Source organism: Budorcas taxicolor, chromosome 9, assembly GCF_023091745.1.
Source record: "Budorcas taxicolor isolate Tak-1 chromosome 9, Takin1.1, whole genome shotgun sequence".
Classification (NCBI taxonomy): domain Eukaryota; kingdom Metazoa; phylum Chordata; class Mammalia; order Artiodactyla; family Bovidae; genus Budorcas; species Budorcas taxicolor.
In genome coordinates, this window is record NC_068918.1 from 77,674,891 (window position 1) to 77,819,069 (window position 144,179).

The following is a 144,179-nucleotide window of genomic DNA, read 5'->3' on the forward strand; positions in this document are numbered from 1 at the left end:
TCGTTTTTGATCTGCAGCGGCCGCCGGCGGGGCGACCCAGCCCGACCCCCACCCCTCCCCCTCAGCCACGAGCGGCGGCGGCGGCGGCGGCGGCCGGAGGGAGTTGGCGGCGGCGGCGGCCGATCGGAGGGGCTGAGTGGGGAGGGAGGGAGGGCTGAGGTGTCCCCCCTGCCGGGTGGAATCGGAGGCGGCGGCGGCGCTGGCGGCGGCTGTGGTGGAGGCGGCGGCGGCGACGGTGGAGACGGCTGCCCTAGTGGGAGAGGCGGCGGCGGCCGAGGAGGAGGAGGGGGAAGCGGCGGCGGCGGCGAAGGGTAAGCGGACAGCGCTGCCGGGCCTCGGCGGGACCCCCAGTCCCGGCTCTCCCCTCATTTCCCCGCACCAGCCCCCCCTCTTCATCTGGAAGGGACGCTGCCGACTCGCGAGGCCCTTGCGGGGCGTCCGCTTCTTCCTCTCACTCTTCCTCTCCTCCGCCTCCTTCCTTCCCCAGTGGCGAGGTAGAGAGGGAGGCCCCCCCAAGTCCTCCTGAGCGGCCGGGGGTGGGGAGCATCGGGCCGGGCCTGGGCTCGGGGGAGTAAGTGTGTAGGGGGAGGGGGAGATTCATTGGAGTCGGGCGCCGGGAGAGCCCCGGGTGGGGGAGGGTGCCAGGGGGGTGGGGAGGGCCCCTGCCTGCACGGGTGCCCCCCGGTCCGCCCCTGTGGCATGTGTGAGATGGGGGGTGGGGGAAGGAGAACGCTTTCGGGGGAGAGTCGTGGCCCGAATCAAGATGACTTCGGGGCGAGGGGAAAGACCGAGGGAATCTGGTGGTGCTAGTGGAGGGGAGACCATCGTTTCCCTTTCCAGTATTGGTTTTCTGCAGCCTTTTTTCAAGTGGGGAGCCAGCCCCTCTGGGAACTTGTGGCCCCTAGATTTCAGTGGATAGATAATTCTAGCTTTCTGTCCGATCAGTCTCAAACCCTAAGACTGTGGTTGTGGCAGGAGGCTGGAAGGGTCTGGGTATCGCCCAACAGGTGACAGGTGTATCTTTCTGTGGCTGATGCTGTGGGATGGCCCGGGCAGGGTAGTGTACCACAGTGTCAGAGACCGTGTGCGTTCGTATTTATGTGTTTGGCCATGTTTCATTCCATATATAGTATATTTGAGATGTTAGGTTTCCATTCTTCAAGTCGGCTTAATTGTTGTGGAGAAATTCTTCAAATGTTTCTGATAAGAGGGGTTTCCAGGAGGGTGGAGGGAATTTGCAGCTTCCCGGGGGTTTCTCAGGAGTCCGTGAATTTCGGGTCGCCAGTACGAGCCTGTTTTCAGTGATCCATTTCATTGGAAAGTTCTTGAACACTAAGGTCGTATTTGAGGCAACAGTGAGGCAGTATAATTTTGCATCCATTTTGTCTGTTTTAGGTAGGTTTGTAAAAGTGTCAGACTTTAAGGTCAGGTTGATTCACATTTTTATGAAAGGAATCACTTTGTGCTTTTGCTCACTCTAAAGAGTGTGTTGCTCATTATGCAATTTCGGATTTGGCCGGGAATTTTGGTGGGCATGGAACAGAATTTTGCTTTCAGTTTTTATACTACTACTGCTTACCACACTCCTCATACAGTGGCAGAGTATTGACACCTTTTAAAAAATATCTTTGAATTCCTTGTAACAGTGAAATCGTGCTTGCTTTTAACCCCGGTTTGAAACTTTAGATTTTGAAACCATTACATTTTCTAATAAAGACAGACATGCTTTTCCTCTTGTGTGCTTTGGCTGAGCACTTAAATTAGAAACAATGGGAGGAATTGTTAGATAAATGAGTTACAAATTTTAAAAGGGTCAAGTTTAAAAAGGATCTATAGCTTTTTTTAAAAAAGTGTATGGAACGAATATATTGAATGATGGCACTATCAGCGTGTTAACAGGAAATAGAATAAAAATTCCAGTGATTCAGAACTTCTGTTGGTTTTTCCCCCCTTAAATCTTATCAGTTTCTAATAGAGGGTGCTTAATATTGAAATCTTTAAAGGATCAGCTGAAAGTTGAATGTGTTAATTGGATGACTTAGTCATCTACTGCATATACTGTTCCTTCATTTTTCTTTTGGGCAAGTGGAATACCTTTTCTTGAGTTCAAAACTATTCTCAGGGAACCCTGATGAATGCATGCCTTTCCCTTCTCTTTAGTAAACTGTCACATGGTGCAGCCTGTGCTTTTGTAACTTAAGTGTATAAACAGTCTCATCTGATAGAAATTTTCTGAAAAATGTTTTAACTTAATCTGATCTGATTGAAATAACACCTATATTTGGTCCTCTCTTTACTGGAAAGAAGCACTTGCCTTCAGCTAATGATATTATTTAAAACTTGCATATAATTATTGCATCTAATGAAATCAGGAGGTTTTTAAACTACAAAGTAAGCATTACTCATATCCCCAATTACATTATTACTGAGTATTGCTTATTTAGTATTAGTAACACATTACACTTGGGTAACTGTCTTAAAATGATTAGTCTTATGTCCTGACAGAAATAAAAATTTATTATACTTCTGTACATTTCTCTGTAAGGAAAATTCTTTTTCAAAATACTATTTAGGATAAAATCGACATATGTATCTATGAACGTATGGCACTGTGCAAAATAGGTGTAATGTACACCATTTACATGAAACTTTGTGGGTTTCTGTGCCCAAAAAGTCCCATGAGGAATGTGTGAATTTTCTGAAACAGCATTTCTTTTTTAATTGTATAAACTCAAGACTAAAATTTTATTTTTTAACAATTATAAACATACGTTAAAAGGCAATGTTTTACATTGTTGTAGATGTTTTGGGAAAAAAGTTCCGGATAATCTTTACAACATATAAAATTTGTGAATTAAACTATAATTCAAGAAAGCTTCAGTTCCTTTGTATCTCTACCTAGCCAGGCTCCTGTGGCCCAAAGGAGAACAATAGTAGCACTTTTCCATTATGTCACTAACGTCATCTTCATTTGATCCATCTAAGATTGGGACTCTGTAAAATAGAAGGATTATGAGGTAATAACAGAGGCAAATGTGAAAATGGGGCAAAATAGTAATGAGGGAGAAGACAGGGGCTAAGATGCTAGTAGAGGATTAGATGGACAGTTTTAGGCAACTAGGAAAATGGAGATGTGAAGAGTGGTGGGTGCCAGCACAGGAAAGTGACCATGCTGGACTGCTCTAAGGAGATTTGGTCTGAATCTTTTGATAGACTCGCAGTCTGTATGTCATATTTTAAAAAATGAGTCAATAAAAATCGATGAAAGTCTAAATGAAATGCTTAACTTTAATGCTGGAATGCTAGTAGTAAGTAATTTTTAATCCTCTGTATTAAGATGATAAGGATTTGGGACTGAAATCATATGAAATCTAAACATATGTATTCATATGTTCTTACTTCTTTGCCTCTGGCTCATATTTCCAGAATACTTATATACTGTTTTAAGATTTCATTTTTTTATGGTGAACGACAGAATGTTGTTTACTCCCTAAGTCGTGTCCAATTCTTTTGTGACCCCATAGACTGTAGTCTGCCAGACCCCACTGTCCATGGAATTCTCCAGGCAAGAATACTGGAGTAGGTTCCCATTTCCTTCTCCAGGGGATCTTCCTGACGCAGGGATTGAACCTGCATCTCCTGTATTGGCAGGCAGATTCTTTACCACTGAACCAAGGCCACTGACTTAATCAGAAAGCTAAAATCCCTGAGTAAGTACTCAGGGTAGCCAGTACTGTGCTTTATGTTCCCTTTGTGATATGCTTAGTCACTCGGTCATGTCTGACTGCGACCCCATGGACTGTATAGCCCACCAGGCTCCTCTGTCCATGGGATTCTCCAAGCAAGAATAAGGGAATAGGTTGCCATGCCCTCCTGCAGGTGATTTTCCCAACCCAGGGGTCAAACCCAGGTCTCCTGCATTGTAGGCGGATTCTTTACCGTCTGAGCCACCAGGGAAGCACATGTTCCCTTTAGTTAACTACTAAACTTGCCTGTGATCTTGATAGAGTCAGAGATTAAGAATGGCTCTCTTTTTCTTAGTTTTTCTAAGTATTCCATTCCTTAAAACACATCGTTTGGTATTAAGGAGTACTTAATACTAGCCTTCCAGCATTAAAGTTACTCATTTCATTTAGACTGATTTTTATTGACTCATTTTACAAAATATGCTTCATTTTTAATTTGTGAATCCCAAAGGAATGGGCTTCTATTAAAAAGCACAGTAAAATGTGTCAGCTGAGAAGTTAATGTTTTGGAAGGAGATAGACATCAGAATTGCCACAAATCAAAACTGTGAATATTAATTTCAACAAAGGATTTCTGTGAAAATTGATTAAAGTTTTGGCACTTTAAAAAGTGCTTTGTTTGAAATATAACTTATGTAGACCCCAATAGAGGATGTTTGCTAAATGAAACTTTGCTGAATGTGTCTTTTTTTGATTGTCCTTAACATTTTACTTTAACAAGAAATTCTATTGGACTTATAATCTGTTTCAGCTCAAAATTTGGTATCAAGGAAGTGGTAAATTTCTTTTGGCCTTTAATATCTTAACATTAACCTTTTTAGTATTTCCTACATAGTAAAAGAAAAGAGAAATTAATATTTGTTGAATACCTACTGGGTGTCAGGTTTTCTATTGTTTCACAAATATTTATTGAGCACTTAATATGTGCCAGGACTCTTCGAGATGTTGGAAATGACAACAGTGGATAACATAGACAGGATTTCTGTCCTCGTGTAGTTTACATTTTAGTAGTGGAAGACATAATAAATGAGGAAAATCAAGTGTGTCTGGGAAAGACAAGTACTGTGGAGAAATGTAAGACAGAAAAGGGGGTTGGGGAACAGACATTGCCTATCTGCTCTTTTAAAAACTGCATAATGGATATTATATTTGATTTCAGAAACAAAAGCTCCCATACATAAGTTTTTTTTTTAAGACTGTATTTCATAACTTGGGAACGACATTATGTTTATACTTCAGAGTTTTAATTAATAGCAGTTTGGTGTTGGTAGTGCTTCAGAAAGCTGCTTTTTGGCTCAATAGAAAACTTGGAGTGTGCTATACTGGTTTCAATCCTGATTTTGCTGCTTAATAGCTTTGTGATTTGAGATCAACTACAATTTCTCAGCCTCTTTGAGCTTATTTTCATCTCTGTAAAATGAGTGTATCTATAAGGTTGTTATGATAAATTATACAGTTTGTGTAAATTATCTAATTTATAGAAGGGGCTTGATAAATTGGAACTTTTTTGTCTGTTGCTTATCTGGAGTTCTGTTATAAAACAAACATAGTTGAAGTTGGTAACCCTTCCAAGAAGCTTTCACAGTGCTGTGGGGGAGATTGTTTAATACACATTGTATTTGAACAGGTACCACTCTTCTCTGGTAGAATGAGGTTAATTAAAACTCAACTGTAGTTTGTAGTCAAACTTCCTGGGGAGTTTGTGCATATTGTCGAATCAGTATGCTGTAGGAGTAAACCTGGTCTTTATGCTGAAGACACATGGTGACTGATCTTATTAACAAGCTGGATATCAGCATTTTAAGAAGTAGATAAAAACATTGTATAGGCTCGGTGGAAACACTGTGAAACCTTTAGCACAGTCGAAGTATTCAGTAAATGTTCACTTTTTCTTTAATTATTATGCCTTTATTGTGTGATGGGGGTAATCCAAAGTATTCACAAAGTATTAAGGAAAACTTTACAAAGAGAAAATAATGCTAATTGTGGATAAGTTTTTTGAAGAAAGAGAGGAATGGTTGGTCAGATTGCAGTTATTTGTTTCTCATTTTTAGCCTGGGAAATCATGTCTCACTTTCCTTTCAGGCTTGACTTCATCATATCTTCAGTGCCTGGCCTGTGCTTTGGAGCTCAAGAAATACTTTGTGTTCAGTGCTGAAAGACTCTTAGTGATAGTGTTCCTTTGGTATCGCAACTCTTTTTGGTAGTAAACACCTTTTGATTTCGAAAAGTGCTTGCGCTGGACGTAAGCCTTTAAATCTCTTGTTTTAAGCACAGACTGAGGTATCACACAGAGTGTTCTGAATGCCATTTTTTTTTTTTTCAATTTAGCCAAAAGTTTGAAAAAGATCCTAGAGATTAGAAGGAAGAAATCATTTATTTTACAACTAGATTAGTAGTTGTGAACCTATTCATATGAAGTTATTGACATTAAAGTAAAAAAGTGAATAGCAATTTTTAAAGCAGAGGAGAAAAAATTCACGCATAATTTTTCAGTCTTATCTCTTGTCTGTCTCTTGAAGGCAATTTCAATGAAACTGTAGATTTATACTGTCATTATAAATTAAATGGCTCAGTCAATTTCTTACATTTCTATGATGTGGAGAATATTGGTGTTTTCATGGAAAAGGGAAAACATCCCACCCCACCCTACCCCACCCTTACCAGTAGCCATTTTTCAGATGTTTAAATCTTAGCATCAGTCAGCTTTTTCCTGTTCTGTGGCAAGTTATTCTCTGCCTAATGAATACAGTAATAATTTTAGCTTTCCTAAAACTGAAGACCTCCCTAAGGTTTAAGATCTTTAGTCATTTATGTAAATTATTTCTTCGCTTAAATAAAAAGCCAAGATTTTTTTTGAAGATTTATAGAAACAAATTGCTTGATATTCAGATTTGTTTCAGAAATGAGCTAGAAATACCTGCAATTGAATATTTTTATACTGTTGTGGGATTTTGCTTGTTTGCTTGTTTTGAACTGTAACAAAACCTACCACTGGAAAGGGATACTACTACAGGCTGTCAGCTTGAGTGGCTTCAGAAAGAAAGTCTTGATTTATCCACAAACAGGTACAATGTAGATAAGGGCATTTTGAGAATTTGTAACATTTTAATTGCCTTATTAAAGAAAATGGTATTCTTGTTTCACTTAAGGAAAAAAAAAAAACAAAGCAAAACACAGTCCTTGTACAAAGCCAGAAGCCAAATGGAATAAAGTAGAGGTTGGAACGGTCCCACAGAGAGAAGAAGCAAGAGTAACAAAGTGTAGGATTTAAAAGATTTTGGTGGAAACATATGAATGCTGATTGTTTTTAATAAAATGATTCAAAAGAATCCATCTGTTAAAGAAAATCTGTGACCCCTGCAACCAGCCCCTGCCCGTGCTTGCCTCAATGTAAGTCAAAAGTAATATACCACATACTGAGGTATATTCTAGAGATTGGTGCTATTATCAAAAACTTCAGAGTTTCTGGGGGGTTGATTCTGATCATTTAACTTGTCTCTTTGGCTAGTGCAGAAGACAGATTCTGGGAGAATAACAGATGACAGTGTATTATTGAGGTGAAAAAAGGGCAAAAAAGTAAATTTTCACTTAAGTTAACTATGCTTAAATAATGGAAAGTAATTTTACACTTGTAATTTAGTTTTGTTAGGTTTTTCTTTCAGGATACCTGTTCAATTCATTTTTCTCAACAAGTAAAATAAAAGGGAAGTAACTTCTATATTATTTAATTTACAGTAACTCTTTAGACCAAGGGTGAAATAAAACATCACCAGTATTTTTTAAATTCAATAATATTATTTTCTATGCCCATATTTCACATTCAGAAAAGATTTAGTGCTAAATTTCCTGATGTTTATTACTGGACTGACTGATTTTTTTGCTTTGATTTTTTTCTAAAAGTTTTTTATGTTAATTCCTCGAACTGGTGGTGGTTGTAGAATATTTTGCTCTACTAATGAGTATTAATTGCTATTTGTATAAATAATATTTAACAGATTAGTAATATACTTGTATTACACAGTTATGCTTATACTAACATTTTCTTTTCATCAGCCTTTATTGGTGGTGAGTTATCACTAGAAAATAATTACAGAGAAGGTAGTAATATAGGCAAGAAAATCTACTTTTTAAAAGGAATTTAGAACAGAGTATGTGTTGCATTTTAATTCATTGAGTACATTGTGGTAAAATTGCTTGGGTTACTTTTTAAAAGAGTATTGATGACCAGATAAACATGAGCATCTACTTTTTGGGACACAAGCTGATGTATGTAGGGGTCACAGTTAAGTAGTTACTAGAATTAAAGAGAAAAAGTTCTCAAGATACCTTAAGGGATCACTGTCATCAAAAGTTGAACATCAGGCACTGTGTATTTGCATTGAGAGTAATTTGATGTTTGCCTTGTGACAAGTGTAAACCTGAACTGTACTTAGCTAAGTGCTGTTTGCTGCTTTATGATGATTTTCAAAGGAAATGGAAAAATAAACATGTGGAAATGAAGTTTAAAAAAAACTTCCCATTTCCACAAAGCCAGTTCTTTTTTACATATGAAAATGTATTGACACCTGTTGGTTGAGCTTGATTTTTCTTTTTCTTGAGATTTCTCTAGCTGAGGTGAGGTTGCCCTGAGTGAGACATCCTCCTTCTCTTCGTGGACACCAGCGTGAATTTATAGGATGACGGTTCGGAGCCCTTGCCGTAGCTTTGTGAATGAAATAAATCCATTGTATTCTTTTGAGGAAGGAAACTGGTTCACAGGAAAATGGAACTGGTGATCTTAGCCTAACCAAGCTGAAGAATCAGTACTTCAACTTCTGTAGGGTAATACATGACCAAAAGAACAGAAACTCCCTAGAGTTTGTTTCATATGCCTTCTCTGATACACCTGTGCACAATAGCTGACTAACCCAAGAAGTCTTGCCTGATTCATCCTCTCACCATGAGTCAAGTCTGCTTTATTAGTCAACCTAATTCACCTATCCAGTAGTTTTGAATTAGTTTTGAGTCCTGCTTGTGTGCCAGGTACTTTGCTAGGTGATGAGACTGGAAAGATGAGTAAGATGTGTCCTTGCCCTCAAGGGACAGGTATACAAACTAACAAATGCAGTGACCAGGTTAGATGTGAGACATTTTAGGGATCTACAGGAGGGAGTGTCCGACCCTGTGAGGGAAGGAAAGATATGAGAGGGAATTCTTCCTAGGAAAAGTGACACAATCTGTGTGCCAGATAGGCAAGGAAGAGGAGCATTTGGGAGAAGCAAGGCCATTTCAGTCAGAACAACATGCGTAAAGGATGGAGGTAGGAGAGGACACGCCTACTCAGTACAGTGTATTAAGTACCAGTGGTGGGTTAATCGGAAGTGAGGTAGAAAATGAGCAGAGCATGAAAATACTTGTATACTCTATAAAGCAGATTTGACTTCATCCCATAAATGATGGAATGTTTTAAATTAACATTCTAGAAAGATTTCTCTGGCTCTAGAGTAGAGAATAGGAGCTGGGGGTGGGGTGGAAGAGGTAGCTTTATAACCATTTATTTGAGAATTGATGAAGAGATGAGTTAAGGCTGTAATTAAGGAGAAGAGTGGGTGATGAATTTGAGAGTACTGAGTGTGAAGTAAGGTAAGAATCATACACGCTCTGGCTTGAGTACCTGGGTGCAAAGTGTAATGCCTGCCAGTCATCAATACAAGAACATGCCAGGGGCACAGGTGAGGAAGATACTTGAGTTCTGTTTATGGTTTTATGGTTCCTATAGAGAGAGAAAGAAGAAGAAGACATCACTTTATGTGTGGTGGGGAGCAGTAACAACTGGGAAGTCTTCTCTGATTAGATGACATTTGAGCAGGTATCCGCGTGAAGTAATAAAGAGAAAACTTTCTAAATAGAGCGGTGGGAGCATGCTTGCTATGTTCTAAGAGCAAGAAGACCAGTGTGGTTGGAATTGAGAGTGGGAGAATTGTAGATGAGATCCTAGTGAGTATGTGCTTTTCATGTAGTGCCTTTAGATTGCAGTGGGGATTTTAGTATTTAGGATGAGCTTAGAAGCCACTGAAGGGTTTTAAAACATGAGCTATTTGCCTTTTCCCCTCCTCTCACTTGTTAGAATATGATTTGAGAGTGGCTATGTGTGTGTAATTCTGTATTATTTTCTTCTATGTAAATTCATATAACCCTCACAGTCAGGATACAGAGCTAGATCTGTTCCGCCAGCACTAAGAAACTCCTCTGTACTACCCAGCCTTAACCACTGATCCATTCTCCATCACTGTAATTTTGTCACTTGGAGAGTGTTAGAAGAGTGGAACCATACATTGTGTGATCTTTTGAGATTGGCTTTTTTCCCTCAGCATTAGACCCTTGAGATGCATTCTGTTGTTTCTTGTATCAGTGGTTCGTTCCATTTTAATTCTAAGAAGTGTACCTTTGTGGGTGTGTGTTTTAGTCGCTCAGTCATGTCCGACCCTTTGAGACCCCATGGACTGTAGCCCGCCAGGCTCCTCTGTCCATGGTATTCTTCAGGCAAGAATACTGGAGTGGGTTGTCATTCCCTTCTCCAGGGAGGAAGTTGGAAGTGTACCCTTGTATGGTGTACCACAATTAGTTCAGTCATTGACTGAAGGACTTTTGTGTTTCTAGTTTGGGGCTATAAACACAAAGCTGCTGTGAACAGTTTTGCAGGTAAAATATGTTTTCGTCTCTCTAGGATAAGTCCCCTGGAGTACAGTTGCTGGGTTGTGTGATAAATATATATTTATAAGAAACTGCCACTTTTCCAGAATGGCTGAATTTACACTCCCACCATCAGTGTGTAAGAGATAAAATTTTTCTGCATCCTTGTCAGCATTTGATACTGTCAGGATATTTTTTATTTCAGCCATTCTAATAGATATGTAGTGATACCTCATTGTAACATTAGTTTGTGTTTCCCTAATGGCTAATGGTGTTGAATGTGTTTGCATGTGCTTGTTTGATGTCTGTATATCCTCTGTGAAGTGTCTGTTCAGGTCTTCTGTGTATGTTCTAATGTGATTGTTTTCTTGTTGAGCTTAATGAGTTATTTATATATTCTGGAGAGAAACACTCTGTCACATATGTGATTTGCAAATATTTTCTCCTGGTCTGTAGCTTACCTTTTCATCTTCATAATAGAGGCTTTTGCAAAGAAAAAGAAATTATGAAGTCTAATTTATCTTTTTTCTTTTATGAATTGTTTTTTTGTTATCAAGTCTAATATCTCCTTAACTTTAGGTTCCAAAGATTTTCTCCTGTTTTCTTCTAAAAGTTTTCTGAAAAGCTTTACATCTTACATATGTAGATCTGTGATCCATTTTTACTTAATTTTCACATAAAGGTATAAAGTTTAGATTGAATTTCATTTTTTGCCTGTGAAAGGATCAGCTGTTACAATACCACTTGTTGAAAAAAAATTACCCTTCCTCCATTGAATTAGTTTTGCACCTTTGTCAAAAATCAGATGGCTGTGCTATGATGGTCTACTTCTAGATTCTCTGTTCTGATCTATTGATGTTTGTGTTTATCCCTGTACTAGTATCTCATTTTCTTGGTAACCGTAGCTGTATGCTAAGTCCTAAAACCAGGTAGTGAAATTTCCCTAATTCTTCTTTTTCAGAATTGTTTTTAACTATTCTATTTCCTTTCCATGTAAAATCTAGGATCTATTTAAAAAAAATGCTGGAATTTTGGTAGGAATTTCATTAAACCCTTAGATCTATTTAGGGGAAATTGATATCTTTATTTTGTTAAAAATAAAATAAAATCTTTCAATCCATAAATGCAGTTTATATCTCTCCTTATATTTAGATTGTCTGATTTCTTTGATCAGCATTTTATAGTTTCTAACAGACACACATTTTATATATGTTTTGCTAGATTTGTACCTAAGCACTTTTTTTTTTTTTTGGAGCAGTCATAAATGATATTGTGTTTTAAATTTTGGTTTCTAGTTTATTATAGTTTATAACAATGTGGTTGATTTCTGTGAGTAGATTCTGTATCCTGAGACTTTGCTAACCTAATAAATTCTAGTAATTTTTTTGTGTGAGTTTTCTAATGTATCTGTGAATACAGACAGTTACGTTTCTTCTTTTCCAGTGAATTTTATTCTCTTTTCTGACCTTACTGCTCTGATAAGTACTTTGAGTACTGTGTTTGGTAGGCATGGGGAGATTAGACAAGCTAGTCTTATTCCTGATCTCAGGGGAAGGCATTAAGTCTACCACCATTAAGTACACGTTAGCTGTAGGTGTTTTGTAGGTACCTGTCTTTTCCTCATTTGAGTTTTTATCATGACTGGGTATTGAAATTTTTCAAGTGGTTTTTCAATGTCAATTGATACGGTCATATGGTTTTTCTTGTTTAAACTGTTAACTGATGGTAACTTCCCTTTTTAAAGATTTACTGTGGCAGCTCTTTGTGGAGTAAACTAAGGGCAGGGCAAAGATGTCAACGGGGAAGCCATATTGGAAATTACTGCAGTTATCTAAATGAGAGCTGATAGTGGCTTGGACCACAGTAACAACAGGAAACGGCATGAAGAGGGCAGATTTTGGATATGTTACAAACCCTGAGTGGCAGGCAGGATATGTTGATGAATTGGGTCTGAGGCATAAAAAAGCAGTCAAGGCGTACTCAGAGATTTTTGGCCCAAGCATTTGAAAGTGTGGAGTTGCTGTTGACTGAGTTGGGGAAGACAGTGAAGTAACAAGTTGGGCTGGACAATCAAGAGGGTTTTTGTTTGGACATGTTAACTTTGAAAGGCCTACTAGACATTTAACTGGACCTATCAAGTAGGTAATTTGGAATAGAAAATGGAATTCAAGAAGGAAATTCAGGCTGGAAATAGAAATTAGAATCATCAGTTGAGCTGATGTATGAGAAATTACAGTGACATTTATTAAAAATTTTAACCTATAACCTTTTTACTATACTGTTATTTAAGGTTTATTAGCAAAATAATGTGATTATCCCAGCACATGAAAAACTTTGTGAAAATTTGAATTGTTTTGTTTATTAACACTGTTGCCTTCAGTTCAGTTCAGTTCAGTCGCTCAGTTGTGTCCGACTCTTTGCGACCCCATGAATCACAGCATGCCAGGCCTCCCTGTCCATCACCAACTCCCGGAGTTCACTGAGATGCCATCCAGCCATCTCATCCTCTGTCGTCCCCTTCTCCTCCTGCCCCCAATCCCTCCCAGCATCAGAGTCTTTTCCAATGAGTCAAGTCTTCACATGAGGTGGCCAAAGTACTGGAGTTTCAGCTTCAGCATCATTCCTTCCAAAGAAATCCCAGGGCCGATCTCCTTCAGAATGGACTGGTTGGATCTCCTTGCAGTCCAAGGGACCCTCAAGAGTCTTCTCCAACACCACAGTTCAAAAGCATCAATTCTTCGGCGCTCAGCTTTCTTCACAGTCCAACTCTCACATCCATACATGACCACTGGAAAAACCATAGCCTTGAGTAGACGAACCTATGTTGGCAAAGTAACGTCTCTGCTTTTGAATATGCTGTCTAAGTTGGTCATAACTTTTCTTCCAAGGAGTAAGTGTCTTTTAATTTCATGTTTGCAGTCACCATCTGCAGTGATTTTGGAGCCCAAAAAAATAAAGTCTGACACTGTTTCCACTGTTTCCCCATCTATTTCCCGTGAAGTGATGGGACCAGATGCCATGCTCTTTGTTTTCTATTGCCTTATCTCACATTAAATGCACCAGAAATTGTGTGATTGGGAGACAATTTGGGAGATGTATGTTTATTGTAATGTGTATTTAATCATGCTTATTTGATAAGTAGATGGCTATAATAGTAGTATAGACACATGTGCCTTATTAATTTTGAGAGCTTTGTCCTAAATCTTTGTAAACAAAGTAAAAAGTTTATGCATATTGTAGACAAGTTTTGATACTATCATTAAGTGGCTGAGAGGCTTTCTGAGGCAACATTTCTTTTGTAGAGAAAACAGCCAGAGAGAAAGATTAAAAACAAAAATTAAAAACAAAAATGCAAAATAGATAGCAAGGAGAGACTTTTTTTTTTTAAGACTTTTGACTTAGAGCCAGAATTAAATTGGTAAAGGGAAAGGGTGAGCCTCAGTTTACAAACTTGATAAAAAGATATCCTCTGAGTTCCATTCAGATATGTTTTCTTCCTATTAAGGTATTCTGGAAAATGCTTTTTAAGTGGCATGATATTTTCTGTTGTAGCTAATTAATGATCTTTTCTTATTTATAATATAAATATCTCTAGCACATTATTTCCCCTGTTACAGGGTTTGCCATATTACATTATAATATTCTGTTTATTTTTCAGTTTCTCCCACTGAATAAGGTTTTACAGCATTAGTACAATGCCTTAGTACAGTAAGCTCTATGTAAATATTTATGAATGAATGAGTGAACACACACATTACTAAAGTTTAAAGCTGTTAGATTTACTTGCTTTTGAAAGTGTGTTTTTGAGATTCCACAGTGTAAATTATGGTCAAAAGTCTTTTCTGAGTAGTGCCCTGATGCTTTCAAGCAAACATTATACCCCCGAAAAGTACACCCAAACATAGTGACATTACTAACCAAACGTCAGTGACGCACACATTTTGCCTCTTGTTATTTGTTCTTTTTTCATAGTAATAGTGGTTTTAAAGAATCCCCCTGCCAATGCAGGAAACACAAGAGATGCAGTTTCTATCCCTGGATCATGAAGATCCCCTGGAGGAGGAAATGAAAGTGAAGTGAAATCGCTCAGTCATGTCCAACTCTTTGCGACCCCGTGGACTGTAGCCTACCAGGCTGCTCTGTTCATGGGATTCTCCAGGCAAGAATACTGGAGTGGGTTGCCATTTCCTTCTCCAGGGGATCTTCCAAACCCAGGGATAGAAGCAGGCAGGTCTCCCACATTGCAGGCAGATGCTTTACCCTCTGAGCCACCAGGAAACCAACTCCAATATTCTTGCCTGGAGAATTCCATGGACATACGGAGCCTGGTGGGCTGCAGTCCATGGGGTTGCAGAGTTGGTCACAACTGAGTGCACAGGCACACACAGTGGATTTTTGCAAAATCTAAACCTGGCCTAGGTTCCTGTATGCAGAGCACACGTTGTAAATAGTAGGTTGAGCTTAGAGTTTGGTCCATAGTAGTATCTCATTGGAAATTTCCTATACACATTTTAAAAGAAAGTAACTTTGATCTTCCGTTTACCTAGTCCCCCCTCATTTCCAGGTTGATGGTAGAGGTATAAGCCATGTTTCTTTTCAGTAATGATTATACATACTTTTTAAAAAACATTTTCCTATACCTTTTCTCCCTTGAGCTTTATAAGACAAAAATACCTGAGCCTTTACTGTTCCAATTCATATTTAAGCCCCAGGAGAACAGTTATTTTTGAAAGCCATAGTGTTTTATTTCCAAATCTCTAGTGTGTGTTTTTTGTGTATGTATGTTTATGTACGTGTATGTATATATCTGTGCATGCATGCTCAGTTGCTCAGTCATGTCTGACTCTTTGTGACCCATGGACTACAACATGCAGGCTCCCCTGTCCGTGAGATTGCCCAGGCACGAGTACTGGCGTGGGTAGCCATTTCCTCCTCCAAGGGATCTTCCCAACTCAGTGATCAAACTCACATCTCCTGCATTGGCAGGCTGAGTCTTTACCTCTGAGCCACCTGGGAAAAGAAGAAAGAAAGTGAAGTCGCTCAGTCATGTCCGATTCTGCAACCCTTCAGACTGCAGGCCGCCAGGCTCCTCTATCCATGGGATTCTCCAGGCAAGAATACTGGAGTGGGTTGCCATTTCCTTCTCTAGGGAATCTTCCCAACCTGGGGATCAAACCCAGGTCTCCCACATTGCAGCCAGACTCTACCATCTGAGCCATGAGGGCCTGTCCAGCCACCTGGAAAACCATGTATATATCTGTATATACATGTATATATTGTGCTAGTCCATGAAACATTAATGAAGTTTATAGGAAAAACCGCTTTCCTCTGATATTGTTGACACCAACGTAGTCAGCATATAAATTCTTTAGTGATCTGTTTTAGGCATTGTTGTGAAAAGACAGGGGGCTATGTAAAATAATCCTTGTTTTCTCTGAGAGAGACCAGTGTGTAGTCAGCTGAGGATTCTTGAGAACATTAAATGAGCAGATGCATTATAAATCATTTGACCTAGTGCTTAGCACATAAATAAATGTTTGATCTTACTCATTGTTACAAAATTGTAAACTATTTGTTATAAAAATAATAAACTAAAACTTTATTGTTATACCTCTTTTCATTTGACTTTCTTGGTCCCGTTCCTCCTTGCATTTTATCTAACTTTTCTAACTCCTTTGTTGTAAGTTCTTGGTCTTTGTGTCTCCTCTCTTCCTGTCCAGTCTCTTTTCTGTTATTCCCTAGGTCAATGTCATCACCTTCTACTGAAATTCATTGCAGTCTAGTTCTGCAAAATCTCTTAACCTCTCTTAGGAAGGAAAATGACATGATCCAGCAGTGTTTCAGGAACTAGAAATCTTGTTGCCACTCTGAAATATAGCTTAGAAGACCGAAGAGTGGAGTAAGCTATCAGATAAGAGATTACTGCGTTACTTCAGTTGTCCAGATAGCAGGGACCGGAACGAGGATGTTGTGGGAATAGAAGGGGGGTTAATGCGAGAAACACTTGCAGGAGTAATCAGTAGAACTTTGCCACTGATTGCATATAGTGAGGAAAAGAATTGAAGGCCTTGAGATTTCTAGCTTCAGAATCAGTCCTGTACTATTGGTAATTAACATATAGATATATTATTGTGTGGGAGGCAGAGGGTTGAGTTTTGGGCAAGGTGCTTTAGCAGCATGGCACTGTCAGACTATTCCTTTATTTGTTGCAGTCCCACCCACTTATCCTCCCCCTCACTCACTCCCTGAATTCCATGCTATTAGTCTGGGAGCTTCCCTTTAAGAAGGGCAGTTTCTATCCGGTCAGAATCAGCACTGGAGGCTGAAGCGCTGCGGAGCAGCCTCTTGTTTCCCACCCACGTTCCCATTGGCCTCCTCTCTGGAACCTTCCAAAAAGATTACTTAGAGTAATGTTCACCACTGTTACTATCGCCCACCCACTTCTGGGATAGTCACAGATAAATTTTTTATTTTTATATAAAGTAAATGAAGCAACTTGGCTGGGCTCTTTGAAGAAAAATAAAACTTTATGAAGTGTTTGTGATTAAAACATTAATCAATGAGTAGAGTAATACCTCATTCATCTAATATTACTGGGCAATAAATATTCTAAATAAGACAATTGAAACTTATCTCGAAATCTGTTTCCATGTAGACTTTATGTATATAGAACTTTTAATGCTATTTTTATATATACTATGTAGATTATATATACATAAACAGTTCCAAATCTGTTTCTTTATAATGTTTTATATGACTACTGCCTTCTGAGAACATGTCTCCACCCTAACTTAACCTCCTGCTCTGCTTTTTGTCCCAGAGTTTCAGAATGAGAATCAGGAGTCCCTGATCCTAGTCCACGGTCTAAGAGTAAATTCTTGTTTGAGGATCTTTTTTTTTTTTTTTACCATTGAATCTGTGAAATCTGGGTTTGTGCCTAGCGTAGAGTAGATGCTTAGTATTTTTTGAATGAATCATTGTTTTATGTCCACTTCAGCACTCTTTCCCTGATTTATTACTTGGAATTCATCACTTCCTAGTAAATAAGTTTCTGAGTTTTTAATATAATATGACTATCTAGGTTCTAATTGAGTTGAATTATTAATAGTAAACTTCCCTTATGAGTGTTTTTGCTGCTTAGTAGAATTTTCAGTCCTCTTGATGCATTTTCTGATCCTTAAACTTTTGAAAGAAATGATCTTCTACTACTTGGTTTATTAAGAATGAGTAAGTTAGTCACTCAGTCGTGTCCGACTCTTTGGGACTATAGCCCATGGACTATAGTCTACCAGGCTCCTTTATCCATGGGATTCTCCAGGCAAGAGTATGGGAGTGGGTTGCCATTCCCTTCTCCAGGGGATCTTCCCAACCCAGGGATTGCTCCTAGGTTTCCCACACTACAGGCAGATTCTTTACCATCTGAGCCACCAGGGAAGCCCTTACTGAGAATAGTTTCTTCACTGAATACATTCCATGGGCCTGTATCACATATAGGCAGTGCCGCTATATACAAGTATGTCACCCATGTCCCCAGGGATCTTACACTTTAGATGAAGAGACACAGAAGTGGAGCTCTAAGAGAATAATTACATTTTGGGTCATGAAGCATTGATCCACACGCGCATTAGGAGTTCTAGGAAAAGGAGGGATCCATGTGGGCTGAAGCAGTAGAAAAAGAATGCAGAAAGGAGATGGAATTTGAATTGCTTTTGAAAAGGTAGTTAAGATTTTGACAAGCATCTGGTGGAGAATTGACATCCTAAGATAGAGCAGTAGTGTAGTCAAGAATGAAAACAGGGTTGAACATGTTTAGACAAAGCCCAGATTTCAGATTTCTCTGAGTGTGGGGACTAGTGGGAAGTTAAAGTAACTAGATTTAATAGGGTTTTACTCCAGACTCTAAAACCCTGAAGAGGGTCTGAGGACAGAATTTAGAGGAGTCCCTGCATTTAGATGATAAAAAAAAGCTCTTTATATTGTTACTAGCAATAACCTGTAACTGAAATTTAACCTTTCCTTCTATTATGATTTTAACCAGTAAAGCACAGTAGTATTACCAGTCCTGTGATTTTATTAGTCATAGAAAAAGCACAAATAGTATGTTTACTATTTTGGCTATCTCTGAATATAGTTTATGCAAATTACTACTTTAAAACTAGTTGCTATTAGACCCCACTGGAGTTTACATGTTGGGTGTTAGTAAAGAAGCTGATACATAAATATATCAAAAATATGGGTTCTGAAAAACACTGGTGATTTTCAGTATAATTGATTTTCTTTGTGATCACTGATTTTATTTTACTCATTTAAAATAAATCTGGCCTTCTTTGTAATCCTACGTACTGTGTTTTATGTATTTCAAGTCTTTCTGAGAGGCGATATGTAGCTTTCTCCCTGCCAAGTGGGGGTCCAAGGTACCAGTTCCAGTGGAACCAAACTGGAGAAGGAAGGCCTTGAAAACCACACTGAGAAGTTTTAGTTGAAGTGATAAACGGGAGGAACCTAGTATATTTTTCATTTGTTTTTGTTGTTTTAACAAAATAGTGTATTTACTCTGTACATTTACTCTTTTAAATTTCATCAAGTTGGAGAAAAGAGAGCCTCTTCTTAGCTTACAGTTATAGATAAACTAAACTTTAAAAGTGCACAGAAGTTCAAATATAATACCACAGTCACTGTCTTTACCCTCTTATTATGTATCTGTTCCAGTTTCTTAAGTTCTTGTACAAAGCAGTGAAATATTTAGGGTGGTTATATAGAAACCTCTCTTAATCTGCTCTTCTATACATGATTGGTCAAATGTGAAGGACTTCATGGCTGGGATATAAGCTGTGGGTCTGGTCATTTCTAAGTCGGATGATTGGGATAATGTGGTAGCAGTTGGGGTGGAGCAGAATTGGCAGTTGTGGTATTTGGAAAGAAGAACAATAGGACTTGGGGGCAGATAATGAAGGCTGAGATGCATGGAGTGGTGTTAGGGAAAGTATCAAAAGGAAAGTTAAGAACAGGACGCCTGAATTGGGGTGTATATATTGTATATTATGTAATACCCCCAGCAAAGTTTGAGGCATCACCCAGTATTTAAACACTCGTATTTCTGCAGTGGAAAATGGAAATGTTTCAGTAAGTAGGCTAAATAAAGCCTGTAAGTAGCTTCACATCAGTTCAAAGCAGATTTTTGCCACTATCAGATGAGCTTTGACATGAAACTTAATAAGAAATCTTTTCAGAACTTTGTAGATTTTGGAACTACGGAAGTAATTGTGAACTGTGTTGACTGTAATATCCAGTGAGGAGAGTCTTAGGAGTGGTGTTTTGAGGAATGTTAGTTATTGGATGGATGAAATTTGAAGCAGTTGAGAAAAGTAAAAGAAAGCAAGAGAAAAGGTAATTTCATTTTTCAGGTTAACAAGAAAATTGCTATTTCTAATGAAAACAGGAAGTTGAAGAGGGGAAGCCAATTTGGGGAAGTTTAAACTTCAGCACAATTAAGAGGGAAAAAAAATCTTGTTTCACATGAGATACCTTTTATTTTTCATGTATTTTGTATCATGGGTAAACAAGCTTAGTAGTTTAGAAGTGTTGCAGTGGAAATTTTCCTTTTAAAATAAGCTCTTAATTTTCAGAGCCTGTAGACTCTGATGTTGAGATATGAAAGTACTTCTAGCTTGGGAGTGGTTGGAAAGGTATTCCTATATAAGTAGGATTGTGGCTCTGCCCGCTAAAAAAAGAACCTGGCCGATAGACTGAAAGGAATGGAGTAAGGTAGGGGGTCCTCTAACAGGATGCTTGTGTGTGTGGCTGAATCATTAGTATGGCTGTTTTTATAATCATATGAATATATTCAGAAGTAGTAATTGCTGGAGAAGCAGTGGTAACTGACATGTTTTCAATGCTTACCACATACCAGGCCCTATTTTAGGCCATGTTCAACAGACAGTCTAGTGGCATCTGTTCCTGCCTTGTAGACAAGGTTGTGGTTATCAACCTAGATGGGAAGCATTAGGCTAGAGAGTGGTATAATTTTGATTCCCAGGTCCCCTTTAAAAATCTGGAAGATTTTTGCATGAGTTTGTGAAATTGAATGGGTTTTAACTTTATTGCCATTCTGTGACTTAAAAAAAAAACCTTTGGTGAATGGACTCATACATTAGTATTGTCATATTAGAAATATGGACAAGTATCTTTAACAAAAATGAAACAGGGTCCAATCATTACTCTTGAAATTTGTTTGGTTGCTTTCTGTTTACTATATATAAATATGCTGTATAAGTGTACACTTTATGATTCATAAGTTTAAAAAGGCAAATATTGTCTTAAACTTTTATTCAAATCCTGCTAGTGACTTGTGTGAGTTGAACTTTATGTTTTTCTTCTATTAAATAAGGATGTTGGACTAAATCTCAAAGGCCCTTTCAACATTGAATTCTGTGATTCTGATTTTTAATTTTCATCAGAACAGAAAGCAGCTTCTTAAAGAAGCCTCTCCCTAGATTAGTACTACAAGTGTAGATAAGATACCAGAGGAAGAAGTGAAAGAAGAAATGTCATAGTTTGTACTTAAATCCTTCTGACAAACATTAAGAAGCACTGAAACAAGGAACCTTGGAAACTAGAAGAATGTGCAGTGTTGACCAGAAAAGTTTTCAAGAAGAGCATGATCAGAAAGCATTCAAGTTAGTACTTAATTAATGAGTCAAGTTAATAAACTATAGAGGAAGGAGCCCTGGGCCTGAAGTTAGAAAGCCACAACTACGTTTCTGGCTCTAACTCTGGGCTGCTTATTGGAGTTTTGATGATCAGAAAATTACTTAATTTTTCTGAACCTTGCAAAGGAGAGTAATAAGTAGCTGGCCTTACTTGGTTTCTCATAAGGATCAAATGATATGGTAAATTAGGTGGCACTAGTGGTAAAGAACCCACCTGACAACGCAGAAGATGCAAGAGATGCAGGTTTGATCCCTGGGTCGGGAAGATCCCTTGGAAGAGGGCATGGCAGCGCTCTCCAGTATTGCCTGGAGAATCCCTTGGACAGAGGAAGCTGGCCGGCTACAGATCACAGAGTCGGACACAACTGAAGCGACTTAGCACACACACACGCGATAAAACTTAAAATATTCTGTGACCTTTCTTTTAAAAAGCAAAATTTAACTGAGTACATTTGAAGATGTGATTGTATGTATTTTAAAAAATATATGAATCAAGCAGCAAAGTTGTTACAAAATGATAGGTAAGGATCCTGAAGAGGTTATTGAATTTGGTGATTTGAATGAAACCGTTAGCAAGGGAAGAAACTTGAGGGCAGATTAAAGTAGAGTTGAGGCCAGAGCATTACTACTCAGTGGAGAAGCTTGGAAAGGCGCAGATGTCAGAGAGAGAGGGCCTGGCATGGCTTGTTTACTCCTTGCATTGCTGTTGCAGACTTTTGTTTGCCTGTTTGTGTTCCTCACTGGATCAGGGATAGGTCGAAAGCAGGAACTCCAGTTCATTCTCAGTGCCTTGAATAGAGTAGCAATTTTAATAAATAGCTTTGTAAATAAATACTTGCTGAACAAGACTTAACTAGTAAAGAAAATTTTTGTGGTATGAATTTGTGCATGGTGTATGTTTAAAATGGTTAAGACTTAAACATAGTCATAGGTTGAAGTGAGAGACTGAAAAGAAAAGGTATTGGTTTTCTCAAAGAAACAGGAAAAAAAGGGATAGGATCTGGAGCCACAAATGAAAATGCTGGTCTTAACTGGTAGAGAGACTGTTCCTGACGAAAAGCACCAGATAATTATGTATTTCAGAACATAGAGGGAAAAAAGTAAGCTTTCATATTCGTTTTACAAAACTAAGATAACATAAAATATGAGCATAAAAGAAGATTACATACCAGTCTCACATAATGCAAAAAATGCATAATAAAATCAAATGGAATTTAGCATTACATTAACAGAGTACTACAAATGAGTGGTATTCCCGTTAGGAATAAATCAAATTAAGTTATATTAGGTGATGGGAAATGTGAATATCCTGCGGGATATCAAAAGAAGGGAAATCAACATTTATTTCTAATAAGAATCCTTAGTGAAACAAAAATAAATGAACATAGATATATAAGATTTTATATATCTCAGACCAGAAGCCAGCATTTTGTTACTAGAAATGGTGAGGCACTAGAATTTCTGTTTTTTTATTTAGGGAAATACTAAATTCCTTTTAAAAGCTCATGAATCAAAAAAGGTCTGGCTGGCATTACTGTTACATAACATTGTCTTGAGAAAGCTGGGCAATATAATTAGACCAAAAACAAAATAAGAGGTGTAATTATTGAAAGGGAGGAGGCACATTTATTTGTAAATGACAGTTTATATCTGGAAAATCCAAAAGAATCAACTGAAACATTATGTGAGTAATGAGATTTCAATGTGATAATCTGGTTATAAAAAATAAAAACACCCCCAAATTAATGGTTTATCTAGAAAATTGTTTCTTTCCATGGTCTGTAAACCGAAAGCCTATCCATATGGATTAATGAATGGGAATCCTCATTCTTAAATACTCTTTATTATGCCTGCTGGCAAAACTTACTTATCTTATCATCTCTAAGTAAATTCATCTCTAAGTCTATTTTGAGTAAGATTCTTTCCATGTTAACTTTTAAAACCTCTGAAATAAAGTTGTAGTAGTGAACACATTTCAAGTAAACTTTAAGAAAAGAAGTTTTTTGTGTTTTTTTTTTTTGAATTCCTTGTGGCTTGTGATACTTGCTCTATTACTTGGTAATGCCAGGGAAGGTGTAATCTGAGCTCTGAACCATATTTGGTAAATAATAATTTTATGTGGAACCCACTGTTCTATCAGTAAGAGGAAAATTATTGCTCAAATGTAAGGCTTTTCTACGCCCTTAGAGCATTTCCTGTCTTAAAGACCAAGTTAGATCATATATTGATTCCTTTTGTTTTTTAAAAGACACTGTATCCCAGTTCTATACTATTTTGACTAGAGGTGTGTTGACAAAAGTATTTTCTGCTTTACTTGAAAGAGGAAGAATTACATGTCTACTTACTTGTTTACCATTAATTCTCTTTATCCTAAATGTAAATTGTTATGTTTTTATTTATCATCAGTTCTCAGAATTGAGCTCTCTCACATTTGCCTTGTTCTGGGATCAGTGTTGATAAATCAGGTTATCTCTCTTAGGATGTGATGCAGTTGAATTATTTAAAGCTAAAGCTTGCCACACAGCTGTTGTTTCAGCATTTTATGAAAATGAAAGCTTAAGTATACTCAGATGTTTAGAGCAAAGCTTCCCAGGTGGCACAGTGGTAAAGAACCCACCTGCCATTGCAGGAGATGATAGAGTGTGGGTTTGATCCCTGGGTCAGGGCAATCCCCTGAAGTAGGAAATGACAGCTCACTCCAGTATTCTTGCCTGGAGAATCCCATGGACCGAGGACCCTAGCAGGCCCTAGCCCGTGGGGTCACAAAGAGTTGGACATAACTGAGCATATAGAAAACTGAATTGAATACCTACTGTCTGCCAGGTTGTTAGCTGCTAATTCTCATGACAATCCAGTGAGGTAGGGGATGCTATCCCATTTAATACAACAGAAACTTCTGCAGAGTTTTAGTTTGTACAGGAACCAGATTTGGAACCTAGATCTTTCTCTACCAGAATATTTTCATCTACAGCATGCCATTACAATAGGTGGAAAATTGACGTTGTCCTTAAAAACTACTTTCATTCTCTTTTGCTTTGTTGTGTCCTGGTTACTAGAAATGCAGGGAGTTAAGTTCTTTACATTCTTGTCTTAGCACTACTCTTTTGTCCTGTTACAGTCCTCACCATCTGCCATCATTGGACAGCAGCAGCAGATTCAGTTTATTTTGACTACTGTGGGATTGCGTCTCTTCTTTCGTAGACACTCCTAAAATTATCAGCTTACCAAGCATAAGAACATCATTTCTAGGCCCTAGTAATCTAATTAGTACAACATTCTAACATTTTTAATAGCCTACCATTTCTGTAACCTTTGTATTTGCAAGTTTTCTTGTGTGTGTTTTAATAATGTGGACCTAACCAAAAAAAAAAATCATTGACTCTGTTTTGGTAATGGAAAAAAGAATTTCTAGTGTGGTTAAGAACCACATTTATGAGCTGTTCTTTGCATCCTTCTTTAAGAATTACCAAGTGTTTTTAAAAATTGGAACTTTATTTCACTGCTTAGATGTATCTAAAGCATTTCTTAAGAAAAGTCTGAGAACTGATTGTAGAAATTTAGGGAAACAGAAGGTAATTGGAAATAAGATAGCAAAAGAGAAGAGTAAAGTGACTTAAACATGAGAGCTTTACAATTCCAGTCTTACTAATGAAAATGAACTTACTGTTGGTTTTCTCATTCTATATACTCTGGTTCCATATTGGACAGTCTGTTGCTGAAAGCCAGTAGAGATTTCATAAAGGCTACTGGTTTAGTTTCTAGAATTGGAAGTTTAGAGTGGAGTTGGGTAGATTAAGACAATGAATTAAGTAATGCAAATAGCATCTTTTGGTAACTTGTATTTAAGAGAGCCTTCCATTTAAAAATATTTCCTATGCGAGACACTGGGGACTACCTCACTGCTATTAGCTCACAATGTTATCTGGTCACGTTTCTTGTTCTGCCTACCTCTAGTTTACTCTAGTTTCTCTTCTGCTTTCAAGGCTCCAGACCCAGTTCCTGGACCTGCCCTGGAAAAGAAGTATCCAGTAGAGATGAGCTCACTGCAGTTACTTAATTAAAAATTTGTAAGCTGCAAAAATGGCAATGGGCCAATCAAGAACAGCTACCATTTGAATTTTTCTATTTCCAGGTATGCTAAAGTCCATGGCACCAGTCAAGCTTAGCCGTGTAACTGCCTTACTATGAAATCTATAATAACCAAAACTTTACTTTTAAAACTTTGGTCATCTTGCTCAGAGTTTAGTAACATCCCTAACCACTGGGTGACATGCAACTAGTATTGACTTTAACGTACCTTTTGCCTGACTATTTCTAATTTAACTTGTTTGTAACAGCAAACTAATGGAAAAAGAATTAAAGAAAAATTAATTGGAAATGCTATTGAGTTAAGCCCTGTAAAAATGTACAAAAAGTACTCTGGTCTTCATTGAGAAGTACAGAAACAACCAAACTGTCTTCCTTTAAGAGGTTCACATATGGTACAAGTAATTTAGAGAATTAAATAAATGAAACAGTTCTCTGTCTTGAGGTCCTCAACTAACCTACACTGTGAGTGCCTTCACATAAAGAGTTAATATGGTCTTCAAAAATGGGGGTGGGGGTGGGAGTGGGGAAATTGAAAGAAAATTCCTGGATAGAATCAAGTAATATATTATGTAATAGTTTTACCTGAAGAATTTGATTCTGTTTTAAATGTAAGTATATAACTAGTATTTGCTATATTTTTACTTGATTGCCCAAAAGAAACCAGACGAGAAAGTCATCAGTGGTTGGAGTTGTTGTAGAAGGTAACCGCAAAACTGAAAATTAAGGTTTCTTACTACCTTAGATTTTAACTGAGAAAAAACTACTTGTGAATGTTTAGAGGGCTAGGTTAGCTTTTAAGGACGTTTACCACTTTTACTAATTCGTATAGATTTAGGAACAGTTAATCCATAAAAGGTGACTTTATATGCTTAAGGGTAGATGACCATACATATCTTTTGATTTTAAGTTCAGTTCAGATAAGTTAGAGATTACCCAAAGTTGAACAAAGGAATTTTATATCCCAGTTGTGATTTTAAAAGGTGATTCTGATATCCTAGCTTATGCTTTGTATGCCTTCCTCCAGTGTTAATGCATAATGAATTTAAAGTCAGCCAGTCTTGTCAACATCAGGTCACTGATTCTGTGCCACTTCATTTGTTTAGCATTGAAATAATTATATCTCACTGAGTGTTGAATTAGGGCAGGAAAGAGAGCTACTACCAGAGTTACTAGGGTCGTTACCACTGGTAGATGAATTGAAGGGGAGATAAGAGAGAATTGCTTCTGAATTTGAAGTCTGACTAGTTATCACTGGGGCTGTGAGTAATGGTGAAAGTTTTCTACATCATTGAATGTAAATTGTATATAAAATAGTTTATTTGGTGTGCTAAGGATGTAGAAATAAATTAACCTTGTTTTCAGTGGGCTTATGGACAAGTAATACCATAAAAAAGTATCATAATAGAGGTGGAAAAAACTGTAGAGAAAGTAATATTTCTACTGAGCTTTGAAGAGTAGATAGAAATCTTTAGCAAGAAAGACAATAATATTCCTAAGTTGTAGAAATCAAAGTATATAATATGTTCTAAAAATTGTAAACACTCCAGTATGCCTGCAGAATAGTAGGGTATAGAAGGGTATGGTGGATGGTGGAGCTATGCCACACATGCTTTCAAATGTATGGTAAAGGAGTTTGGATTTAGTTAGTAGGTCACGATAATCCATTGCAGATTTATTTCTTAGCATTCTCGCACTTAAGTCAGTGAGTCTTTTGAAAAGCTGACTGCAATGGAGTGAGAGTTGAAACTTGAAGAAGTCAGAGACTAGGTAGTAGCAATACCTATGAAGGCCAGCACTTACTCTTACTTGATTAGGCATCATGCGTGAAGAATGTTACCTGTAATATCTCACTTACTCCTTACAGGAATGTTGTAAGAACTGAAATAATACAGGTTAACATTGTTCAGCACAGAACCTGATCCATGGTGAGTCAGTGATCACGCTGTAAGCTCAGAGGAAAGTGCCCTTGTCCGCCTTTATGTGTGAACATTTAAATCCTGTCTGTCAAGACTCCTGATGGTTGACCATTGTTGCAGTGATTAAGTATATCAGTAACAATTTCAGCATTGATAGCATAGGCATAGGGTTATTTGAAAGTACATTGAATTGGCTCAGTTCTGGTACTTTCAAATAATTCTTTCTATGCTGCTCCTACTCTCTGACCCCCCATATCAGAATACAAGTAGTGTTATGGGGAAATACATAGGAAATACTTTCATAGGGAAAATATTCTGCTCTAGTCTCCATTGTTTATGCTTACTTACACAAGAATACATGAATATATATTCTTATAAAAAATTGGAACATAACAGAGATGACTGTATCTCCTTGGACCACCTTCTCCCTATGTGTTCCTTTACTCAGCCAGGTCTCCAGAATAATTAGTGTGTATCCTTTCAGAGCATTACCTGTGCATTCCTATAAAAATATCTGTTTCAAACTTTTTTTGGTGTCTTTTTTTTTTAACACAAAGGGCATCATTATACATGAGTTTTGCATCTTTTTTCATCCAGTAATGTCTTAATAGGCCTTTGCATATAATTATTTGGCTCTCTTACTTGACGTAAAGAAAAAAAATTGCTGTACCTTGATTTACACATTCATTCCTAAACGGTTATTCAGATTGTTCTTTTAGTGATATACACTGAAGTGACATTCTTACATCCATGGAGTCGCCAAGAGTCGGACACGATGGAGTGACTGAACTAAACTGACATTCTTATATGCTCCTCTTTAAACACATATGCTTGTCCGTAGGTTGGACACTTTATATTGTTATAGATGGAGCTCTGGTACTTCATGATCAGCAACAAATTTTCATTCCCAGCTGATGGTGCTAGCACCGGATAGTTGACACCACAGTAGGGAACTGGCCTAGAAAGCAGCTCTGCTACTGACTTAGCTGGAAGCGTAAATACACTTCTTAATACATCTTTCCATTATTCTCTTCAGTTAAAAAGAAAAATAAACTGGAGTAACATTTCTCTTCTCTGCTTCACGTGTGGGGATGATAAAGTGAGATAAATGCTATAAGAAGTCTCATATAAATCTGAATTCTACTAGTTTATGATTTTTCTCAAAAGCAGGAACTATATTTTGTTCATCTTTGCATATTTAGACCACATTACCTGGCTTACAATGGGCAGTGTTTGTGGAATGATTCACAGACATTAAGGTGAGCCAAAAAGCAGATTGTATTTATGAAAATTCCAGGCCAGTAGAATTTTCTTAGATCTTATACATAATCTGGAATCTGTGCATTTTTCATTGAAAACTTTCTACCTTTTTAGCCTTATCTCACTTCCCTTCTGCAGTACAGCTATAATTCTTCAAATTTATCCTATTCTTTCATGGTCTTTTCCCTAACACAAACAGTTGTCAGTGATATCCTGCAAGACTCTATGATTTATCTGTAATGGCCAAGTCCAAGTACTGCAGTCTTTGTGAAATTTCTCCTGCCTCTCCTCAGTTCCTGCATGTTAGGCACTACTGCCTCCTGATCGCCACTGCTGCTTATACACCTCTCAGTGCCGCACAGTGAATGTTACTGAACGACTGCATGCCTGCCTCTGGGACTGTGTGGAATGTCACAGAACCAGGCAGGGCTTGGAACTTCAGAGATAAATTAGGTGGATCTGGAAAGTGAGAGGCGTGTTGTTCTTGCTGACTTGTGGGATTCAGCACATATGGGGCAGGGGAAAGCAATTAAAATCATCTGTGATTGCCCATGCCTACCCTACTTCTCCAGCTTCATCCTGCATCACACTTTCTCCCTGTTCCTCTCACTCCCTGCCCTTCAACGTGAGCCAGCTACTGGTGGTTACCCAAACTTGCCATGCTGTCTGATTCAAGTCTTTTCCCGGGCAGCTACTTACGTTTGAAATTTTCTTCCCCTCTTGCCTGTCCACCTGGTAAACGTATTTTTGTCTTCCAAGACCCAGCTTAGGTGTTGCCCTCTTTACTTAATCCTACCCTAAACTCTCCGCTTCCCTCAGAATTGATTGCCGCCCCCCCATGTTTCCACTGTGCACTGCAACACAGCTCAGTTACAGTTCAGTCATTATGTTTACTTGTTGATGTATGTGTCTTCCTCTACTAAAATGTAAATTTCTTGAATGTTGAAAAGTGTGCTTTTATTAATTTTAATATTTTCAGCACCCACGATAGTGGAGAGTGAGCAGTAGACACACAGTGACTGTTTGCATAAGCAATGTGTATACTGTATATGAAAATACATAACAGGAAGGCATTAGAAAACGTGCCATTAATCGAAATGTTGGTAGATGATCACTTTCATATTTGTTCATAGTTTATATTGTTATGAAAGTCATTCTAGATTTATGGATAAGTATTACATAATGAGATTTCTGGTTCTTTATTCAATTATATGATATTAAATATTCTCCAAGGGCATCCATAATTGGAGAATTGTGAAATATCTTTATATATAATAAATACGTTGAGATAGAAGTTTCTGTACAATTTTGAAATTATTCTTGATCATCTAATATAAAATCCATCCCCCATAACTATAACAAGATTAACAACCGACTTTTTAACAGTTCCATAGTTTTAGATTTGAAAGACTGGCACATACTTAACACGATTATGTTAAGTTCAATGAGATGAACAGAAGAAACAGGTCAAATAAGGGGCTGAAACTGCATGGGAATCAGTTGGTGAAATTTCTTCTAACTTTCTCTAAATCTTCATCTTAAAATGTCAATTTAGATTAATATTTTATCCAAGTTATTGTAATTTTCACATGTCATTGAGTCTTACTTAGTTCATTCCAAATGTTTATGGTGGATGTAAGATGAAAACTGGTTCTCCCAAGTGCTTTCATTTTCTTTTCTGCTCTTTTTTTCCCTTTACCTATAAATGGGAGCTCATTATCATATCATTTATTTATATTGTGCTTTCTTTTAAAGATATTTATACAGGAGATGGATTATCAAAAAATTATATTAAAAGGGGCACACTCAGAGGTAACTTTGTTTCCATCTTAAAACCCTAATGTATTGGAAAATAATAATGAAGTATGAATTGGAAAATACACACAAGGTAGTTAGTTATATAATATGTTTTGATGAATTATAACCATTCTGCCTTAGATTTATTGCACTTTTCTTGATCCTTAGAAAATGGTAGCACTCACCACAAAACCACAGTACATAAATTGCCAAGTGTGGCTGACTTGCACATTCCTTTTAGAGGAACTTACAACTGCTAAACCTTTTAACCATAAGAAATGGTCAGTATTCATGGACTTGAGGCAGTGTATTAATGAGTAAATTGGGAATTTTTTTTTAAGAGGAGATAGAGTGGGCCATTATGTTACTTCTTAGCCATTTGACATGTATTAAAATTACACTATTAATGTTTATTGTTTTTCTATAGAAAATAAATTACTATAGGCTTGTAAAGTTGAGAAATACATTTTCTGGTAACAATCCTTTGTTCCCTTTAAGCTTTTAAGTAACACTAAATCTGAACATGATAAGTAATTCAAGTAAGTAGCATTTAGGTGACTTAATTTGGTGTGTTTCTATTATTTTATTTTTGCAAATATCTATGTAAAGTGATTCAAGACTACAGCAGTTCTATGCTAAAGTTTATGCTAAAGATGGATTATACTTATTCTCTTTTTTATCGTAAATGATGATAGTATTTGAATTTTAGATTTTTAAATGCCATAGCTATAATTCTTACATTTTAACTCTTAGGAAAATAATTTGATATTATAGACTTTGGAGAGCAGCAAGTTTGCTTTGCTTTAATAAAGATGTAACATCATGTTCCAAGAAACACAATTCTAATAATTTGCTGTTAAAAGTAATTTTGAAATTTTCATTCAATTACATTTGTAGATTATTTTAAAATTAATCAAATGTGAAGCATCAACTATTATATACCTGCTTGACATTTGATGAGATAGTTACGTCATCAGTAATGAAAGAGGTACTTAAAATAGTGTATATAATTAGAAAGATAATACTTTTTTTTTTTTTCAGATTACTTCTGAAATCCTTATTAAGGCCAAAAAGTTTCAAAATTTGCTTTAACTTCAAAAAAAATTAGCAGCTAACTCACTGCACAGTCATCAGCCAGTCCACAGAAGAGACACAAGTTAAAATTAGTAATAAAAAACTATTGACATCATATTGACAACCAAGTACATAAGTTGAAACACTCTCCCTTCCCATTAGACGCCCTGGGAAATTTAGTAATGGTTGTTGAGGTTGCTGCTAAGTTGCTTCAGTTGTGTCCAACTCTGTGTGACCCCATAGATGGCAGCCCACCAGGCTCCCCCATCCCTGGGATCCTCCAGGCAAGAATACTGGAATGGGTTGCCATTTCCTTCTCCAGTGCATGAAAGTGAAAGGTGAAAGTGAAGTCGCTCAGTCATGTCCAACTCCTAGCAACCCCATGGACTGCAGCCCACCAGGCTCCTCTGACCATGGGATTTTCCAGGCAAGGGTACTGGAATGGGCTGCCATTGCCTTCTCCGGTTGTTGAGGTTATGTGTCCCTAAAAAGCACCACTATAGTCAAAACTAAAAAATAAAACCCCACAGGACTTAACAAGAAAAATGGAATTGAGGTACAACACTCAGAATGTCATCAGTGAACATTTTAAAAAGTAGAAACCGTAATTTTACACATGTCAAATGGCTAAGAAATATGTATAAGTACTTATATAATATTTATACAAATAAATACTGTACTTTGCTTTTAAACAGTCCTAAAGTTTGCCTTATAGAAAGAACTTTCACATAGTTGTGGAAGCTTGTTATTGTGAAGAATGATTTTTTGAAATTGGAAAGAAAGTTGAACACAAGTTGTGGATGGGTGTGACTGATTCCTCGAAGCTTCAGTAAGCTGAGGTTGCTGGCAGATGTTTGAGGTGTGTTCGTATTTACATTTTGAGTGTTCATAGGCAGCTTGTTTCAGCTGAGTGTGGTTTTTTGCATTTACCTAGTGTTTCTGACAGATGAATTCACAGCAGAATTCATTTAGTGCTCAAATTGTTGCCTAATATATCAATTGCATTGATGCAGTTTCAAAACAACTATTATAGTAGCACTCACATATAGCCAAGGGTAAGACAAACACTGTAGTTTGGAGGGATAGCTACCACTTTTTATGGTAGTCTTTAATCTAGATGTATTCTGATCTTTATTTAGAGATTTATTACAACAGATACTTACTAAGCATCCACTACTTGCCTTCCACTTTCTAAATATGTAAGATACAGCAGTGAACAAGATAGTCTCCACTTTGAAACTAATATTACTTGTGTAAAAATTTCTGTTTGTTGTCACAGGTTGGTTTTAAGAGGTAAAATTGGATAGATGAATGGACCTCAGGTTTAAAAAAAAGAGTCTGCTGGGCATCAAGACTTTTCTCTAACTCCCTAAATTACATACGTTTACAAGATAATTTTCTAGGGGTCTGTCCAGGTCTGGAGGTCACTATGGAAATCAGAGTTAAATTTTAGGATAGTAATACATGTTAAAAGGGAACAACCTCTTACTTTAGTGTCTATAAGCTAAAGGAGAGTCCCAGTGCAGTTGAGAAGTGAATTTTGGTTTTATATATTTTGTCCTGTTCTTCCATGATATTCAACATAAGCTATATTTTTCTTTGTTACAGTAGTAAATTTGTTCCGGTAAAACTCAACCATGTACAAACAGGGCAAAGATGAAATACGTATATCAGTTTACATAATGATAGGCTAAACCATTCGTGTATCTCAAGACCTTCTATAATAAAAGCCACTGTACACTTGCAGCCTTCATCAACCTTTCTCATCTTCTCTTGTAGATACTCCCCACCCGAAACACTTTCTCCTTAATCCTCTTTCCTCCTGTCCCTCCTCCTCCTAGCCAAACAGGTGACTGACTCATTGTCTCCAGAACCTGCCTAGTATTTATTGGATTGCCTCGCTTCATACTTCAACCTTGTGATGATTCAAGGCCCTTCCACCTCTTCCCTCAGGCCTGAGAGCACTCTGAATACCTATAACACAGTTTATACCACTTACCTGGCACTTATTTTCAACCTAATATTTGGTTTTCAGGTAGCTTTGTCTGAGTTATCCAATTAAGACAAATGATTTGTCCCATATACGTGGGAAAGGAAGGCCTCAAAGGCTTTGTTAGCAAAGTAATGTCTTTGCTTTTTAATATGTCCTATTAAATAATTAATATGTCATAAATTTTCTTCCAAGGAGCAAGCGTCGTTTAATTTCATGGCTGCAGTCACTATCTACAGTTATTTTGGAGCCAAAAAAAAAGTCTGTCACTGTTTTCATGTTTCCCCATATATTTCCCATGAAGTTATGGAACCAGAGTTTATACTTAACCAACCATTTAATTGTCTCATCTTACTAAATGAGACAGCCCCTGCTGATATAGAATTGTGGGTGAAATATTTAGCAGTGTTATTTATGTTTTTAGCAATTAGCATGTTCTGTCACCAGAAAATTTTAGAAACAAATAGTTAAAACAGAATGTTGTTTCTTGAAATTCTACTGCTTAGGAAAGTTTTAAGCTTACCTGAGAGTAACCCTCTTCCAACAACACAAGAGAAGACCCTACACATGGACATCACCAGATGGTTGACACCAAAATCAGATTGATTATATTCTTTGCGGCCAAAGATGGAGAAGCTCTGAACAGTCAGCAAAAACAAGACCGGGAGCTGACTGTGCCTCGGATTATGAACTCCTTATTGCCAAATACAGACTGAAATTGAGGACAGTGGAGAAAACCACTAGACCATTCAGGTACAACCTAAATCAAATCCCTTAATCCTATACAGTGGAAGTGAGAAATAGATTTAAGGGACTAGATCTGATAGAGTGCCTGATGAACTCCACCTATAGATGGAGGTTCGTGACATTGTACAGGAGACAGGGATCAAGACCATCCCCAAGAAAAAAAAAATGCAAAAAAGCAAAATGGCTGGCAGGGAAGGGCTTACAAATAGCTGTGAAAAGAAGGGAAGCGAAAAGCAAAGGAGAAAAGGAAAGATATACCCATTTGAATGCAGGGTTCCAAAAAATAGCAAGGAGAGATAAGAAAGCCTTCCTCAGCGATCAATGCAAAGAAATAGAGGAAAACAATAGAGTGGGAAAGACTAGAGATCTCTTCAAGAAAATTAGAGATACCAAGGGAACATTTCATGCAAAGATGGGCTCGATAAAGGACAGAAATGGTATGGACCTAACAGAAGCAGAAAATATTAAGAAGAGGTGGCAAAAATACATGGAAGAACTATGCAAAAAAGATCTTCATGACCCAGATAATCACTATGGTGTGATCTTCAACCTAGAGCCAAACATCCTGGAATGTGAAGTCAAGTGGGCCTTAGAAAGCATCACTACGAACAAACCTAGTGGAGGGGATGGAATTCCAGTTGAGCTGTTTCAAATCCTGAAAGATGATGCTGTGAAAGTGCTGCACTCAATATGCCAACAAATTTGGAAAACTCAGCAGTGGCCACAGGACTGGAAAAGATCAGTTTTCATTCCAATCCCAAAGAAAGGCAATGCCAAAGAATGCTCAGACTACCGCACAATTGCACTCATCTCACACACTAGTAAAGTAATGCTTAAAATTCTCCAAGCCAGGCTGCAGCAGCACGTGAACTGTGAACTTCCAGATGTTCAAGCTGGTTTTAGAAAAGGCAGAGGAACCAGAGATCAAATTGCCAACATCTGCTGGATCATCGAAAAAGCAAGAGAGTTCCAGAAAAACATCTGTTGACTGCTTTATTGACTATAAAGCCTTTGACTGTGTGGACAGTAAACTGTGGAAAATTCTGAAGGAGATGAGAATACCAGACCACCTGACCTGCCTCTTGAGAAACCTATATGCAGGTCAGGAAGCAACAGTTAAAACTGGACATGGAACAACAGACTGGTTCCAAATAGGAAAAGGAGTATGTCAGGCTGTGTATTGTCACCCTGCTTACTTATATGCAGAGTATATCATGAGAAACGCTGGGCTGGAGGAAGCACAAGCTGGAATCAAGATTGCCGGGAGAAATATTAATAACCTCAGATATGCAGATGACACCACCCTTATGGCAGAAAGTGAAGAAGAACTAAAGAGCCTCTTGATGAAAATGAAAGAGGAGAGTGAAAAAGTTGGCTTAAAGCTCAACATTCAGAAAACGAAGATCATGGCATCTGGTCCCATCACTTCATGGGAAATAGATGGGGAAACAGTGGCTGACTTTATTTTTCTGGGCTCCAAAATCACTGCAGATGGTGATTGCAGCCATGAAATTAAAAGACGCTTACTCCTTGGAAGGAAAGTTATGACCAACTTAGTCAGCATATTCAAAAGCAGAGTAATGTTGTCCATCTAGTCAAGGCTATGGTTTTTCCAGTAGTCATGTATGGATGTGAGAGTTGGACTATAAAGAAAGCTGAGTACCAAAGAATTGATGCTTTTGAACTGTGGTATTGGAGAAGACTCTTGAGAGTCCCTTGGACTGCAAGGAGATCCAGCCAGTCCATCCTAAAGGAAATCAGTCCTGGGTGTTCATTGGAAGGGCTGATGCTGAAGCTGAAACTCCAATACTTTGGCCACCTGATACGAAGAGCTGACTCATTTGAAAAGACCCTGATGCTGGGAAAGATTGAGGGCAGGAGGAAAAGGGGATGACAGAGGATGAGATGGTTGGATGGCATCACCGACTCGATGGACATGGGTTTGGGTGAACTCCAGGAGTTAGTGATGGACAGGGAGGCCTGGCCTGCTGCGGTTCATGGGATCTCAAAGAGTCAGACACGACTGAGCGACTGAACTGAACTGAGAGTAACATTATTTTATTCATTAATAAGACTTTGATACTAAAGGGCAACACTTTTTTTGCCAGGTTTGAATTCTGTAAATCTAAGTAGTTTATATAAGGTATATTACCAGTTACTCCTTTTTTAAAAGTTGGATCTCTGGGAATTTAGCTTTGCTGCGTCATTTACTCTGTATGGTACCTCCTCGTCAGGAGCAGGTGACTAGAATCTTTTACATATCTGTATAGTCATCATTTGGGAGTTTTGTTTGTTTTTTAATCTTTTATCAAAGTTTGCTAAAAAGTAACACATCTCATCTAAATCTGTAACTTCAGTGGTAGAATAGTAATGTTTACTCCATCCCCTCCACTCACATCTCCCCATTTCCCCTAGGGTTAGAATTGCAAGAGCTTTGCTGTGTTATTGGACTTGATGGAAAGCCAGCTTTTAGTCATACGTGATTAATATTCTATAGCTCTTTCGTTAGCAACATACACACTTTTCTTCCCAAAAGACCAGTTTGGAAAGAACCTTGGTGATATAGTCCACCTCTCATAATCTATTAACTGGGTAGGCTGATAGTATTTACAGGGAAAAGTAATATAAATATTGAATATGGATTTAAGCAAAAACTATGAAATAAGTAATTAGGCAGATGGACATAGGAGTAGAGAAGGATGGTTATATTATGGCATGCAAACTAAGTTACAAAGCTAACTCTTCATTTTCCATAGTAGGAAATCCATAGAAAATGTGTAAAATTGAAAAAAATCAAGAAATAGTCCTATAAAGCATCTTGTATAGGAATGTGAAGAAACAGCTTAGTGTTGACACTGGAATATGAAATAGGATCAAAGTGGAGAGGCATGAGGCAGGGAAACTTGGTTTCCCCAATAAACTTTGTAATACTGTTTGGCTTTTAAAAACTATGTACATATGTTCCTCTTTAAATTTTTATTTAAATGTTTCATTATAGGGTAGGTCAAAAAATTAAGATATCTTAAAATCAATTTTTGTATATAATGTTTAGTATTTGGGCTGGAAGGAACGTTGGCCTTTTAGGGAAAAATTAATAATGACTATGTAATTTTCATATAAAATATAACCAACAATATTTTTCTTTGTGTATTCTTAAATTATATGGTAGGATTGTCTCATCTACGCTGGTTAATTAATGCCAGCACCAAGGATGCCTTTCAGATGTTTATCTGCAGCCCAGAACTCTGAGCTCCAGGTCCATCTATCCCAGCTCCCTCTGTGATATCACTGTTTTGAGGTTGTAAAGGTACCCTAGACTCAGTATGTTCAAAACTAAACTTTGTTTTGTTTTCTTGGACCTTTTCTAGTTTTTTCCTTAGTTTCTAGATGGGACCAACCATCTGAACAAATAAAAAAGCAACCTTTACAACCTCCTTCTTTACCCCAATATCTAATCCATCTCCAAGTTCTATTAAATTTTACTTCCTAATTATCCCTTCAGTTTTTCCTTCTACTCAGTGTCCGTTGCTGTCTCTACACTTACAAAGTATTAACTATTTCTTAGCTAGTTCAGTTCAGTTCAGTCTCTCAGTCGTGTCCAACTTTGCAACCCCATAGACTGCAGCATGCCAGGACTCCCTGTCCATCACCAACTCCCGGAGCTTACTCAGACTCATGTCCGTTGAGTTAGTGATGCCATCCAATCATTTCATCCTCTGTTGTCCCCTTTTCCTCCTGCCTTCTTAGCTAGACTAAAGCATTTTTCTAACTGGTCTTCTCATCTTTTGCCATTTTCTCCATACTGTAGCCATTCTTCACACATACATGATTTCTTGATCATGTCACCTTTCCTGCCTCTGAGCTTAAATCTTTCAGTTTCTTCTCATTACCCTGGGAATAAAACCTCCAAATTTTAATGGCCTATAAAGGCACTGCATGATTCGGCTCCTACCTTTTTCTTGCTGCTGCTCTCTATAGTTTTTCCTAATATACTCCCTTGTAGTCTGTTTTTGAATGATGTGAAGGAGATGAAAAACATTACTGTGTCAGCAATGAGATAAGACTGAGATAGCAGTCAGCAGATCTGGTAGCAGAAGGCAGACAGAAGATAAAATAGTGGGCAAGTTAAAATAGTTATGTAAATTATTAGCTTGTTTTGATGTGTCTTTAATCCAGGAATTTCTGTGACCTGGAGAGCAAGGGTATGGACTCTAATACTTGTATCTCCAGCATGGTTATCTGCTGTGTACTAGGCACTCCTTAAATTCATGGATTGTGAATGGATGATGATAGTCCAGTTTTAAATATCCAGGTACCTCATAAATGCTCAAATTCTGTTCAGACCTGTAAGTCCTGTTGCTTTTCTTTGTTGTTGTTGTTTTTTGATCTGGAGGCTATGGTCTCTTCTTGGGAGTACGGTTAACAGTTACATGTATCATACCACTGTTACAGTCCTGGAAAAATTCACCATAGTGAACGGTAGTGAAATGAAGACTTGATGATTATCATAACATGAAGTCTGAGCCATTAACTGATGCTTAGTACTCTGCACTGTCATAATATTGAGAGGTTAGAAATAAGTTGTTTACATACGCTAGGAAAGGAAATAACATGGCACATTTTTTAAATCTTTCCAGTATACTTATGGTTGGGTTTGTAGTGCTGTATATACTCTGCTGGGCTTCCCAGCAGCCTCAGTGGTAAAGAATCCCCCTGCCAGTGCAGGAGACGCAGGTTCAGTCCCTGGGTCAGGAAGATCCTCTGGCGGAGGAAATGGTGATCCTCTCCAGTATTCTTGCCTGGAAAATTCCATGGGCAAGGGAGCCTGGCAGGCTGCAGTCCATGTGGTTGCAGAGTCAGACACAACTCAGTGCCTGAGCACAGCACCCAGCAGCACGTACACTCTGCTACTATTTAAAATCATTAAGAGCTTACTCCCAGATTATTTGAGCTGGCAGTAGGTTAGGTGCTAGAATTTTACCCCTATTGTTAGGAGCGTTCCTGTAAAGCATGATTTCTTTATTCTTTTCTCAGAAGAGCAGTCATTTTCCATCTTAACCATAGAAAATACATTTCTGTTTATTATTAGAAATAATTTTCCAGATTAAATTGTAAGGTATTTCTAGGTTTTCCTTTCAAAATTAAATAAATACCTGTTTGTTTCAACAGTGTGTTTAGTTGTAAAGCTTATTCACTCACTCACAGGCTACATTTAAAAATAGTTACCTTGCTTTGTTCTTAAAGTCTGCTTTTGGTGGATGCAGAATATGGGTTAATTGTTTCTTTTCCCTTTCAGCACTTGAATTTTGTCTTTTCAGTATCTTCTGGCCTTCACTGTCTTTAATGAGTAGTCAGCCTTCATTTAAATTGTTGTTGCCCTTTATTTTATTTCTTTGACTGCTTTTAGGATTTTCTTTTTCTTTGGTTTTCAGCACTGTGACTATTATGCCTACGTGTGATTTCTCTGGCTTTTCCTGTTTAAGACTTGCTGATCTTCTTGATCAAGATCTTTTTGCTTGTTTGTTGTATTTAAAGCAGACTCTGACCAGTTTTATTATAGAAAATTTTTCCATGATTGACTTTTCACTAATCTGTTTTGGCATGCTTCTAACGATGCCAAATCAGCCGGATCAGTGATAGCCATGGTGTGTATTCTGGTATTTCCTATACCCTGTGCCCAATTCAACATTATTGCCACTGCAGATGGATACCAGTTTTGGCTGACATGGCGTAATTCTCTGTTTCAGATTTCTTCAACCTGGGCAGTTGTTGATGAGGATGACCAGTTTCACATTGCCTCATCTTACCATTTTCAGAGCCTGCATGTACTCCAACATGTGCTTGCCGCTTTTCTTAAGGAGTTGGAATCTTGGGTTGATACAGAGTCTAGAGCTGAGTGATTTAGGCAACTTTATTGTCTTCCTTGTGACCACCGTCTTCCTGCTTTAGGTGTGAAATGGTTCCCAACCAAGAACAACCTCCAAGATGGACAGGGAGCCAGTCAAGTTCTTCTTGATGTGTAAATTTAGATCTTTCACTAACTTGGGGAAATTTTTAGACACTGTTTCATTAAATACTTTTTTCTATCCCATTCTCTGCCCCCTTTCCTTCTGGAATTCCAGTTACAGGTATGTTAAGAGTTACTGATTCTTTCTCACAGGTCCCTGAGCTAGGTTCATTTCCCTGGCTCAGTCTTTTTTTTTTTTCTCCATCCTTCAGGTTCTAATGATTTCTATTGCTGTGTCTTCAAGTTCACTGACTCTTTTGTCATTTCCAATTTGTGACTAAGCCTAGCCAGTGAATTTTATTTCAGACATTTTATTTTTCACTTCTTGAATTTACATTTCTTTTATAGTTTTTTTTTTCCTTGACTGAGAAATCTAAGCATATTGGCCCTTATATTCCTGAACATAGTTAAAATAGCTGCTTTAAAATCCTTATGTGCTAATTCTAGCATCTGGGTCATCTTGGGCTTGGTCTCCCTCAGTTGCCTTTCTCTTGACAATGGGTCAGTTTTTCCTGTGTCTTCTGTGTAATAATTTTAGATTATAACTTGGATGTTATGAATGACACATTGTAGAGACTGAAGTTTATTGTGTTCCTTTAGAATGAGTTGATGTTTGGTTAGTGGTTTGCATGCTTGCTTGTTTGTTTTAGTAGGCAGTTAACTTGGCTGAACTTAAACTACAAACTGAAACCTCACTTCTGTTACTTTAACCTTAGCCTGATTTCTTGGAATCTCGTCTGTACAGTTTGGGAACCAAAGATATGTGTAGATACTATACACAAAATTTGGTGTTTCTCTCCTTTTGGTGATTTACTCACTAGGTTTTCAGCTGTTGTGGTCATGGCAAAATCTGTCCTTTGGTTCATTAAGCGAATTAGACTGAAGATTTACTTGTTTGGGCTTTTGCTACGCAAAAACAACTGGGATGTGCTCTCTGGGTAAAAACCATTTAAAAAATGGAAAGTCACCCCATGTTGTCTACTTCTTGCAACTACTGACTCACTTCTCCTCCCAACCCCCAGCATCACCACTCCCACTTTGCTGTTTCTGTTTTCAAGCTCTTTATGTTTTGTCTATTTACAAAAGTTACTCGTGAGAGCATCAGTCCAGTAGGAGCTACTTTGCCATTTCAAGAAGTGGAATCCCTAAAATACAATTGTGCTTTTGAACAATTTTCTTGTTAGTATACTTGATAGTCATATAAGAGTTTTTTCAAAGAACTTCAGAGATTTTTGTATATGTGTTAATAATGAGTTGAAATTTATTTTCATTCTCTTTTAAATAAGAAAGGTTGTCCTGAATTTAGACTGAGGATTTATTTATTTGCCTTTCCATCAAATTATAATTTCCAAATCTAGATTACTTGAAATGCATTTTAGAAGCAGAATACATGAAGAACCCATACAGTAAAGCCTTTATTTCATCCAACAAATCTTACATCTTGGACCTAGGTCCTTGGGAATACAGCTGTAAACTTTGAAGTTCTTGATCCTGTGGAGCTAACGCTTTAAGGTTAGGCAGGTAGGTAGATAGGTAGATATGTCAGTATTGATAAAATGCTATGAAGTAAAACCAAGGTATGAAGATGTGATAGGGAAGGAGAGGAGAGAAGTGTGGCAATATTCTAGGTAGAAAGATTGGTCAAGGAAGCAGTCTGATCAGACTTCTTAGTGAAGTGTGAGAGAGCCATGCAAATATCTGAGGGGAAAGGGTTCCAAGCAAAAGGGGCCACAAGTCTAAAAGACCCAAGGGAGGAATGAGGTTAGCTTCTCTTTGAGAAATAACCAGTGTGAGGGAACTCAGTGTGGAACTGAGGGGACGAAGACAGTGGTAGGAGATGAAGTCCCAGGTGGTAGTTAGCCAGGGGTCTTGTGTTACAGGATTTTGTGCTGGGGAAATGATTGTTCGGATTTACTTTTCACAAGGATCACTCTGTTCAGTAGAGTAAGAGGTAGGGGTGGAGCACAGAGTTAAGCAAGGAGGAGACCTTGGCAGTAGCAGTCTAGGTGAGCTGTGATCATGGCTTGAATAAGAGCAGTAGTAATAGAGGTGGGGAAATGTGATCAGATTCAGAATAATTCTTTGGCAGATAGCCAGCAAAACTTGATGATAGATTAGATATGGCGTGTGAGAAGGACCAACTGAGTGACTGATGGTACCATATATGGAGGTGAAAGAGACTGGGAAAGATTTGGTCTGGGTAGGGGAAATGTAGAGTTCAATTTTGGACATACTAAGTTTGAAGTGAATTTTAGATATCCAGATGTAGATGTGAAGAAAGCAGCTGGTCATGTAGCCTGGAACTCAAGGGAGAAAGAGCTCCCTTGGAGTTGGACATAGAGATTTGCAAAGCCTTTGTTTAAAGTAGCGTGTTTGGTTGAGATTACCTTGACAAGGAACGTAGGTGTAATCGAAAAGAAACCCTAGGTCTGAACTGCATAACTCACTGATGTTTAGATGTCCAGAGAAGGATCTGACAAAGAAAACTGACAAGGAACTGCCAGTGGGTGGGTAGAAATCCAGAAGAGTATAAATCTCAGAAGCTAAGTGAAGAAATTGTTTAGAGAATGGGGAGTGGTTGACTGGTTTATAAACTGAAGAGAGATCTAGTGAGATGAGGCCTGAGGAGTGACGTTAAGTTTAACAATCTGAAGATCCTGGGCAACTTTGATAAGTAGTTTCAGTGAAGAAAAACTATGAAAACCTGAGTTGGTAGATTTTAAAGTGATAAGAGGGAGGAAATGAAGACAAAGTATAAACCATCCTTTCAAGGAGTTTAGCCTGAAAGAGGGAATGGGCAGATAAATGAGTTGATAACTGGAGTGAAGTCCAGAGAGACTTTCTCAAGATCAGCAATGCTATAGCATGTTTACTGTCCCTTATATTATGTTTAAATATCATTTATGAATTTCCGGTACTCTTCTTTTCTCTTGCAACCCATTTGTAGAAATATTACATTGGATGCTAAAATAGTGTGTGTGTGTGTGTGTGTGTGTGTGTGTGTGTGTGTGTGTGTTTGAAATAGATTGGGGAAATCTGTAATGCAAATAATTTGGTTTGGCAGTGCTTTTACCTAGGAGATGTAACTAAGCTGAAGTCACACAGACAAAAGAAATGGGGAAAAATTAACCAAATGATGATAAAAAGTTTGAAAGTCTTTACCAAACATGATATCCAAATGAGCTTTTATTCTATTGAGGATTCAGGAATTCTGTCATAACTAGATTTACTCAAAAGTGTTTAATATCTACTGTTAAGCTGAAAACTGTCTACAGAGTGGTAGGTGTGCAATAAGGGACATGAGAGACCAATTTCTGTGTTCATGGAGTTTATAGACTTGTATTTAAGCTTATGGAAAAGAGAAATATTACAGATAAGAAATTTGTTTTAAAGAGATCGTCTTATTGTTAAATTTATTCTAAAATGAATTGTATTTTAATTATTGCGCAAATAGTATGATTTTAAAAATTTTAATATGTTATATAGGTTTAATGTATTTATATGCTATTTATATCCCAAAGAGGCTTTAAGATTAAACATGGTTTATGTTAAGAATGTTAGGGATATAAATAAATTGGGTATTTCTCAACTTGGACTGTACATTACAATCACTTAGGGGGCTTTTAAAAATCCATATGCTCATGTTGCTCCCAACCAATCAAATCAGAACCTCTGGGGTTGGGGCTCAAGCATTAGTATTTTAAAATACTGATTTAATAGAGACAGAGGGAATAAAATGCTACCAAGCCCCTGAGAATGAATTGATTACACATTTAAGGATTAAGTACATCTGAAAAGACAAAATATCAAATATTTTTTGACTTATAGATCATTTTTAGATAGAGCATGCAAAGCTATTTGTAGAACCAAACTTTTTTAGGATCCAAAGTTTAAAAAATTTTAGTAGAATAAATAAGATTACTCCCTTAGGCTCTCCTCTGATAATTAAGAAAAAAATCAGTGACGTTACTCATTTTTTCCCTTTTAAAACAACCTTGACAGTAATTTCTTATTTGAATGCCTTTAGGCACATCCATTATAAAGCATACACAAATACATAGGAATTAGAAAATTTTAAAGTTTGCCATCGGTAGTTATAAACTGAAAACTATACTGCAAGCATTATAAGACTGAATATTTTTATAACTTATACTAAATAGATACTAAAGCACATACCCTTTTGTATTGAAATTTTAAATCCATGATAATATTAATTCTATAATAGTTCTCATTAAAATTTTTTTTTCTTTCTTTCACAGAAAATGCTTGGACAGAAGAGATGAGTACTGTTTCCACTAAGGCCTAGAATTGCCTGTTGTACAAATAGTCCTGATCAGGCAAGATACGAATGGCCCAAGGAAGCCACCAAATTGATTTTCAGGTTTTGCATGACCTGCGACAAAAATTCCCTGAAGTACCTGAAGTTGTTGTGTCCAGGTGCATGTTACAGGTCAGTGTTTAATGATTTCTGAATTTATTAATACAACTTGGTATTTTTTTAAACATTGGAAGAAAACACTTCTATCATCTTTGGCATTAGTGCAGTATGATGGAGAGATGAGCTTTGATGTCTGATAGTCATTTAGCCTTTAGCAAGTTCTAGGCTCTCTGTTTCCCGTCTGTCATATGGATAATACCTGCTTGTAAAGTAGATGTGAGGATTAAGTGAGATCTTATATAAAGCATTAATATATGGTCCACATTTACGATGAGCTTGCTTGACTCCTCCCTTACCCAATTTTGCCAGGAGAACTTTTAAAAATTCCAGGTCTTCCATTTCATAGGGGTGGGATGATCTGGGAGAATGGCACTGAAACATGTATAATATCATATAAGAAACGAATCGCCAGTCTAGGTTTGATGCAGGATACAGGATGCTTGGGGCTGGTGCACTGGGATGACCCAGAGAGATGGTATGGGGAGGGAGGTGGGAGGGGGATTCAGGATTGGGAACACGTGTACACCCACGGCAGATTCATGTTGATGTATGGCAAAACCAATACAGTATTGTAAAGTAAAATTTAAAAAAATAAAATAAAATAAAAATTAAAAAAAAAAAAAGAAAGTGAGAAAATCATTAAATAAGGAATCAGGAAACTTGGGATCTAATCCTAAATGGCGCCCTAAGCATATTTTACAAGTAATATGCCTTCTTTTGTCCTTTAGTTTTCTTATCTATAAAATGGAAGGATTTGACTAGACAATGCCTGAAGTCCCAATTCTAAAGAAAAAAGTTTATTTTTATATTTTTTAATTTACTCTGTAAGTTTTCCACTTAATATCACTCTCTAATATGTTTTTAGATTTTTCTTAGTACATACAATTTTAGAAATACATAATTCTAAATATTTTGTGATAGTGTGCTTTCTCATTTGATTAAAGTGGAAATCTTTCTGTCAGCAGTTTTTCAGCTTGTTCAAATGGAGATAAAAAAAGGTGGTTGGGGCTCAGACATATTTACTCATGTTGAATGATTTTTAAAGTTTTAAATTATATGAAACTTGAAAAGGCTCAATATCTGTATTTGGTATCAAGTAACTCCATTTTGTTCACACTCTGTCACCTATTCTCTGTACACTTAATTAGCCTACCACCTTTAGTCTAACCCAGTTGTGGTCTTTCCAATCTGTCCTTCTCACTTCTGCTAGAAATGTCTTTTTAAATTCAGATTTTATTGCATATTTACCTGCTTAAAAGCCCCATGGTTGTTACCCATACCCTTCAGAGTAAAGCTGATAAATCTTGATGAGGGCATACTAGATCTGTGATCTAAAATCCTGCCGCCTTCTGCAGCATGACCTCTTGCCTAGTCCTTCCTCCCTCATACCCTTTCCCATAATCATCCTCAGCTAGTTGGAATTCTCCAAATATGTCTGGCTCTTTCTGTGGTACGTTATTTAAAAGCATATGTTTTGAGTTAATAGTACTCTATTGTATATTTGAAATTTGCTAAAAGAGCAGATCTTGAGTATTCTTACTGCAAAAATAAAAAAGGAAGAAAGAAAAAATTGGCTGTGTAGAATAGTAGATGTGTTGATTGTGGTAATCATTTCACAACATATAAGTATATTAAATCCTCCCACTGTAACCTTTAAAAAGAATCATGTTGTCCAGCCTAAATATATACAGTTTTTATTTATCCATCATACCTCAGGTAAAGCTAAGGGGAAGTAATTTTAAAAATTTAATAATAACAAGTAGCGTATGTTTTGTGAGTAAAAGAGACTTGAATTCAATATTTGACAGTTAATAGCAGCAATTGAATTAACTTCTCTGACCCTCATTTTCCTCAAGTGTACAATGGAAACTTTAAAAAAAACTTAACAGAATTAAATGTGATAATGCAGGAAAGCAGCTAGTAGAATAACTGATTCATAATGAGTGCGTAAGTAATGTTAGCAACCAATATGAATAACAGTAATAATAGTGGAAGGCCCATAATGAATATTTGGTGAGTGAATCAGTAGTCCATATTTGTTGATATCAGATGTGTAATGAAAATGAAAGAGGAAGGAAGGGTAATAAAAATGGAGTCAAAAACTAAAGAAAGTCTGAAAAGGAGCAGCAACAGTGAGGGGACGGTATCTTCTCCTACAACTCAGGTTCAGTTCAGTTCAGTCGCTCGGTCATGTTCAACTCTTTGCATCCCCATGGTCTGCAGCACACCAGGCCTCCCTGTCCATCACCAACTCCCAGAGTTCACTCAAACTCTTGTCCATTGAGTTGGTGATGCCATCCAAGCATCTCATCCTCTGTCATCCTCTTCTCCTCCTGACTTCAATATTTCCCAGCATCGGGGTCCTTTCAAATGAGTCTGTTCTTCAGATCAGGTGGCCAAAGTATTGGAGTTTCAGCTTCAGCATCAGTCCTTCCAATGAATATTCAGGACTGATCTCCTTTAGGATGGACTGGTTGGATCTCCTTGCAGTCCAAGGGACTCTCAAGAGTCTTCTCCAAAACCACAGTTCAAAAGCATCAATTCTTTGGTCTCAGCTTTCTTTATGGTCCAACTCACACATCCATACATGTCTACTGGAAAAACCACAGCTTTGACTAGATGGACCTTTGTTGGCAAAGTAATGCCTCTGCTTTTTAATATGCTGTCTAGGTTGGTCATAACTTTTCTTCCAAGGAGCAAGCATCTTTTAATTTCATGCAGTGATTTTGGAACCCCCCAAAATAAAGTCAGCCACTGTTTCCCCACCTATTTGCCATGAAGTGATGGAACCTGATGCCATGATCTTAGTTTTCTGAATGTTGAGTTTTAAGCCAACTTTTTCACTCTCCTCTTTCACTTTCATCAAGAGGCTCTTTAATTCTTCTTTGCTTTCTGCCATAAGGCTGGTGTCATCTGCATATCTGAGGTTATTGATATTTCTCCCAGCAATCTTGATTCCAGCTTGTGCTTCATCCAGCCCAGCGTTTCTTATGATGTACTCTGCATATATAAGTTAAATAAGAAGGTTGATGATATACAGCCTTGACGTACTCCTTTTCCTATTTGGAACCAGTCTGTTGTTCCATGTCCAGTTCTAACTGTTGCTTCCTGACCTGCATACAAGTTTCTCAGTATTCGTGCCTTGAGAACTATTTCATGAATAGTATGAAAAGGCAAAAATATAGGACAAATATAGGAGTTCAGAGATGAACTTCCCAGGTCAGTAGTGCCCAACATGCTACTGGAGATCAATGGAGAAATAACTCCAGAAAGAATGAAGAGACAGAGCCAAAGCAAAAACAACATCCAGTTGTGGATGTGACTGGCAATGGAAGTGAAGTCTGGTGCTTTAAAGAGAAGTAAGAACCTGGAATGTTAGGTCCATGAATCAAGGCAAATTGGAAGTGGTCAGACAGGAGATGGCAAGAGTAAACATCAACATTTTAGGAATCAGCAAACTAAAATGGACAGGAATGGATGGATTTAACTCAGATGACCATTCCATCTACTAGTGTGGGCAAGAATCCGGGATCTTAGAAGAAATGGAGTAGCCATCATAGTCAACAAAAGAGTCTGAAATGCAGTACTTGGATGCATTCTCAAAAAGGACAGAATGATCTCTGTTCGTTTCCAAGGCAAACCATTCAATATCACAGTAATCCAAGTCTATGCCCCAACCAATAATGCTGACGAAGCTGAAGTTAAACGGTTCTATGAAGACCTACAACACCTTCTTGAACTAACACCCAAAAAAGATGTCCTTTTTATAAAGGGGACTGGAATGCAAAAAGTAGTAAGTCAAGAAATACCTGGAATAACAGGCAAATTTGGCCTCGGAGTACAGATTGAAGCAGGGCAAAGGCTAATAGAGTTTTGCCAAGAGAACGCACTGGTCGTAGCAAACACCCTCTTCCAACAACACAAAAGAAGACTCTGCATATGGACATCACCAGATGGTCAATACCGAAATCAGATTGATTATATTCTTTTCAGCCAAAGATGGAGAAGCTCTATACAGTCAGCAAAAATAAGACCGGGAGCTGACTGTGGCTCAGATCAGGAACTTCTTACTGCCAAATTCAGACTTAAATTGAAGAAAGTAGGGAAAACCACGAGACCATTCAGGTATGACCTAAATCAAATCCCTTATGATTATACAGTGGAAGTGACAAATAGATTCAAGGGATTAGATCTGATAGACAGAGTGCCTGAAGAACTATGGATGGAGGTTCGTGACAGTGTACAGGAGGCAGTGATCAAGACCATCCCAAAGAAAAAGAAGTGCAAAAAGGCAAATGGTTGTCTGAGGAGGCCTTAAAAATAGCTATGAAAAAAAGAGAAGCAAAAGGCAACAGAGAAAAGGAAAGATATAAGCATCTGAATGCAGAGTTCCAAAGAATAGCAAGGAGAGATAAGATAGCCTTCTTCAATGATCAGTGCAAAGAAATAGAGGAAAACAATGGATTGGGAAAGACTAGAGATCTGATCAAAAAAATTCAAGATACCAAGGGAACATTTCATGCAAAGCTGGGCACAATAAAGGACAGAAATGGTGTGGACCTAACAGAAGATATTAAGAAGAGGTGGCAAGAATACACAGAGCTATATAACTCGGATATCTCTTCCTAATTTTTTAAATCACGTTCTCTGATAAGACTATACTGAGAATGTTCACTGAATCATTGAAAAATAGAAAAATACTATATTCTTCAATAAAATTGTGTAAGATTTGCTACTGAGAGAACTGTCCAGAATGTGGAGGGAGGGAGGAGAGAGAAGCTCTTAAAGTATAATCTTCAGGGTGTATTAAGTTAAATAAAATGTAGAATATATATATAGATGTATATAAATACATCTATAAATAAATATACATATGTATATATATTTGCCCCTGTTTGCATGAGGAAATACTGAAAGGATTAAAAATGAAATAAAAGATGGGTTATCCATGGTGGGCAAGAAGGAACAGGCCAGATGAGAGGAGACATCTCAATGTGTATCTTTTAGTGTTGCTTTGATCTTTGTAAATAAATTACCTATTTTTAAAAAAGATAAAATAAGTAAACAGGTTTTTAACTACCAAGAAAACAGAAAATGAATAATCTAGAATTTCTTTTGGGCTTTCAGTAGTGTCAACTTCAATATATTAATCTGGTTTTATGAAAACACAACGTTGTATGACATGCTTCCCAATACCCAGCTCTTTTAAATTGAGTTGATAATCTTTCTGGGCATTCAAGCAATATGTCTTCTAGCTGATTTAACAAAAATGTGACAAGTGAAGGATGGGGAAGACTCCTTTAGGGATACAAATAGGGTGTGAATCTTCCCAAATTTAGAAAGTTACTTTTTAAACTGTCACAGCAAATAAACTACCTCTAAATGTAGTGTGACTTCCCTGGTGGCTCAGACGGTTAAGCATCTGTCTACAATGCAGGAGACCCGGGTTCAATCCCTGGGTCGGGAAGATCCCCTGGAGAAGGAAGTGGCAACCCACACCAGTACTATTGCCTGGAAAATCCCATGGACAGAGGAGCCTAGTAGGCTACATGTAGTCCATGGGGTCGCAAAGAGTCGGACACGACTGAGTGACTTCACTTCACTTCACTTCAAACGTAGTGTAAATAGCTCTTATTTAGTGACAGCTTTTCTTTGGGGAGCTGCTCTCCCTTACTCAAGTTTCCCAGGTGGTGCTAGTGGTAAAGAACCTGCCTGCCAGTGAAGGAGATCTAAGAGACCTGGGTTCGATCCCTGTGTTGGGAAGATCCCCTGGAGGAGGAAATGGCAACCCACTCCAGTATTTTTGCCTGGAGAACTTCATGGACAGAGAAGCTTGGTGGTCTGCAGTCTGTGGTGTAACAAAGAGTCAGACATCACTGAAGACGCTTGCTCCTTGGAAGAAAAGCTATGACAAACCTAGACAGTGTATTAAAAAGCAGAGATACTACTTTACCAACAAAGATCCATATAATCACAGCTATGATTTTTCCAGTAGTCATGTATGGATGTGAGAGTTGAACCATAGTGAAGGCTGAGCGCTGAAGAATTGATGCTTTTGAACTGTGGTGTTGGAAGACTGTTGAGAGTCCCTTGGACTGTAAGGAGATCCAACCAGTCCATCCTAAAGGAAATCAACCCTGAATATTCATTGGAAGGACTGGTGCTGAAGCTGAAGCTCCAATACTTTGGCCACCTGATGCAAAGAACTGAATCACTGGAAAAGACCCTGATACTGGGAATGATTGAAGTCAGAAGGAGACGAGGACGAGATAGTTGGATGGCATCACTGGACTCAATGGAGATGAGTTTGAACAAGCTCCGGGAGATGGTGAAGGACAGGGAAACCTGGTGTACTGCAGTCCATGGGGTCACAAAGAGTCAGACACGACTGAGTGACTGAACAGCAGCTCCCTTTCTCAGTTGGGTAGGCTTCTTTGTCTTTTCTCTGAAGACAAGTATATTATCCTCCCTATAATATACTGGTTCAGAACTTTGCTGCTGCTGCTGCTAAGTCGCATCAGTTGTGTCTGACTCTGTGCGACCCCATAGACGGCAGCCCACCAGGCTCCCTCGTCCCTGGGATTCTCCAGGCAAGAACACTGGAGTGGGCTGCCATTTCCTTCTCCAATGCATGAAAGTGAAAGTGAAGTCACTTAGTTGTGTCCGACTCTTCACGATCCTATGGACTGCAGCCTACCAGGCTCCTCCGTCCATGGGATTTTCCAGGCAGGAGCACTGGAGTGGGGTGCCATCGCCTTCTCCGTCAGAACTTTTCTAGATTAAAAAAATAATAATATACAGAATATTAAAAATCAGTAGTTAAAGGATCATGTCACACTGCTACTTTGTATACATGTTCTTAAACATCTTACTTCTTAGGAGAACTGAAGTATCAGTATCATTTCTGTTCTCTTCTGACTTTGTTTACTGCTCAGCTCCCTCTTTTTGGAACTACTCACATCATTTCTTTGTGCTGTAGATTCTCTAAGATAGCTGTGTTTTCAGCAGGTGTAATTCATATCTTTAGCATTCATGTTTGGAACTAAATCATAACTTAGAATAGTGTACAGATGTTGTGTAGCTAGCACTTTGAGTTTTTTAACTGAAATTTTCATTATTTTTTAATTCTCTTAATATGACAGTTAAATCTGTAAGTTTAAAATTGCTTTTCTTTTCAAAATAATGCATTATTACTTATAAGCCTTAGTAGTTAAGTACTATAGCCTTAATTGAAGTCTTCTCAGATGACCTCCACCCATAAACCTTATCCATATTCCTATTACAACACCTACCATTGTGCATTATATTTATTTATATACACATTAATTTCCTCCACTGGACCATGAGATCCTTAAGACAGCAGTTATATTCCTTTCTACTTGCCTAATGGGATGCTCAGTAAATATTCGTTGAAAGAGTGAATGAATCAAAGTATGAGAAGGATGATTATAGTGTATACTTTGATACTGTCTATGCAAGAAGCTTGGGGGGAAACGAAAAATGAACTGGAAATAACAATTCAGACTCTTCTGTAATTTTGAAGAGAATGCAGATTTGTATATGTACAAAAAAACAGTGACTTTCAATCTTTTAAAAACTCACCCCACTTCTTTTGATACACTTAAATGGGAGTCCTGTACCATTTCCCACTAAAGTAACCAGGGCTTCTTTGAGAAATAGCTGATCCTATTTCTAGGATAAGAGCTGTACAAGGTGATCGTGAACTTCTTGTCATATTAGAAAGCAAGGAAGCTATGAAAGAGACGACTGGGCTCACATCCTATGTACACTGGAGCCAATGTGGAATCATTCCCACTAGCCTAAAGATAGGATATAATGACCATAAACGACAAGCATTGACACATATCAGAATGTTAAAGATACAGGAGTTTATCATGATACTGAAAATGTGTCACCTTTGGAAGTTGCTAGGGCACCAATTCATTATTCTAAAAACCAGTAAAGAGAAAGAATTTATTTATCCTGCCTGTTCTGTGCAAAAAGTAATAGTTGAAAAGATCAAATTCTTTGAGGAAGAATTGCAGCTCAATACATGAAGAAGGAATCTTTTAATTGGAATACTACCCTTTCGCATCCCCTAATAAAGTTTCTCAACAGTGACGATCCCTGACTGCTAACAGTCATTAGCTGGATCAAGCTGTGACATCAGAACCTACCAATCAGCCTTAAGGTCAAAAAAAGACAGGCAGATATATCATTGTGTCTCCTGTGTGATACAATAAGAAACAAAGCCTACAAAGGGACTTGCCAAAAACCTGTGTGCATGAACCTGCGCAGACCTGTAGTGAAATAGTTTACAGTGAAATATAGGAAATAGTCATACCACAAGGGTGCAATCAGCCAATCCAGATGGGAAATTCTGCTCTACAAATGACCCATTTTTCAAAAAACAAATGGCTTAGAAAATTATAGAAAGAGGAGAGGGTTAATTATTATTATAAGATATCTAAGAAGCATATCAACCAAATTATGTGAACTTTGCTCAGATCCTGATTTAAACTAACTAAAACAATACCTGCAAGACAAGGGACTTTAACACTTATTTGGATATTATGTGATATTACGAGACAGGGGACTTTAATACTATTTGCATATTATGTGATATTAAGTACTGATTATTTTAGGATATGATAATGCCATTTGCAGTTATATTTTAAGATACATATTGATGTAAATACAGATGGAAACAAAATAATGTCAGGCTTGATCTAGCTTAATAGGAGCAGCTGGAACAAATAAATTGGTGAAGAAAGATTTGCCATATAAAGATTGATAATGAATATAGGAGAGTTTGTGATATTTGGACTTCCCTGATAACTCAGTTGGTAAAGAATACACCTGCAATGCAGGAGACCCCAGTTTGATTCCTGGGTTGGGAAGATCCACTGAAGAAGGGATAGGCTACCCACTCCAGTATTCTTGGGCTTCCCTTGTGGTTCAGTTGGTAAAGAATCTGCCTGCAATGCAGGAAACCTGAGTCTGACCCCTGGGTTGGGAAGATCCCCTGGAGAAGGGAAAGGCTAGCCATTCCAGTGTTCTGGCCTGGAGAATTTCATGGACTTTATAGTCCATGGGGTCACACAGAGTCAGACACAACTGAGCAACTTTCGCTTCACTTTACTTGACTTGTGATATTTACTGTGCTTTTATATGTGTTTAAACTTTTCTGAAACAAAATGTTTAAAAAGTATATTTCCTTTTATCCTATTGTAGCCTTGTAAAAGTCCCTGTGAACTCTTTCATGGTTTTGCTAATAAGAAGTAATATCTGTAGAGAGTAAAAACAACCTAAGGACCTGTGAGTTATGGCGTAGCTGGGACTAGGATATATTAATACTAATGAGAGATTATAAAGAATTAGGGATTTTTGAGATCTCGAGGAAATTAAAACATTTGTAAATATGGATGTCAGCTTTTGAAAAGGAAGTGTGGGATTGGATTTAGTAGGGAATATGCATTTTAATTTGGGAATGTTAGCAAAAAGGAGATGAGAAGATGAGGTCTTTTGTGACTTAGAAGGGAGAAGAATTTCCTAGGAATAGCAATAAACTTAGTTTGAAGCAAAAGCACCAGTTAGGTTTGGCAAAAAGATAAGGTCTTAATATGAAAAAGAGTAATCAGTCGATAAAGATTGTGATGAATTTTTAAATTTTCTTTGAAAAACTAGTGTGTATTAATTCAGAGCTATGTGTAGGATAAAAGGATTTTTATGGTATGAAAGATTTGAACTGTTGGTTTAAGAGGGAAAAAAGTCCAACCTTGCTCACTAATCTTTTCTTTTGTGTTACCTGTTCAAATTGTGAACTACCATTTCTTAACAAGACTTGGAGATGCCTTTTAGTACCATTTTCTCTACTAAGATTTTATCTCATATCAAATCACCTATAGACATTTTAACCTGACTATTCATCCTTTTTATCTCTAAAATTCCCCTTTCTGTCAGGCTCTTAGTCTTCCAGTTCTCCTTGAATTCTCTTTCTCCCTTATAGCAAACTGTGTTGACTATTTGTGAAGTGAAAGTGAAAGTCACTCAGTCGTGTCCAACTCTTTGTGACCCCATGGACTCTACAGTTCATGGAATCCTCCAGGCCAGAATACTAGAGTGGGTAGCCTTTCCCTTCTCCAAGGGAATCTTCTTTACCCAGGAATCAAACCGGGGTCTCCTGCATTACAGGCAGATTCTTTTCCAACTGAGCTTGTCAGGAAAAGACTGTTTGTAGTCTTTCATAATTTGTTTTCACAGTCAGTCATTATTTCATGTCTTCTAACTGATCTTCTTGTCAAAAAGTTTCCCCTGTCTTCTTTCAGTATCAGTGAAGTTCTTTATCTTCCCCAGAGACCCTTTGTGTCTTCACTTCTCTGTTAGCATATGTTGATTGGCTCTTCCCATTTCCTATATTAAAGTCCAAACTCCATAGTGTGACTCATTTTTCAAAACCGTGAATTATTTAATCCCAATCTGATTTTCTAACAGTTTGTTCCACAGAATTTCCAACAGAAACCTTAAACTCCAGCCAGATCTATTCCAATTACTTTGTTTAGAACATACTTTTACTTACTGTCACACTTATGTCTGTATTTACTCATGCCATTCCCTTCAGCAGGAATGCTTTTTTTCCTATTCAGGTCCTCCATTTACTAAGGAAATCAATGAGATTGTACCTCCTTCATGAACACAGTCCTTTTTACAGTAGCCTACAATATTAACTCTCTGTTTAACTTCAGTACCACTTATTATTTGGCACATGTTCATGTTTTTAAAATGTTACCTTTTAACAAATCCATATTTTGTTTCCCTAATTGAGTTGCAAGCTCTTCTAAGGAAAAGTCTGGGTTTATACATCATTTGAGTCCTCCACAGTCCCGAACAGAATATTGCACACATTGTGGGTGTTCAGCAAATATTTTTATGGATAATTTGTGAGTAGTGGTTAGTCAGTCTCTTCTTAAGAAACAATCCAGTCATTTTTTGGTTTGTTTTTATTTTTTTCATTTCTCTGGAGTAGAATTATTGATGCTGTCTAAAGATGTGAACTCAGCCCCTCAGATTCTGGGGGCTCCCTTGAACTTATATTACATACATATACATATGTGGTTTGTTTATTTTTAACACTAAAGAGGAAGCACGTAAGGAACTGTGACACCTTTGTTACGAATTTTAGAACTTTTTAACTTAAATACCACAAAAAATAGTTTTTAAAAGGTCGTTGGTTTGAAAGAATGATACATAACACATGAACATGCAAAGTATTAATTATATAGCAAGCTCCAATGCTTTGGCCAGCTGACTCATTAGGAAAGACCCTGTTGCTGGGAAAGATTGGAGGCAGGAGGAGAAGGGGACGACAGAGGATGAAATGGTTGGATGGCATCACCAACTTGATGGACATGTGTTTGAGCAAGCTCCAGGAGTTGGTGATGGACAGGAAAGCCTGGTGTGCTATAGCCCATGGGATCGCAAAGAGTGGGACATGACTGAGCGACTGAACTAACTGATATGTTTACGTTGAGTATTTATATTTTGTTTGACATTCAAACTGCATTTTTAAATAAGTTGCAGTGTTACTATATTTGCATGAATCTGTTCTGTAAATCAGTCAGTTCAGTTCATTTCAGTTGCTCAGTCATGTCAACTCTTTGCAATCCCATGGACTGCAGCACGCTAGGCTTCCCTGTCCTTCACCATCTCCTGGAGCTTTCTCAAACTCGTGCCCATTGCATCAGCAATGCCATCCAACCATCTTATCCTCTGTTGTCCCCTTTCTTTATTTCTACTATAAAATAACTCCTATTATAATTATTGTTTGTTAGAGAACTTACCATTACTTTAGTAATGAGGATTTTTTTAATCTTTATTAAATTTGTTAAAATATTGTTTCTGTTTTGTGTTCTGGTTTTTTGGCCAAGTCACATGTGGGGTCTTAGCTCCCTGACCAGGGACTGAACCCACACCCCCTGCACTGAAAGATGAAGTCTTAACCCCTAGACCACCAGGGACATCCCAGTAATGAGGATTTTTAATTTAGTTGTTTGCATTAATATTAGTTTCTCAAGAAAAAAAGGCTCAAATGTATCTGTTATAATTGTACTAACTAATCTCTGATTAATCTTGTAATATTTTAATAGCAATGAGAGTATATGTGTTAGCTTCTGGTTAACACAAGCTGTTTTTATTTTGTCTTATAGAATAATAATAACCTGGATGCCTGCTGTGCAGTTCTCTCTCAGGAGAGTACAAGGTATCTTTATGGTGAAGGAGACTTGAATTTTTCGGATGATTCTGGAATTTCTGGTCTACGCAATCACATGACTTCTCTCAACTTGGACTTGCAGTCACAGAATGTTTACCACCATGGAAGAGAGGGAAATAGAATGAATGGAAGCAGGACTCTAACGCACAGCATTAGTGACGGGCAACTTCAAGGTGGTCAGTCCAATAATGAACTGTTTCAGCAGGAGCCACAGACAGCACCAGCTCAAGTTCCTCAAGGCTTTAATGTTTTTGGAATGTCCAGTGCATCTGGTGCTTCTAATTCAGCACCACACCTTGGATTTCACTTAGGCAGCAAAGGAACATCTAACCTTTCTCCACAAACTCCAAGATTTAATCCCATTATGGTAACGTTAGCCCCAAATATCCAGACTGGTCGTAATACTCCTACTTCTTTGCACATACATGGTGTACCTCCACCTGTACTTAACAGTCCACAGGGAAATTCTATCTATATTAGGCCCTACATTACAACTCCTAGTGGTACAGCTCGACAGACACAACAGCATTCTGGCTGGGTATCTCAGTTTAATCCCATGAACCCTCAACAAGTTTATCAACCTTCACAACCTGGTCCCTGGACTACATATCCTGCATCCAATCCCCTGCCACATACCTCAGCCCAGCAGCCGAATCAGCAAGGCCACCAGACCTCTCATGTCTATATGCCCATCAGTTCACCTACAACTCCACAACCACCCACAATTCATTCGTCTGGTAGCTCACAGTCTTCTGCCCATAGCCAATATAACATTCAGAATATTTCTACAGGACCTCGAAAAAACCAGATTGAAATCAAACTTGAACCCCCACAAAGAAACAATTCTTCGAAATTGCGTTCTTCTGGACCTCGAACCTCCAGCAGTTCCTCTTCGGTCAACAGCCAGACCTTAAACAGAAACCAGCCCACTGTTTACATAGCTGCCAGTCCCCCAAATACTGATGAGGTGATGTCCCGTAGTCAACCTAAGGTCTATATATCAGCGAATGCTGCCACAGGAGATGAGCAGGTCATACGAAATCAGCCCACTCTCTTCATATCCACCAACTCTGGAGCATCTGCTGCCTCCAGGAATATGTCCGGGCAAGTGAGCATGGGTCCTGCCTTTATTCATCACCACCCTCCCAAAAGTCGAGCAATAGGCAATAACTCTGCAACTTCTCCTCGGGTAGTGGTCACTCAACCCAATACAAAATATACTTTTAAAATTACAGTTTCTCCCAACAAACCCCCTGCAGTTTCACCAGGGGTAGTGTCTCCTACCTTTGAACTTACAAACCTTTTAAACCATCCTGATCATTATGTAGAAACAGAGAATATTCAGCACCTCACGGACCCTGCTTTAGCACATGTGGATAGAATAAGTGAAGCACGGAAGTTGAGTATGGGATCTGATGATGCTGCCTACACACAAGGTAATAAAAATACTGCAATGGGATCATTTTCCATTCTGGGTTTAATTGGTGTACATTTGACTTCACTGCAGAAATGGGTATCGGTATCATTATTTTATGTTGTAAATGTTGTCCAAAATAATACTATCTTAAGAACTTTTGAGAGTATTCATATAAATTTTAAATATATCAGTTTTATTATGTTATAACTTGAAGCTTGAATGATAGCCTTATCAGATGTTCCGAATAATCACCTCTTGATTTGGTTGCTCATAAAAGTTTGTTTTCACCTGTAGTGATGCTGACTTTCCCTTTAAATTTTCTGCAAATAAAAATTCCTAAAAACATGTATTTTAATAAGAGATTAGTGAACTAGTATAGCAAACTCTGCCGTCTTTGGCCAAAAGAATCCTCTGTTCTTCATTGTTCTAATATGGTTTTGCTTTATTTTGTATCAAAGTCTAAATTGCTATGCATTCTTGAATAACTCAAAAGTATCAGTAACAGGATTCAGATTTCTCTTTTTCTTTTCAGTCTCCCTTAAACATCAGTTAATGCAATCTTTTTGTTTGGAATTGTGAATAAGAATTTCAAATCTATCTCACTTGGTTATGCTTTTCAGAAATAGACTAGTTAATATTGGCATAATACTAAATTATATCTATATTAATTCAATTAGAGATCATTTATATCTGACCTCTTAAGTTATTTAATCTTCAATAGGAAGCTATTAAATTCAGTCAGATAGAAAAGAAGATAAGTGTTTGTTTCTTCAGTATTGACAAAGGTTTTGTAAATTAGCCAAAGTCCTTTAGAGTAAGGATTTATCATAATCATCTATACCCCTGGTAAACTGTTCTCAGTATTATAGGTTGGAAAATACTACACAGTCACCCCCATGCAGTAAATAGCCTCCTACTACTAGTAGTACCACTTCTCCTTTTTAAAATTTCTAAAACTAATGATTTTACTGCGGAGTTTCATAGAGGAGGTTTGGTTTGTTTTGACTGGTTTGGTTTGTTTTAAACAATTATATTCTAGTGATTCTCAACCCATGCTGGGCTGTGGTGCTTTCAAATTCTTAATCACCTTTGAAGCTTTCAAAACATAAAATTGCCCAGGTTCAGCCCCAGACTTGCTCAATTAGAGCTTCTGAATGGTAAAGCCTAGCTGCATGTGAGCATACATGTTCATGTGTGCACATGTGTTTTAAAGCTCTGTGGGTTATTGTAATTTTCTAGAAATTGTGCCGAAACTTTATGTTCCGTATATCAGTGACTAACCTGAAGCCATTTCTGTTTAGTTTTGGCAGTAAGTGATTTTTAATATGACATCATGTTTTTCCACTGATACTTAATTCCTATTCTTACCCCAAAGTCCTTTCTTCTTCTCTCTCCATCGAAGTAGATTTCCTATGTTTGGATAGTTGCTAATCTTGAAATGGAGAGTATTTTTTTCTAACGATTTTATTAATATATAATTGACTTACAGCACTGTATAAGCTTAAAGTGTACAACATAATCTGACTTACACACATCATGATATGATACCACAGTAGGTTTAGTGAACATCCATTGTCTCATATAGATACATTTAAGAAATAGATTTTTAAAATATTTTTTCCTTCTGATGAGAACTCTTGAGATTTACTCTTTACAGCTTTCATTTACAGTGTGTAACAGTGTTTTTTTTTATCTTTACTATACTGGATATTACATCCCTAGTATTTATCTTGGGAGAAGGAAATGGCAACCCACTCCAGTGTTCTTGCCTGGAGAATCCCAGGGATGGGGGAGCCTGGTGGGCTGCCGTCTATGGGGTCGCACAGAGTCGGACACGGCTGAAGCGACTTAGCAGCAGCAGCAGCAGTATTTATCTTATAACTAGAAATTTGTACCTTTTGACTGTTTGCATCTAACTCCCCTCTCTCTCCTCCCCTCTGATAGCCACATATCTGATGCCTCTTAAGTTATCTGTTTGTTTTTGAAGTATAATTGACTTACAGCACTGTTTTAATTCCTGGCACTCACATCATAGTGATTCATTATTACTGTACATTTCAAAATGATCATGATTAGTCTAGTTGTCACTTGTCACCTTACAAAAATATTACATAACTGTTGACTATATTCCCCCAGAGTACATTTCATACCTGTGACTGAGAATTTCATAACTGAAAGTCAGTACCTCTTAATCTTCCTCACCTGTATCTCTTCCCCTCCCACCCTCCTAGAGTGTAATTGTTTTTATGAAGATAACTTGAAAAGGGGAATATTTTACTAAAGTAGACATAAGATACTCATAAATTGACTAGCATATGAAAATAAAGTGTTGCTTAAACTTGCTGTCTCCCATTTCTCTCCCCTTCTTTCTTGAGCCTACTCTATGGCCAGGGTTTTTCCCACTGCAGCACTCCTGCTCCTGGCAAGGCCGTCATTGACAGCATCATTATAAACCCAGTAGTCTTTCAGTCCCTGTCTTTCCTGATGTGAGTTGGTAGCGCTCGCTGCAGTCGAGCACCACCCTCTTCGCTGTGAAACGTTTTGTCCACCTGACTTGGCTGCAGTATGCCACCCTGGGATCCCATCTCTCCTGGTCGACTTTGGTGGTTCTCCCTCGTCTCTCTGACCTTTCACTTCTCTGAACAAAGAAGTGAGATCAAAGCCTCAAAGTTCAGTCCTTGGGCTTTCTCTCTTTTCTGTCTTTACTATTCCCTGGATGATCTCCATCAGCCTCATAAGTTTAAATTTTATGCCAAAGCTCCCAAATGTGTAACTCTAACCTGGATATATTTCCTGAATTTCAAGCAGTTTATTTAACTATCTCCTTAACATCTCCATTTAATGCATCCCAGGTTCACTGTGTCTGAAAAAACGTCTTACATTGCCCCCAGCTTACTCTTCTTGTCTCCATTAATGACATCTTAATCAGGCCAGAAACTTCAGAAACACCACTGACTCCTTCCTTCTTTCACATTTGACATATAATTTGACTAAATCCTGTCAACTTTAACTTTGAAAGTGTATCAAGAATTCTCTTTTCTTACCACCCCCATCCATTGTCACCACTCTGCTCTGAGCTACCATCTTCTCTCAAGGGCTTTATTACAGTGGCCTACCTGCTTTCACCCTCGCCTACATAGGGTCTTTTAACTCAGCGTCCACAGGAATACGGTTTGAAAAACGTAAATCAGACTGTATGACTCATCTGCACATGATCACCACCTTTTCATTCAGAGATCACTGGCTCTCCCTCATCTCTTACTTTTACTCACCACCTCACTCACTCTGTCCCAGCCCTGCTGGCCTTCGTGCTTCTGCCCCTTAAACGTTAGAAGGCATACATTTAAGGCCTCTGTGCTTGCTGGTCTCTCTGTCTGAAATTCTCTTCTCCCTCAATATACGGTTAACTCCTTCAGTCCCTTCAGGTCTTTACTCAAAGTCACCTTTTCAGTGAAACTATTTCTGAGATCCCTATCTGAATCCACCCCCCAGCATTTCCTATCTCTTCGTCTTTGCTTACATTTGCTCAAGGGGGAAATGAATAATGTTAAGATCAGATCAGTTCAGTTCAGTTGCTCAGTTGTGTCCGACTCTGTGCAAACCCATGAACCACAGCACTCCAGGCCTCCCTGTCGATCACCAACTCCTAGAGTTTACCATGTCCATTGAGTCTGCGATGCCATCCAACCATCTCATCCTCTGTTGTCCCCTTCTCCTCTTGGCCCTCAATCTTTCCCAGCATCAGGGTCTTTTCAAATGAGTCAGCTCTTCACATCAGGTGACCCAAGTAAGGGAGTTTCAGCATCAACATCAGTCCTTCCAATGAACACCCAGGACTGATTTCCTTTAGGATGGACTGGTTGGATCTCCTTGCAGTCCAAGGGACTCTCAAGAGTCTTCTCCAATACCACAGTTCAAAAGCATCAACTCTTCTGCACTTCTTTATAATCCAACTCTCACATCCATACATGACTACTGGAAAAACCATAGCCTTGACTAGACGGACCTTTGTTGACAAAGTAATGTCTCTGCTTTTGAATATGCTGTCTAGGTTGGTCATAACTTTGCTTCCAAGGAGTAAGCATCTTTTAATTTTATGGCTGCAATCACCATCTGCAGTGATTTTGGAGCCCAGAAAAATAAAGTCAGCCACTGTTTCCACTGTTTCCCCATCTATTTCCCATGAAGTGATGGGACCGGATGCCATGATCTTCGTTTTCTGAATATTGAGCTTTAAGCCAACTTTTTCACTCTCCTCTTTCACTTTCATCAAGAGGCTCTTTAGTTCTTCTTTACTTTCTGCCATAAGGGTGGTGTCATCTGCACACCTGAGGTTATTGATATTTCTCCTGGCAATCTTGATTCCAGCTTGTGCTTCCTCCAGCCCAGTGTTTCCCATGATGCACTCTGCATATAAGTTAAGTAAGCATGGTGACAATATACAGCCTTGACGGACTCCTTTTCCTATTTGGAACCAGTCTGTTGTTCCATGTCCAGTTCTAACTGTTGCTTCCTGACCTGCATATAGGTTTCTCAAGAGGCAGGTCAGGTGGTCTGGTATTCCCATCTCTTTCAGAATTTTCCACAGTTTATTGTGATCCATACAGTTAAAGGCTTTGGCATAGTCAATAAAGCAGAAATAGATGTTTTTCTGGAACTCTCTTGATTTTTTGATGATCCAGCAGATATTGGCAATTTGATCTCTGGTTCCTCTGCCTTTTCTAAATCCAGCTTGAACATCTGGAAGTTCATGGGTCACATATTGCTGAAGCCTGGCTTGGAGAATTTGAGCATTACTTTACTAGTGTGTGAGATGAGTGCAACATGTTAAGATACATAACTACTAATACCTGCTGAAAGCTTACTATGTGTTAGGCATTGTTCTGAAAGCCCATTTATTTCTCGTAACCAAATATAAAGTAGACACTAGTAATATTCCTATTTTCAGCTTAAAATGCTCAAGAACAGGTTGATACCTATACAAAGGACAGGTAGCAGCATCAAGATTCTCACCTAGGCAGTTAACAGAGCCCACAGCACTATAATGTCTTTTCAGATTTTCAAAATGAACCCTCTGAAAAGATGGTTCAAGTTTATCTTGTACCTTCATATAACCCGTGCTATACCATGTATGAGGGGCCATGTATGGCTCAGTTTGAGAAGCATGGAGCTAAAAGATCACTTAATAAAAATAAATAAAGGCAGCTATTAGGAAAGAAGTCACAAATAGATGATATGTAGATATAATTAGAAATTACTTGGAACAATAAAGGAATACCCTGAGTAGGGGTAGGAAGCACTTTATAAAGACACTTGAAGGTAGAAAAAAAATTGCTAATGAATAAGGGATGTGGTTTGAGAATTCAAATCCTACCCAAAAAAGCAGGGTTTCCCAGAATGGGCCACTCAGATTATTTCTCTTTGCTAATCACCTTCAGACAGCTGGAACAACCATGATCACTTTCCTTAAGCATACCTACATACATATGGAATTTCCTACCACTTGTATGGCTGTGTACCCTTGTGTTATCTGCGTGCGTGTACTGTAGTGGGGTGGCTGTTCTTCGACCTCTTATCTCGTTTTCTTTCTAGTTACCATGGAACGAGTGTTGACCGAGACTTAAGTATCATCCAATCAAATCAAAGGACTGTTCCTTCCTGCACAATGCATCTCTTGCATTGTTAACTTATGCACGTGTAATGCTTTGCCATTTACACAGCACTAAATGAGGTGACCCAAATAACACTGGTCTTTAAGTAAGGATCTTTTCTGAACTCTTAATTTGTGTGGTGTGGGTAATAAAGAGAAAAGAAATGTCCCTGCTTCCTGCAGTGAAATTGATCTTTCTAAAGCTCCTGAAACACTGTTTCAGAGTAGAAAAAAGAAGTTGAGCCAAGTACTAGAATCATAGGAAAATATTTTTCTCAAATTGAGGAGAGAACATGTATCAATAACTTGGTAACCAAAATGCATTATTTTTAACTTACCATTTAACATTTGAAATATATACTACAATAAAAATTTCAAAAATGAGAATTTCTTTATAATTTCTTATATGCCCTCTGTTGTAGAATGAGAGGGAAGGAGGACAGTTAGTGAAACTGTTGCTGAAACTCAGCCTCTGTTCACCAGTGCCTAATAGAAACCTGGAGACAGAGTTTTGGGTGAAGTAGAAAAAAGTAGCTTTTATTGCTTTGCCAGGCAAAGGAGGCCACAGTGGACTAGTTCCCTGACTACCATGTGACCCACTCTGGAAGGTTAGTGAGTTTTATAGTGTTCAAGGAGCAGGGCTGATGAGCTCATGGACAGTTCTTCGATTGGTTGGCATCAGGGTGAGGTTTCAAGTATCATTAGCCTGATTTCAGCTAGTCTGGGATCTGTGTTCTTATGGTCAGCAGTTTTCGTCTGAAGTGTGGTCCTTCCTGTATAAACAACCTAGGAATGTTTGTCAGGCCTTTATCTGTATCTTTCAGAAAACTGAGAGTTGGTGACTGTGTTATATGGCCAAATTACAGTCTAAATTGTTAGCAGTTCCCTAGCCCAACAGTTATTCTGTTTCTACATCTTCACATTTTCCAGTCATTAACTCTTGAGTCAGCATTTTACTTCGAAAGACAAGGACACAGAGACTTCAATCAGGACCCTGCTCATCTCAGCACCAAGTCTCAGCACCCCCTGTAAAGGAAATAAATTATACCTGAGTCCTTAAACCACTGTAAGAATTAGAGTCAAAAATGAGTCCCAAATAGAAAAAACAAATTCAGGTTAGAAAGTTCAGTTCAGAGTCTGTCAGCATGAAGTAGATTCTCACTTTACTTGCTAAGAGCAAATATTAAAGTGAAAATTGCTTACCAGTAGTAAGGTTACTAGATACCTAGTATCTACTAGGTTACCAGATAGCTGCATTTCCTTCCTTGAGTCATACCACCGGACTTTACCTAACTTCTGTAAAGAACCAATAAGCACTTTCATCATTCACTGTATTCTGAGATTTTCTGGTGTCCTCTCCCATTCATAAATGTATGATTTTTGTAACACTGGCAACTTGTGTAAGTGTGGAGAACAAATGCTCTACTTACTCAAACCCGTTTTCATTGGGGATTAGGGGAGGAAAGGGTTGGCCTGTGTTCTATATTTTGTTATAGTTGCCAGAGGCTCTTACCAAACTAACATTGCTGCCAAAAATGACTTCTCCTTCTCCGTTATCGATAACAAAAAACGCTATGGTATTGACCTTTTCTTATAATCATTTTTATGATATTTTAATACTTTCCAGTTATATTTATGGTCCTATTATATTGAAGAGCAGTAGCTTTGACTTTGAACCTAAAATAGAAATACAAATAAAAAAACTTATGAGATGAAAATTAGCTTCTTAGAACTTCTCATTCCTTGTCATTTTTTCAGCAGTACTTCCCTCCAAACCACAGCACCTTTCTACTTAACAAGATTTAATAAAACTGCTAATCATAACAAAAATTGAGGGTGTTAGACATTCTTTTCAAAAAGAACTAAAAATTAATTTAAATTTTAAAATTTGCACTGTAACTTTTATTCATCTGCTAATTGGAAATGTCTTTTTTTTTTTTTTAATGTTGACTTGCTGTGTTGACATTGAGATCATGTTAAATTAACTCAGTAATTGCTTGACATTAGACCATTTAAAGGATTTTTTTTCTTTTGGAGAAAAGAATGGCCTACTCCTCATAGATTCTTCCCAGTCTTAAGACTAACCACCTTTTTCAGTTGGAATAAATCTCAAGATTGGAAGAGACTCTGCTGCTGCTGCTGCTGCTGCTAAGTCGCTTCAGTCGTGTCTGACTCTGTGCGACCCCATAGACGGCAGACCGCCAGGCTCCCCCTTCCCTTGGATTCTCCAGGCAAGAACACTGGAGTAGGTTGCCATTTCCTTCTCCAATGTGTGAAAGTGAAAGTGAAGTCGCTCAGTCATGACTGACTCTTCGCGACCCCATGGACTACAGCCTTCCAGGCTCCTCCGTCCATGGGATTTTCCAGGCAAGAGTACTGGAGTGGGGTGCCATCGCCTTCTCCAGAAGAGACTCTGAACATCATCTAGAACTCTGCAGCAGACGTTATCCAGTCCACTTACCTGTCCAGCAGTTGGACCCTATCAAATGTGAATCCATCCTATTCTTGGGTACCTTCTGAGAAACAAGCTACCTCCTGAGGTAGTACATTCCATTTGTGAAGAGTTTTGCCTACTGGCAAGTTATTTCCTATATTAAGCTGAACTTTTTTACAAGTATTAATGAAAATAACATATCTATATGGTAAAAGAAGTTTAACACCAAAAAGGGAAGGTACAATGAAAATGTATCCTTTTGCCCCCTGACCTCTCCCTTTGCCCAACCATCCACCATTTAATTGTCTGAGGAAATCTCCATTATCAGTTCTTTATCCTTCTTCCGTTTATAATTACAGTCTTTGTCTCACACTCACTTTTTTTAATGAAAGTTTTTTTTGAAACTTTCATAAAGTTTTATGAAACTTTCATAAAAAGTTCTTTTATGAAAGAAAATGTATGTGTATATATATATATATATACATACATATATGAGTATATATAAATACATAACATGAGGAACTGTATATATCCTCTGCTGCTGCTGCTGCTAAGTCGCATCAGTCATGTCCGACTCTGTGCGACCCCATAGACAGCAGCCCAGCAGGCTCCTCTGTCCCTGGGATTCTCCAGGCAAGAACACTGGAGTGGGTTGCCATTTCCTTCTCCAATGCATGAAAGCGAAAAGTGAAAGTGAAGTTGCTTAGTTGTGTCCCGACTCTTCGCAACCCCATGGACTATAGTCTCCCAGGCTCCTCTGTGCATGGGATTTTCCAGGCAAGAGTACTGGAGTGGGTTGCCATTGCCTTCTCCAATATATCCTCTACAGTATGTATAACATAAACATACTGTGTGGGGCTGTATGATATACAATTTTGGTTAACATATCTTAAGATCATTTTATTTCCACACGTACAAATATTTTATTCTTTCGCTTTAAAAAATTTTAGTCATTATTTTAACATTTATTGAGATAAAGTTTGTCATTTACAGGGTACAAATCAGTGATTTTTAGTATAGTCACGTGTGTGCAACCATCACCACAACCAATATTAGAACATCACTTCAGAAAGAAACTCAATACCCTTTATCTGTCACCTCCTATCGCATCACCCCCACTCTCAGCCATAAGTAGTCACTAATCTGCTTCCTGTCTATAGGTTTACATATTCTGGGCACTTCATATGAATGGAATTCCATAATATGTAGTCTTTTGTGACTAGCTTTTTTCACTTAGGATAATGTTTTAAAAGCTCATCCAAGTTGTAACATGTGTTAGTACCTCATTCCTTTTTATGGGGCACTCTGCCATTTTATAGATACACTACATTTTATTTATTTATTCATCAGTTAATGGACATTTAGATTGTTTCTGACTTTTGCCTATTGTAAAATAATGCTGTGATGAACATTTGTGTACAAGTTATGTGGACTTATGTATACACATAAGTGTAAGCATACACACGAGTGGAATTGCTGGGTGTTACGGTGGGTCTGCGTTCAGCCATCAAGGAATGAGCTGCCACACCATTTTCCAGCGTGGCTGCACCATTTTGTATTCCCACCAGCAATCTTTGAGGGTTTTGATTTCTCCACATCCTCCACCACAGTTGCTATTTTCTTTGATTCTTACCATCCCAGTAGCTGTAAAGTGGTATCTCATTTTGATTTACATTTTTCTGATGACTAATGATGTCGAGCCATTTGTGTATTTTTTTTGGAGAAATGCCAGTTTATATCCTTTGCTGGTTTTTTAATTAGGTCATTTGTTTTTATTACTGAGTTGTATGAGTTCTTTGTATATTGTGGTTATAGTTCCTTATGTGATTTGCAACTGTTTTCTCCCATTCTGTGAGTTATCCTTTCACTTTCTTGGTAAGTGTCCTTGGAGCACAGTTTTTAATTTTGCTGAAGTCTGACTTATCGCTTTCCTTTCATTATTCATATCTTTGGTGTCATATCTAAGAATCAGTGGGTAAATCCAAGGTGATTAGGATTTACTCCTGAGAGTTTTAGAGTTTAAATTTTTGCCTCTCATCTATTTTGAGTTAACTTCTATATAAGGCTATGAGATAAGTGTCCAAATTTCATTCTTTTCCATGTGGCAATCCAGATGTCCCAGCACCATTTAGGTTTGTTGTTATTGTTGCAAAATTTTCTCCTATGCCATCAGTTTCCTTTTTTTTTTTTTATGTTGGAGTGGAGTGAACAATGTTGTCAATTTCAGGTGTACAGCAAAGTGATTCAGCTGTTATATGCTTGTATCTGTTCTTTTTCAAATTCTTTTCCCATTTAGGTTATTACAGAATATTGAAGCAGAGTTCCCTGTACTATACAGTAGGTCATTGTCAGTTATCTGTTCCCAGCACCATTTGTTGAAAAGACTTTTCTCACTGAATGGCCTTGGGACCTTTATAGAAAATCAGTTGATCATAAACAGATGGGTTTATTTCTGTACTTTCAGTTTTTTTGTTTGTTTGTTTGTCTATATATTTGTCCTCATGCCATTACTACACTGCCTTGATTGTTGTTACTTTATAGTAAGTTTTGAAATTGCGGTGTGTTCATTCTACTTTGTTCTTTTTTTAGTTTGGTTATTTGAGGTCTCCTGCTATTCCATATATATTTTAGAATCAGCTTGTCAGTTTCTACAAGCTGGGATTCTGTAGGGATTATACCAAAATACTTTTCTAAATACACTTGTTTTTTTTTTTAATGTAAGCAAACCAAAAGGATTTATAATGAAAAGTTCTCACACTGAAGACAGCCAGTAGCTATTCACAGTTCATTTTGTATTCTTCTAGAAATTGAAATTGTATATGAAGCATACATATATTTATACATTTTTAATACAAGTGAAACATAGTTTACTTTCTCTTTTTATCAGAGCTTTTGTTTTTGTCTCTTTGAGAGTATTCCAAGTCAGGAATTGCAGATCTGCTTCTTGTAAAAATGACTATATAGTATTTTGTACCATAATCTCTAATCACTCCTTTTTTGATAGATCTTAGGGTCTTGTTTTTACAAACTGCTGCAGTTAAAATTTTATGCATGAACATTTTAACCACACCCAGGTATGTTGGCAGAAGAGATTACCAGGAGTAGGAAACTGCTGTGTCAAAGGATATTGTATTTTTTAAATTTTGATACATGTATCATTTAGGCTTGGTTATTCTGCTATTAACAAACTGTGTCTTTAAACAACAAAGGTTTATTTCTAGCTCACTTGACAAATAGATTAGCTGGTGGACTCTGTTCTACATCACCCTCACTCAGGTGCCCAGGTTAAAGGAAGCTCCGTCTCTGTGCTTCCATGGTTGTTCAGGCAAGACAAAGGACATACAGCAAATTAGCTCTGACTCCTTAATTTTCTGCCCTGACACGTGTTACTGTTTAGAAAGAACAAGTCCACATACCACCCCTAATTCAGAGAGGATGAGGAGGTGCAATTCTACTATATACCTGGAAAGCAGGGAGCCAGAAGTATTTGATGAAGAACACAGATGACTGCCTCAGTACATGCTACCAATTTTAGTTGTGAGACTCTCTAAGGAGATTCTACTAGTTTATAGAGATTCTACTTGTTTATTTTATCAACCACCAGAGGGAGTTGTAAGCTTAAAACTTTATTAAAACTTAACAGACTAAAAGAAGATTTTTAAAGTACTGAGTATATTTTTCTCTGTTATTCCTCCTCCTTTCTTGTCTATTTAAAAGGGTAGGCTAGATAGTTAAATTTGGAAAAACTAAAGAAATCACTATATGAACTAAAAAGCCTCTTGATGAACATGAAAGAGGAGAGTGAAAAAGTTGGCTTAAAGCTCAACATTCAGAAAACGAAGATCATGGCATCCGGTCCCATCACTTCATGGAAAGTAGATGGGAAACAGTGGAAACAGTGTCAGACTTTATTTTGGGGGGTTCCAAAATCACTGCAGCTGGTGACTGCAGCCATGAAATTAAAAGACGCTTACTCCTTGGAAGGAAAGTTATGACCAACCTAGATAGCATATTCAAAACCAGAGACATTACTTTGCCGACTAAGGTCCGTCTAGTCAAGGCTATGGTTTTTCCCGTAGTCATGTATGGTTGTGAGAGTTGGACTGTGAAGAAGGCTGAGCACTGAAGAATTGATGCTTTTGAACTGTGGTGTTGGAGAAGACTCTTGAGTCCCTTGGACTGCAAGGAGATGCAACCAGTCCATTCTGAAGGAGATCAGCCCTGGGATTTCTTTGGAAGGAATGATGCTAAAGCTGAAACTCCAGTATTTTGGCCACCTCATGCGAAGAGTTGATTCATTGGAAAAGACTTTGATGCTGGGAGGGATTGGGGACAGGAGGAGAAGGGGACGACAGAGGATGAGATGGCTGGATGGCATTACTGACTCGATGGACGTGAGTCTGAGTGAACTCCGGGAGTTAGTGATGGACAGGGAGGCCTGGCATGCTGCAGTTCATGGGGTCGCAAAGAGTCGGACATGACTGAGCGACTGAACTGAACTGAAGTATATCCCTTATTTCTTTGGTAGAATTAGCATATCAAAGAGCCACCTTTCTGTAGTGTGAGCAACCGAAAAAGTCTTTAGGTCTTTAGGTTCCTTATGCTTAAGCATGCTGTGCTTAAAATTCCATGGAATGGGGAGAGGTTGACTGTTCTATTCAGAAACTTATAATTAAGCCCCCTTTTCTGGTCCATCCCTCACTTCTGCCTTCTGTTATTTACTTGCATTCTCCAGGAGCCTCTTTTAGGTTTCTGCATGGCAAATTAGCTGCCTCTTTGCAGTACCCTCCTTGTCTATGAGACTGTAGCTTTCTCTGCCCTCCATTAGTCTATTCCATTTCATCTGCTTTCAGTCTTCCAGGAACTTGTTGAAATCTCTTGCCACTGATTGCCTTCTTCCTATTGTTTACCTTTGTTGGATTCTATCCATTTTATTCCTCTGTTATTTTCATGAGGTTTCAAAAGGCAGAAGATTGTGGCTCAGCTGGTGAAGAATCCACCTGCAATGTGGAAGACCTGGGTTTGATCCCTGGGTTGGGGAGATCTCCTGGAGAAGGGAAGGGCTACCGGTATTCTGGCCTGGAGAATTCCATGGACTGTATAGTCCATGGGGTCACAAAGAGTCAGACACAACTGAAAGAGTTTCATTTTCACTTTCCTTTCAGTCACCTTTAACTGGAAATCCTCTCTAATATAATTGATTCTTTGTATTTGAATTTTAAAGTCCATATTAGTCTAAATGTAAATAATTGACCGGAATGGAGAGTATTTTTTCCTTAGCTTATGCACTGGAGTCTGTTTAACAGATCACCCCTCCTTCTTTACAAGTACATATCACTACATTGTGCATGAAGCTCATTCATCTGTAGGTGTGGTTGATATTATTTTGTTTATAGCAGTTTCGTTGTATGCAAAAACAAAGGGTAAAAAACCCAAAAAGCCAGTCTAAGGGATTTCCTCAGATTCCTATTCACAGTCTTTTCCTGTAACAGAGGTGAAATGTTCTAGTCTTAGCCCACAACTGCAGCCGTGATTTTGTCACCCCTTTCTGACTGTTTCCAAGCTGTCTGCTTCTTTTGGATGCTGGAAGTATAATTGTCATATTTCTTTCTCCCCAAACAATCAATACCCAACTCCTTCATTTAGGAGAGACTGATCAAAGCCAAAGTGTCTTTATAAGTAAGCGTTATAATCATTCTTCTTTATTATGAATATTCTTAATAATGTTTCTTAATGAATATGTATTGTGTAATATTTTGTACAGTGAAGATTAAAATTGTAGACAGAACCACAGCTGGAGAAAAAGTTTAGTTTAGATGAATTTTCAGTGATTTTTAGAAATTCACCTTGACACTACTTTGTAATTCATCTTTCTCAGACTCCTATCTAAAACTCCCAAGCCACAATTGAAAAGTGAACTAGACACATAAAAATCCAGGCACCTACTAGAGAAATTGAGATCATGTCTCTCTCATACTATTTCCAGAGCATTTTTTAGTTTGTTTGTAATTAACAGACATACTTAAAAGACCCTGAATTGTCTCCAGATTGTTATTTCTAATATAGTCATAACTCTGCTCCACGACTTTGTTTTCACTGAAAAGAAATATCTCTTAGATAAGTTCTAAGACAGTGGATTTACTTTAGGGTTTCAGCCTGTCATAGGTGATATCTCACCTTTATTCTCTAAGGTAAGCCATATCTTCAGCCGTTGCAAAAACTCCTTTCTTTGTGAATTCCCAAAGAGGTAGTATTTTTTTTGTTTAAGAAACATTCTGAAGTATTTACTCTGTAACTTTAAAACATCCCCATAAATAATACCTTCAGTAACTGTGACTCCTTCATCTCTCTTACTATATCTTTTTCTTAATCAGTTTTTTATCTTCTACTAATATTGACCTTCTAATCCCGAAGAAAGCCAATGCCAAAGAATGTTCAACCTACGGTACAATTGCACTCATCTCACACGCTAGCGAAGTAATGCTCAAAATTCTCCAAGCCAGGCTTCAACAGTATATGAACCGTGAACTTACAGATGTTCAAGCTGGATTTAGAAAAGGCAGAGGAACCAGAGATCAAATTGCCAACATCCACTGGATCATAGAAAAAATAAGAGAGTTCCAGAAAAACATCTACTTTTGCTTTATTGACTATGCCAAAGCCTTTGTGTGGATCACAATAAACTGTGGAAAATTCTGAAAGAGATGGGAATACCAGACCACCTGACCTCCCTCCTGAGACATCTGTATGCAGGTCAAGAAGAAGTAGTTAGAACTGGACATGGAGCAACAGACTGGTTCCAGATAGGAAAAGGAGTCTGTCAAGGCTGTATATTGTCACGCTGCTTATTTAACCTGTATGCAGAGTATATCATGAGAAATGCTGGACTGGATGAAACATAGCTGGAATCAAGACTGCTGGAAGAAATATCAGTAACCTCAGATACACAGATAACACCACACTTAGGGCAGAAAGCAAAGAACTAAAGAGCCTCTTGATGAAAGTGAAAGAGGAGAGTGAAAAAGTTGGCTTAAAGCTCAACATTCAGAAAACGAAGATAATGGCATCCGATCCCATCACTTCATGGCAAGTAGATGGAGAAACAGTGGAAACAGTGACAGACTTTATTTTGGGGGGCTCCAAAATCACTGCAGACGGTGGCTGCAGCCATGAAATTAAAAGACGCTTGCTCTTCGGAAGAATGGTTATGACCAACCTAGACAGCATATTCAAAAGCAGAGACATTACTTTGCCAACAGAGGTCTGTCTAGTCAAAGCTGTGGCTTTTCCAGTAGTCATGTATGGATGTGAGAGTTGGACTGTAAAGAAAGCTGAGTGCCGAAGAATTGATGCTTTTGAACTGTGGTTTTGGAGAGGACTCTTGAGAGTCCCTTGGACTGCAAGGAGATCCAACCAGTCCATCCTAAAGGAAATCAGTCCTGAATATTCATTGAAAGGACTGATGCTGAAGTGGAAACTCCAGTACTTTGGCCCCCTGATGGGAAGAACTGACTCATTTGAAAAGACCCTGATGCTGGGAAAGATTGAAGTAGAAGGGGACGACAGAGGATGAGATGGTTGGATGGCATCACCAACTCAATGGACATGAGTTTGAGTAAACTCCGGGAGTTGGTGATGGACAGGGAGGCCTGGCATGCTGCAGTCCATGGGGTTGCAAAGAGTCGGACACACCTGAGCAACTTAACTGAACTGAATATTGACCTTTTCTCACTCAGCTTTTTTCCTGAAATGAATATTATTACACTGGCTTTATTTCAGTTTTATATTTGCCTGGTATATCAATTTTAGAGTATCTCTATCAGCCTTCAAGATTTCTTCTATATCTTTGGTTTTTCAGCAGTCTTATTATATGTCTAGGTTTTGTTTTGTTTTGATGTTACTTGGAGATCCCTGGGCTTCTTGGATCTGTGACTTATTGTCTTTCATTAATTTTGGAAACCATTTAGCCATTATCCTCAAATACGTCTTGCTGTTTTTGCATTTCTTTCACCAATTACATGTATATTATGGACTCATATTGCCTGTCACTTCTTGGATGCTTTGTTCTTCTTCCCTCTTTTTCTTCGGGTTTGATTGAAGTAATCTCTGTCTTCAGGTTCACTGGCTCTTCTGTATCCAGCGTGCTGGTAAGCATGTTGAAAGATTTCTTTATCTCTGATACCATATTTTATTTCCAATATTTGACTCTTCCTTAATAATTTCCATCTCTCCTCTCAGGCTGTCCATCAGCTCCTGCCTGTTGTTCATCTTTTCACCTAACTGCTTCAGCATGCTGTGTGTATGTTCTGTGGCTCAGTCGTGTCCAGTTCTTTGGGACCTGCCAGGCTCCTCTGTCCATGGGATTTTCCCCAGGCAGGAATACTGGAGTGGGTTGCCAGTTCCTTCTCCAGGAGATCTTCCTGACCCAGGAATCAAACCCGAGTCTCTGGCGTCTCCTGTTAGCAGACGGATTCTTTACCACTGCACCACCTAGGAAGCTTCAGTCATAGTTACTTTTCAATTTCCTTGCCTGTTCCTTCCAGCATCTGGGTCATGTTTGAATATGGTTCCATTGACTGCTTTCTCTCTTGGTGATTCGTTGAATTTTCCTCTCACTTTTCTGTGTGTCATTACTTTTTTCTTTTATTATTATTGAATGCCAAAAAGTAGTCTCTCCTGTTTTTTTTTACATATGAGACCTTTACATCCAGAAACTAGAATACCTTTTTTCCTGTCAGGATATCGTATGAAGGGTTAAGTCAGTTTAGGCAGGAGTGGAGCTAGGTATGGGTTTTGTTGTTGCCTTTTTAGTTCCTTACAGTCTTCAAATATCTCTAGCAGTTGGCTGCTCTTACTTTGTATCTCTTAGAGTGCTGCCTAGAGTACAAAGTATTCCTTTACTTTAGTCCTTTTATTTTCAACCTTTCTGTGGTGTGATGGGTCCCCATTTATTCAGTCTCCACATGATCTGATAAACAGCCAAATACTAAATTATGTGGAATTTTACAAGCCACGTGGTTTCAGTTGTAACAAAAACAGACATAGACAATAGGTAAACAAGTGAGTGTGGCTATATTCTAGTAAAACTTTGTTCACAAAACAGGCAATGGCCAGATTGGGCCCTTGAGCCATAGTTTGCTGACACCTGTTTTGGAGCTTTGTTCTTGGGACACACACACCCGTATCTCCAAGCTCCAGCAGGGTAGGGATTTTTACCTGTCTTGTTCGTTGATTTCCTGAGTGGCTACAACAATCCTGACATATTATAGGTTCTTAATATATTAAAAGAATGGATTAGCAAATTACATTTTAAGTGTTTTTTTGAAAACAGCAATGCAGCTGTAGATCTTTTGTATATAAACAGATTAATTTAATTAGATTACAGTTATGATTACTGATATATTTGGAATTATTTGTGTTCTAGTTCTTTCCTTCTTTCCTGCTATCTAAGTTTAATCAAATTTTATCCGTTTGTTCTTTTAGAAACTATATTTAGCTTTCTCGTATACTCTTCATCTTTATCCCTAGATATTAACATGTATATTTGGTTTAGCAACATTTGAGAATATTCTTTTAATACTGTTCATGGGGTTCTCCATGGGGTTTTTCCAGTAGTCATATATGGATGTAAGAGTATAATGAAAGCCAAGTGCCAAAGAATTGATGCTTTTGAACTGTGGTGTTGGAGAAGACTCTTGAGAGTCCCTTGGACTGCAAGGAGATACAACCAGTCCATCCTAAAGGAGACCAGTCCTGGGTGCTCATTGGAAGAACTGATGCTGAAGCTGAAACTCCAATACTTTGGCCACCTGACGTGAAGAACTGACTCATTGGAAAAGACCCTGATACTGGGAAAGATTGAGGGCAGGAAGAGAAGGGGATGACAGAGGATGAGATGGTTGGATGGCATCACTAACTCTATGGACATGAGTTTGAGCAAGCTGCGGGAGTTGGTGATGGACAAGGAAGCCTGGCATGCTGCAGCCCATGGAGTCGCAAAGAGTCAGACACGACTGAGCGACTGAACTAAACTGAGAATATACTTTATAAACACTTTTAAAGCCTTAGAATGCTTTTCATCTAATTTTCGTATTTCCAATTTCTTGTTATTCTCTAATATTTTAGTTTTACTCTTTTTTAAACAGTCTTTGCCTCCCCACCCACTGCCATGGTCTTTTTCCTTTGTTTCAGAGTTAGAGATTTTTTTACATTCATTATCTTATTCCTTCCTGTTGTATTAATGTCCTCCGTATCAAAAAAACATCTTAAGTAGTTCTTTCTTTAGGAGTAGTCCATGGCTTATAAAATCCTCCAACTTTATCTGTTCATCCCTACTCCGGTAATTTGATTAAGTGAATTAGTTATTCCATTAGCTTCTGAAATATTATTTCATTTCTTCAGGTTTCTCTTCAAATTTTGCCATTCACTCTATTGTCTCCTTCTGGAACTCCTTTTTATATTTATTTAAGATCTTTTAACCCCTCTTTCATGTGTCCCATCACTTTACCTCTGCACTTTGAGAATACTCTTAGATGTATCTCTTGGGTCACTAAATATGTCTTTGACTATGTGTAATCTACAGTTAAATGTATTTGGTTGACCGTTTCAATGGCTATTTTCCATCTCTAGAGGTTGTTTATGGTACTTCTCCAAAACTTATTCATGGTATCTTATTTGTTATATTCTTCTATAATCATTATAATCATCTTAAACAGATATTTCCATAGCTTCTTTCAAATTGTTACATAACCAAGTTTTAGAGGGCTCCTCTCGGGCTGTTGATTCTCATGGTAGATGGTTTTCTTGTTTGGTCATACTTTTCTGCTGAGCACTTCTCTTCATTGAGGATTTTTCCATTTTGGATTCCATAGTAGGTGTCCCTCCATACTGGAAGTAGGTTGCCAGAGCAGTTTGCATTTGCTTCTGCCAGTTACTTCAAGGAAATCACCAGCCTAGAGCTAATTGTTAACAGTAATTCCTCACTCAGAGGTTCTGTCTCTGCCCTCACCGTATAAATCAGTTTCTCAGAAAATCTGTTCTTATCCCTTCTCCTCATGTAATATTGAATAATATCACAAATGTATGTCTTATTTTCTAACTCAGTACAAATATAAATTATCACTTAGTCGTTAGAACCACTAAATAAATGCGTTTTTTAAAGTTTTTTTTGTTTTGCATATTTAGGAAAAAGCTTTTAGGGAGATGATCTCCATTAATTTTTAGGAAATACTGCTTGTAAATAAACATTAATTTGAACAAATGTCTTACTAATGGCATTTGAGACTCATTGGTAGATCATCAGAGTTTAGAAATGAAAGAAAGTATGTTATGTTCTTCTAGTTTTCCTTTGCCTTGCCCTTCATTCTCACTTCATGCCTCTGTCTTTCTCCTCTTACTGTCCCACTCAGAAATTAACAATCCACTCCGCATCTTCTTTTAAGAGAATAAAATAAACCCTAATGCACAATTCTTATGTTTTGGAAATAGAGGCATAAAACTTTGCAATTCAAGTAAAATAAACCAAATTAATAAAAGTCTGACAAAACAAGCCTGGGGTGGTTATGGATATACAAAGACACAGTGAGTTTTCTATCAGGAACATGTGTACCTCCAAAACACCTCCCTGCGTTTTTAGAATATATATTAAAATGAGAGAGAAGATACCAAGAATTAGTCATGATTTTTAAAACTTGAGATGTATTCCCCTAATACTCTTTTCTTCCAATAAATAAGAAAGGAGAATTACAGAGGGAGATACCTGTGGATTGTATTAGTGTCAAATTTTTGTTGGGAAAAATTATCTTTTTTTGTTGGGAAAAATTATATTTTTCTTGGGAAAAATTAATTTTAAAGCACTTGAGCCTAACTAGCTTCCCCACACCCCACACCCTAATTCAGATTCTGTAATACACTGCTGGACTAAATGGCCTGAATATATATAGCCTTTTCCTTTTTTAGCTTCTTGGAAATTTTAGTCTGATTGATGGTGACTAAATAGCATTAATCTGTTTAATCGACTTGACTTTTTTATTTTAATTGCTATTTTTCATTTTTAGAATTTATGTATTATACTTTCTCAAATCAGCTTGTTTTCTCATGGTAGAGTCACCCCAAGCTTCCATTTAATAGTAAATTCGGTTATCTTCACCACCAGCACAATAGCCTAAAAAGTCAAACTCATTTTGTCCAGAAGTGGCAAAATCATGTAAACCGATTTTTATGGTTTACTAAAGTTTCCCGAGCAGTTCATCATTCATGTGACAAGGTTGATTGCTTATTTTCTTTTTAAAAAAATCTTAGGAAAATGTTTTCACTAAATATAATTGGAATATAAGAAAATGTATTTGGTTTATCTGAATGGTTTTGTTTTTGATTTGCAGTTTGAGCAGTTTAATGTTGACGTTCATGTGGATCGAAATCAATCACTTTTATTTATTGCATGCGTCAAAATGGATTTAACCTAACCCACATTCCCATTAAGTTGTTTATATGCTTAAATGATTCTCAAGTTAAAAATAAAATAATTCTCTAAAGTTAAAAATGTTGAAATTTTAAATATTTAACACACAATACTTTGTTTTAGTGTTATCTTTGAGATTCTCCGCAGCCTCTTTTTTGTCACAGAAATAGTTATCTGTTTTGTTTTCCCAAGGTTGTTTAAAGGTTAATTGACTAAACTGGGTGGATCTTCATATATACTAATATGTATTGCAGCTCTTTTGGTACACCAGAAGGCCAGAATGGAACGGCTTCAAAGAGAACTTGAGATTCAAAAGAAAAAGCTGGATAAACTAAAATCTGAGGTCAATGAAATGGAAAATAATCTAACTCGAAGGCGTCTGAAAAGATCAAATTCCATATCCCAAATACCTTCAGTAAGTCTTTCTTTCTATAACTGTTGTAACTGCTGTGCTTGAACATGAGAATAGGTAACCTATCAGTATAAAAGCTTGACCTACTTTTCTAGAAATGCTCTTAATTCATACTTGTTTTTCTGTCCTTACTTCCCCCTGCAAACCTTGACTCCTTCTTAACTAATAACACAAGAGTTCGATGTAGATCCTCACCTGGAATTATTTTTCAGCTCGAAGAAATGCAGCAGTTGAGAAGTTGTAATAGACAGCTCCAGATTGACATTGACTGCTTAACCAAAGAAATTGATCTTTTTCAAGCCCGAGGTAAAGTTCAATGCATATTCAGCTGAAATTCTTTGTATTAATTTATCAGCTCTTCCTGTGGCTGGAAACAGACTTTTAATTGTAATCTTGTTTCAGATTTGATTTGGAGCCATATAGTGCTGCTTAGATTTTTATTTTCTCTTACTTGCCACTCCTCCCTCCAAAGCTGTATATTTGGTTGAGAAGTAATTTGATACGTTTAATATCCTTCAAATCCCCTTTAGTCATACAATAAAGGAAGACAGTGATTAGTATGTCTGGCTATATTGTCAAAAGTATTGCTGTTATGTATTAATATAATCTGTTACAGTGTTTATTAAGATTGTAATATATATACTCATATTCCTTTTTCCTGTTTCCCTTTTTTCCTTCTACCTTTGAAGAATTATGCTTTTAAGAACATGATTAAAAGGCATCCCCACCCTAATGGCACTTACTTAATTGATGACATAGAGAAGAAAATTAAAATATGACATACAGTATTTTAGGAAAATGATAGTTTATGATATTTGAACTGTTATTGACCAGCAATAATTGCTTATTGTGGAGTAAAAAAAAGATTGGGGCATTTGGCGCAGTACGTGAGTGAGTAAAAAGTGTTCCATAGACAGCTAAAAAGAATGTTTATAACTTAAACCTAATTCTAAAGTTTGGAAATAATAGAAATATATAAAATGAAAAGACAGGAAAGGGAAGAAGCCAAAAAATAAGCCCGTAGTCACATTTCTCAGTGTGTGCCAAAATCCATTAAACTGGAAGATGATCTGTTTTATTTTCTTTTAGTAAGTAAGCTGTTTATCTTGAAACAGTCATAGAAAATGCCATAATTTAACTTTGGAGAGAAAAAATTGGTGCTAGTCTAGAAAATGTAATCTTTGAACTTGTTCCTTTTGTTTAAAATCTGAAGCATCACATTATATTAGTTCAGGTTTTGATACTTACTTGAGGCCAAGCTATTTAGTTGCTTAAGACCATGTTAAAATTATATTTTACACTGTCAAATTTTAAGTTATCTTAACTTGTCACATACAACAGGGATCTGTTCTAATTCTTTCACTGTCTTACTAGCATTAATCTAATGTCTTCCTCAGCTTACAGGTTGGACTTCTGTTATGGGTACTATCAATATATTACACCTATTTCAGCTGTTTTTGAAATCCTTTCATGTAATTGGAGATTAGAGGTGTGAAATAAAAGAAAAGTACTTTTTCTATTTAACTGTGATTTTTTTTTTTAAGAAAGAAAATATTTGCTTTTAAAAAATCTTTTTAATTTTTTTGAGCTATAAACATTGATATGCTTCTTTTTATATATTTCAGGACCACATTTCAATCCCAGTGCTATTCATAACTTTTATGACAATATTGGATTTGTAGGCCCTGTGCCACCAAAACCCAAAGGTTAGTGGTGTATCCAGTAAGTGTGAAAACTGTTGTGTTTTGAAAAACAAGATTTTAGAAAATTTTATTCTTAGCAGCCTTCCACTCTAGAAGTACTTCCAACTTTGGCATTCTTGGATGGATTCATTAGGAAAACATGCTGGGAATTGGGAGGGTTCAAAAATGTAATGTACTTAGCCCTTTAAAAGTAATATGTATGTCCTTAGCATTCATTGTATACTCCCAGAATAGCAAATCTTGGCAAAAAAAAAAAAAAAAAAATCACCAGGTATAAAAACTTGTATTCTTTGAAATTTTAGACAAACATTAAGAAAGACACCTTAGGAAAGTTTATTTTTCATAAGTATTATGTCCTATATAGTTTATGCATAGTTTTCTATAATCAAAATTCTCTGAATTTCAGATGAATGGTTTTTTTAATTATTACCTACTATCATTTTTATGTCATTGATACAGATTATGTACACACCAAACTAAGAAATGTTGAAACATTTGTGTGGGTTTTTTACTCCAGGCATTAAAAAATATGTAGACATGGGAACAGTCTTTGGTTTGTTCCAAGAATTTTCATATTCTCATTCAGCATCCTCTTCTCTCCTCTCCTTAGTTTTTATTCAGTTATGATTCACTTAGGCCTAGCTGTAGGTTCATATTTTTTATTATTTAAATGTTTTTAAACATAGTTAGCTGGAATGTAATGAAGTCTTATTACAGAGGAGCAAAAGTGAAATTGGGCATTTGACACAGTACGTGAGGAAGCAAGTGTTCAGACATTGGAGGTTAATTGAATAAAGGAATAAGGAAAGCAGTGGTGAGCAGAGCCTAGCTCCTTAAAATAAGCAAAATGGATATTTTAGACTCTGAGTTGCCTCAATATAATCTTTTTATTCTCTTTCAAAAACTAAAAATTCTCATATGAAAAGATCTATTTTGTTTCCAGGTAATTCAGTGACTTATGTGTTATGGGTAGGCGGGAGATGGGGTATAGATCAAATAAGGTTTGTCTTGACAGTTGTTGAAGCAGCATAAGGGCTGAGAGTTTTTTTTCACTGTTTTCACTACTTTTGTGTGTATTTGAAATTTTCCATGATAAAAAGTAAGGGAAAAAAAAATACTTAAAAAGCTTTTCACAAAAGATAAATGCTTGTGTACTGGATATTTTTAGAGAAATAAAGAATTAGTCATTTTTGCCTTAAAGCTAAAATAGGGAGTTACTAGTTTCACTTAGAGAGGTTTACTTAGTTCTTAAAATCAGTTCTGCTTTACAATGTGGATTTTTTAACAGCTAAAATAAAGTGTGGCCATCACAAGTCATCTCATACTGTGCACCCTAAATAACTTCCTCTTTTCTCGATTCTGGTGGTTACTTAGTTTCCAAATACCACTAATAATAAAAGTCATAATTAGAAGGACCAGAAGATTTTGTGCAGTTGGAAGAAAACCATTGGAGATTTTTTCATTTAAAAAAAAAATTAGGTCCTCTATTTGATTACCTTAGATATTGAAATATTGAAGATAATCCTGGCACTTAGTAATAGAATGAAGTGTTAATACAGATTGAATGGCCCCTCCTAAAAAAACCTTTGTAGTTAACAAAAAGGATAGACAAGGTTTTACTGAAAATGTGCCAGATTGGAATGTTTTACCAAAATTCTAATAAGCAGAGTGGATTATCCCCAGATTAAAACAGTTGTTCTATAAAATGTGTCCTAAGTATGGAATGTGGAATAATTGTAGATGGTAAGAAGTCAAACTTTTTTAACCTATTCATTTTTGAGTTTTAGGTGGATACTAATTTGTATTGTCAGACTCTTGATTTTTTAAATATTTTTACCTAGATAAACCTTAAATAGATAATTTTTTTAATATGTATTTATTGGTTTGTCTGTGCTGGGTCTTAGTTGTGACATGTGGGATCTAGCTCCCTGACCAGGGAGTGAACCTGGGCCCCCTGCATTGGGAGTACAGAGTCTTAGCCACTGGACCACCAGCAAAGTTCCCTAGATATTTGTTTTAAAGCTATTCAATTTAAAGAAAATTTACTATATAAATAACTTTCATGGTGCTCATGCATGTGCCAAAATCATGGTGATGCCTAAAGTGGGAATTTTGCAATAAAGTATTAACCTTAAGACCAAACACTAAGTAAAGTGCTGCTAAACAAAGTACCATCACTTAATTATTTTGAATTTGTTACAGAAACTTGTCTTCCTATATTTTTATCCACTGTATATCATAGTTTGTCTTTTAAAATAGCAGAAAAGATATCATTTACTTACCAGCTCAGTGGAATAGGTAGAATTTGCAAATTAATATACATTTTTAATATGATTTATAAACTACAAATCATAAACCATGACTGGAGAGATCCAATAATGCATGCTCTTTTTACTTCAGACCTCCCCAAAATAATTTATAGGAATCCTACTTTTAAATTACAAAGATACCTCCCTCCCCCATAAAAGTAGTTTTATAAATGTAATTTCATCTTTGACACAACCATGGAGGAATATATTTCTTATATTTAAGATACCTCTGTACATTTAAACATTTAGAACATTGACCTTATAAAACTGCAGTGACCATTGTATAAGAAAGAAAGACTAGATGTAGAGGAAACATGATTATCTAAGATCACAGAGCAAAGAAATTAGGAGTTAATAGCAGAACCATGAATAGAACATGACTCTGGATCTGATAGTCTTTGTCGTGTTCCATAATAAATACGTTTTCAAATAACATGAGAAATAAAGTCTGATAAAATTTTATACTAATTTGCTTCTCTAAGTCTGTTGTTGACATTTAGGTAAATAAGATTTTAGAGATAAGTACGTATTGTTCAGTTTTAGATTTTTAGCAGATGGAGAACATTTAATAAACACATCCATTCATGATAGAAATCAGAAATACAACTACTACATCAGTGGGAAATGAAACTCAAGCTTGAATGAGACACAGATGCACTAGCAGTACTGCATTGCAGGTGGATACCTTGCCACATTCTTAGGTGGCACTGTGGTCATCTTGGCTACTAGAGACCATATGAATTGATTTCCCCTTTCTCCTGCTATAAGTTGGGGGAAATGATGCTCTTTTCCCATTTGAGAAGATATTGAGGTGATTAAGTCACGTCCATGTTGCTGTTCCCCAGCAGAGATGTGCCAGCCTGATAGATACAGGTTGTGAGGATCAGGCATGTGGGTCGGTTTCAGCTAGATGCTTCATTTGATTAACAGGCTGTTTCATGCTGTGTGATGCTAGTGTTTAACAGACTGCGCTATGAGGAAAGCCCAATAGTGCTTATAGTTGCCAGTAATTTATGACTGTGAATTTGCTTCTAAAATAATTATTTTGCTTCCTTACAGATCAAAGGTCCGCCATCAAAACACCAAAGACTCAAGACACAGAAGATGATGAGGGGGCTCAGTGGAATTGTACTGCCTGTACTTTTTTGAACCATCCAGCCTTAATCCGTTGTGAACAGTGTGAGATGCCAAGGCATTTCTGAGCCAGGAGGCCCTATATCTTCTCTAAATCCACATCTGAAATTCAAGAAACCAGTCTGTCATCAGGGGAAAAGTTTCACTGCTACATAGGATTTTGTAAAATTGAAGGTGTGACAAGATGGTGTTGTGCTAATGTTAAATACCAACCCACAGAGCTAATAATACCTCAGTCTAATGTCATGGGCAGTTGAAATTCATCACATGAAAGGTAATCTGCTAAAAGACTTGGTTGCCCACTGCCTAACCATGTACAGTGTTACCAGTAGCCCGTCGTGGATAATTCTCAACATATTAATACCTAGGTGTTCCCAGTACTTTTTTCCCTCATGTCACTACTGAATTTTGACAGGAGGAAGGAATAGAATGATGGCTTTTTTTTTTTTAAGCTTTCGGTGAAACACTACAAACATGAAGAAAAGCAACGAGGTTTAAACTATTTAAAAACTGTTTGCTGCTGTATAGTGCCAGTGGAAAGGGGAAGAACTTCACAAATCTGTGGTACTCTTGGCCTTGTCTTTGTCTTCCCTGAAAACGTCTCCACTCTGTGAAGCGCCAGCATCTAGGCTCTAAAGATGAAAGGAGAGCAGCAGCATTGTCTGTACAAACCTGGAGTGAAATACCCCAAAGCTTTTCCTACTGTACAGAGCTCTCAAGTTTGCTTTAAGTGATTTCTTTTCTTCCTTATTATTTTCTTATATTTCTATATGTATAGTGTAATAGTCTTTTGTTAACTAATTTTCTTTTTTCCTTTTAGTGATTAAGTACTATCATGTCCCTTTTTAAGCCTTAAGTGAGAGAAGCATTGCCTTCAAAATAAAAAAGCATTAATGAAATGAAACTATGCACAAAATAACTTTCCTCTACTTATTCTGTGCTTTGCCCTCATGAGTACCGATGTTCTGTGAAGACGTATACAGATGCTGCACAGTGAACTGCAGAAAATATTACAAGACTTCTGTCTGTAGGTCACACTATGTACTGACTTTAGTGGTGGGTAACACAACGTGGTGTTTTATCTTCCACAGGGAAGCTTAAAACAAAAGGTATTTTTAACCCACTGACAGCAACAAGGTTAAGCTTGCTTTATCTGCCTTGTGTCCCACAGAACTTCCACAAGAGATTACTATTGGGAAAGTACAGTTTCCAAACGAGCAGCAGTACCTACAGCCCTTTTCTTGGAGAGAAATTTAAACGCTTTACTGTTGGGGCAGTCCATTTCTAAACCTGACTTGGTGGCAGTATCGTGTATATTTATGAAACAAGGCTAGTCGCATTTAGGACAACTGAAGAAAAGCTGGAAAAAAGAAAAACAAGCAAACTTGAACACTGAAGCAACCTCAAGCATCTCTTTATTTTGATGATATATTTTTATAAGGAAAATAAATATTCAGATGATCAGGAATGTATATAACGAAATGAAATCAAGGAAAAAATAACAATATGCATTTAAAAAAAACAATTATGAAATTATATATCAGTGCTTAGAATGGGGTTAAGGGAAGTGCTGAAATGTAGCAAAAGATAGGAGATAATGTAGACTGGCACCCATTGTAAATGTTTGCAAATGAATATTTTTTAAATAAGCAAGATTATTACAGGTGATTCTATATGAATGTCAGAGCCTTAACTTCCAGGCTTTGCATCTTGTATATGAGAAGAACTATGACAATCCTAGTTAATTAGATGAGAAACCCAAAGCCTTTACATTTGATGCATTTTGTTTTAAAATAGGCCTTGTTTTTCAGCTTCATCTGCAGTTCTATGTGAAGATTGATAAATCAGTTTTTACTTGTTTTATTAATAAAACGTAATTTGGATATCTTGAGTTGATGGTTTTGTGATTTAGCTGGGTAAACTATCTTTGTAACAGATAAGTTATTTATAAAAATTAAAAAACTTATATTCTAACATGGATTTTGTGACTTGTTCTTAAAGTTTTGTGGGACAGGAGGTAAATTATGCCCCAGCAGAACATTTGATAGTTAATGGAAATCAGAGGAAACTCAACCTCCAGAGTCTCCTCCTGACATCATGGCATTCTGTGGCAGTTCTCAGATTATTCGTATCAATTTCCCCAGGCTTCTTTTTAACTAATGAAAGCAACCCTGTTTCAGCTAAGCCAGAGAAATGAATATTCCTCTTTTCAAAGTTTATTATAGCTTTATTCTTTTGTTTCTCTTGGAGTTTTGTTTTTTAAGTTTACCCCATTGTTGAAATGTGATTTCTTGGGCCATTTAGCCTGAGTAAGTCGCTTAGTTCATATTTGCTCTTTCACACTATGTGTATGTGCTGAAGATGGCACTACTTCTCTGGAAGAGAACCTTTAAGAATTTTCAAAAACTTATGACTCAGTTTTTCTGAGCTTGAAAAAGAGCCAAGTAGCGCTTGCTGATCTCATTATGACATAACTCAAAGCCCTACCATGGCTTCCCTGGTGGCTCAGATGGCAAAGAATTTACCTGCAATGCAGGAGGCCCAGGGTTCAATCCCTGGGTCAGGAAGATCCCCTGGAGAAGGGAATGGCTACCCACTCCGGTATTCTTGCCTGGAGAATCCCATGGACAGAGGAACCTGGCAGGCTACAGTCCATGGGGGTCTCAAAGGAGTTGCACAGGACTGAGCAACTAACTTGTCTGCCATTGTTGGTCTTTTAAACCTGCTGCTGCTGCTGCTAAGTCGCTTCAGTCGTGTCCGACTCTGTGCGACCTCATAGACGGCAGCCCACCAGGCTCCCCCGTCCCTGGGATTCTCCAGGCAAGAACAACTGGAGTGGCTTGCCATTTCCTTCTCCAGTGCATGAAAGTTAAAAGTGAAAGCGAAGTCGCTCAGTCGTGTCAGACTCTTCACGACCCCATGGACCACAGCCTACCAGGCTCCTCCATCCATGGGATTCTCCAGGCAAGAGTACTGGAGTGGGGTGCCATTGCCTTCTCCTCTTTTAAACCTAGTAGGACATATATATTCTTTGCCAGGGAACATGAGGTCTAGAGACCACCTTCAAGAATTATTGCAGTGGAAAAGAATTACAGGTCCAATGAGCCTCAGATGGAAAAATGGACTTCACTTCTCATTGCTGATCATACCTGGGTGCTAACATTCTTTATTTTTAAAAGGGAGGTGGGCAGTTAGTGGCTCATGTAAACTGGCCCTCTCAGGAAAGCTTTTATTTTTAACAAAATATTGGCCAGTATCTACTATCATAGCTAGTACATTATACAAAGAAGATGCATATTGTATTGAGAATTTTTATAGAAAAAATACGAAAATTTATTTTTCTTTTAAATTTGCCATTTTTTAAAAATGATCAAGAAGGATCAAGCTACAACATAATGTTGATTGACTTTATACTAGAGAATTGTGCATAAAATCATATCTATGATAGCCCAAACTGTATTAGCTCTTAGCTGTAAATTTGTAATTTAATCAAAGCATGTATAAATAGCAAAGTTAACATTTCATCAGTTTCCTATATCCCAATTCAATGTTGATAGGCAATTACAGTGAACAATGATAGTTTAAGAAATAAATGGTAAAAGATAAAATAACCTGTGAGTAATTGAAGATGGCTATGCTGCCTTAGAAAATAGTAAGTCTGCAGTGGCACCAAAGGCCATTCCAGATTTAATGTATGCTTGCTAGGTATTAGTATCGTTTTACACATAATATTACAAAATACTTAATTTCTCCATGACAAGTGAGCATGTTTTTTGTGGCTCTAGTTTTTAGAAGCTATAATTATATCCATTTACTTGAAGATTAAGCGATTCAGGGTTTCGATTTCATTTTTGTTGTTGCCATCTGAAAATATAGGCAAATGAGAGAAAAGACTTCCTCTAAAGAAAGCAGTTTTGTAGGTTTGTATTTGTTAAATTGGATATTCCCCCCTCAATATGTACTAGGCTGTTCGGTGTTTTTTTTTTGGTTCTTGTCTTTTTTTCCCCAGGGAGTGTAGTGAATCATTAAAAATGCTTGGTAATGCATTGTCTTCACAACTATTAAGTTTTTTCCATGTTATAGATTCAAAACTAGAGTTGCTATGTTAACAGTATAATAGTTCATTTATTTACTTAGTTGTTTAAGAAGGGAAAGCAATTGCTTTCTTAATACTGCCGCTTTGTTCCACAGCTAGACCCCCTCAAGTCTTAAAAGAGTTGGGACAGCTGCAATCCAATTGGGCATCTCCCTGGATTCACTCTGTGATCCTGGGATAGTCACTTGCTTTTCACTCCTTACCTTGTTTAAAGGAAGATTATATTAATGTTAAAATGCTCCTCACAGGGGTGTTGAGGGTCTTAATGTGAGTCCATCAGAGCCAACCTCTTCTCTCACTAGGAACCAGATTATCCTAAAGCTGTGTGTGGGTTATGTTTCTGTATGAATGGGTTTTGAAACATTTTTCTCAACAGTATTAATGAACAAAATGGTAATTTGACTTATTTATTTCTTTGAATTGGCCTCAGAACATCTCAGTCTTTCAGAGTTTGGTATTTCAGTCACTGTGATTGAAATTCTGTCCCTCTTTTGATGTCAAAAGATTTATTGGTTTGCAAAGGTTTCAAGGCTGACCTGAAGATCAAGTCTGTTTATACATGTCCAGCTCTCTAAAGAATGTACTTTTTATGATGGAGAATAACAAATTATTTCTCCAGGAAAATAAATACTTTCTTCAAAGGACTTAGTCCAGTGTTTGCACATCTGCATATTTGTTTTAACCCTAAAATTGACCCAAAGTCCTCTTCATTCTAGCTACTCTTTACAGATCCCCTTCTTTACCCCTTTCCCCCAACCCCTTTTCTGAGGGTAGGAATACATCCTTCCTTCGATCACAACTGCACTCAGCACTCCATACCTACAGGTTCTACGTCTTCAGATTTAAGCAACTATAGATCAAAAATACTCAGGAAAAAAGTTGCAGAAATCAGAACTTGAATTTATTGTGTATCAGCAACTATTTACATTGTATGAGGTATTGTAAGAATCAGAGATGACTCCAGACATACTAAATACTATGCCTTTTTATATAAGGGGCTTGAACATCCACAGATTTTGGTATGGGGTCAGGAGGATACCAAGAGATGACTTAAATAATAGAACCATCACAACTTTCTGATCCACATTCCAAAAATGTTTGTTGATCCTCATAGCACACTGAATAAGTACTGCAGTCTCTTCATTGGGGAAATGTTTTCCAGAGATTTTAAAAAGGAAGCAACACTCCCACCTGAGAACCACCAACTAGTTCCTGGCAGGCTCGCGCCTTTCACACTGATGTAAGTGGTTCCGCGTCCAGCTTCCTCTTAGCGTGCACACTGCAGCTAGAATAAAGAGAAGACATCCTATCCATGTTCTCTTCAGAAATGTCAACTCTTTCTCCATTGCTAAGGTTCTGTAGTCTGATCAGGATGGCTTTACTTTCCAATAGAACACGCTTTACAACTCAGCCGGCCTAACCACTCACTGTAGTAGATCTTGCACTTCCCCCCACCCCACCATGTACTTTTGTCCATCCCGTTTCCCCAGTCTTACTTCAAGCACCAGGACAAGGCTAGGAGAACTTTCCAAACTACACCTTCTCGCAACCCTTGGATAATTTTCTGCCCACGTGGCGTTCATTGCTGCTGTGACCTCTCCATTTACATACTGACAGTAGGTATTGTGACATACCCACTTTGGGTCCACACAGTCAATGCCGCTGTGCATAAGAAGTCAGTAATTGATGGTGATAATGATCCTTGAGGACCAAGTTAAGTGAGAACGCTTCAACTCTCAACATGCATTTCTGGAAGATGATGGAGGAGTCGAGACCTCTGGATATTCTGGAACCTTCAGAAACTTGGCATTTGAAATTAAGTCTCCTGATTCTGTTACCTCTGATTTCACTTTAGAGCTTTAATTTTGTCTTTTCTTAGATGTTTGCATGACTTATTCTTAAACATAACAAGGATCAATTTTTTTTTGAACTAACTATTGAAGCAGAGAGGAACATGGAAGAATATTTTTCTCGGAAAATTGGTATAGAAAAGACAAAAGTTGAATGTGAAATGTGTGATAACTCTCTTCCCCCTTTCCCAAGAGGGGAATGGAAAGGCAGACTTTTAACTAAAGGAACAATAGCAGAGAGCAGGGACTAGGAGTGTATTTGTGACTAGGACGTGTATAACCAAGACACTACCTGTGCGATGGATGCCACGAAATGTGTACATTTTATGACGTGAATCAACTTGAAGTCAAAATTACTACCATTTTGAGTTTTTGTTTGTTTTCTGATTTTTTTAATTTATTTTTTTATTGAAGGATAATTGCTTTAGAGAATTTTGTTGTTTTCTGTCAAACCTCAAACATGAATCAGCCATAGGTATACATATATCCACTCCCTTTTGAACCTTTCTCCCATCTCCCACCCCATCCTACCCCTCTAGATTGATACAGAGCCCCTGTTTGAGTTTCCTGAGCCATACAACATATTCCCATTGGCTATCTATTTTACATACAGTAATGTAAGTTTCCATGTTACTCTCCATACATTTCACCCTCTTCCCTTCTCCCTATGTCCACAAGTCTATTCTCTATGTCTGTTTCTCCATTCAGTTCAGTTCAGTTCAGTGGCTCAGTCGTGTCTGACTCTTTGCGACCCCATGAATTGCAGCACGCCAGGCCTCCCTGTCCATCACCATCTCCCGGAGTTCACTCAAACTCACGTCCATCAAGTCAGTGATGCCATCCAGCTATCTCATCCTCTGTCATCCCCTTCTCCTCCTGCCCTCAATCCCTCCCAGCATCAGGGTCTTTTCCAATGAGTCAAGTCTTCACATGAGGTGGCCAAAGTACTGGAGTTTCAGCTTTAGCATCATGCCTTCCAAAGAAATCCCAGGGCTGATCTCCTTTAGAATGGACTAGTTGGATCTCCTTGCAGTCCAAGGGACTCTCAAGAGTCTTCTCCAACACCACAGTTCAAAAGCATCAATTCTTCAGCGCTCAGCTTTCTTCACAGTCCAACTCTCACATCCATACATGACCACTGGAAAACCTTTGTTGGCAAAGTAATGTCTCTGCTTTTCAATATGCTGTCTAGGTTGGTCGTAACTTTTCTTCCAGGGAGTAAGCATCTTTTAATTTCATGGCTATAGTCACCATCTGCTGCCCTGCAAATAAGTTCTTCAGTACTATTTTTCTAGATTCTGTATATATGCGTTAGAAAACGATATTTATCTTTCTCATTCTGACTTACTTCACTCTGTATGATAGGTTCTAGGTTCATCTACCTCATTAGAACAGATTCAAATGTGTTCCTTTTTATGGCTGAGTATGAAATTAAAAGACGCTTACTCCTTTGAAGGAAAGTTATGACCAACCTAGATAGCATGTTAAAAAGCAGAGATATTACTTTGCCAACAAAGGTCCCGTCTAGTCAAGGCTATGGTTTTTCCAGTGGTCATGTATGGATGTGAGAGTTGGACTGTGAAGAAAGCTGAGCACCAAAGAATTGATGCTTTGAACTGTGGTGTTGGAGAAGACTCTTGAGAGTCCCTTGGACTGCAAGGAGATCCAACCAGTCTATCCTAAAGGAGATCAGTCCTGGGTGTCATTGGAAGGACTGATGCTAAAGCTGAAACTCCAGTACTTTGGCCACCTCATGCGAAGAGTTGACTCATTGGAAAAGACCCTGATGCTGGGAGGGATTGAGGGAAGGAGGAGAAGGGGACGACAGAGGATGAGTTGGCTGGATGGCAACGCCAACTCAATGCACGTGAGTTTGGGTAAACTCCAGGAGTTGGTGATGGACAGGGAGGCCTGGCACACTGCGATTCATGGGGTCACAAAGAGTCGGACATGACTGAGTGAACTGAACTGAACTGAATATTCCATCATGTATACGTACCACAACTTCTTTATCCATTCATCTGTCGATGGACATGTAGGTTGCTTCCATGTTCTAGCTATCGTAAATAGTGCTGCAATGAACAATGAGGTACATATGTCTTTTTCCATTTGGGTTTCCTCAGGGTATATGCCTAGGAGTGGGATTGCTGGGTCATATAGTGGTTTTATTCCTAGATTTTAAGGAATCTCCAAACTGTCTTCCATAGTGGCTGTATCAATTTACATTCCCACCAAGAGTGCAAGAGCACTCCCTTTTCTCCACACCCTCTCCAGCTTTTACTGTTTGTAGACTTTTTGATGATGGTCATTCTGACGGGTGTAAGGTGATATCTCATTGTGGTTTTGATTTGCATTTCTCTAATAATGAGCGATGTTGAGCATCTTTTCATGTGTTTGTTAGCCATCTGTATGTCTTCTTTGGAAAAGTCTCTGTTTAGGTCTTTTTCCCACTCTTTGATTGGGTTGTTTGCTTTTCTGGTATTGTGTTGTATGAGCTACTTGTATATTTTGGAAATTAATTCTTTGTCAGTTGTTTCATTTGCTATTATTTTCTCCCATTCTGAGCACTGTCTTTTCACCTTGTTTACAGTTTCCTTTGCTATGCAAAAGCGTTTAAGTTTAATCAGGTCCCACTTGTTTACTTTTGTTTTTATTTCTGTTACTCCAGGAGGTGGGTCATAGAGCATCTTGCTTTGATTTATGTCATCGACTGTTCTGCCTATGTTTTCCTCTAAGAGATTTATAGTTTCTGGTCTTATATTTAGGTCTTTAATCCATTTTGAATTTATCTTTGTGTATAGTTAGGAAGTGCTCTAATTTCATTCTTTAACATGTAGCTGTCCAGTTTTCCCAGTACCATTCATTGAAGAGGCTGTCTTTACCCCATTGTATATTCTTGCCTCCTTTGTCAAAAATAAGGTAACTATAGGTGCATGGGTTTATTTCTGGGCTTTGTATCTTGTTCCATTAGTCTACATTTCTGCTTTTGTGTCAGCACCATACTGTCTTGATGACTTTCTGTAGTACAATCTGAAATCAGGAAGGTTGATTCCCCCAGCTCTATTCTTCTTTCTTAGGATGGCTTTGGCTATTCCGGGATCTTTTATGTTTCCACATGAATTGTGAAATGTTTTGTTCTAGTTCTGTAAAAAATGCCATTGGTAATTTGATAGGGATCACATTGACTTATTGAGTTTTAATAGAATTATTCCACAGACTGTTTCACTGAAGCGCCAGATTCAATAGCCCAAAGCATAGTTATATTACTATTGAATAGCAGAAACATACAGCGAAGTTTTTTAAACTTGTCACCTGTATTTCTTCATTAACCACAATTTTATTCTCTTCTACTGTTCACAACCATTAACATACCATAGTTAAAAGCACTGATTTCATATTACTGAAACAAATCACCCCCACGTTCTAAGACAAGTGAAATAATAAGCAGGACTCAAGCCACAGTTGTAATATATAGTGGAACTATTTGTAACTCTTTCTGTATTTTCCAGGTCTCCTATAAATGTGTTGTCATACTTTCATAACTTAAAAAATAGAAGAGAAAAAATTTTAAAAAGAATCAGCAGGACTTGCTGAAAACCTTTAGCCAATAGTCATTTTTTCCCTCTGAGCATGTGTGCTCCAGCATCTGTGTTTGCTACAGGGGAGAAATCTTAAGACCCTTAGCACTGTATAAACCTTTCATTTTTCATGGCATTTTTATGTAATCATGAGTCCACAAGTAAAAAGATTTTATTACTATACTGAGTCATTGGTTCTATTTTCTCAGATTTCTACAAGCAAATAGAGGAAAAAATACCCTTCCATTCTCAATAAATGCAATTTAGTAACACCAGCTGTCTCCTGTCAACAGAAGAGTGACCTTCAGTTATTCCTTGTACAATCTGTTTTCATTTCCTAAGGTCCCAGGTTGCTCTACTATGCTTTAAAAATTATAATTGGACATAGAGCCTTTGGCATCTTCATTCATTCAGAAAATGGGCTTAATATGTGTTTCCTGGCGCTTGCACGTCCTGTGCGTTGCCTACATGCTGGGGGCTTGGTGGCGGTCCCCTCCCACTGCGTTTGTTACACAGCTCTCTCTCTCTGCCTGTGCTGTTCAGGATCATTTCATGGACCTAGGTGACCTCAGAATTGTGCTATCCAGTTACACTCTCTGGTTTTTGTTACATCGTTCTTTCTAATGCATCCGTGCTTTGGTCACACCGAGGGGCATGCAGGACTTCCCCAACCAGGGATCGAACCCGCACCCACGGCAGTGAAAGTGCTGAGTCCTAACCACTGGACCACCAGGGAATTCCCTCTGCTGTTTTTATAGACTCTTTGTTTTCGAACATTTTAGATTAGTTAACTGTTAACCATCCATCCTGAATTCATCCTCCTGTACGTCCTAGGCATTTTCTCTGGAGGTCTGTACATGACCCACGAGGAGACGAGCAGCATGGGTGGTGATTCGTAACCTCAGGACCAACCATGACTCAGTCCTGGGAATCATCTCAGAACACCTCTAACTCGGCACATCCTCCAACTACGCTGCTCACGTTTACTGGCTTGATACTGAAATGCCAAGCAGACATATGTACCTCACATTGCACTTCCCTGTTTCTCTTAAAATAGAGAATCACATTGATCTGACAAGGTTTGCTTCTTCAGCAAATAGTCTGGGCACTGTGTAGTTTTTAAAAGAACAGTTAACACCTGCTTTTTACTACATTATTAGGCACTGTTCTAAATGCTTTTCAGGGCTTCCCTCTTAGTTCAGTTGGTAAAGAATTTGCCTGCAATTCAGGAGACCCCAGTTCAATTCCTGGGTTGGGAAGATCCCCTGAAGAAGGGCATGGCTACCCACTCCAGTATTCTGGCCTGGAGAATTCCATGGACTGTATAGTCCCTGGGGTCACAAAGAGTGGGACACGACTTTCACTTTCTCTTTCTAGATGATTCTCAAATATTAACTCATGTGATCCTCATAACAACCCAAAGAGGCAGATGACATGATATTTCCATTTACAAAAGAAGAACTGAGGCAAAGAGAGGTTAAGTAACTCTCCCACAGGAATAGGACTCACGAAAGTGAAAGTGAAGTCGCTCAGTCAAGTCTGACTCTTAGCGACCCCATGGACTGTAGCCTGCCAGACTTCTCCATCCATGGGATTTTCCAGGTAAGAATACTACAGTGGGTTGCCATTTCCTTCTCCAGGAGATCTTTCCGACCCAGGGATTGAACCCGGGTCTCCCACACTGCAGGCAGACACTTTACCATCTGAGCCACCAGGGAAATCCTGGCCAATATTAAAAACCAGGCAGTCTCTAGCCACGCTTTTAACCACTGCAGTGCCCTGCCTCAGGCTCTCCAGGGAGCTGCAGAGCAATTTGCCTGACTGTTTATTCCGAGGCAGCTATTTATTCCAGCTCTCAATCCCTGAAATCTTTCCATGAGGAGGAGTTTCAAATTTGAACTTCTGCTACTCCGCCTTTTGCTCATCTTCCTCATCTGATTCCTACGAGTGAGGACAGGATCTCTTGTTTTGTTCATCACTAGGTACCTGCTCCCCACGTGAGTCTGGCACACCGAAGTGTGCAATGAATTTTAAGTGACCTGATAAATGTGGTAATCTCATGTAACTTTATTTTTCTATCATGTCCCCACCAAGTGCATCTCAATATCACATTCCTCCCATAGGCGAGGCATTGTGTTAGCATGGCAGATAAAGTCACCACCTCAGAGCTTATAGGAGGGAACTACGCACAGTCAATCCTTGTTATTCTCGGAATTCCATACGATTTGTGAATTGGGGGACTCCCTGGTTGTACAGTGGATGGGATCCTCCTGCCAACACAGGGGACAACAGCTGCGATCCCTGGTCCGAAGAAGATTCCACTTGCAGCAGAGCAACTAAGCCCGCGAGCCACGACTGCTGAAACCCGCACACCCTAGAGCCCAGGCGCAGCAGCAAAGACCCAGTGCAGACACAGCCAGAGTGAATTCACTGGTTTCCGTTTCTGGATTTGCCTCCTCACCATAGTCATTCACGGGCGTGAACAGAACAGAGGCTGTGCTGGGTCTCGTGATGCTCAGGCTCAGCTCAGACAGACCCCGCGAGGACCCCGCCTTCTTGTTTCAGCGCTCCTACTACAAACACCTGTCCCTTTTTTACGGACTATTTGGTGCCACAGGTTTTGCATTTTGGGGCTTTTCACTGTTCACAGTGACCCCTCAAACATAATGCTGTCTAGTTTTCCTGAGTTCAAGCCCAGCCTGCGCCTGTGAGGAAGACGGTGTGTCAGGCAAGTTTCATCCGGGCGTGAGCGAGTCAAACAGTGCTGCTGCCGGGGAGGTCGACGTCAGCAAGGCAACCATATAGATGAAAAGCACACAGCAAAAACAAGGTCACGTATTGATTGGCTGATGAAAACACTGTGACCAGAGCCTCATGGGAACCTAACCCCGTATTCCCCTAGGAGCAGCGATTTCGTATTGACAATTTCAGTGTTTGTGGAGACTTCAAAGAACACAACTACCTTAAATAACGAGAATCGACTATAATTATAAGGCAAGTGTTGTACAGAGGGGCACAAGGTTCAGGGATGGGAGAGATGACTTCTACTGGTCAATTCAAAGACAACTTATGAAAGGGAGGCATTTGAAATGGGATTCATGGCAGGTGAGAATCTGACAGAGGTGAGAAGATATTCCAAATACACATTCCTGTAGGAATCTAGAGGCTACAGAGACTGCAAAGATCCACAGGGAACCTCGCTTGGCTGAAAGGTAAGTACAGGTTGGGAAAATAAGACAGGAAGGATAATTTGAACCATTCTGTTGATGATGATTGAGAGTGTACTTAATTTGATAGACAATAATGAGCCATGGAAGCTTTGGGGGTAACTTGCCAAGGAAATGAAAATGGAAGTCCATATAAAGACTTAAACGTAAATGTTGACAGCAGAATTATTCATTATAGCCCCAAACTGGGAACAACCCACACACCCATCAATAGGTGAAGAGACAAACAGATGTCATCTATCTACACATTGGAATGATTGAAAAGGAACAAATACTGACACCACAACGTAGATGAATCATACATGTGTTACACTGAGTGAAAGAAGCCAGACAGTCAATTCAGTCACTCAGTCGTGTCCGACTCTTTGCAACCCCATGGACTGCAGCACGCCAGGCTCCCCTGTCCATCACCAACTCCTAGACCTTGCTCAAACTCACATCCATCAAGTCGGTGATGCCATCCAACCATCTCATCCTATATCATCCATCCCCTTCTCCTCCAGCCTTCAATCTTTCCCAGCATCAGGGTCTTTCCCAACGAGTCAGTTCAAATGTATCCACTTGTCAAAACTCATTTAAAAATTGGGAACTTTCTGTATAAAACTCACACAATTTATGTGAGTGCACTTCATTGTATTAAAACAATACATATTAAATTAAAATAATGAATGTGTCTTAAAAGAAAGTTTAGGGGAGGAAACCTCTAATACATTTTAATATTTTGAGGTGAAAAGTAATGAAAAAACACTCGTGAGAAAGGCAAATAAGGGGAAAAGCAGAAAGACAAGTACCAACTAGGTGCCCTCTTGTAATGATCAGGTATAAGGTGGTATCTTGTCACATCTGAAGCTAAGGACTCACAGACATCATCCTATGTGAGAATTTCCATTATCGATACTGTCGCTAACTTGTATTTTATTTACAAGTTCATAGTAGTAAATATACCAGTTTCTCTGAAAGCTGTCACCGTCTATCAGGTGACCAAGATACCTGGTTGGTGTTCTTCTCAATCCACTGACACCATTGAATTAATGCTAAGAAAGATGAAAACAACCTGTGCTGAGGAGCGTCGTGTCCTCATTCGTTCTTGGGAGCTCAGCATGAGATCAGCGCCTGTGAACACACTGTGGAAGCGGCTGGTGAACTGTACCCCCAAGATCAGCGCTGTCTTAGGACCTTAGTTCCCCTGGTCCCTCCTAAGGGCCGTTCGTTGCAAGGGAGGGAAGGGCTGGCCTGTCCTGGTGCTCAGTCCCACGCAGCCCGTCGGGGCGGGCAGCCCCAGGGCACAGCTTCTGGCAGCTCAAATTCTGCAGCACCAACAGACGTCCTTCCAGGGTAACTGCTTTTTCATTAAACTATTTAATTCTAGTAATTTTCTTGTATATAAAATTAATACCTCTGGTTATACTTGCTATGTAACATTTTATGATGACACTTCCTCAACAACCATCAGATGCTTCTACTGAGTTAAACCTTACTTTAGAAATTTCTTTATTATTCATTCAAAACATGCTGTCCTACATGCCGAGGCTTATTCTGGTTCTAGGGACACAGGCCCAGCGTTACGGTCTCCCCTGAGCCCACCTGGCCCCGGGGACCTCTCACGTTCCTGCACTGCCTGTCACGTGCCTGCTTTGAGAGTGGTCTTGTCATGTCTTAGCTTCATGCTCTCTCCTTAGTAGCCTGTGCTCAAACTCAAGAGAATACAGTTCTAGTAGTTTTTTGGGTTGTTCTGTTTTGGCTGTGCCATGGGTCGTGCAGAATCTTCGTTCCCCAACCAGGGATCGTACCGGGGCCCCCTGCAATGGAATCATGGAGTCTTAACCACTGGACCGTCAGGGAAGTCCCGAAAATACACTTCTAAATGTCGGCAACCGTTTCCTTTACTGAAGAACTGTGAACTGGCTTTTCTGGCTTCTACTTCTGTGAAACGGTGGAGAACCTCAGCAGTCAAGATGTGCTGCAGAGTGCTCCAAAAATCAGCTGTCAGTCTCTTTAGAACTGGTTTCGGTTCTGAGATTGAGGCGGGTGGAACGGGAAACGGGCAAGGGAACCGCTCTGGGGTCACCGCACCTGAAAGGCTGGAGAGGGGCTCTCTGATCCTATACTCCTTGCTTCTTGATTTGCTCAGCGCCCATTGATACTAAGTTGGACGGATTCCTAAATCTGACACGGTGTTGCTTCTTTCTCGCTGTCTTTCAATGTTTTCTTTAATAAGGAAGGGAGAGCGAGGCTATCTCAGAAGGATGCCTCCCTCCTTGACCGCTGAGCTGGGGTGAGGGACTCAGCACACGCGTGGCTTCTCCCCTTGCACCCCACTTTCTTGCTTTCTAAGCACATCATGAGAACATCTTCCATCCGCCCAGCTCCAGGCGGCACGACTCCTGACTGCTGAATAAACAGAATGGAAGTCAAGAAGCAGAAAAGCACGAATGCACACAGAAGCATAATTATAAGGGAACGTTTTTGACTTGAAAACATTGCTCACCCAGAAAAAACTTTAGCGAGAGGAGTTTAAGCTGTTTTCAGTTTTCCCTTCAGAAATAGTTTCTGACAGGGCTGATATTTCCAGAGTTCAAAAGCAACTCTTCGAGCAGACGATTAAAGTTGTGATTAATTCCACAAGACGGCACAGACGTGGTCCAGCAGGCTTCAAAAGCACCTAGGATGCTGATCACAGGAAACGGACGTGGAGTGGAGGAAGCAACGGCTCCACGGAGGGGTCTGGGCTCCTGCACACCTCGGAAGGCACTGCTTGAAAGTCCACATGAAGCCATCACCTCCAGTGCCTGAGAACGAAGTCCCCCCAGCAGTGGGCCTTTGCCGACCACCTACATTGGCTTGGCTAAGGCATTTAACCTTGTGTGAGTCCCATCCCTACCCCTCTTCACAAAGCACTAATGGAAAAAAAAAAAAAAAAGAAAGAAAAAACTCACAACTACACACAATGTGAGCACACAGCGTCAGCATACACATTGAGTTTACGGGCTCATCGGGAGAAACAGCAACAGAGCCAGGGAAAGAGAAGAGCCCTGAAGAGGGATGTTTATTCCGGTGGCTCCCTTACCCAGACTTCAAGCTACTCCCAGCCCACGCCAATTCCTTCAGCGATCTGTGGCAAATAAGGAAAAATGAGAACAGTATGCTGCATTTCCATAGCTGATTTTTTTTAAGGCTGCCTGTTGTTCTAAACATTTTTAAACTTCTCTGTAGACCCTAAACCCCTTGAGACATGACCTAGCAGTGAAGGCTTTAAATTCGAAGGGCCTCTCTGTTAGTTCTCAGCCTCCAGGAAGCAGACACGGTGAGGCGAGATTAGAGAGGCGAGATGAGGGTGGGGGGAGCCTGTAGAGCTGGAGGTGGGCCTGAGCCCCAAGGTTGCAGGGGGAGAGGCGAAGGACTGGGCAGGCAGACTGGGACCCCAGCACACATCTAAGGCAGTTCCTTCCAGCCAGGGCGGTGGGGAGTCATCAGCTCTAGCAACCTATCCGAGGAAAGCAGAGGAGCCCAGGTCTGCACGGAATGGGCCTCACCCGACAGCCCTGGGCTCCATCAGTGGCTGGAAGCCTCAGCAGGGTGCCGTGATGGATCCGCAGGGGGCAGCAGCTGGGGCCTTGCGGCGGCGGGATGTCTGGCTACTCCGTGTTCATGGCAGTCACGGTCCAGCCACATGCCTCATGGATCTGCCTCATCTCTCCACGTGGGTCTAGGGAACAACGCCTCCAGGAGCCTGTGGGCCTCTTCCTGTGGATGGAGGGAAGTGGTCCGATTCCAGCTCCCGTCCCTGCGGCTGGTCTCGGGGCCACAGCCCATACTCACTGCCTCCCTCGTCCTCTGCCCATTCCAGTTTCCCCTCACCCTCTGCTGGTCTTTGGGGCATCCCGGATGTAACCCACACCTTGTTCCCTGAGGGTTCTGAGTCCGGCCAACCACTACCTGCATGGCCTAGGGCAGCGCTGTCTACTGAGAGCCGCAGGGAGGCAGGTAGCCAGAGGCCAAGCCGGTCACCTGGGCTCCTCACTGTGCCTCCCTGTCCCCATTTTTTAAGAAGCAGCCCGGCCTCCTTCCGATGACCGTGACCACGACCCTCATGCGCTGGTTGCCGGACACAAGGGTTGCGGATGCCTCCACGGTATCTGTAGTTCTAGCCATGCACTCTGGCAAGAAGGCTCCCCTTTTCTGGCCCTGCAGAGCCCAAAGGTGGGGGAAAGAGAAGCACGCAACCCCTGGTGTCATTAGTGGTCTCGGGAAGTGCTGCCACTTCTTCTTCACCCCTCGTTTCCCAGCCCTGTGGGCATCTGATCCTGCTTGGGCTTGATCCTGGGTGGACCATCTCCAACCTAAAATGAACTGATGGTGGTTCATTCAACCCCACGACATGAGGGGTCTGATGGAACCCATAATGGACAGTTCCGCATGGTCACTTGTCTCCCCATCATCAAAGCCCAGTAACATGCGTGTGTGCTAAGTCTTTTCAGTCGTGTCCAACTCTCTGTGACCCTATGGGCTGTAGCCCACCAGGCTCCGCTGTCCATGGGATTCTCCAGGCAAGGATACTGGAGTGCGTCGCTGTGCCCTCCTCCAGGGGCTCTTCCCGACCCAGGGATGGAAATGGATATTAATGAGCCCTGCTCTGTGCCATCCTTTTACCACCAACCCTGGGCAGCTGCAGAAAGCACACGTGAATCTCCTGGTGGTGCTGACTCCCTCTCCCCGACGCATTCCTGATGGCCCCTCCTGGAGTATCTCCCCCATTAGTCTTCAGCCTCACCTAGGACACCCTGTCCAGCTTGGCCATTCCGCTCCATCTCCATCCCTTCCTTCACCATCTGTTAGGGCAACTCAGGCCTGTTCACCTCACTCAGTGCTGGCTGGCACGCTTCAGCTTCAAACAGCCACCTCAGCAGGAGTTTTCCCCACCTCTGGAGGCCTAACCAGGGTGTTAAACCCCATGTCCAATAATGCACCCCAAATCGATGAATTCTTGCTTATCCGATCTTCTATTCCATCCCTCTTTGATCAAAGCCCTCAAAATCCAATTCCCTGCCCCCTGTCTGTAGTGCTTTCTGATTCTCCCAGCTCCTCAGGAATATAATCATTTTCCTCCTTGATCAGATTCAGTCTGTGTGCTGGAATCAAACTGGGAGCCAGGAGAGGAGATGAGGGCGGCTCCGAGGGGCTCTCCTGCCGCCCTGCAGCGTCTTCCCGCACAGGGCAGGGCCACCTTTTCCTGGAGAGGGGCCATTTTCACCAGCTCCGAGGCTTGGGGGATCTGCGGAGCCAACATCCTCAGAGGCGTCCATCCAGATGTCCCCATCACGTGCTCACGGGTCATGTGTTCCCAGCCAGGGGGATGCCCTTGGCAGCCTGACAGACCTGCCTTGGCTTAGGAGTTCTGTGTCTATCAGGTCCTCAATCTACTCTTCAGCTGTGTCAGTTTTTCCACTGCAGAAGATAAAGGCTTTTAGCAAGAGGCCTCCCACCCAGCCTTTAATTGCTCATTAAAGCCTAATAACAACAGTAATAGTAATATTTATTATCCCTCTGCAGGGCCTCAAGGCAGCTTTGCTTAGTCACTCAGTTGTGTCTGATTCTTTGCAACCCCATGGACTGTAGCCCATTAGGCTCCTTTGTCCATGGGATTTCCACGATATGTTCGAGTGGGTTGCCATTTCCTTCTCCAGGAACTGGACATTAGGCCTCTATTTCTTAGCTTGCACCTAGTAATTCAACTGGATATAAAAGTTTTATGCCAAAGATATGTATATTGATAGCAAAAGACAAATAAATAATGTGCAATAAAAAAATTATAGTCTCTCTAACAGATGATGTTTACAAAGCATGTAATAAGATGAGAAATCGCTCATTACAATATTATAGGAAAGAATACAATTTTTAGTTGTGTGAGGAGGATGATCTCAACTACATATCTGCAAACCAACAACAGCAACAAAAACTATTGAGAGCATATCAGAAGGCAATACACCAAAATGTTATGTAGTTGATTTGATTTTTTCCTGGTCATTTTTCTGTATCCCCTTGTTGTCTATAGTGAATATGCATCCCCTTAACAGTGGAGTACACGTGAGCAGTATTTTCCCAAGAACACTTAGCGTTAAGGCATTGCACTCAGGATATGGACATCTGCGTTGTCTATCTGGTAGATTGTGGTGGGCACCGTTCCCCTGCTTGTGAGAAGCTTGCTTCCGCTTCCTGAAGCAGAAAAGTGTGGGGTGGAGGCTGCTCTGCCCATCATGTGACTTTTCACTGCGTCATGATTTGGGTTCAGCTGCCTTTTTATACTTCCTCACGGAAAGCCCAACTCCTTGGAAAAGATCTTGATGCTGAGAAAGATTGAGAGCAGGAGGAGAAGGGGGTGACAGAGGATGAGATGGTTGGGTGGCATCACCGACTCGACGGACATGAATTTGAGCAAGCTCCAGGAGATAGCGAAGGACAGGGAAGTCTGGTGTGTTGCAATCTGTGGGGTCGCAAAGAGTCAGACACAACTGAGGGACTGAACAAGGACAAGGGAAACAATGGTCTCGCTTAGTCTTTCTCACATTTCCCCAAAAGCCCATTCAAGGGAGGAGAACACAAGAAATAAACCCCGAGGAGCATCACAAGCTGGCGAGCATCAGGCTCACAACTGGACTTTGTGCAGGACAGCAGCTGTGAGCCATGTGTGGCCACTTAAATTTAGAATTAAATTAGCAAACAAAACAAAATTTAAAGTTCACTTCCTTGGCCGCACTAGCCACATTTCAAACACTCGGTAGCCACACATGGGTAGTAACTACTCTCTTAAACAAACCAGAACATTTCCATCACTACAGAAACTTCCACACTGCTCCACAGTTAACGGAGAAAATTAACCGGCTTCTCCCATATGCAGAGATAACTCAACATTAATATTATAAAAGAAACTCACATGGGAAGTCCCTGGCTGGCCAGTAGTTAGGACTTGGTGACTTTTTAACTTGGTGAACCAGGGGACACTGGTTCAGTCCCTGGTCAGGGAATTAACTTCCCACCAGCCATGTGGTGTGGCCAAATAAATAAAGAAAGAAATACATATGAACCAATTAAAGGGGAAAATTGAATCTTCGCAATAGATGTCAACAAAGCATTCAGGGAATTCAAGATTTATTTATACAAAAATAAATACACCAAAAATAGACTATGGGGGGGAAAAAAAGAATAGACTATGGGAAAATGGAAAGAAAAAAGAATCCATTTATAATAACAATAAAGACTACAAGGTGTTCAGGAATTATTTCAATAGCGTATGTACCCGTACCTTTGTAGAGAAAATTGCAAACTATTACCAAAGGAAATAAAAGACAACCTAAGTAAATCTAGATATATGCAATGTTCCTAGATGGAAAGATTCAGTTCTCCATGAACTATTCTACAAGTCTATCAATTCAAAGCAATTCTGATAAAATTTCCATTAAGGTTTTCTGTGGGACTTGACAAGCTGATCTCAACGTTTATCCAGAACTATTAAGAACCAAAGATAGCGAAGACTCTCCTAAGAAAAAGGAGAAAAGAGACTTGCCCTACCACCATTCATTCATCCAATAAATCCTTATTGAACACCTACTATGTGCTAGAGCTTTAGATGCTGGGAATCTAGAAGTTAGCACAATGGTCACAGATCTGTGCCCTTGTAGAGCTTGGTAACATTCCAAATATCAGGACTTGCTCTCAAGCTATAATAATGGAAATGCTAAGTATAGGCACAGGCCTGGATGAGCAGACTAGAGAGGCCCAGAAACAGAAGCTCGACATGGGATGTGATTTGAAAGAGGAAAAGGAGCCTATATGGAGAAAAAAATTCCTTGCCACACACAAAAACCAAGTACAGGTGGATTAAAGACCTAAAGAGAGAGAAAAAAAAGAAAATCTATAGTGAAATGTAAAGTTTTAAAACTTTTAGAAGAAAATATAGAAAGATATTTTGGTGATCTTGGGGCAGGAAAACGTTTCTTATAAGATGCAAAGCTCACACACCCTTACCAAACTGTTGATAAATTTGACTACATAATCATGTATGACTTTTGGAACTTCCCTGGTGGTCCACTGGTAAAGAATCTGACTTTTCCAACTCAGGGGACAAGAGTACAATCTCTGGTTGGGGAACTAAGATGCCACAGGCGATGGGGCAGCTGAAAGCCCAAACACTGTGACTGCAGAAGCCCGCATGCCGCACTGAAGACCCAGCGCAGCCCCTGCCCCAAAATTCACAACCTCTTTCAACAAGAATCCCTAAAGTTGAAGTAAGCCACAGATTTGGAGAAGATATTTCCAAAGCATGTAATGGAAAAAAAAGTAATTATTATACACACACACACACATATACGTAAGGGACGGCTACATATCAGTAGGAAAGGACAATACGTTAGAAGATGAGCAAAGACTATGAACAGGCAATTTATAGAAGAGGAAATTCAAAAAGTCAATAAGCACCAAAAGAGAGAAATTAGGAAAATCCAAATTAAAACAACAAAATGGTTACACAAATCAGATTGGCAAAGAAAAGAACAAAATTAAAGAACATAGAGAAAAAGAGTACACACCACTGGTAAGAGTGTAAATTGATTCAACAACACAAGGAAAATAAGGCAAAATTTGAGAATCGAAATATGCATGCTCATGGCCTTTGCAATGCCACCCTTCATGGGAGAAACTCTCTTGCACATGAGCACACAGAAACCCGTGTAAGGATGATCACTGCACAGAAAATACAGTAGCAGTTGCCTGGCTGTCCTGAGTCTGGGAATTTATGGTAAACAGGCATGGAGCCTTATTGGAATGATAGCAAAATATTTGAAACCTGAACTATAGTAATAGTGGCACAACCTGGTAGATTTACTAACAGTCACTAAATTTGTACACTTAAAGTTGGTAAACTGTTTGGTATGTAAGTTATACCTAAATAAAGTTGTTTTAAAATTGTCATCGTAATATTTGCTGCAATGAGTAAAAAGTTGAAATCAGCCAATAATTTTATAAATTGATTGTTGTAGAGATGCAATCGAATACAATAAAGTGATTCAAATAAATAAACCAGAGCTACTTATATCAACATGAACAAACCTCCGAAATGACTGAGGTTGTAAAAGCAACTTGCAAAACAATACACATTGTGTGGATGGTAACATTTACATAAAAATTGAAAACACACAGAATGATATTTATAATGTTTATGAGTACATACAAATTCAGTGGTGGCATAGAAATACACAGGAATGATAAACACCAAATTTAAGATAGTATTATCTCTGGAGAACCAGAGAACTGTGTCTTCAGTGTTTCATTTCTTTAACACAAACATGGAAAAAAACATGGCAAGATATTACAACTCAACTCAAATGTCTCTGATAATAGTCTCTGCAATTCTCTGTGTATTCAAACTAGTTTACAACGAATTTAAAACTACAACGTAAAAATAAAATTTATTTTCCTTTTCAGTAGTTTGTGATACCCACACTCTTATATCTTCCATTAACAAAGAAATGTAACTGCCAGAGTGCAAGATAATGAGTTTTACCTATATTCTATAAACTTTATGCTCGGTTTACTGATTTCTGGCCTCAGGCTGGGTACTGCTGAATAGTTGAAGCTGGAGCGTGGTCAACGCCTGGACTCCAGGTCAATACAAGTTGTGTGCAACAGTGACACCTACTGGTCATACAAGGTACTTCCCTGTGCTCTTGGGTCTGAAGGGCTGGAAGGTGGTGGTGGTTTAGTCTCCAAGTCGTGGACAGGTTTTTTGCGACGCCATAGAGGAGCCTGCCAGGGCTCTCCAGGCAAGAATACTGAAGTGGACTGCCATTTCCTCCAGGAGCTCTTCCCAGCCCAGGGGTCAAACCTGTGTCTTCTGCATTGATAGGCGGATTCTTTACCACTGAACCACCAGGGAAGCCTCTAAGGGCTGGGTAGTGACGAGTGAATACTACCAGCCATATGTGGGGACGTGTTCTTCCAGCGGTTGTTAAGTGAAACTGAACTAATGATTCTGGACTAGAGTGGATTGTAGTTGATCAGGTCCCTTAGCCGACTCAGATGAACCTCCCCCCAGAAAAGCGGAACTAATTTGGAGAACTTCCATGCTGCTTTTTTTCTCCTCCCGGGGGTAAAGGAGCCAAGCTCTAAGTCCTGAAGAAGCTTTCTCCAGGCATCCTCAGCACCACCAGGGCAGCCTCTGAAGCCCTTTTAAAAGGATGCCTCCAGCCCACATGTGAAGTGAGATTTGAAGGGAAGAAATGCTTCTGTAGATGGATAGGAAAGACTCCATGGGCACATGTATTTTTTCCCATTTCAAAGCAAGCTGCCTAGTGATGCTACAGAAATGGGGAGAAAGTAGTTTCAAAAATCATAGAGTGCTGGGACCGGACAAGACTTTGGAGCTCATACTTACCAGTTCCCCACAGACACGGGACATCATGAGATGCTTGAGAACACACACTTGACTAAGAACAGAAATGACTTGATAACTCTAGCACCACACACAGGACCAGTGGCCTGAGTGTGTGTTCCACAAACAGACAACATGCTGAGATAAGCCAGTTTTCTCCTTCCACAGTCATTTATAAAGCCTCTAAATCTGCACGGTAACAGGCCACCGACAAAACTGGCTGCTTATCTGCTCTGACATTGAAATCATCACCAGCTTGAGTCTTTCAAAGTTACTAAAAGTCAGCATCTTAATTTGAAGGTTGTTAAGTAATTGGTGCAAGGAGAGAGCTAAATTCATCAGTATAGTAAGGGTTTACCAGAGAAACATGACTGATAGGAGAGAAAGGAAGAGAGAGAGAGATTTACTACATAGAATTGGGCCCCACAAGAGCTGATGCTTCAGTTCCAGTCTGAGTCCAAAGGCCTGAGAACCAGCAGAGCCCAGGAGTAGTTCCCGTCCAAAGGCCAGCAAGCTTGAAACCCAGAAGAGATGATGTTTCGATCAGAAGGCTGTTAGGAGGAAGAACTCTCTAACTCAGGGGAGGGCCAGCCTTTTGGTTCTGTCTATGCCTTCACCTGATCAGATGAAGCCCACCCATACTGGGAGAGCAATCTGCTTTCAGTCTCCAAACGTTAATCTTACCCAGGAGCATCCTCACAGACACACTCGGAATACTATGACCAAACATCCAGGCACCCTGCAGCCCAGTCAAGTGGGCACATAAAAGTAATCATCATGGTCAGAAACTGTTAACTCCCTCCAGGGTGAGGGTGGGAGCTGAGGAAGGCAAGCACCCAGTGGGCCCCACAGGTGCGCTGGCTGAGGGCCTGGTTCCCTATGGTCCAGCTTCTCGTTGTTTTCTGTTCTTGGAAAATGGGTTGCCAGGCTTATGTCGAAACCCTCTTCCTGGGAATTCCCTGGTGGTCCAGTGGCTAGGATTCCAGACTTTCACTGCCAAGGGCACAGGTTCAATCCCTAGTCGAGGAATTAAGATTCCACAAGCCTCATGGCCTGGGCAAAACCAAACAAAAAAATAAAAACTCCCTCTTCTTTCCCTTCTTCAGGAGACGTTCTAGTCGTTGCAGATATCAGGGCTGAAGGAGGGCAGTAGCCATTGCTTGTAGCATTTCAGGAGTCTTTTGACCTGTCCATTCACCTGCGTCCAGGTCTCTTCTGACCCCAGCTCCCCACACTCCCTTGGTGAAGACAGGGCAGTTTTCCACACCACAGCACATCCCCCTGATGAAAGGTTGCTGTCAAGCAAACTGCTGTGGCCACACTGTGGGCCCCTAAGAAGCTCCCTCCAGCCCTGCCACAGCTTCTATCCACTCCTGATGGCCTCCACATCCCCACAAGTCCCACCAGACAGCCAGGCTTTCTGCTTCACAAAAAAAGGAACTATCGATGGCTGCCTGGAATGGTCCTGCGGCCAGAAGCTCCCATGAGCCTTGAGTGCGCCTCCCGGGAAAGTAGCCCCTGGGAGTGTCCTTCTGGGGCCATCCTGATGGGGAAGCACCGAGTCTGGTCCACCAGCTGCAACGTCTCATACACAGCCTCACCTACAGGCCCCAAGAAGGAGGCCTGAGTTCCCAAGGTCCACAGGCCCCAGCTGTGCTCACAGACCCTGTAACAAGCTGACCCATCAGAATCAATATGAAGTTATTTGACTCAGCCCCCAGAAAGGAAAGAGCAGGCATGGAAGATGCCGGGGATGAAGCTGGGCTGCAGGCAGCAGCTGAGCACTGAGACACTCCACAACGGGAATCTCTTTGGGGGTTTCCGGAAAGGGGTTAAAAGCCAGAGACCATGAGTGACGTGGTCCAGGGAGTCCAAAGGATCACGGCCTGTCTGAGATATGGAGCCAAGCTCTGACTAGGGCGTGATCCCTGAGGGCAGAGGCCACACACGCGGTCAGGCCATGGGCCGGAAGAACCAGGGAACCCTTCTTGGCACTGCAACTCCTAAATCACTCTGGGTAAACAAGCAAAGGAAAGGCTCCCCCGGGGCCCCAGGCAACAAGTCAAAGGTCAGCAAAGCCATAAATCAACTGTATTTGCACCAAGTAGGTCGTGAAGGGTTATTTTTGAAATGACTTGGCAAAAAAAAAAAAAAAATTCCCTGGCACTGAATCAACTCAACAAACACAAATAGAGAATGGGAAATGTCCATCTTCCTCGTCTCCCAGGTGATAAGCCCGAGAGACCTCTGCAATGAGAGCTGCCCCCTCTCCCCTGCAAGGGTGCGATCCAGATGTGAGTGTTCGTGGGTTCGGGTGCCAGAGGTGATGGGTCTTCATGGACCACCTACTGCTGCTGACAAATGTAGAGCTGGGGTGGGGGTGCCTCCCAAGAGCCTTCAGCCTTCCTGGGGTCCAGGGCCTGCCCAGAATGCTCTCTGGCAGTGGATCCAGCATGAGGCTCTGCTTACCTGGACTATGACGTCACTGACCTCAGCCAGGTGTGACCCAGATCCTAACCCATGAGGATTCTCTTTCAGTTAAATATGCACGCATGTATGGAAAGACGTCTGGAAGGATCTACACCTTGGTGTTATCAAAAGTTAATTTAAGATGCCTGAATTTTCTGGATCTTTTATAATGAATGTGTATTTTATTATTTTTTAAAGGCACCATTGCCTGGTGGCTCAGACGGTAAAGTGTCTGCCTCCAATGTGGGAGACCTGACTTCAATTCCTGGGTCAGAAAGATCCCCTGGAGAAGGAAACAAATGGCAATCCACTCCAGCACTCTTACCTGGAAAATCCCATGGATGGAGGAGCCTGATAGGCTACAGTCCATGGGACTGGCAAAGAGTCGGACACGACTGAGCGACTTTACTTACTATTGTTTATCAAGGAATTTTTTTCTTGTTACCAAAATTATTAGCTATAGAATATTTAGAAGACTATACTGACCAAAGGGGAAAAAGAGTCACTTGTAATCATAATCACCCCACCTAGATATATTCTCTTGACCTTCTACTAAACTTCCCTTGGTTCTTTTCTATAAGTATAGTATGCATTTTTTCTAAAAAAAAAAGAGACCATGTGCTTTCTTTTGTTGTTGCTGTTTTTATAATTTACTTTTCTACTTCATAATATAGGCTCAACATTTTCTGTGTCATCAACATCCTCCTTTGATACCATTTCAGTAGCTTATAGTATTCTATTCAATGGATGCACCATGATTCATTTAATTCATTCCTTCTGTTGAGGTTTTCAATCACCAAACATTTTTCTCTAAGCCACCACAGGCAAATGCTTGTAGTGTTGTTCTCCAAATATACCTCTCATATATAGACATACAGAAGAATTGCATTTTCCTGCCCCCAGGGAGTTAGGTGTTGTCACGTCACTTGTTTTGGCCAATGAAACATGAGCAGCCATAAACCTGGGCCGGAGCCTTAAGAGTCTGTACCCATCTGAGAGCAGTCTCTGCACACACAGCCCCAGCTAGCCTACAACAGACAAGGAGCACAGTAGGGAAATGAACTCTGCGGTCTTACCTATTGGGATTCAGTTCAGTTCAGTTCAGTTCAGTTCAGTCGCTCAGTCATGTCTGACTCTTTGCAACCCCACAGACTACAATACGCCAGGTTTTTCTGCCCATTGCCAACTCCCAGAGCTTGCTCAAACTCACGGTCCTCAAGTCGGTGATGCCATCCAGTCATCTTTTTCCTCTGCTGTCCCCTTCTCCTCCTGCCTTCAATCTTTCCCAGCATCAGGGTCTTTTCCAAGAAGTCAGTTCTACATATCAGGCGGCCAAAGTATTGGAATTTCAGCTTCAGCATCAGCCCTTCTGATGAATATTCAGGACTGATTTCCTTTAGGATGGACTGGTTGGATCTCCTTGCAGTCCAAGGGACTCTCAAGAGTCTTCTCCAACACCACAGTTCAAAAGCATCAATTCTTCGGTGCTCTGCTTTCTTTGTAGTCCAATTCTCACATCCATACATGACTACTGGAAAAACCATAGCTTTGACTAGACGGACTTTTGTTGGCAAAGTAATATCTCTGCTTTTTAATATATTGTCTAGGTTGGTCATAGTTTTTCTTCCAAGGAGTAAGCGTCTTTGAATTTCATGGCTGCAATCACCATCTGCAGTGATATTGGAGCCCCCTAAAAATAAAGTCTGTCACTGTTTCCATTGTTTCCCCATCTATTTGCCATGAAGTGATGGGACCGGATGCCATGCTCTTCGTTTTTTGAATGTTGAGTTTTAAGCCCTTTTTCACTCTCCTCTTTCACTTTCATCAAGAGGCTCTTTAGTTCTTCTTCACTTTCTGTCATAAGCGTGGTGTCATCTGCATATCTGAGGTTGTTGAGAAATATTGATATTTTTCCCAGCAATCTTGATTCCAGCTTGTGCTTCATTCAGACCAGCATTTCGCATGATGTACTATGCATATAAGTTAAATAAGCAGAGTGACAATATACAGCCTGGATGTATTCCTTTCCCAATTTTTTGTTCCATGTCTGGTTCTAACTGTTGCTTCTTGACCTGCATATAGATTTCTCAGGAGGCGGGGATTAGGGACCATTTTGTTTCTGTAACATAACCTTGCTGACCCTGACTGCCTGGACTCAGAGTTGATGGAGAGACAAGGTTAAAGGCAGAGTCCCAGCCCTCCAAGTGTGCACAGTCGTGTTGGGGACGTCCAACCTAAATACCAGGGGAGAGTTAAACGATGAGCCACCAGTCACCATTCAGAGGCATGGTGCCATGGAGCAGACTGAAAACATTCAGCCCCTGGAAGGACAACATGACGTGATCTGAGCAGAAAGCCAGCTCACCAGTGCTGGGACAGCCTGAGGAGGCTTCATGGAGGAAGCGTGAGGAAGGGGCTTTGAAGGTTCGGGAGGTTTGGGGACAGGGGTGGGGGCAAGAGATCAAGGAGGTGAGAGCTAAGAAGCCAGGACTGAGCAAAACACGGAGCCCAGAGGGCTGCCTAGCCGGTGATTTCATGTGAAACAGGTGTTTTGAGAAAATGAGAGATAAAAACAGTCTGAGAGAGAGAGAAATAGGCCATCTGGAAGAGACATCACATCTCCTTCCTGTGCTTCCTATTCTTCCTTTGAAGAAAAAGCTGCCTCCGTAAGCTGCGTCATCAGGAACGACATTGGTCAAACTGACCTTTGGAGGTTTAATACGGCTTGTTTTAGTCAAGCATCCAACTTGACTTGAAAACAAGAGGAAGGTGACTGCAGATAAAGTCAAAACTATTGTGGTTTTTCAAATCCTATTTGAGTAATCTCTCCCCACAGCTACAAGCGCTGACCACACTTTCCACTTCTCATTCATCCAGTCAGTCAAAGTCAGTCAGCCTGTGAGTGTCTCAACATCAACCAATCCGCTGATCACTGCCAGTCATTGTCTGCCAGCCAGTGACGGTCAGTCAGTCAGTCTCTTAATTAGTGTCTGACAGTCAGTGTCAATCAATCGTTGTCAGTCAGCCAGTCAGTATCTGTCAGTCAGTCAGTCACTTAATCAGTGTTTGTCCATTAGTGTCAGTCAATCATTGTCACTCAGGGACTTCCCTGGCAGTCCAGTCGTTAAGACTTCACCTTCCAATGCAGAGAGTACAGGTTCGATCCCCAGTCAGGGAGCTAAAATTCCATATGTCTCGTGGCCAAAAAGCCAAAACATAAAAAAAAACACAGAAGCAATATTGTAACAAATTCAATAAAAACTTTAAAAAATGGTCCACATCCAAAAACAAAAACCTTAAAAGAACAATCAGTGTCAGTCAGTCAACCAATGAGTGTCTGTCAGTCAGCCGGTCAATAAGAACAGCGCTCAGGTGGCTTCTGAGCACTGTGCCTGTTTGTCTGTATTTACCCAGCACCCTTCCTGTTTCTGATTATGAGGACAGGTGTGTCCTGCCTCCATGAGGACATTTAGGGGACCTGTTTCCCCAGGAACCCAGAACAAAGCAATTGCCAAGCTGGGTCAGGCCCTCAGCCCTCATTTTCAGCCCAGCCATAAGCTGCTGGGCTGAGCTGCCGTGATCCTGAGAGCTTCCTGAGGGCATCAGCTAAGAAGTGACTGAGAGGGAACCAGGTCACCTTTGACTCTGAGGAGCCGCTTCCTCCCCCGCAGGGGTTCTGGCAGTCTCTCAACTAACTACTCACCTGGCCGCAGTCCCAGGACTGGCAAGACAAACACAATGATACCTCAGGCGCTGTGGTGGCAGGCCCTCCCAACTTCTCCCACAGAAAGCTCTGCTCTGTGCTGTCTGTGGATGTGACTAATGGGGACAGAGAATAAATAGCAGCTTCCTTCTCAGGTAGGGCCATCGTTGAGGGCACTAGAGGGTGAGGCTGTTCTGAGCCCTGAGGCACAGGGACCTTCCTCAGTGCAGACCCAGGGTGTTCGCCATCTCTCGCTTGTAGAAAAATCCCTCATCTCCGAGGCTGCCCTGAGTCCCAAAGAACAGACTCAAAGTAGTTAAGGATTGTTGTTCTTTTGTCGCTCTGTTGTGTCTGACTCTTTTGTGACCCCATGGACTGTAGTTCCCCAGGCTCCTCTGTTCATGGGATTCTCCAGGCAAGAATAGTGGAGTGGGTTGCCATTTCCTTCTCCAGGGGATCTTCCCAGCCCAAGAGTTGAATCCACACCTTCTGCACCGCAGGCTCCTTCTTTACCACTGAGTCACTGGAAAAGCAGTCAACTCAAAAAAAAGTAATGATAACCTAAATAATAGATCAGCTGTAAAAGAATCACAAGACTTCTAGCTTTCCTTGCAGGATACAGACAAACTTCGGATCTCATTTTTAAGTTGTTTTTACAGAAGCCAGGATCCCACCAGGTGAAAACTGCTGACCACAAACAGGTGGATCCTAGACAAGCTGAACTGGTAGTCTGACAACTGAGATTTTTAGAACACCACACTGTTACCTCATCACCAACCAAACATTTGTCTAATGTTGCCTTTTAAAACCCTTGCCTGAAAAACCATTGGGGAGTTTGGGTGTTTTGATCATCAGCTGCCCATTCTCCTTGCTGACACCATCCAATAAAACTGTACTTTCTTTCCCCACGACCCAGTTTCAGTATGGGCTTCCCCAGAGGCTCAGTGGTAAAGAATCTGCCTGTAATATAGGAGCTACAGGACACTCGGGTTCGATCCCTAGGTTGGGAAGATCCCCTGGAGAAAGGAATGGCAACCCACTCAAGTATTCTTGCCTGGAGAATCCCATGGACAGAGGAGCCTGGGTTCCAGTCCATAGGGTCACAAAGAGCCGGACACGACTGAAGCAACTTAGCATGCACAGTTTCAGTAGACTGGCTTTGCTGTGCATCGGGTATTTGTTTTGTCTGCCTGGACACTGTTCCCACTTCATTGATGGCGGCTCTCACCAGCTCCATCAACTCCCCACAAACCATATAGATTCAGGTATGAACTGACAATCAGTGTGCCCCCTCACTCTGCCCACAGGTGGACCTGAGGCCCAACTGGACCAATGGCAGAACTTCTAGGCAACCAGTTGGGGTGGACATGTGATCCAAGCCTGACCAATCAGAATTTTTCCCAGAAGTTTTCTTAGGCTGCCTCTTGAGTCCTTTAGCCAGAAGGATATGTGCCTGCCTGGCAAAAGAATCAGAGAAGGCAATGGCACCCCACTCCAGTACTCTTGCCTGGAAAATCCCATGGACGGAGGAGCCTGGTAGGCTGCAGTCTATGAGGTCGCTAAGAGTCGGACATGATTGAGCGAATTCACTTTCACTTTTCGCTTTCATGCATTGGAGAAAGAAATGGCAACCCACTCCAGTGTTCTTGCCTGGAGAATCCCAGGGATGGGGGAGCCTGGTGGGCTGCTGTCTATGGGGTCGCACAGAGTCGGACATGACTGAAGCGACTTAGCAGCAGCAGCAGCCAACAGAATGGATTTCGTTGTATGCTACGTGCTAAGTCCCTTCAGTCGTGTCTGATTCTTTCTGACCCTATGGACTGTAGCCCACCAGGCTTCTCTGTCCACGGGATTCTCCAGGCAAGAACACTGGAGTGGGTTGCCATTTCCTTCTCCTTCATTGTGTAGGGAAGTCCTTAAATGGGACAGAATAATCCCACATATGGAAGAAAACAGATGAGAGAGTCCTGACAGGGTTTAAGCCCCTAATTTCAGTCAGCCCCATAGCTGCCCCCATCCTAGCTCCCACCATTATCAGGTTTGTAAGCAGTGCTTGTGAAAAACCACCTCACCTGATACCAATGAGCATGCTTGCAGCCCTGTTAGAGTCACCCCTACCTACATCTTCTACGTACTTGCAAGTGGCCAATCCAGTGTGTGGTTTGCCTAAGCCTCCCGACTTCTCTTCTTCAGCCCCTTGCATCAGAGGTGGGCACTTAGAAGGGCTTGTTTCAATGCTTAGTTGGCACTATCTTGAAATTCCTATAAATATAGTATTTATTTACTTATTTATTTATAGCTGTTCCAGGTCCTCGTTGCTGCTCATCGGCTTTCTCTAGTTGCAGCAACTGGGGACTACTCTCTAGTTGCAGTGTGCAAGCTTCTCATTGCGGTGGCTTTTGTTGCAGAGCACAAGTTCTAGAGCATGCTGGCTTCAGTAGTTGTGGCACACAGGGTTAGTTACCCTGCAGCACGTGGGACCTCAGTTCCCGGACCAGGGATCGAACCTGTGTCCCCTACATTGGCAGGCGGACCACCAGGGAAGTCCCAATGTCTTGAAATTCTTGGTCACTTTTAAACACGGAGCCCTGCTTTTTGATTTTGTGTATGCCTCACAGGTTAATTTTGCACAGGGTCACACATTCCCTCCTGGTGGGATTTGTGATTCCCCTTCATTGCTCCAGTTCCCAGAGCTCATTCTTCCATCACCCACTCCTTAATGACCCTTCCATTCACCCCCTCCCCTATCCTGCTCTCCCCCACAGGAGACTTTTTTTCCCAGAGACAGGGAGTCATACCCGTGCCCGCTGGCAGTTGGCTCCTTGCTCCCCGTCCAAGTTCAGTGTAAAATCCTGAGAGCAGGGATTCACTTGATCTAGAACAATGCTGACATGAGTGGCTTCTCTTGCTTCTACCCCTCAACCTCCAGAATTCTGCAGTTGTGTCTCAAATCACCTCCTAGAGGCTTCTGGGAAAGCTACACCATGTGGTTAAATACGGCCCAGCCCTGGGAGCCTCAGATTCAAGCGATGGAGAACTCTGCAGGTGTCCTTGGCAGCAGCCTGCTGAGCATCCAGCAAAGGCCCGTCTCACCTTGGGCCATGCTGCGTCTCCTTGAAAAGATGAATTCCAGCCCTCTCCCACTTCCTGCAAGGGATAAATAACACTGAATACAGCAGCCATAGCCCCAGCCTTCACACACAAAGTATCTAATGTGAGGAACCAGCCCTGGGCATGGGGGAGGTGGGAAGCTGCCACAAGAGAAACGGATACTCAGTTTGACAATGGAGAGTCCAGGTGCTGGAAAAAAAATGATTTATTCTTGGAACACAATAACAGCTATGCAACTAGGAACATTTTATTCCCTCCCATCCCATTCATGTTTTGTGTCACAAAGACATACCAAGACTTTGGAAAAAATTCCAAAGGGGATTACATTGAAATGCGCTGTTTCTTCACGTATTTTTGTGCTTGTCTTAATCATAGTGAACCAAATAAAATAGCTTTACAGCTTACTAAAACTCAAACCTGTCCTCAAAGGAAGCAGTTTAAACAGTCCTAACTGTATATCAGCAACACAACAATTCGAAGTCAGGACATAGACCCAAGAGACAAAAGCAGCTCTACCAGAAAGCTTGTCTTGTCAAAAAGAAAACAAAAACCACCGTGAGGGAAATCCAATTTGTCTAGAAAGACTGGGTCTTCTTCAGGACCGTGGTCTCAAAATACTAAGGTACAATTTTGTGTGTTTCCTCTTTGGAAAAAAAGAGGTGAGGAAGAGATCTGACTGAAACCCCACTAAGAATCTGGTTTAAAAAGATGAAAGGGTTTGCAGGAAATACATCATCTCTGTATCTCTAAAGGCAGCATTGACCACACTGAAGGGCACAGAAGCAGATTCTCCAGGGACACCCTGGGAGTGCTTGCCAGTCTGCAGTCTTGCAGAGTCTGGGAGGTGGATTTCCACTGGGAGGTGCCTCACAGTCTTCTCAGGAACAAAGCAGCCAAGATCTGTGAGTCGGACTGGTACCCCGGAGTGAATGGGTGGATGTCACCCAGAGCTGCCAGGGCCCCGGAGGACACAGGGCCTGCGTCCTGGCAGCACTGCCTCATCTCCCCTCCCCAAACTAAAAGCAGTAGTTAGCTAGGAGAAACAGCAATGGCTGAGGTGGCGAGAAACCTCACAGACGGAGAGGCTCGTCCGAGCGCTCCTCGGATCCCCCTGGAGGTTTCTGGGCAAAAGTCCTAACTCACTGGGATTGGGCTCAGCTGTGAGGTGTGGCTCAGAAGGCTTGGCCAGTAGAGGGCCTGGGCTGGAAACTACCATGATGGACGGCTGGCTGAAAAATGAGGACACTTAGCCCTGAGTCAAGTGGGGGGTGTTTGGGTGTAAGGGCTGGGTACCAAGTGACCCGCCACACCTCCACAAACCAGCACAGCCACACAATCTCAGAGTGACAAGCAGGGCCCATACATGGAAGCTAGAACTCGGGGTTCCCCTCAGAGGTTAAAAACAGCTCATATGGCCAACATCTCCACTGGCCAATTGACAACAGATTTCAAATTTTATCTGCTGCAATGAAATCCAAGGCCTTTTACCATTTTCCCCCCTTTTGCCCATGACCCACATTAAGTTCACATGGCTGTGTGTGTGTGCGTGCGTGCGTGCTAAGTTGCTTCAGTCGTGTCCCACTTTATGTGACCCTATGGGCCAGTCAGACTCTCTGTCCATGGAAGCCAAAAATATATATGGCTACCAAGCACACTGGTAGCTAACAGAAGAATTTCCTACTTAGCCTGTTCAAGTGGGGTATGCTCTGCAATTTCCTATTTCACTCTATTTCAGGTATCACTTACTAAACTGATCTTGTGACCAACTTGGGGCTCCCAGGTGCAGCTAGATAGAAACAGCCATGGAGTGCTCTGGACAAAACCTTGGGGCTGCAGTGGGCCTCCTAGTCTTCAGGCAGGAGAAATAACTCCTGCCGCTTAAGGTCAACCTTATTCTGCAGGACATGGACTTTCAGCAGCAGGCCCTGTGTCATCAAGCGCCCACCATGGGCACCACAAAAGGTGATGAAGCTGGCTTCCTCCAGGGAACTATCTTTAAAGCAAAAGGGGCTGGCTCCACAGGGTGGGCAGGCCCGGGTGCAGGCTGATCTCCACCACCAGCCCAGTTAGAGTACAAGTCAAGACTGGGTCATTACACGCGGTGGCTTCCACTAGCTCCTCAGCGCTTCCCCACGGGCGCACTGGACCTTTGGAATCTCTGGATGAGGAGCATGAGCCTGGCCACGTCGGAGAGCTCGGGGAACAGGGCCATGATGCTGTCCACCTCGCGGGGCGGGAAGATACTATAGAGCGAGGTGCGCGCCCTGGCGCGCGCGTCCACCTCGCCAGCTACAGCCTGGGGCGCGGGCCTCAAGGGCCCCCCGAAGGCACCGTCGTCCCAGTCCGACTCGGCCCAGGCCGAGCGGCCCGGGAGCTGGCCAGCGCCTGGAGGAAGGACCCACGGGTCGCCGGGCTGCTGGCGCGGGGAAGGCCGGTCGCTCTGCGGGGCGCGGGCGCCATACCCACCCCGCAGGCCGGGCGGGCTCAGGAGGCCGGGTGGGGCTGGCAGGGACGACAAGGACCCGGGCGCCACCCAATCGGGACCGGGCGGCGCGGGCGCGAGGCCGCAGTCAGGGCCCCGAGGGGGCGCCCGGAGAAGCCCCGGGTCGTCGCTCAGGAAGAGCCGCGAGAAGCTGCTTTCGAGAGTCGCCACGCCCGCCGACCGCCGCGCGGTGGGCAGGCTGCGCGTGCCGGGCTCCCGGGGGCCGGGCCGGGCGGCGGGGGCGTCCCGGGAGCCGCCCTGCTCCGCCAGGCTGGCCGCGCGCGCGCTCCCCCGCCGCTCCTCCTCGCCGCCCGCGCCCCGCCAGGCCCGCGTCTGCGCGCGGAGCTCGTCGGCCACCGCCAGCTGTGCCTGGTGCGGCCTCTCCGGGTGGTAGAACTTGCACTTGATGCCGTAGGTGCATTTCTTGCCTGGAAGGGATAGAGTGGGGGTGGAGGGGGGGCGCCTGGTAAGACCTCCGGTGAGGATGCCCGTGGGGTCCCGGCAGCCCCGCGCAACCTTTCTTGTTGGCGATTCCTGGGGGCAAGGCCCCCAGGCCTGCTGCAGCCTTACAAGGTTTGGGGTGAGAGGAGGTGGCTGGCGAGAAGTGCCCTGGGGCGCCGACAGGACGGATGCGGGTGCAGCACCCTGCTCCTCGTGGTACTGGGCGCTGCACACGGTACCCCAGCGTCACCAGCTAAGGCAAGATCATGTCTGCAGGCGCCATAACCAGGGACTGAGACCAGAACTCTGGGTCCAGTGCCCTTCAGCCTCTACTTCCCCAGGGATCCTGTGGATCCTGCCAACCTCGGAGGTGAAGAGTAGGTGTATATGGATGGGCCTCCACTGCTGACTCGGTTTCCTCCCTCCCCCACCCTCCGTATTCCCCCCTGCCTCCGCAGTCCACATCCCTTGCCCTATTCCTTATAGACTGTTTTAACAGAGGTGATCGAATAATTTATCATCCAAACCAGGGCCCTTCTGGGAGTGGAAGGGAGAAGGATAGGCCACCAGAATGTGTGTGTGAGCACCTTAATTCTAACAAGAAATGATTTTCAGTATCACTTAAGACGTCCTAAACTTTTATAGGCACAAAGAAACCAGACCTGGGCATATTAAATAACTTGCTAAAGCAAGCTAGTGAAAGAGCTGGCTAGAAGGCTGGTGTCCCTGGAGGGCTCTGGGATAGAATCCTCGATTCTTAGTGGATAACACCAACCAAAGTGTCCTACCAACCAAAGTAGGAGGGTAGGGGAGACTGTGGGGCAGGATGTGGGCACAAGGTGCCAGAGGGACTGAGAAAGGAGAGCTTGGGGATGCACACAGACAGCAATCCTGGTTCCTGGACGTGGCTTTGCTCTGTGGGTGACCCCTGCATCCAGCCCTCACAAGCCTTATGCAACAGGCGTCTGGGATGGCAGTTCATCGTTACAATAATAATTACAGCTTTCTGACTGCCATCCAGAGAGGCTCAGTTACCTCCCCAGGGTCACACAGCTGACTAAGGGCAGACCCCGGGCTAACAGCCCACGCTGCTGACTGTCAAACATCTCATCAGGATGAAACTCTGGTTCTCTATTAGGTATTTGCTTAATTTTACAAATCTTAACAGACTTATTTTTAGCAACACTACACATCAGATACAATAACAACCTTCTCATCTGTTAGACGCATTTGCCAAGACATGAATTACGGATGAATCATGCGATGTATACATGCAAACAGAGCCTCTGTATTCTTCATCTGCTTATTAATACACATAAGACGTGGCCTATATTACCTTACACCTTTCTAGAAACGTGAAATATCGGAACCCAGGCTAGAACCCATGCTGTTGACCAGCCAGCCAGCACTTCTGACCTGAACAGGGCCCACAGATGTGGGGCGCTACCCACCGTAGGGGCAGTGCTGCCAGGACGGCTCTGGGGGCTTTGGCTTCCTGCTCAGGAAGTTGCTCAGGGTGGGTCCCCGACGGCCCAGCGGGTCATCAGGAGGCATGAACCTAGAAGACAAGCATGGGGGTGGGTGACTGCAAGCCACACAGAAACTCACTGCTGGCACCTGGTGGAGGGGGAGGAGGGCAGCACCAGGCCTGGCTTTGGCCTGGCCTCTCGGTTCAGGGCTCTTCTCCCACCCAGGAGTTGCAGTGTGTTAGAGACGCCCAGCCTTTGTCCACACTGACCGGCACAGAGCTCAGCATGGACAGCTCCCAGGACAGCGGCCCCGGGCCTCATCCAGGTGTTTCTCCTGCTGAGTCAGCAGCGTCAGACTCACTCAGCAGCTCCTTGAAAAAGGCAGGCTCCGGGCCTCACAAGAGAGCTGCTTAAACAGAACCTCGGGCTATTCAGGAATCTGCATTGTAACAGTTTCCCAGGTGGATTTTAGCCACTAACGATGAAGCAGAAGTGCACCAGGCCTCCCCGGGACTTAGCCTGAAAGCAGTTCCATGTTGTTGTCTAGTGTCCTCGACAGGTGGCTAGAGACCTCCGTGGGGCCACAAATGGCCTCTTGTCCTGTGAACTCCATTTCTCCTGTGTCACCCCGCAGCTCTGGGCCTCTCAGGTGCAGGATAAAAAATTTACAGAGTCTGAAAGGCCAGTCAGCAGGTCAGAAAGGCAGAGGATACAGGTGTGGCCTGCACACAGGTGTGGCCTGGGCTCCACCCCACCTCCCCGAAAACCTGGGGTCTGCGGGGGGAATGTTACTATGTCACTCTCTGACACCACCCTGCCCCCTGCCAGCCCCTTCTCTTCCCCGGCATTAAGGAAGAAGGGAACACAGCCACAGAGCCCAGAGCTCGAGGGGGAAAACATTTCTCAGAAGGAAAACTCCCTCGTTTAGCACAATCCATTTTTTTTCCTATGTGAATACTTTCATTCCCAGGAGACACTCGAAGGTCATACAAAGTTTCCACAAGAGAGGGTATGGATTCTCATCGGGGGCCTGTTTTTAAAGACTGGCTTCCCCCTAAGAGTGGAGGGTCATGCTGGGGTCCCACCCTGCAGACCACGTCCACCAGGCCGGCCCTGAGCTGGGCGATCCCCGGGCGAGGACAGCCTCTGTGGCTGAGATCCCAGCTACACAGCTGGCTTCTCAGAGTTGGGCCCTGACCAAGAATCCGGGGAGCCACCCAGTGCAGTTATTAAAAGTTCCCTGAGGCTTCACCTCCTGCTCTTTCCTGGGCCTCACAGCCGGGAGCTGGGCCAAGATAGCCCTGTGGACATGCCCTGGGCGCGGGGAGGGCGTCCTTGCCCTCAGGCAGGCGGCAGGCTCTGCACTCTGGCAGCTGGGGACCTCCGGGTAGGCCCTGAGCGGAGGCCAGTGCATCAAGAGGACTTGGCCTGGACCCCGAGCTGTCGCCAGGCCAGAGGCGGCCATGATCCATCAGACCTCAGTGAGGATTTTCTGGATCCCGTGATGACCAGCCATGCCAGATTTCCTCCAGGGCGGAGCCAGAGAGAATGAGCTGCCAGCCTTGAGAATGTGGACATGACCGAGGGGGTTACTGCAGGGTAGCTGCTGTGACCATCTGCCCTGGGGCTTAGCAGCTAGCCTCTGCCTCCTTAACTGTGAGCCTGGGGGTAGTGGGGGCACCAGCGCCCTCCTGGAGGCACATGTCCCAGCCTGACCTAAGAGTAACCACAGTCTCTACAGGGTACAGTCCTCTCTGATCCTCCAGATCACCTAAGGGGTAAGAGTGACTAATCTGTGCGTGCATGCTGAGTCGCTTCAGTCATGTCTGGCTCTTTGCGACCACATGGACTGCAGCCCGCCAGGCTCCTCTGTCCATGGGGTTCTCTGGGCAAGAATACTGGAGTGGGTAGCCACTTCTACCTCCAGGGGATCTTACTGACCCAGGGATAGAACCCGCGTCTCTTATGCTTCCTGCATTGGCAGGTGGGTTATTTACCACTAGCACCACCTGGGAAGCCCTTTGACTAAACCTAAGTGTGGTAAGTTCAAGGTGAAGAACGCTTAGCCCAGTGAGGTTGAGAGTTCACCCACCGCACGCAGCTGGTAAATGGCAGAGCCTCAGCTTAAAACCTCATCTGCTGCTTCCAGCTCTTTCCACCACACATGCAGCCCCCCAGGCCCCAGGGCCTCGTGCAGCGGCCGTATGGCCTCTCTGTCCCCATCTTCCCTTCCTTAGGGCTGCAGCCAGTGACAGTCACTCACTATCTACAACTTATTCCTAGCCATTGGGTGCCCATGTGTGCCAGGCTGGCTGGGGGCCGTGGCAGATAAAACACATACATGCCCTGCCCTCACAGAGCTGAGCAGCTAGCTTGTCCTCGACCACATTCTTAACAGCTAAGGAGAGAGCCAGGAATGAGGACCGAGCTGTCATCCCTGGAACAGAAATTGAGACGGGAGCCAGGTCTCAGCGGCCGTGCCCTCCCCCACCTTGTCCCACCCTGTGACCACGCCCACCCGGCCAGGCTCCTCCCCTTGCCCCTCAACAGGCCGGCCGTGGACCAGCCATCACTCCTCCCACCTTAGCTCTGCCAGGAGGCCCTTGTCCTGCACCTGCTATCTGGTCTGTACCTTGTGACCCTGATCACACCCTCCCCGTCCCACCCACTGCCCTGTCGCTGGTTGGTTCAGGGTGGACCTGGCCCAGGGCGGGCAGATGAAATCAATCAGATTCTCTGGAAAATGTCCACTAAGCCCTATTAAGATAGAGTCAGTTCCAAGATCTTAAACAGCTCCAAAGAAAAGAGGATGTTGCCCGTGCCTGGACACCTGTCAGGCAACTGGGTGCTGGGTCAGCCGGATGTGGGCATAGGAACAGAAAAGTCACAGGCAGTGGGGACAAAACAGCCCCAAGGAGAAAGCTGGTCGCGCAAGAGCGGAGAACCGAGAGGGCGACAGAGATGGTGGAGAGGGGGTGTCTTAGAGCCCGTGACTGAGCCCCGCGGGCCCGAGCTAGTTAGAGCGGTTTCTGCCGGTCACCACCCCCGTCCCACGCACCCTGGGACCGCGTGGGCACCGCTTACCGATCGTTGACGAAGGAGAACATGAGCAGCCTCTGCTCGATGAACCACTTCCACTCGGGGTTCTCACTCTGCAGGTCGCGGTAGTTGTCGTTGGAGACGATGACGCCGTCCAGCTCGTAAGCCACCTTCACAATGTAGCGGTCGTCATAGCACACCACGCGCTTGCCGCTCACCTTGCGGGACGGCGTGTACACCAGCACTGCCTGCCTCTCCAGCTCCTCCAGCACGTGCTGCTCTGCAGACCGCAGGGGGCACCGCATGGAGCATCTTCTCCGGGTAGCCGGACTCCCCACCCCCAGAACCAGCCTCAGACCCGGGGCAGGTCCAGCAACTCCAGGCTCTTCTCCGATGGCCCCCTCCTCCCCGCTTCTTCCCCCTCCCCCCACCTCCATCTACGTCAAGGAGGCTCAAGTTTGGTCCCTGGGGCGGGAAGATGCCCTGGAGTGGCAACCCACTCCAGTATTCTTGCCTGGGAAATCCCAGGGACAGAGGAGCCTGGCGGGCTACAGTCCATGATCGCAAAGAGTCAAACACGACTGAGTGACTAACCCTGGACACTGGGGTGCTTTGCCCCTCTCTGAACATCCAGTTTTTCATTTATAAAATAAGGAAAATGACTCCTGCACCTGTCTCACAGCACCTGTGGGGAGACCGAACCAGTCCATGTGGGGCTGGCGAGCCCCCACGAAACCTGGGAGGACGGAGTATGTCTCAGGTGGTGCAGGCGTTACAAGGTCACTTAACAGGAGCTAAAATCTGCATACCTGGAAGTTCTACTCTGTGATCTTAGCTGTGAATTTGGAGACAAAAGAAATTCCTTCCACATGAAACAGTTACCCCCAGTGTGGAAAAATATGAGCATGTTCTTCACAAATTGTTTCCCCCCTCAAGTCTAAGTCCTTTGCTATGTGACATGGTTCTCAGACTTTTAAAAAGCGCATAATGCATATAATGGCACAAAAGTCACTTAAAAAAAATTACTTGTGTGCCTGATGATCATTTTGTGATGTATAAAAACATCAAATCACTGTGCCGTATACCTGAAACTAACATAATTGTGCTCAGTCATGTCTGACTCTGCGGCCCTGTGGACCGTAGCCCGCCAGGTTCCTCTGTCCATGGGATTCTCTAGGCAAAAATACCGGAGTGGGTTGCCATGCCCTCCTCCAGGAGGTCTTCCTGACTCCGGGACTGAACCCATGTCTTCTGCAGTGTGGATGGATTCTTTACCATTAGCACCACCTAGGAAGCCCACTAATATAATACCCGTAAGTCAATTATACTTCAGTTTAAATTTATAATTAATTTGCTAAATGCCATGTGTGCAGCACTCCCTTTGAGAACAGAGCACAGTTTGTGCTTTGAAGTCCCCATTGCAGCTCCCTCCACTCCCTTTAAAATAACCCAGTTTTTAGAACTTTGTATTTATAACTCCCTTGCTTTTACTTTTTAGGATGCATACATATGTACCCTTCAAAAGGATTATTTCCAAAGTGATTATGAATCTCCCGACTTTACACGAATGGAGTCCTCATGCGTATATCCTATGCAATTTGTTTCTTCATTGAACATTGTGGGGGGGAGGTCTGGCCATGTCAAGGTTGTCAGTTTTGCACAGAAGTCTCCCTGTACAGGAGACAAGGATTTCTCCAGGGTCTGTCTTAAGAAGTGATATTGCTGAGTTGTAGGGAAAGCTGCCTTACGAGACAATGCTGAATCATTTTCCAAAGTAGTTATATCAAGTTACTACTCAATACAACATCTAAGACGAACTTGCCGGCACTTGACATTTGCAGGATTTTAAATTTTTCCCGATCTATATATAGATTGGGGATAGATAGATAGGGTATAAAGTAGCCTCTTGTGGTTTTATTTTGCATTTCTCTGGTTACTAATACAACTGAACATCTCTTCATATGTTTATTGGCCATTTGTGTTTTCCATCAAAGGCTTATTCATGCCTCAGCACATATTTCTATCTGTCCTTTCAGTCTTACTAGCTTGGAGAAGTTCCCTGTAGATTCTGGACTGTGATCCTTCATCAGGAATATGTGATGTGTGGCCTTTCCCAGTCTGAGGCTTGTCTTTTCATTCTCTTGTTTTTGCGGTATCTACTAATGAACAGAAGTTTTTATTTTAGTGTAGGCAAATTTATGACTCTTTCCCATCTCCTGACACTTCTTGTGGCTTGTTTAAAAATTCTTTCCTACCCCAAAGTGAATTCCCTACACTTTACCCATTCTGTGTTGCATAATATATATTGCACAATATTGCACAACTGTTGAAAGCCACCATCCTCCACATTCAGACCATAAAGAGTAATCTGGGATGAGAGGTCCATGATGAACACAAATGTTCATTCCCCGGCTTCTCATAATCTCATTGAAAAAGCAGTGAAAAAGTACAGAAGGGGGAAAAGATCCATAATCACATTTAAAATCACATAAAAAAAACACCAGCAAAATCAAATTTTGATAAATTTTAGGAAGACAGAAAGCAGGTAAGACTATACTGATCCCTACATTATAGAGAGAGCCATAACCTCCAAATGTGTACAGAGGCTGAAGCAGAGGTGGAGCCTGTTCTCTGCAAAGCCCCACTTTCCAGCAGGAGTGGAGAGTGGGGAGAAGTCAGATGATTAACTGAAGGGTTACTATGGGGCAGCCCCATCCACCCTTTCCTGTCCCCGACTCTATAAGGGAAGTGAAGATGTAACTACAAAGGAGGAGGCCTTTGACCTCTTACAGTAAAATATCACGCTTGTGGCAATGCCACTTCCAGTTCCAACAGCTGCCTCTTGCCTGTTGCATGCAGGGTGCAATGAAGCAAACTCTGCTGGTCAACATAGTCAAAGATCAGCCTTGACTTTGGGGAAAAGATCCAAATACCAGGAGAGAAAGTCTATGGAAATTGCACAGGTGTATATTTAACCAGTCTGGTTCTTTATTCACTAGTAAACACTAACAAGCAGAGGATCACCAGACTTTTGGGAAGAAGATTTAACAGCAAAGAGAGAAAAAGAGAAGGGAACAAAGAGAATCAAAGAAAAGAAATATGATTCATGGACCTTCAGAGAACTTTTTCAAAGTCTGTATTAGTATAGGAATATTCAAGAAGATACTATAAAACAAGAATAGCATTTCATTTAAAATAGGATCAGAAAGAGAAGAAGAAGCAATTGGTTAACACTGATAGAACTGAAAACAAAACAAAAATCTTTCAGTTAAAAGACTGGAAGAAAAACTCAATGAAACCTCCCAGAATCACTAGAGGTCAGTCATACCATCGCTAACATGGCTGACACACACCAGTAATATCTCGGGATGGGACCTCTTCTTATAAGAAAGCCAGACAAACAAACAAACAACAAAAAACCTGTTTATTTAAATGACCTATTCTGTTCTTCGTAACTTAAAATATTCCTAGCTGATGTAAGAATTAAAAATAAAGAATTCCGTGGATGCCGATTTCCTTTTTTTTTTTAAATGAAGAGATTGGACTAGATATTCAGTGGACCAAATGGATGTCTCATTCATTTCCTATACTCTATTAGGGGCGGGAAGCAGACCAAGTTTTTCTGCAGTGTTAAAAGTTATAAAATAGTTATTTTCAAAACTTAATCTTTCACACTAAAAGAGTAAATACGCCCAATCACCTGTTCAACAACTATTAGGCACCTATGACACTAGATATTACACTAGGTGCTAGGGCTCTGGCTGTGCTTTCATGGAGCTTAGATTCAGCGTGGAGAAGGCAATGGCACCCCACTCCAGTACTCTTGCCTGGAAAATCCCACAGATGGAGGAGCCTGGTAGGCTGTGGTCCATGGGGTCTCGAAGAGTCGGACACGACTGAGCGACTTCACTTTCACTTTTCACTTTCATGCATTGGAGAAGGAAATGGCAACCCGCTCCAGTATTCTTGCCTGGAGAATCCCAGGGATGGGGGAGCCTGGTGGGCTGCCGTCTGTGGGGTCGCACAGAGTCGGACACGACAGAAGCGACTTAGCAGCAGCAGCAGCAGCAGAGTTCAGCGAGGAAGACAGACATCATCAAACAAACAGTAAGCAGACAGCTGATTGCAACTGTGGGGAGTGCTGCGGAGGGAAGGTGTGCAGTGCGTCTTGAGGGTGCAGCCACTCCAGCATACCTCTAATCGGGGCGTCAGACCTCGGTGGCTCTTTCCTCCAGGAGGGGACAAAAACTTTGATGTAGGTGTGTCCTCTGTCCCTGAACCAGTCCACGGCCAGCTGGATTCCCCGGCAAGAGAAGATTTCTTTATTCCCATGGCTACAATGAGAAAACAAAGGGATCTGTAGAGAAACAGGCAGGGTTTCTCAAGAGTGGTTTTTCCTGGGAATAGCCTGGATCCTAGTCTCATCATCAAAGGGAATCAGGCAAATCTGCATTTTGAAAATAGGTCATTCTTTACACAAAATATATCCCTTAATCGGAACCAATTAGCTCGTGATAACATGCAGGGGGTCTCAGGCTCCTTGGGGAGTACATTCATTCCAAGGATGAAAAGACAAGCTCCTCTTATTAACTGAAGCTTATAAGGTTCAAGAGAGGGTTGTCAATGTGATGGTGGGCTTCCCAAGTCCAAGTAACAAGGTCAACATGGCCCACAAATTCCACTGAAATCATCCATGCAGGCAGGAAGGAAAGAGTGGTGTGAGAGGTTGCTCAAAACCAGGCAGGGACTTGTTACTGAAGGTTTGTCTTGCTCCTAAGAGAAATAAGAAGCCATAGAAGGATAAGACCGGGGATACATGTGGTGTGTGGTGGCTTAGAGGTAAAGATGCTGCCTGCCAATGCAGGAGACAAGGATTCGATCCCTGGGTTGGGAAGATCACTGGGAGAAGGAAATGGCAACCCGCTCCAGTCTTCTAGCCTGGAGAAGCCCATGGACAGAGCCTGGTGGGCTATAGTTTATGGGGTCACAAAGAGTTGGACACGATTTAGTGACTGAGCAACTGAGCAGGCAGGCTTATGTGATCTGAGCTGATCTGATGTATGTTTCAGAGCCCCACCTGGCAGCACAGAGGACAGTACCGTTGGAAGGAGCAAGAATGGAGGGTGGACAGCAGTTAAGAAGCTGCCAGAGTGACTGTCAGAGCAGACCCTGATGGTGATCTGGCCCCAGCTGGTGGTGGTGAAGAGGAGTGAACTTGAGAGGCAGATACTCAGGAGGTACCATCTCCAGATGCAGTGATCAGCTGGATGCAGGGATGCTAGCGAAAAAGACATCAAGGAGCTTCTAGATCTCCAGCTTGTATAAGGGGAATGCAGGGCCCTGAAACAGACCCTGGTCTGGAGGAAGACAGGATTTAGAGAAAAAGATCCTGAGTTTGGTTTTGGACACATGTTGAGATGGGAAGAGCCTTGGTGACCTCTAAATGGAAATATTAAATAAACAGCCAGGGTTCAGAAGACAGGTCTGGGTGATAAAACGCGTGACTCATCTGTTCAAGTACTGGTTGGAGCCACCACGTGGAGAGAATTGCCCGATCGCCCAGACAGGGAGTGAGTGGCCAGGGAACTGGGCGTGGAGGTGCTCCGGAGCTCAGCAGCTGGTCGCGGGTAGAGGAGGACAATCACACAAGAGACAAAAGGCGTCTATCAGAAAAGAAGTGGGTAGGGGACTTCCCTGGCGTTCAGTGGTTAAGGCTCCACGCTTCCAAGGCAGGGGACCCAAGTTCAGTCCCTGGTCCAGAACTAAGACCAAAAGATATATTAAAAATTAAAAGTAAAGAAAAGAAAGGAAGGGGGTAAAACAAAAGAGACTGCACTGTGGGAGCCTTGAGAAAGAAGCGGTCAAATGCTGCTCTGAGAAGCCAGAGCATCCCTTAAAACATCCCTCAGACTCAGTAAGTAGAAGTCAGCAGTGTTTTGCTGGAGAGGGAGACAAGGGCATGGATTTGAGATGCTGAGAATGCACACTCAATGAACGCAGCCGTGGATGGGCCACAGGCCAGCGAAGGCCAGATTCGCCACCCTCTGCTCACGACTTCCGTCCCATCGCAATCCCTCAGCCCTTCGTCCTGGCCATGCACCTCCCTCCACTCCCACTGCAAGGCCTTTGTACCAGCTATTTCCTCCCCTCTTCAGCCAGTCCATTCCTCCCTCTCCTTGAGATCTCAGCTTCTCACCACTTCCTTAGGAAGAGCAGCTCCATCAGATTCCCCTGCTACAAGCCTCACAGCAAGGACACGTCCTTGTCCTTCCTGCACTTACCACTGCTGGACGTGCACATCCACCCACGGGATGAATCACCCCCGCCCCCGCTTGCTAGATCATGGGCTTCCCAGGTGGTACTAGTGGTAAAGAACCCACTTGCCAAGGCAAGAGACAGAAGAGACTCTGGTTTCATCCCTGGGTCGGGAAGGTCCCCTGGAGGAGGTCATGGCAACCCACTCCTGTATCTTTGCCTGGAGAATCCCATGGACAGAGGAATCTTATGGAACCCTACAGTCCAATAGGGTTGCAAAGTCGGACACAACTGAAACGATTTAGCACGTATTCATTTCTAAATCATAGGTTCCTGTTGCTGCCCATCAAAATCCCAGCACCTAGCACAGTGGTGTCTGATCATTGATAAGGGTTCAGTAAGAACATGTCGAAGGAATGAATGACTGAGGAGAAGCAGGCCTTGTGAGCAGCTGGAGGAGAAGCAGTCCAGGTGCAGGGAAGTGTTGGCTGGAAGGACCTGATGTAGGTTTGCGTGTCCAGGGACCACAAAGAGGACAGTGTGGCTGGAACGTGTGGAGTGAGTGAAGGGGAGATGGGGAGGCAGGAGGGGGCGCAGCTGGGTGCTCAGAGAGCCAAGGTCCCCACGACTCTCGCACCCTCTCCACATCCAAGCAACACCAACACATCAAATCCCCACATCTGTGCTTTCTCTGGTGTGTGGCTCCTTCTGCTGTTTTCTCAGAGAGGGTTAGGAGGGGTCCAGGTTTGTCAAGAGAAAAAGGGAGTCTGGAACACTCATCAGTAGTGTTGGAAGCCGGGCTTTGGGGAGAGCCAAGAGGACTCTACACCCCAGGGACGTATCAGAAACCAGGCCTCGACCCCTAGGTCCACAGGGTCTTCCAGCTTAGGGCAATAGCCCTTTGGCCGCTGAGGCTAGACTGTGAGATTTCTGCAAACAGTAAGCAGAAAAATATCAATGGGGCCATCCGTGGAAAAAAGGAAGAGGAAGTGGAAAGCTAGTCCCTTCCACCCCAGCAGAAATTGAAAAAAGAAAGGAGATGGAGGAAGAATGTGGAGGCCATTCACAGGGTCCTTACCCTGCACCCTCCAGGCATGCCCCACCCACTGAGCCATGAGGGGCTGAAGAGGCTGGAAACACCAGGACAGGTGTGAACAGGAGGCTGAAAGCTTGTCTCTCAGCACAGCCTGGGCGAGTCGCAAGCCTCTCAGAGAAATCCTGGTTTCAGCGGATACAGCATCCCCCAGGACTACAGCGCCGTCGTGAACAAAAGTGGCGTCTAGGTGAGCCCGAGGCAACACCCCTGGATTCCCTGCTTCCCCTGGAGGATTGTGTGTGGCCTGGGAGTGGACGAACAGGGGGTGTCCCAAGTGGTGCTAGCAATAAAGAATCCACCTGCCAATGCAGAAGACATAAGGGTCACTGGTTTGATCCCCAGGTTGGGAGGATCCCCGGGAGGAGGGCATGGCAACCCACTCCAATATTCTTGCCTGGAGATTCCCATGGACAGAAGAGCCTGGCGGGCTACAGTCCGTGGGGTCGCAAAGAGTCGGACACGACTAAAGTGAATTAGCGCAGCACATACACATGGGGATAGCACTAAAGCCAGTGTGGCTCCCCCAAAGGCCAAACAGGACCAATGTCCCTCTGCTGACCATTCTGGAAGCAAGGCCAGCCCCGTTGCTCTGCAGCAGAGTCCAGTGAGGGTCCCAGACCCCTCTCCCAGCCAGCACCAGGTCTCAGAAGCTTCCAGATGCTATTTGAGAGAAGAGCGGGAGAAGGGAGAAGAAACATGGAGCTGGAAAAGACAGAAGAGGCTGAGCCACCACGCATGAGCAAGTGTGACGCTTGCTCCTTCCTGGTTCCTAGAAGGTAGTGAAGAGATTTCATGTGTCACAGAAAATAAAGTCTATGTTCTATGCACTTGCAGCAGTGATGTGAACATTTTCTGACACCCACACTCCTGCCTTGCCCCGCAGCACAGGTATCTCTCGGCTACAGCAAAGTATGTGCATGCATGCTCGGTGACTTCAGTCGTGTCTGACTCTTTGCAACCCCACGGACTGTAGCCCGTCAGGTTCCTCTGTCTATGGGATTCTCCAGGCAAGAATACTGGAGTGAGTTGTCATGCCCTCCTCCAGCGGATCTTCCCAACCCAGGGATCGAACCCACGTCTCTTGCATCTTCTTCACTGCAGGCAGGTACTTTACTGCTGAGCCACTGGGGAGCCCTGCAGCAATGTCTATCCTCAAACAGTTCTCAGAAAAACAAATTGCCACAATTCTTTAAAATTTTTCTATGGCATGCCGTGTGGGATGTGGGATCTTAGTTCCCTGATCAAGGATAGAACCTGTGCATTTGGGAGCGTGGAGCCTTAACCACCCGACCGCCAGAGAGGTCCCTACAGTTCTTCCCTTGGTTGATCTCTTTTCTGTGACTACGTCTATATATCTGTTCAACTGTTCAAACACCAGCTTTCCATCCCTGACACTTTTGATGGGTGTGTGATTTGGGGCAGGGATGGGGGTAAACAGAACCCAGTGCCTGTGAGGGGACAAAGATGAGAGGTGTGACCAGTTCCAGTGATTCTGGAAGGGCCTCAGCATGCAGTGGCCCTGGCTGGAGGCAGATGGAGGTGAGGGGGTCGGAGGTTCAGGAGTTCAGGAAAAGAAGAGCTAAGGAATGGTGCCACAACAGCTTCATGCAGCAAAAACTGGCCCCCCAGCTTCTCGGACACAAGATTCCAACCAAGAATCTCCAAAGAACAGGTTAAGTACCACGTAGGCCAGCTAGGCCAAGGCAAGAATGGAGGAGGTGCATGTCTGTCCACCAGTTCAGCCAGGACCTTCCCTGTCTCCCTAAGAAGTGCCCTCTCTTCCAGTTGGAATTCCAGGCTCAGGGAGTTCAGGGACTGGCCCTCTCTGGAATGGAGGATTTTCATTCAGGATTCACTCATTCACTCATTCATTCCCGTTCTTGCATGGACCCTACCCCAGCTTCAAGAGCCTTCTGGTCTCTCGAAATGTGAAGATTATCTATTGTTCTGTCCTTACCATGTTTCTTTTTTTTTCCCTAAACCAACCTCAAAACCCCACCATGGCTGCCCTAGTTCTGGTCACAGAACACCCTGGGCAATGGCAGGATTGATGCCACAAGCAGGGGAGACCTGCCCGCCACGTGGGAGCGGGCAGAGCTCTGGTCATAAAGCTCAGCGGTCACCCTGGGAGCCCAGGCCCCGCATTCAGAGGGAGGGACATAAGCCAGAGGCACCCTCCCCTGTGTGTCTCCTCCACTCGCTCAGCATCCAGGTGTGAGCAAGCCTCTCCATCAATGGGGCGCTGTGCTTGGGGGCCTGGGGAGCAGCGAACGAACAAACCTGCCCCCAGCTTCTCAGAGCTCGTTTCTAACAGAGTCTGCGTACCTGGCCACTTTGCACATGCGCCTGATTGAACCACTGCAAGGAGCTCCTGAGGACCCTTGAGGAAACTAAAGCAAAGCTGTGTGCCCGGCTCACAGATCTTGCAGTTGACCTCACAGCCTGATCTGTTGGGCTGCAAACTCTTCCCCCTACCCCATCTCTGTTTTTTCCCTCTTTATGCCTGGGCCTTTCTAGTCTCCACCCCTGGGATCCAGACAGCAGCTCCTTTAGCACAAAAATTACCAGCTGGTAAAATGCTCAAGCTGAGGGAGGGACCCTAGTGCTTATTAACAGTCAGCGAGAACCAGTTCATCAGGCAGCAAGCTGAGCAGCAGGCCCTGGGAAAAGGTGAAAGGAGTGGTAGGTTTTGAATAAACGGAGGCGGTGAGGGAAGTGGGTTGGTGCCCAAAGCAAATTCTGCCTACATGACAAATGTGCCAGGGGCACCCGCCCATTAGCGTGTAGCCATCTACAGTAACTGACAATCCCACTGAACACTTCTGTATCATTAACTATTGCCCAAAAAATTCTCTGCAGAAATTAACAGCTCACAAGATAGTCCTGTGAAGAGTGAGGCGGTGGTTTTGGGGTGGGACGAAAGGAAAAGTTAAGCAGTGATTCCTTTGTGGTGTGAGATATAAAGGCCCAACACTGATTGAATTGTGTTTCTTATTTGCGGTTAAATTACAAACACTCTGAAGCTGGAGTTTATACCCATTTCACCAAGAAGTCTCTCCCCAGCTCAGGTCCGGGGGGTGACTTCTGAGAGAGGGTGCTCCCTTATCTCATAATAGGAGAAATGGGTACAGACTTAGGAACCCAAGGTCAGTGTGGTCAGAGTCCACTCAGAGGCTGAAAACCAGGTTGAACCCCCTGCCCAGGAGTGCACCCCCATCGGTAGCCCTTGATGAAAACCTCCATTGCTGATCTGAGCTTTATCATCACTGAACATTCATTTCTCCACCATATGCCAGAACCTGTTAAGGTCTTTAAGAGTTTAAAAAGGTAAACAATAAGTTTAACAAAAAATCCTGTACAACCCAAGGCAAGGACACATTCAGATGAAACCCTTGTCAAGGCCAGTAAGAGGATGGGAAATTACCAGGTTGTTTTCCCCCAAGCTGACAGCCCTCAGATGGCTCCTTTCTAAATTTGCCTACAGAGTGTTCACCGCTTGTGCTTGTGAGCACATGTGTGAGTATTTGTGAGTTTGCCAGGCAAGAAAAATGCTGACAAGAGTTGGCAGCGAGAATTCATGCTCTTCCTGAACACCATGGTGCAGCTGGTCACAGGCTTTCAATGGTCACGTTTTTTCAAAAGGCATCTTTTTAAACCCTGCTGGACCGTTTTCTTAAGGCCAAGCGTACAGCGACTCCAGGGCTCAGCTCACATCTCCCTGTGTCCTGCACGTACTCATGCCCACATACACACTCCTGAAGGTGTAGATATTGTGCCTGGAAACCAGTCTCTGTGCTTCTGGTCAGGCAGAGCCACCATGTGATGCACCCGTGACCTTCTGCAGGCTCCCTACAGGCTAGGCCCCCCAGGAGGGGTGTGCTGGCCCCTGGGGAAGGAGTGAGATACAGCATCTCCTGCCTGGATTACACCTGTCTGGGCCTCATCATGCCTGGGAGAGCTCGGTGGAGCACAGGCAGGCTCTGGTCCCAGGGTAGCCTGCCCTAAGACCAAAGATAGTACAGAATTTGCAGCCCAAATATACCCGGTGCCAGAGGAAATGGAAAGAGCACTGAATCCAGAGCCTGACACTTACTTCTCTGTGACCTTGAGCAAGTTACTTACTCTCTCTGAACCTCTGCAGAAGGTTCATATCTCTTGCTTTGCATGCATAAAATAATCACCTGAATCCTAGAATGCCAGAAATGAAAAGCTACTTGAGACTATTATTACTCAGCGCAGCCACTTAATTGTAATAAACAGGGCTCAGAAATGTCAGATGACTCACGAGGAGGTCACACAGTGGGTAAGATGAGAAACTGGAGCTATACCAGCTGTTATGTACCATACCACTCACCACATGGGGCTATTTACCCTTCAAGTGAATTCTAAAGAAATAAAATTGGAAGTTCAGCTGCTCTGCCACACCAGCCACATTTCCAGCATTAGGTTACCCCGTGTAGCAAGCAGCCACCCCAATGCACAGTGCAGGTACAGAACATTCCATTTTCACAGGGACTTTATTGGGCCGTCCTAGGCTAGAGTTGGTGCTAGAGGTAAAGAATCTGCCTGCTAATATAGGAGATGCAAAAGACACAGGTTTGCTCTGTGAGTCATGAAAATCCCCTGGAGTAGGAAGTGGCAACGCATTTCCATATTCTTGCCAGGGAAATTCCATGGACAGAGGAACTAGGGGGCTACAGTCCACGGGGTTGCAAAGAGTCGAACACAACTCAGCACACACATACACACACAGACTAGAGGCCAGAACTCAGGTCTTCGAACTCTAAGCCCCATGTTCTGTTGCCTGCTTCTGACCTCCCTGGTTTGCTACATGAAATACAGGAATTTGGCAAAACTGTGCTTAGTTGCTCAGTTGTGTCCAACTTTTTGCAACTCCACAGACTGTAGCCTGCCAGGTACCTCTCTCCATAAGATTCTCCTGGCAAGAATCCTGGAGTGGGTTGCCATACCCTCCTCCAGAGGATCTTCCCGACCCAGAGATTGAATCCAGGTCTCCCACTTTTCAGGCAGATTCTTTACCATCTGAGCCACCAGGGAACCCAAACTAGGCAAAACTAGGGGTGAACTTAGGTCTGGCTTCCCAGGTCGCCATCTTAGGCCTGCACCACTGCAACTTATTGATAGAATTCTCACTGAAGTTGACCTGCCACTTAGGAAATGGTAAATGAAATGAATGTTCCTGCTTATAAGAGCCAAATAGACTCCTTTTGTTGTTACAGTGGGGAGATGGAAGACTCTTGGAATTGAGTGGTATGGTCCTGTTGAAATGACTTGAACAGAACTGTGTGCTCAGAACAAATACATTCCCACTTCTTTTAAAAAGCATTTGGTCAGTGACCCTTGCTGCCACTCTTCAGAACAGCCACCCCAGGCTGGGTTCAGCCCCAACAGATAGACTTGGGCTACCCATTCTGAAGACCTGGGGAGAGGGGCCCATGGAAACTTCCACAGTGGTGGCAAGGTCAGAACACAAGGATGAAGCCAGGGTCTGACGCAGTCAGTGCTGACCTTGGCCAAGCCCATCCAGGTCATTTCTGTGCTTCTTCTCTCAATCTAGATGTCCAGAGGCAAGGACAGATGACCCCCTCTCACATTCTCTGAGCTAATGGAGAGGCTTAGCACCTCCTGTAAAGCATGACACTACCTATAACTGCTCATTCTACGTCAGTGGTTCTTTATGTTTTGGGGATCACAGACCTTCTAAGTGCCTATTGGAAGCTTCAGACCTTCTCCCCAGGAAACCACAGCTATATATACTGATTCCACATTGTGTACATCGTTTCAGGCCATTGCTGCTTTGGAAGATGGAAGGGGCTGCATGCCAAAGAATGCAGGTGGCCTCCAGAAACTGAAACAGGCAAGGAAACACATCATCCCCTAGAGCTCTCAGAAGGAAACACAGCTCTTCCACCACCTTAATTTCAGCCCAGGAAGGCTCAGGCCAGACTTCTGACCTCCAGAACTACAGCACAATACACTAGCTTTGTTTTAAGTCACTACATTTGTGTGGTAATTTATTATAGCAGCAATAGAAACGAATACAGATTTTGAACTTTTTAAGGAAACACCACTTCCAAAAGAGAATGAGAGGGAGAAAAAGAAAACTGTGACCGAAAAGTGAGGCCGGGGCTTCCCTGATGGCTCAGTGGTAAAGAATCTGCTTGCCAATGCAGAAATCACGAGTTTGACCCTGGTCCAGGAAGATGCCACACGCCACAGAGTGGCTAAGCCTGTGTGCCACGACTGTTGAGCCTGTGCTCCAGAGCCTGGAAATCGCAACTGCTGAGCCCACGAGCCCTAGAGCCCTTGCTCCCACCACAGCGAGAGTGCTTCCACTGCAACTAGAAGTAAAACCCTGTGGCTGCAACTAGAGAAAAGCCTGTGCAGCCACGAAGACCTCGTAGAGTCAAAAATAAATAAATTAGAAATTTTTTGAAAAGTGAAGTAAAACTTTAAAAATAAAGTAGCCCTGAGCTAATTTTTAAAGAAAAGAAAAAATGAGGCTATTCGTGAGCAAAGGCAGACTTCAGAGGACAGACCCCAGACAGCAAGTCGGCAACAGGCACCCTAGAGGATGCTACTGCCAACAGAAGACGTGCCTCCCGCCTGCTCAGGACAGAAAGGAACACGCATCCCAACCTGTCTTTTAAGCTCCTCCCCCTCCTTCCAGGACCAGACAGCACATGAAGCAGAAGCACCTTCGATAGCAGAGAATGGCAACACCTGCAGTATTACAAGACCTCAGAGAAGGAGAATTTTCAGGCTGAGTTTTGAGGTCAAGAGGTAACAACTAGATTCCATGCTGGGTTTCAACCATCTAGCCCTGCTAAAGGTGCGCCCCACACTGGGATCTATCCTTCACAACGGAGAACCACACAGTCTGAAGTCAAGGGGTCCTGTTGAACTCTGGTTGGATGACCAGGAGGCGTTATTGCAGGAGAAGGAACAGGGCTGGAGCTGAATGTCTGACCCACTCTCTCCCAGATGTGCCTTTGGACCAATGAAGTCCCATGCATGGATGGGAACTGTGGAAATTTTTTTCCTAACTAATGGGATGCAGGGGGCAGGGGAAGGGATGTTTGTGTATATGTGCATACGTTTACAGACACACAATGAGAACACACACACAGACATGTGTTCTGGGCATTTGAGGTGGTTTTAAGACAGCATGAGTGTGAAAGAATGAATGTTCTGACACATTCTTCAGAATAAGCCTGAGAGATGGTTTCTATCTGTTACCCACACAGACTGTGCATGACTAGACAAGACCAATTACCGTTGTAGGAGGTAGGGATGGGGTGAGACTAAACCCGCACGTTCCCAGGATTTACCTGGAACACGTCAAGGTCACATGCAAATAGAGGACATGGCTTAAATTTTAACTCCAAGCAGCAACAGAGACTTTCATCAATAGAAAATGCTCCACCACCACCCGATTGTAACCATTCCTAAAAAATGTCTGGCCCCCAAAGAGAGAATGCTTTCCTGTAGCACCAGAAGTAGTTTTTTCACCCTATAGCCACTCTGCTTTTCTGAGCTGGAATCAGAGAGTTCATATACTCTTAGGGCCGAAAAGGTCTTTGATTTAAACAGTATCATCTCACTTTATCAAGGGGTTCTCGAGGCAAGAATACCAAGTGGTTTGCCATTCCCTTCTCCAGCGGACCACATTTTGTCAGAACTCTCCACCGTGACCCATCTGTCTTGGGTGGCCCTGCATGGCATGGCTCATAGCTTCACTGAGTTACACAAGGCTGTGATCCATGTGATCGTTTTGCTTGACTTTCTGTGATTGTGGTTTTCATTCTGGAGGCTATGGGATTGTAGTTCTTGCTTTAAAATGAGATGGTTGGATGACCTCACCGATTCAATGGACATGAGTTTGCGCAGACCCCAGGAGATAGTGAAAGACAGCCTGGTGTGCTACCGTGCATGGGTCACAAAGAGTCGGACACAACTGAGCGACTGAACAACCGTCTTACTTCAAATGTGAGCGGGTATGTTTCTACTGATGTCCAGAGGAAGAGACGCCTCATCCAGACCAGACAGAGGCCAGGCCACCTCTTAGAACCCAGCAGACTTTCTTCCTAGGACCCTCAGAAACTACTGAATTCTTAAAAATCCCTTTAATTCGCTCAGGAATCTTGAATTAGCAGGATTTCAGAGGCTCACCTACCTGGTGCCTACACAGAGCATGTGTAAGAATGTTTTACAGACCCAAGGACCAGCTCCTAGGCCACAGGGAGAAGGCAGGGCTCTATTGCCTGGTGATATAATCAAGCCCAGGGAGACCTAGGTGGCTAAAACTTGAATGAATGCTTAAACAATCTTGCCCTACACACCAAGCGGGGAACTACCCCCAAAGCTGGGCCACCTTGAGTTAACCCTTCCAAACTTCTCTCCTGCAGTGCCCAATCCAGAGTGAGCCCAAATTCCTAGAGAAAACCACTCAGCTCCTCAGCCAAAGAATCCCCTGTTGACATATTCAGCAGTGGTGACACAGATTTTCTCCATGCCCAGTGTGGCTCAGCTTTTGGAAAGGGACATGCGTCTATCTGCGGTTCTGAATGACCAACTCCCTATGGCTCTGCCCTCGGTTGGGCTATAGCTTAGCCAAACGGAAAAGTAATCCACTTGTTTGGGCAAAGCCTTCTCCATGCCCAGTGGTGGGTGTGGGTGAGGCTGTGGAACCCCATTGTCAGCGGAACTTAACCTCTCCAGGAAAGATGCGGCCCGGCATGGAGCTCTCATCACCGCAACACACAAGATGCCAACGCGCCAGTATAACTACTGCCTCTGCAGCTCGGGGGCCACAAACACCGCCCCCACCCTAGCTAGGGAGCTTTACCACCTCTACCACTGCTCCCCACCCCCAGCAGAGGGCTTTCAAGGTGGTTCAAGTCCATTTTCCATCTGACTCTCATAACCTTAAGGGAAGCTAAAAAGCTGTCTCTTGACCTGTGTCACAGAAGGGGAAACTTGAGATAGCCAGCCTTCCCAGAGTCATGCAGCCACGTAGGGACAGACTCCAGGCCAGAAGCCACCTTCTCCCAGCCCTAGGTTCCCTGCCATTTATCCCTGCTGGGATAAGAGGGGGAAGAGAGCCCCCTCTGCCTTAACGTGAGACTAGCTGCCCTCTGTTGAACACTTACTCTGTGTCATCACTGCCCTAGGCATGTCCGGCAGCTCCAGTTCTTAGGACTAAACTTCTAGGGAGATTGTAGACCCACCTTACAGATGGAGAAAGTGAGGCTCAGAGTGGTCAACTGACTAAGCAGCTACTGAGGGATGAACCGGGGGTTCCCACCCCACCCACTGGCTCCAAAGCTCCTTGGACCAAACCACTAACAAGAGGGGGTGAAGGACGCTACCTCATGGCCACGTTGCTGCCGTCGATCACTATGGGTCTCAAGGAGCTGGCAGGGTCTCCGCTGTCCTCTCCGGAGTCCGCTCCCAGCCTGCACTGGGCAGAGTCCAGGGTCCCGCAGGAGCCCCTGGGCACGAGCAGGGGTGCGGCGCTGCCCTCATGCGCGCTGGGCCGGCTGCCCGTCTGGATCAGCTCCTGTAGCACGTCATTGACCAGGGCGTCCTCGCCCAGCTTGCCTAGCACCCTGGCCACGTCCTCCTGGCTGTAGCCCAGCTTCTGGAAGAACTCCATCTTGCTCGAGCGCTGCATGCTGCGCCAGCCAGGCCCCCCGCAAGGGTCCTGCTGCCGGCCTCCTCCTGGCAGCACCCCGCTGGCATGAGCTAGAGAGAAGAGGCAGCCATCAGGTGTTTGCTGGGCCGCTGGAGCCCGATTATGTGTGCTCCCCACCCGCCTTGTCTGCCAGGAAGTCACTTCAGGGCCTTGTGCCCTGGGGAGTTTCAGTTGCTGGTGTGGCTGGTGAGCCGCAGATGCAATCTCACGGCCTTTCCTAGAGGGTGCTCCTAGGCCTTCACCCCAACCCAGCCCTCGTGAGGGTCACCCACCTGAGCAGGACACCCAGAGCTCAGGACATTCGCGCACAGGCCACAGAAGTGCTTCTGAGGCTCTGCTATGGCTGGACTGTGTCCCTGCCAAGTGCATATGTTGAAGCCCTATCCCCACTCCACCCCTCAGCATGTGACTATTCTGAGATAAAGTCTTAAAGAGGTGATTATGTTAAAAGGAGGTCAGTGGAGCGGGCCCTAATCGAATGTGACAGGTGTCCTTATACAAAGAGGACAATTGGACACACATGGGTACCAAGAGAAGCCGTGAGGAAACACAGTGGAGGGAAAAGGCCAACAGCCAGCTGAGGAGGTCTCAGAAGAAACCGGCCCACCGACACCACAATCTTGGACTTCCAGCCACCAGAACTTCGAGGAGGTGATGATGATGGTGATAATGTTAAATTTTAAAAACGGTGGATCAGGCGCTCAAGAATCTGCCTGCAATGAAGGAGACCCAGGTTCGATCCCTGGGTCAGGAAGATGCCCTGGACAAGAGAATGTCTACCCATCCAGTATTCTTGCCTGGAGAATTCCATGGACAGAGGAGCCGGGTGGGCTACAGTCCATGGGCTCACAAAGAGTTGGACACAACCAAGCAACTAACACAAAGTCATCCCTCAGCTGCAGAAAAGGTCCAGGACCACTGAAGATATCAAACTCCATGAATGGATAGTCAAGTTCCTTGTATAAAATGGCATAGTGCTTATATATAACCTAAGCATATCCACCAGGACTCTAAAGCCTCTCTACATTGCTTATACTACCTAATACAGTGTAACGCCATGTAAATAGCTGCCGGAACATGGGAAAGTCAAGTTTTGCTTGTATGACGCAGGTCTCTGGCTTTAGGAACTCTTTGAGTATGATTAGGGGTTCAGGGGAGAAGGGGGGCAGTGATGGCAGAGGGAGCAGGAGCAGGTGGGGATTCCCCCTCCCCCACAGGTCAGTCTTCCCCCTCAGTCAGGCCCCCCAGACCAGGGAAGGGGGACAGGAGGCAGCGTGGCTTCTCCAGGGCCCGGGGCAGGTGAGGGGCTAGGCCTCCCAGGGCCTAGGAAACTTCTGGGATTCTTTTTTTTTTTTTTTAATAATTTTAATCCACAATTGGTTGAATTCGAGGATACGGAGGGCCGATTGTTTACATATTATATATAGGTCGTAAAGTGCTATTCACTCGGTAGTGTCCAACTCTTTGCAACACCCTGGACTGTAGCCCACCAGGCTCCTCTGTCCATGGAATTCTCCAGGCAAGAATACTGGAGTGGGTTGCCATGCCCTTCTCCAGGGGATCTTCCTGACCCAGGGATTGAACCTGGGTCTCCCGCATTGCAGGCAGATTCTTTACCATCTGAGTCACTAGGGAAGCCCATATATATCCAAAATAAAAACCAGCTCTGTGGTATTTTGTTATGACATCCATTGCAAACTAATACAACTCCTGGAATTAAACAGAGGGAAACACCCTCTGGTGAATTCTATTCCCAGAAGCACACGCTTTGACCAAACTTCAGCTCTGTGCACCAACACAGTTTTCCATAGCAGTTAACTCAGATAGTACTGAACCTCTAAAATAAGAGGTCCTAACTCAAATTTTATTCTTTCCACCCAGCCGTCACTTCCTGGCCTGCACCTTTGGGGTAGTTGGGGGCAGGAGGGTGCAGCCTGACACATGTTTACAAGACAATATGACTGAGTCAAAAGGAACCCTCTGGACAGACTGGGTCTCTCTTTTCACAAAGACCTATATCTTTCAAAAAACTTTTAAAATACAGAAATAATCCTGAAAATCTATAGACTATGAAAAACTGAAATAATGTAAAAGTGTAATGCATGAAAATATATAATGTCTCTTCCTACAAACCCCAAACCCTGCTTGCCTCTCCTGTCTCCTTCTAGCACTTTTTCTATGCATTTTCTTGCATGGCTAGCAGATAGATGCACATACTGTTTAAGGGAGGTTGTTTTTACACAAATAGTATCATACTGCACTTATTATTCAGCAAGGCGCTTTTCTTATTAAAGAGTCATTTTGGAAATCTTTCCCTGCCAGTTTAGCTGTTTGGCTGCCCACCTTATCCACAGTATTTAAAACAGTGCCTGGCACAGCTGAATCTCAATGCATATTTGTCTAATGAATGAACAAATGAAAGACTGTATGGTGTTTATCCATATGCCAAATGATGGAAATTCAGGTGGTCTTTGATGTTTCCCCTACAAACGGTGCTCAACACACATTCACACACATCTGTCGTTCCACCCTGTCCTCTTCTCAGTATTACAGGTTCTCCATCTTCGGTTTCTAGCCTCCTATTGGAATCCTCTGCAACACTCTCTCTTCTGGGTTCCCAGCATGGCCTCCTCTTGTCTCGCAGAGCTTCGCCCTTAATACAAGAACTTCAGCAGAACTCATGATGGGGCTGGCAGGTCACAGACATTTATCAACCAGCCTCCTGGACAGAAAATTTTTGTGGATAATTCTTCAAGAGATGGGAATACCAGACCAACTTACCTGCCCCCTGAGAAATCTATATGCAGGTCAAGAAGCAACAGTTAGAACTGGATATGGAACAACCGACTGGTTCCAAATCAGGAAAGGAGTATGTCAAGGCTGTCTAATGTCACCTGCTTATTTAACTTATGTGCAGAGTACATCATGAGAAATGCCGGCCTGGATGAAGCACAAGCTGGAATCAAGATTGCCAGGAGAAATAT

At 41.7% G+C, this 144,179-nt stretch overlaps 2 protein-coding genes across 3 annotated transcripts; one reads left to right on the plus strand and one right to left on the minus strand.

Moving 5' to 3' along the window:
- The first annotated feature begins 223 nt into the window (after positions 1–223).
- On the plus strand, positions 224–86,054 carry TAB2 (TGF-beta activated kinase 1 (MAP3K7) binding protein 2). 2 transcript variants are annotated; one of them, XM_052645600.1, is made up of 7 exons: positions 224–311; positions 44,270–44,460; positions 56,655–58,155; positions 78,935–79,095; positions 79,305–79,398; positions 80,718–80,798; positions 84,164–86,054. In XM_052645600.1, the coding sequence occupies exons 2-7, from the start codon at positions 44,359–44,361 to the stop codon at positions 84,304–84,306; spliced, it is 2,082 nt and encodes a 693-aa protein (XP_052501560.1). In that variant the 5' UTR covers positions 224–311; positions 44,270–44,358; the 3' UTR covers positions 84,307–86,054. The 2 variants fall into 2 exon arrangements, with proteins under 2 accessions (XP_052501560.1, XP_052501559.1); XM_052645599.1 differs by lacking the exon at positions 224–311 and adding an exon at positions 25,142–25,262.
- A 32,760-nt stretch (positions 86,055–118,814) lies between these two features.
- On the minus strand, positions 118,815–141,174 carry ZC3H12D (zinc finger CCCH-type containing 12D). The gene is made up of 5 exons (XM_052646045.1): positions 140,870–141,174; positions 128,321–128,460; positions 124,172–124,406; positions 121,070–121,176; positions 118,815–119,605 (listed from the first exon to the last, which is right to left on the minus strand). Exons 1-5 carry the CDS (start codon positions 141,172–141,174, stop codon positions 118,815–118,817), a joined length of 1,578 nt encoding a protein of 525 aa, XP_052502005.1.
- Between the last annotated feature and the right edge of the window lie 3,005 nt (positions 141,175–144,179).

What these genes read in the sequence shown, in the direction of transcription:
- ZC3H12D (XM_052646045.1), bottom strand. Translation starts at nt 141,174, where the DNA reads ATGCAGCGCTCGAGCAAGATGGAGTTCTTCCAGAAGCTGGGCTACAGC. An exon ending in GTCTGACGCCCCGATTAGAG is followed by an intron (nt 124,407 to 128,320) that starts GTATGCTGGAGT and finishes TGCGGTCTGCAG; the next exon opens with AGCAGCACGTGCTGGAGGAG. An exon ending in CTGGCAGCACTGCCCCTACG is followed by an intron (nt 119,606 to 121,069) that starts GTGGGTAGCGCC and finishes TATCCCTTCCAG; the next exon opens with GCAAGAAATGCACCTACGGC.
- TAB2 (XM_052645600.1), top strand. Translation starts at nt 44,359, where the DNA reads ATGGCCCAAGGAAGCCACCAAATTGATTTTCAGGTTTTGCATGACCTG. An exon ending in TGTCCAGGTGCATGTTACAG is followed by an intron (nt 44,461 to 56,654) that starts GTCAGTGTTTAA and finishes TTTGTCTTATAG; the next exon opens with AATAATAATAACCTGGATGC. An exon ending in CCATATCCCAAATACCTTCA is followed by an intron (nt 79,096 to 79,304) that starts GTAAGTCTTTCT and finishes ATTATTTTTCAG; the next exon opens with CTCGAAGAAATGCAGCAGTT.